Source organism: Eleutherodactylus coqui, chromosome 2 (genome assembly GCF_035609145.1).
Source record: "Eleutherodactylus coqui strain aEleCoq1 chromosome 2, aEleCoq1.hap1, whole genome shotgun sequence".
Taxonomy (NCBI): domain Eukaryota; kingdom Metazoa; phylum Chordata; class Amphibia; order Anura; family Eleutherodactylidae; genus Eleutherodactylus; species Eleutherodactylus coqui.
Genome location: NC_089838.1, coordinates 149,612,291 through 149,756,469, shown reverse-complemented (window position 1 = coordinate 149,756,469; position 144,179 = coordinate 149,612,291). Strand labels below are relative to the sequence as shown.

At 43.5% G+C, this 144,179-nt stretch overlaps 2 protein-coding genes across 5 annotated transcripts; one reads left to right on the top strand and one right to left on the bottom strand.

Annotated features, from left to right (window-relative positions):
* Window positions 1–847: 847 nt before the first annotated feature.
* On the bottom strand, window positions 848–8,064 carry DNAJB9 (DnaJ heat shock protein family (Hsp40) member B9). Of its 3 annotated transcripts, none has more exons than XM_066591764.1 (3): window positions 7,937–8,064; window positions 4,907–5,134; window positions 848–2,323 (listed from the first exon to the last, which is right to left on the bottom strand). In XM_066591764.1, the coding sequence occupies exons 2-3, from the start codon at window positions 5,121–5,123 to the stop codon at window positions 1,872–1,874; spliced, it is 669 nt and encodes a 222-aa protein (XP_066447861.1). In that variant the 5' UTR covers window positions 5,124–5,134; window positions 7,937–8,064; the 3' UTR covers window positions 848–1,871. The 3 variants fall into 3 exon arrangements, with proteins under 3 accessions (XP_066447861.1, XP_066447862.1, XP_066447863.1); XM_066591765.1 differs by having other exon boundaries at window positions 7,982–8,055; XM_066591766.1 differs by having other exon boundaries at window positions 7,945–8,007.
* Window positions 8,065–69,073: 61,009 nt separating this feature from the next.
* Window positions 69,074–121,399, top strand: PNPLA8 (patatin like phospholipase domain containing 8). 2 transcript variants are annotated; one of them, XM_066591762.1, is made up of 10 exons: window positions 69,074–69,190; window positions 76,644–77,710; window positions 83,119–83,268; window positions 83,984–84,135; window positions 84,397–84,491; window positions 93,831–94,002; window positions 98,168–98,225; window positions 101,143–101,337; window positions 112,724–112,919; window positions 120,898–121,399. In XM_066591762.1, exons 2-10 carry the CDS (start codon window positions 76,685–76,687, stop codon window positions 121,167–121,169), a joined length of 2,316 nt encoding a protein of 771 aa, XP_066447859.1. In that variant the 5' UTR covers window positions 69,074–69,190; window positions 76,644–76,684; the 3' UTR covers window positions 121,170–121,399. The 2 variants fall into 2 exon arrangements, with proteins under 2 accessions (XP_066447859.1, XP_066447860.1); XM_066591763.1 differs by having other exon boundaries at window positions 69,122–69,295.
* The last annotated feature ends 22,780 nt before the right edge of the window (window positions 121,400–144,179 follow it).

The window sequence follows — 144,179 nt, the reverse complement described above, 5'->3', positions numbered from 1 at the left end:
TACTGGTTTCTTTATTAGAGCCAGCTAGACTATGGAACACGCTTTGATGATGTTCTTAGGAAGTATAATTCCCATTCATGAAGGGTTAGGGCAAAGGCAGAATTCAATCCCTTATGGAGGGTAATTCTACTGGACTGGTGGGCGACCCTCTCAAAAAGCGCTAATTTCTGTTCCAATCCATGGTTATTAGGCATTGCTCTGAGCAGTACAGACCTGAACTCCATCTGATGATGAAAAGCACCACAAACGTCCAGGCCAGGTGCAACAACCCAGGGAGTACACAACCACTGAAGGGTTCTCCCAAAACTGCAAAGATATCCTATGAGGTAGAGAAAGGGCCTTCCCTTCACAATCTCCAGAGACAGGGGAGCACAGCATCGGCTGCAGGAAATGAATGATTCTAGGCTTCCCAAGGGGCTCCCTGTGGAGACTTACACCAGGCAGGTAGCCGTCTCCTGCACAGAGTTTGGAAGCAAGGCCCTACAGTCTATACTTTGAGATTTGGAAGAATCCCTTGATGGCCAAGCAGCAGCTACCTCAGCACATTCCAACCTATCAAGGAACTGAGGTGGCAAAAGAGGTTCCTGCCTTTAAAAGATCTGGGAGGTTCCTGCTTCTTGTCTAAGTGTGATAGAGGCCACCTCCCAGATGCAGTCATGGGCGTAAGGGAAAACATGGACTAACAGTGATCAAGTTATCCCTGTCTATCTTTACTCATATACAACACAGTCTTTCCATAGAGCCAACAGTTTTCTGAAATGCCCATGTCACCCTCAGATCATCCATTTTGAGAATTTTTTCAACTTAATCCTTAAAAATTTAAAAAAAAAAAAAAGCCCACACAACATAAGCAATGATCATTTATTTATTTTCACTCAAGTTACATGAGTAAAGACAAATGGCATTTATTAATATCCATAGGATTAATAGTCATATGGAATATGCCAAGGAAAGTGCTGGAATATTAACACAAAAATAGAACATCTGATAACTTTGCACACAAACCATAAACTACACACATTGGGAACTGTAAAAATATTGCACATTTTTCAGAATTGTTCCTCAGCTGCTTTTGGCTAAGCCACTGCTGTATAGCTTGTACGATCATGAAAGCGAGGCGAACCTCTTATGATGATAGAAAGATGGAATCCTTTCCCAAGGACAAAAATAAAAAGTTGCTGTAAGAAGAGCAGAGGATGAGCTAGTCTCAGGAAGACAGAGCCAACAGTTTGACATGGTCACATTTGCACACAGGTAATTGCGAATATAAAAAGTTGAAATTACAGCAGATTCACTTTTTATAGATTTATTTTGCTCTGCACAGTAGCAGGGACTTGTTGAAGTTGGTGGCTTCAGATACAGTTTTGTTCCGGATCTCTGGTCAGCTTTATGGGTCATTAAATTATTACTGTACTGACTGGACTTCATAAAATCAGAAATAAAGCAAATACAAATTATGTACTTTGCAATACTCTGTAAGGCAAGCAAAGTAGGAAAGAGTGCAAGGATTAGGAGGAAAGGCAAGCAATTACTTGTGATTACTCATTCTAAACCAGTGTGAAAGCAATGTCGTAGCCCAAATAATTCTGTGTACGTTATAGGCAAGGAAAACTACTGGAGCATGACATGCATAGTTCACGGTTACCCTTCTAAAGGCTGAATAAGGTTATACACACAAAACCTAGAATAAGTTAATGGCATGACTGTAGTTCAGTAGCACCCTAATATCACAACAGTCGACGAGTCACTATGCATGCCGCCGCAGTTTTCCTGCCGTTTGTTTAGCTGCTCACTATAGCAATTTTATATTCTAAGAGTGAAGCATTGAGTGTTACAGTTCATAGGCTCCTAGCTTGTCACTGGTTGGGATGTCATTGCCCCGAACAATCTGTATAGGTGGTAACCATGTTGCCTCGTCGCTGCGTCACAGTTCTACATTGTTTGCTTGATCCATGGAATCTGTTGTCTGTTCTAACGTTGTGCCTTTGTGAATTACCAAAATTACTAAATGTAAACATCTTTTCCATATCTTCAAACATGTCACTAAATAAATTTCCACCAAAATTATTAAAGTCCTCAAAATGGCGCTTGTGCCCATTAGGATTGTGTTGACTCCTAAATTGGGCAGGGTCAAAGTGTTTCTTTGATCTAGTGTTCTGGCTCTCACCAAAAATGTTTAAATCTTTGAACAGATCATCAAAGTTAAAATTGAAATGCTGGTAAAAATTTCTTGCATTGCCCCCTTTTTCTCCAGCGCTAAAAGCATCATGGCCAAACTGGTCGTATTCCTTCCGTTTATTCTCATCAGATAGCACCTCGTATGCTGTAATGGGGGAAAAAGAAAAAACTAGTTAACATTACAAAAAGGAACAAAATATTCATGGCTTATGCAAGACTATGAAAACCAAGTTACACAGAGCTGGTTATTCTCCGTACCCAATAATAAAAACCGTGAGCAAATCACAAACTAAATTCTGCATCAGATTATAAAAGGGTTTCTCAATACAGCAAATAAAAAGTAGACAATTTAGTCAACGTAGAATTTCAACTCCAAGCACTCTTTAGGCCTCATGCCCACAGCCGGGTCAGATTTTGACTGCAAAAATCTGACAGCGGGCACCCCCCCAGAGATCCCATACTCACATCTCCGAATCAACCATACCCTTTGCATTAAAGTAAACACCTCAGACTTGCACAGGATAAAGCCAATTTTGAAGAGCATTGAAGCTTCAATATAGGCACTAAAATACAGCAGCACAACATTTGTACGCCATACAATTTTACTAAACAAAACCACAGAGCCCCATCCATGGTGATCCAAGGTAGGTTCAATACAACTGCAGGGGAAGACGTCTGTATGATCAGGTCATAATACAAGGCTTAAAAGGGGTTGCCCAGCTATAAGGACTGGGGTCAAATCCTGGGAGCACCATCGACTAGTTGCTTGCTGGGCTATTGTGTCAGTGTATAGAGTTCAAGCTGTGTGCTTCCAGCTCCATTCACAGTGTGGCCTGTCGAACAGTTGATCAGCTATTGATGACCCATCCTGAAGAGAGGTCAAGAATCTTTAAAACAAACAGACAACCCCTTGAAAACAAGATAGCCTTAAGGTGGCCATACACTACAGAAGACTGGCGGCCGATCCAACAGATTTTGGCGGGACCAGCCAAACATCTGAGGTCTATGAAGGTATCTTGACTTTCCTGCTCATTAGAAATGAAGAAAGGACAGACATGAACTCCAACATGCCCCATCCTTCTGTTCTCAATGGGATTAGAAGGGTCCAGTCTCTCCTTGTGGAGAACACCTACCGATGCACGGAGACTTATACGGGCATGCATGTTCCTCTGGGAAATTCAATGTGCAAATATGCATTACATTCTAATAGGTGGCACCCTTGGGACATTGTACCATCTCCAATTTGCCTACTAAATATCCCAGGAGCATACGTGGCATTATAAGTCTCCTCACATCTACTAGGTGCTCTTCCGTAGGATAAACTATACCCCTCTTAACCCAAGTTATAGGCCCCTCACCCAGCAACCTACTGTAGACTGACAAAACCCCCAAAACAGTTGCCTGTACATGAGATTATCTTTCTCAAGAAGAATCTGACTTTGGCTTATATTCCCAGTCATGTTAGAAGAGCTGTGAAAAGGTCAAAAACTGAGGCCAGCTTTGTGCAGGCGTATTTGTGCAGGGTTTTGCATGTGCAATGCGCAGAGAACAGAACTCCTTGATTTCAATGGATTCCTTTATAATTCTGCAAATTTTGACACACCTTTTGGTTGCAAGAAAAAAGTAAAAAAAGAACAAGTCACCATAGAAGTCAATGGTGGGTGCGCAAATGCACATACAAAACAGATGTGTGAGACATGGCGTAATTCCACTGGATAAAACCCATCTGGAACCAATTAGCCATTTAAATCCGTGCATCTTTGCCACACACAAACGAACATGCCTAGTGGGTGAAGAAAAAAAGCATAGTTTAATATGCCAATGAGCGGGGAAAAAAATCATCATTTATTCAACAAATATGCAGCGCTCAGGTGCACGCAAATATGCTTACGCCCGTGTGAAGTTGGTCTAACTTGCAGGAATGGTGCCTTCTAATGGGCGGCACCCCAGAGGCATTGTTCCATCTCTCATGTGTGTTCTCAAAGAGATAAGCTGCCGCCAGAGGTTCTCCATATTGAGGACACATAAATGCTCACCCAAGCCAAGTACACGCCTGTCTACTTTCACAGATAATATAATGATGTAGTAGCCTAAATCAGTTGTCCCACTCAAAGTAAACCATAGAGAGAGATTGCTCCACTGATGGAAAACATTTAACTCTAAGGCCCAATGTCCACAGCCAATGTGATTTACAGAATCCGAGCGGGAGATCGGCAAATCAAGCCGCCTATAGAGAAGCATGGGCGTCCGCAAATGAATTTAAAGCATGTGGATTTGATGTGCAGACCTTTTGGTCTGGAAAACAAATCGCAGAATGCTGCTCCATTTTTATGCAGATCCCGTAGGGATGGCTTCCAGTGAAGTCAATGGAAGCCGTCCGATCCGCAGCAGACACTGCGGATGTGCTGCAGAAAAGCACCAGATTTGAAGGGAAAAAAAAATAGAATTAAAAAAAAAAAAACAAAAAAAAAAAAAACACAACAACAACTGTCCTGCGCGAGCTGTGAGGACCATGCGCAGTACAGCAAACCCGGAAGTGGAGGGATCCGCATGGATGCCGCTGCTAGGGAAATCAGGTAAGCAGGATTCACCAGCCGTGGGTGGATTCCATGCAGGATTTCCTGCACAAAATCCTCATGCGCCATGGACATGAGACCTAAAAGTAGAATCACCAATAAGATAAAACAAAAAAGGCGACCAACATGACCACGATATTAAATGTTCTTACCTTCAGCCATTTCTCTGAACTTTTCTTCAGCATCAGGACTTTTGTTTTTATCGGGATGATATTTCATGGCCAGTTTGTGGAAAGCCTTTTTGATCTGTCGCTCGGTGGCAGTTTTTGGGACCCCCAAGATGTCATAATAAGTTTTTGTTGCCAAAATAACTTCAGATATTAGTAATATACAAACTGCAAATGAGAGCACAGACTGAGCTGAAGACATCGTTGAAGTTCCTGCAAGACAAATACAAGCAACCTGTTACGAGGTGTAAGAAAAGATTGCATCAGATCTGCTGTAGGCCCTCGGGCAGTCCAAGGTCTAGCTGGAACATGTCAAGAACGGATTTACAGAACTAAGACAGTTATAGTCATCATGTGTACAGATACAGCTGTCACGCTGAAGAGGTTATTAAAGTTATATTTAAACTTGTGCCATTGCTTATAGGTGATGCAAGTCCAGGACAAGAGAGGACAACCAAACCCATCACATACCTTTGCTATAGTCACACACAGGCCACTGTTTAGAGTGTCCAAAACCTGCTCAGAGGCTTCAGCTACAATCTTAGGACTTCTCCAAGACACCATTTCAGAGGCACTGAATGGACTTGACCACATAAATGTCTATAGACCCGTTTCAAAAGAGCTTACTACTAGTGATGAGTGAGCATACTCGCTACGGGCAATTGCTCAAGCGAGCATTGCCCTTAGCGAGAATCTGCCCACTCGAGAGAAAAGGTTCGGCTGCCGGCAGGGAACGGCAGGGGAGGAACAGAGGGGAGATCTCTCTCTCCCTCTCTCCCCCCTGCTCACTGCCGCAACTCACCTGCAACCCGCGCCGGCAGCCGAACCTTTTCTCTCAAGCGGGCAGGTATTCGCTAAAGACAATGCTCGCTCGAGCAATTGCCCTTAGCGAGTATGCTCGCTTATCTCTACTTACTGCAGTATCTACAATTCATGTGAAGCTGGCCTTCTACAGAGTACTGCACCTCAAAATATCACCAAGTGACAAGTTTATAGGCAACAAGTTTTTTTTTTTCCTTAGAGGAAACCTATCATAACCTTTGAGCCCCATAAACTATGAAACAGAAGTCCCACATGGTGGCTCAATAAATGTGATTAGCCTTACAATAGTGGGGTCCTAGGTTCAACTCATCACAGGCAACATCAACTTTTAAAAACTCCATCCAGCCATCACTCTTGGTCCGATTAGAACCTACAGCTCCGGCACCACAAGACAGCAGTGCTAACAACTGAGCCACCACATGTGTTCTATCATTGCCAAAGAAAGAAGAGCAAGAATAAACACAAAGAGAACATAAAGAGCCAATACAGATATCACCCTTGGTCAGATTTAAACCTACAACTCCAGTACTGCAAGGCAGCAGTGCTAATGACTGAGCCACCCATACTTGCTCTTCCTGCTTTCTTCTCTGCCGAAGAACAAGAAACTCGAGAGAACATACAAAGTCCATGCAGAGGCTGTCTTTGGTCAGATTTGAACCTCTGACGCCTGTACAGCAAGGCAGCAGTGGTAATGATTAAGCCACCATTTATATTTCTTCTTCCTCCAGAAGAGAGGGAGAAGAAAAAATGTGCAGGAGAAGACTGAGAATAAGAAGAATATATTGTTTTCTGAAGTAGTAAGAAGCAGGAGGAAGAAGGAAGAAACCTAATAGGCAAGGTAAAGTTGCCTCCTCTAAGCACTGAGTCATGACCAACTCCTAGGGTGACGTTTCCTTGGTAGACTGTTTTTGCGGGGTGGTTTGCCATTGCCTTCCCCAGTGATCTTTACTTTCCAGCAAGCTGGGTACTCATTTTACCGACCTCGGAAGGATGGAAGACAGAGTCAACCTTGAGCCGACTACCTGAAGCTTGATAGCTCAGTGGCTAGCATGGGTCTAGGTTCGTGTCTATGGACAACACCTGCATGGAGGTTGTATTTATTCTTCTATGACCCATACAGAGTGCCCAACGCATGACAGGAGGGCTTTAAAACACTCCTTCAGTCAGAAGCTTAAACTTTACAATCTACAGAGCCTAATCTGTAGTAGTCCAGGACACCCCCCCCCCCCCCCATGTCTGCGGAGGAGACAAGTCTAACCCACTGACGGAATATGGGGGGGGGGGGGGGTCTCAGACTACTTTAGATTAGTTACTGTGGCAAAACTATAGTCACAGATCAAAGCTCTGTCCTAATGAAGCTAAAAAGTAGCTAAAAAGTAGCCAAAAAGTAAGATCTGAGGGAAACCAAGTGGCAAGTAATCATCCCTTGTAGGGATCAGCGTTTATAAGGTTGAAGAGACATCTGTCTGTCTGTCCAGCCTATTACCCCCAGAGACACTAAGCCTCCTTTTACACAGAGTATCGCCATTTGCTCTACAGCCCGCCATCCGCCTGTCAGGGGTTCCATCTGTTTCCATTATATGTATATGTATATGTAGCGCATAAATTAACGCAGTCGGCGACACAAGTCTGTACGCCAAATATAGCAGGAGCAAAACCTTGTAAGGAGGACAACAAAAAGTGGCGTCCATCACCAGTGACCGTGAGCGGGTGTGATCGGGGCCTCCATCACAATGCGGTTTCAGCAGCTGTGACTAAACCCCCCTAATGTAACCCCACAGCCTAGTGAGACCCACCATGGGAGCGCTAACACACCAGTGCTGCGCTCCTGACACAAGAGGTCCTGACGCAGCAACTGGTCTGAGGACTGCCATCCGTACAGAGGTGCTTCATCACCAGAACCACAGCTGGAAAGTCACAACTGGCAACAGAACTGCAATGGAAACAAGTAACAGAACATGTGAGGGAGGCTACCACCTAAGCCAGGGGGCGCTGCAGCGCCTGATGCCAGCTCCAGCCAGAGAGCAGTCATAGCTCAAGAAGTCCCAGTCAGCCTGAAACCAGTAGGACAGCGCACTACTGTAGAGGGGGGTGGGACTCCCCACACAAGTACCAGCAGTACCGCCACTACACACCACTATGTATCAGTCCGCGCTCCCCCTGGCCTGAAAACGAACTACAGGTCACACGTACCCCGTTACCTGCCCGGCCGGTCTCCCGGAGCCTAATGCCACCTACCAGCCTCCACCGACAATCTACAGCCAGACTCCCGGCTCCTCCTCTTCTGCTACCAGCCGCTCTGCTACACGACACGCTTTACCATTGGCCAGCAGCACTCACGTGACTTTAGGCGCACGTGGAAGCCTGTTGTTTTTACAGAGCATGTGGGCGTCACATCCGCTGAGCCTGTCATCAGCGCGGGAACATCGGCGGGTGGGCGGAGCCAGTGGAGTTAGGGTCACTGCAGGTCGAGCGTGCGGGTCTCTGTACTGGCATGTGTCGCTCGTCCCCCTATTCAGCGGTGTGGAGGTTATACGGCGGAGTGATATTAATAAACGAGGTTATGGGCGGAAGGACGCTGTGTTTGTGCATAGCAGGCTGGCACCAGCGTCCTGTTATGTAACCCCGCCGTGCCCGCATCAAAAATGGCAGCCCCTATTCCTGCTTGTGCCGGCTGTTGTCCGGATGCGGAAGGACAGGCGCTGGGCCGTGTGACACGAGGGTGAGGTGCCGGCCGCAGAGCTGCCTGCTGTAGGTGAGTTATCAGGGGGCCTGCAGGGGAACAATTGCTGGTTCACGGCCGTGTTTGTGCTGCTGATAGAACCTATAGGTCTCAGTGGGCTCCTCCACACGTGCAGCCCTCACGGACGGGACCTGTTGTGGGTGTATTATGTGCTATGGGGGCCGTAGAAGTACTTTCTCACAATCTCCTCCACTTTGTGCTGCTGTAAATGCAGTGGATTTTCCATGCAGAGGGTCCGCACGGACCTTCCATAACAAATCTACTCCGTGTGACCCCCCCCCCCCCACCTAAGACGGCCTGCACACAAGGGGATTTGCGTGACTGAATCCACGGTCGGCGCCCGCACTGCGGATCCGCAGCGAATACCGTTCGTTACATGCTATGGTAAAGCTCTGCTTCCTGCGCACTCACGGAATTGAGTTGCGATTTTCGCTCGCGGAGGAAAAATCACAGCATGTTCTATTTTAGTGCGGATTCCAAACGGACGACTTCCATGGAAATCATTGGAGGCCGTCTGACCCGCGGCCCGTCCGCAATTGACACGATGGCGCAAGGAAAATAAGCATTAAAAAAATCTGTTCGGTGCATGTCTGGCGGCGGCTCGTCGCAGCCATCCGCAGTACAGATAAGAGGAAAAATGCAGGTGTGCGCGGGCGCTGGCTGCGGTCAGGGGCGCATTCAACTGTGGGCTCCCGCATGCAGAATCCGACCTGTTGGTGTGCAGCCGGCCTCAAGCCACTCTCGCACATGGCGTGACTTTGCCACCGTTTTTGGACACAGCTTACTGCCTCTGACAGCTTGTTTTAGCACACCCCATCATTGTGATGAGGTGCACTAAAGGGGTCTGCGAGGCCCCACTGAAATCAGTTGAAGCCTTGTACCGCGATTACCATGGCGATTAAACCCCCGCAGTAAAAAGCGCACGTGAGAGTGGCCTAAGGGTGCGTTTACACAGGCAAGTGCAATACCGGCCCAAGGAATTCAGACCGCTGTCACACTTGCAAACCCGCGATTTTTATGTTGGTGTGATGCGTTCTGCAAGAAAATCACATCGCACTCCTATCGCTGCACTTGCAATTCTCACATGTGTGAAAAGTATCCATTATTCCCAATGGGAGCAAAAACGCATCGCCCCCACATGTACATGCAAGCGCAATGTGAAGTTCAGTTCTTTTTTTCCTGCCCCCCTTAGGATCAGAATTGCCCAAAAATAGGATGTTCTGCCATTTTTGTCACGCTGATTCTTGCAGCGCTGCGAGAGTAAATCACACATGTAAATACGCCCTTTAAAACCAATGGCTCCTTTTTCCTTGCGGCTTCTGTACATGTTACAGCGGACAGAAATTGCGTGGGTAAATGACCAGTGTAAATACACCCTGCTTCCGTGCAGCCTGCCCACCGCTTCCGTCAGACCCCTCCGCATTGCGCTGTCTTTAGAATCTTCTGTACTCGCTCTTTTATAAATAGATCTGTTAAACTGACATCAAAACCAAACGGAAACCTTTCCGCTCAGATCCGGCACGCTTTCATTGTAATGTAACAAAAAAAGTCTCCTTTCCATTTGATTTCCGCTTTTCATGGATTTCCGATTCATGGAAAATGGATTAAAAAAATCTGCAAACTGACATGGGGTACAGAATTTAAATCCACAGCATGTGGGTTTTAGCATCGGATACGCCGTGGAGCGCACCTCTGCTGTATGAGGCGGTGGAGTCCATGTTAAAAACCACATTAAAATTCACACCAAATGGTGCGGGTTTTGATGTAGACTTTCAGCGGCGGACACTCGCAGCAAATTCGTCCCATGTGAATGTGCCCCATCCAACAGAGCCGAGGCTGAGCTGAAGCACTTCAGTTCCTGTTGAAATCAATGGGAACTTTACAAGACGCGGCTACTTTTAGCCCAATGAGCTAAGCTTATGGTTTACACATAGCGGACCCGCTGAGTTTGGGGATGTAAGTTTTATACTTGCCTTTCCTGACCCCGAAAGTCTCTGCTAAATGCATTGAGCGGCACACAAAGTAGTCCACCTGTTCTAAAATTACAACAGGCAGACTATTTAGCAGCTCAAGGCATTACAGCGCTAACAACGGCGGGGGTAAACGTGACACATTCTCGGACTCAGCGGGTCACCTACTTTCAGCTCATAAGCTTAGCTCATAGGCTAAAAGTTGATGACCGAGTCTTTAAATGGCACCCTTGTTTTTTATTAGGCGGCTCCTCAGATGGAACAGCTAAATGGAAAGCAAAAGTGCAGATGTGAACGAGCCCTTATGTTCTCATCTATATTGTGGAAACAAGGTAAATGTTCCTTAGGCTTCATTCACACGAGCGTATGCGGTTTTACAGTCGCCCATAAAATCATGCGAATGAAGAAAAGACATGATAAAGTGCCGAGCTTATTCAGCATTTTCTCATCCATTCACACAGTTGGATTTCATGTATTGGCGAAAAAATACGTCACAGGCTGGAAATCCCTCGCTCGGCGTAAATCCTCGGAATGACTGCTAATGCCTAAAAAGAGGCACCAGTAAGCTTTTCCCTGCATTGGACGCAGCTAAACTCCCTCCCCCTCCCCTTTTTTTTGCAGCTCTCATAGGAGTCTGTGGGAGCCAGTAACGTATATTGGTGGAAAGATAGAGCAAGACCCATCTTTTCCAGCAGCGTATTAATTCAGTTGCTGATTTCGGTCACGTATGTACTATTTTTGTCCAGCACAACGTTTTTACGTGGCTAAAAATCGGTCATCTGAACGAATACACTGGAAACCAATGCTGCAGATGGTCGCGATTTTCAGCCAACATAAAAATGCTGCTAAATAGCTGCGTAAAAACGCTCATGTGAATAAAGCCTTAGTGTAGGTTTACACAAGGCAGAATGTCTGTAGCATTTCTGAATCCAAAACAGAGTCAAAATCCAACGGCAACCCAGATGGCCTGTACTGAGCACAGCGCCACTGTTCAGTTCCGCATCACCTGACCAGCAGCGCTGCGCTCAGTGCAGGCCGCCTGGTGGAGGAAGCCGCTGACAAATCAGAGGTGAGTGCGGCACCTTCTGTAATCCTCTGCAGGTACGCAGCTGATTTTAAGTGAAAATCTGCCCTCTGTTTTGGATGCAGAGGTTCCATCACAGATCCGGCTAAAATACTGGAAGGAGAAGCACTGCAAGTCTAAATACTGGGTAGAAAGCGGGTAGACCCCATTATGGTCAGTTCGACACTGTTCAGCTCTGTCCAGAGATGGAGCCGTTCGGCCACGGAGATTCCCCTTTCCTGCTCCCCGAACAGAGCAGATGTGAGAGCAGCCTAAACTAAGCAGCAGAGGACGGGAGAGGCGGCAATGGGAAGAGGAGGGTTTTATTTAATTTTTTTAATCTGTGACTCCTCCTCCCACTGCCATCAATGTTTCATAACTAGAAAAGCCCTTTAAGTGGGGGTAAATCGTCATACATGGTCAGCCAAGTCCATCCAAGTGAAGAACAGCTGGCTGATAAGACACCTCATCCACAGAAGATTGCCCCATGGTGCAGACTTTAGGAGGCAAACATAACGAGAGAGGCGTCTTCTGCAGCTGGTGTGATATAATCTGCTCTGGAATGAAGTGCAGCTAATGCCCCCAGATATGGCACAGTATCTGTGGAATCTGCATTCCATCCATCTGAACAGGAATATGAAATCCACGTCATGGAACCAAACGTGACGTGTCATTGCTTGATGTGAAATCCGCCACCAGGGTATTGGATGGGGCTAATCGTTATGCCGATTCACATTATCTGAGAATGGAAAATCAGAGCAGAAATCAGAGGCTCAGTCCTAATTTGTGCTGCGAGTGTATGGCAGACCCGCAGCGCATCTTTTCTATACAAATGATGACATGTCCTAATTGATTTCTTTGTGCGGGTTTTGTAGCCAAATACTATGGAGCTGTTTAGTCTAATTCTTCAGTCCTACTTCCTACCAGCTTTCTTCCGCTTCTTGTTAAAGCGACCCTCCGATCCTGGAGAAACAAAAGATGGCCACACCAGATTCTCTGACATTAGTATGCATCGGTTGTATAAGACACTACATGCTGCTCTGACTAGTCAGTTCTGGCCAATCAAAGCGGGGGTAGTGCCTTATACTGAGGATGCATACTGATACACAGGTAGTCAGAGAAGCTGGTCAGGTCATCTTTGTTTCTCCAGGCCTGGAGGATAGCTTAAGCCTATGAAATAGACATAATAGTTGACAGATGGAAAGGAGTATGACTGCAGGCACAGACTGTTAGTGGTGCGCCCTAACGTGGCTTGTGCATAAGCTATTTGCGCCGTGGCCCTTCAGGCTCTGGAGGGGTCACAGAAGTCAGATCTCCACTGATCACAAATTTTGTGCATGCAAAACACTGCAGATATGTTTGTGTGACACAAGTCTAGAGGTGAGCACATTAATCCTGCCTTTGGAGCTGCGCATTGCCTCCACTGCTGATGAGATGCTCTGGGGGGGTCCATCGCATACGAAAGTCAGTCACCCCTAGTGGTGGTATGATGGACAGTGACAGTTCAGTGATATATTCAGGACATCCTGCAGCCACATGTGTTCCTCTCATAGCGGCTTCCAAGAGGCATTTTCCAGCAGGATAATGCTCGGCCACACACAAGAAGCATGTCACAGGAATGTTTAGACAACATTGTCACACTTCTGTGGCTGCTGGTCATCAGATTTATTACCAACAGAACATATATGGGACCAACTTCAACAGAATATGAGTTTGCATGGTCTAGGGCAGTGATGGCAATCCTTTTAGAGACGAAGTGCCCAAACTGCAACCCAAAACCCACTTATTTTTTTACAAAGTGCCAACACGTCAAGGGGTGGGGCTTATCATGACGTATGATTTTACACCCTGTTGTTCTTAAAAGAACAGAGCTGTTTCAAAATAGACCGGGTGCAATTTTGACTCCTCTTGGATGCGAAAATGCTGAGGAATTTGCCACGGAAATTTCAGCTGAGGACATTCTGCAGCATTTCCGCCGCGTGTAAACATATCACAGCAGTGATAGTGCCCCCCCAGAGCAGCCCCAGCGATAATAGTGGCATCCCACAGCAGCCCCCAGTAGTAATAGCGCCCCCCTGAGACCCATATACTTACCACCTCCCCCTCGTGGAAGCGCCGCTGCTAGCAGTGCTGATCCCAGGTGCACTCTGATGTCAGTGTGCTGCCGGACATCCCCTCCCCCTGCTCTCGTGGAATCAAGTAGGAGATATCAGGGTAGGGAGGAGGAGGATCCCAGCTGCACACTGACATCACAGTGTGTGCCAGGATCGGCACCGCTAGCAGCGCAGCTGAGTGAATACCTGCAGGGGAGCCGCGGCGCCTGCCAGTATTCACTAACATGAGCGGCTGACTGCGACGCATGCCAGCATGGAGGGCTCTGTGCCACAGGTTCACCACCACTGGTCTAGAGGCTTCCTGAAGTCCTTCTCGGGTGGGCCATGCCGTTTCATTCTGACAGCCTGGGATTTACTTGGCTTTAGGTTCCTCACAGAAAGTGAGTTTCTCAGTGAGCATGATTCCTGTGTGATGGACCCTGCTACTCAAGCTCCTTAGAGGAGAACACTAACTCATTTCACAGCGGGGTATCGCACGAGTAGATTTGAATTGCGGATTCTGAGATTGCCGTCCGTGCGGACGATATGCGGTAATATGCGAGCATTAAAAGGTATGGACTTTCAAAGTTTTGCTCACACTTGCTCGTAGGCATTGTGGATTCCGCACATATGGGCTCCATTAATCCCTGTGGATGGGTTTGATCCACAGTGCTTATGCAATTAACATGGATTGCAAATGGACATGGATTCACTCGCAAGTTGCTAGGAGACCAGATAAAAATGGAATAAAGAAAGGAATTTGGACAGAGAGGAAGAGGGAGATGTTAGGCTATTTTCTGTTGTCATTCCCAGCCTGCAATTTTTTTCCGTGCGGATAATACGCTGTCCATACACGTACGTCCACACAGAAAACCGCATGCATACGCAAATCGTTTCCGCAATCATTTGCAGGTCTTCCGCTGCGAATATATGCGCTCGAAATCCGACCCGCTCATGTGAGCCTTGCCCTATAATGAAGGAGATAAGAGTTCTTATGACCTGAAGCTTAGTTGAGTGAATACAAAATGTAATGCCAATGTCCCCCAGCAGGCAGAGATGGTACAGGCTGTAGCATGGGATGTGGTGATGTACCATGGGATTTAAAGCGCAGAATAGTAAAAGCAAAAATTTCAGCATCTCTATAGTTTGACAAGAGGCTTCACGTCATGGAAGTGACTGCAATACACATAGGAGACTTCCAGAGTGTGTCAGACAATCGGGAGGGGGCAGGGATGGGAAAATGTGTTTTTGCCGGAGTGGCTCTTTAAGTTTGAATGTGTTTAGGCTATAAATGATCAGCCTCAATTATAATTGCCATCAACCAATTAAAACCCTCATCATGATGACATTCTCTTAATACTATAATGTACCGCATTACCATTTCAGGAAACAAAGCGTCGTTTTGTGGACAGATAAAACCAGACGATGAAATGCCAACCTGCCAGGCAATGACTTACGAGTTGCGTCAAGCTTCTTCGGAAAATATACTTATTAACTCATCATCAGTCTCCAAGATGTCTTTTTGTGTTCCATTAGTAGAGCCGGGTGACATTGTCTCAGAAAATCCACATAGATTTGATGCAGATAATTTCTGCAACAAACCACAAACCTCTGACAAATCGCTAGCGCTCACGGCAATTACTCAGACAATGCAGCAATGGGCCCCAGCCGAAGGATCCGTTATAGCCATCATCGTCCCCGAAGACATTTCAAAAAAACAAGCTATTTTGACAAGCCAAGCCATCTTCCTGGATCATCAATTCACTGAAGAGGAAAATCTTGATGTGAAACGTGTTTCTTCCAATGAATCAGAAAAGGCTGATGATATTTTAGAAATGGAGCATTCATACTCCAGACAGGATTTTGACAGGGACAGTCTCTGGGAAACAATTGTTCAGCTCCAATCCAAAGTAGCACTGCTAGAAGTGCAGGAAAGTGTCACTCTTGCCCGCCTGAGATCTTTGGAAGCTTTTATTGGACGATTAAAGCAAGAAAACTTGTTATCGGATGAAAAGTTAAAAATGATTGATAATTGTCAGAATAATCTAGAATTTGCAGTCGTACAATAAACGTGCTTACAAGAATCATTGCTTGCTTTTTAATATGGTTTTGCAGGTGTAATGGATATTATTTCACACTACAAAAAGGCCATTATTTAGAGATCTCACTATTGTCTTGTTGCCAGTTGTGACCAGTCCTGCTGCTGTTGTGTGTCAGTAGTAAAGAATCTGTCCTCATCATGTAGTGGCGTGCCTAGCATGTCTGATAGAAGACCTACACCCTGAGGACACGCTGCTCCGAACACGTTGGAGAAGTATTAACCCTTTCCAATCCACTGTTGGCTGTCTAAAGATATTCTGATTGAAGGCTGTACAGCTCCGATGTCGGAAGACGTCCGGCAGGGTATTCTTACTGTAGATTACTGGCCACTCTGTTGTCGGGGGGCCTCTCCAGCATGTCACATATCGCAGTACTGGCTCTAGCCAGAAGATGGCACCATTGTATAATGGCAGAAAGAGAAAGCCCCCTAGGAAACACTGAATCCAAAATTGGATTGCAAAGGGTTAACATTAAAGATGAGCGAGCATACTCGATACAGCAAACTACTTGAGCGAGTAGTGCCTTATTCAAGTACCTGCCCGCTCGTCTCTAAAGATTCAGCTGCCGGCACGGGTGAAAGGTGAGTTGCGTCAGCGAGCGGGGGGGGGGGGGAGAGATCACCCCTCCGTTCCTCCCAGCTCTCCCCCGCCGCTCCCTGCTGGCACCCGAATCTTTAGGGACAAACGGGTAGGTACTCGAATAAGGCACTACTCGCTCCAGTAGTTTGCCTTATCGAGTATGCTCGCTCATCTCTAGTTAACATGCCAAATGCTCTTCCCCCTCCCATCATCCTCTGAGAGCTACTTGCTGCTGTGTGTGCTGGCAGCGGCTGCTGCCACTTTTTGGATGGGGGGGTGCCTGCTGTAACTACTGTGGAGATTGGAGAGGGGGGCGCTTGGTTACTTATCACTGGAGATGAGGAAGGAGGTGCCTGGTCACTATCAATGTGGGGATGGGTGGTCACTAGGCACACTTTCTATTATGGTGCATTCACACCGGAGGGGATTGGATATGGTAAAAATTGAATTAAAGACCACATTCACTTTTTTTTTTTCTCTTCTTTTGCTGCAGATGCTGCAAAACCACACAGGGGTTTTCTGATATAGTTTTTGCTGCAATTTATGTTGCATCCAAACTGCCCTGTGTGAATGCACTTTTAATAAGGGAGATGGAACAAGACCTCTGCAGCGCCACCTATTGGAAGGCAGCATTTCTGCAAGTCAATATTAGACTCTTTATACAAGCCTTGTAACCATGACTTGGAGTTAAAAGCCAAGCCAGAATCCATACACAGACAGCTGTTTCAGGGTGTTTGCCCCTCATCGGTGTTCAGTAGATTTCTGGCTTGACTAGTGAGTGGATGGAATGAGGCTCTTTGAATGTGTTTGTTAGATCATGGGAGGAGGGGGCGCCGGGTGTCCTACTGTGAGGAGAGGATGTTCTGGAGGGTGCAGCTTTAGTAAAGTTTCCTAATCTGAGGAATAAAATCCCAAACTTTATTTGAGCTCAATAAAAACAAAATAGCAGTAAATTACAGCCCCACTTCTCAGTCCTGCTGTACACTGCCCTCCATGATATTTTTGTGTTGACTACAGCATCTGCTGTTTTCTTCATAAACGATGTATGGGATGGCATAATAGCAGCTTCCTTCCATCAGCCCAGAAAGAACTGAAAATTAGGGTTACAACTAGAGATGAGCGAGCGTACTCGGAAAAGCACTACTCGCTCGAGTAATTTGCTTTATCCGAGTATCGCTGTGCTCGTCCCTGAAGATTCGGGTGCCGGGCCGGAGCGGGGAGCTGCAGGGGAGAGCGGGGAGGAACGGAGGTAAGATCTTTCTCTCCCTCTCTCCCGCCCGCTCTCCCCTGCTCCCCGCTGCGACTCACCTGTCAGCCGCAGCGGCACCCCAATCTTCAGGGATGAGCACAGCGATACTCGGATAAAGCAAATTACTCGAGCGAGTAGTGCTTTTCCGAGTACGCTCGCTCATCTCTAGTTACAACCTGTGGTGGGGAAAGCTGGTGAAAAGACAGTATCATTCTTCATATACACACACATTAGCTTATTTTGAAGGAACCTGAAAGGTCACATACACTTTAATATTTGTTAGTACAGTTACTTACATGACCATTTTTACATCCGTATTTCACATATGTTTCCAATTTACTGTATATCTGTATAGGCTTTATCATTTCGCTACAAGAGGTTATTGAAAAGTACAGTAAGTATGAAATGGTGTAATATTTGTTTTCATGCAGTTCTTTTCAGAATTGTCATATGCAATAGTTGCCTCAGATTCTGACACAGCCTCCTCTCTAGGGAGTGTAAGCTAGGAAAACAGAATGTCATCTACCTGTAAACACATACTGCCACAGTGCAACACAGCTAACCTGCTTCTTGACCCGGTGACTGACAAAACTGCTCTTTTTAGTTTAACTTGCTTACTATTATCAAGGTCCCCAAGCCATAGGGGGACTGCAATCCCCTTCATAGCAGACCATATGCATTAGCAATTGACATTATTGATGACACATCCTAACTACTGAACACTGCCAAATTGGACGGTGCAATGCTGGTCTCAAATTATGAGTTGAAGGTCCTGAATATGTAACGTTTTATGGTTTCTGATACTTGATGTGTAGTATCATCATTTATGATGTTGACTTATAAATGTGTGTACAACGCTGATATCGCACAAAACACACCAAGGTCATCTGGTTTTCATTTCAGATTGTACTGGGCTCCATAGTGGTCCTCTTAAGTAGCACGGACACTGAGATGGAAGGGGTTTCTATAGGATAGAGTCATTCACTAATGCAGATATTCTTCCGTACCCCCAAAAACTAGTACAGTAGACGCTTGAGGGCTGCTGGATGATGCTGCTTAACCCTTTGTGAAATCATGACAAATTTCAAACTACTACGAAAAATTTGTACATTTTACCATCTGTTATAAAAGACAAATGTATGAAAACTAGATCAGAGTCCAATGTTTGCACCTTTTAGGTTTCCATTTGACTCATCCAAATGAATGGTTGGTTCTGTTTGAATACTATTTCAGGTATTCAAATGGAACCCCCTAGTCCGAAACCTTGTTGGGAGTTAGAATAGAGTCTGAACCCCGCATTAGATATAATCCAAAAGGAACTGCACCACAGACTTTTTTAAATGCATATATGTAGAATTGGTTTTGTGATTTTATGCTTAATGGGCATGGCAGTTCACTGGAAACATATGATTCAGCTGCTTTTATAGCACCTCTATTAACTGACAGCCTGTGCATCCCATCACTGGCTGCCAACAGTCACCTCATCTCCTCAAACATTGCATACTGTGTGACTATATTAGTGGCCGAAGACTGCTGCCCTCACAGCCTGCCTAGCAAATACTGTATATATTTAGTTCTTAGTAAGGTTCTAGTTAAGCCACCTACTCCTTTATTTTAAAGTGTCTTTGTTGGTTTGCAGCGCATATGTCAATAAAGTATACCATTTTTATATTCTACTTTTGGGAGAGTATAACCATTAGGCTATTTTTTGCCTGGTAATTGTTTACTTAGCCAGGTATACCCTATGCCTGCTCCTTTCTTTACCAATAGAATTTGTTTGTCTTCATTTTGTTTCACACAGTTCAATAATTTTTTCGTAACGGTACACTAAAAAATAACAATTTATAATTGAACCCAGCCGTAGGCCCCATTCACACAGCAGTATTATGGGTAGTATTGCATAGTGTTTATAATTGAACCCAGCCAGAAAAAAGTGGGTTAAAAATATGGAAGAGAAAATCTTTGCTTTATATCTCAGTAAGTTCTACTCTTCATTTTGACTTACAAATACTGATACCTCAATGCACTTTAGCAGTGGGTTTGCGTGCTGATACGGGGGTAACGGCGGCATGGGTTCGCATGTTGACACTGGGAAAAAGGTGGAGAAGGCAAGTATAAAACTTACATCCCAGCCCACATAAGCTTAGCTGATAAGGCCACTCTTACACGTGTTCTCAGCACAGCACCGCAATTTCAATCACAACGTTTGTTTTCAGAGTCAGGTTCCTGCCTCTGACAGCGGCTTTTAGTGCAACCCATCATTGATGAGATGCGCTAAATGCAGAAAATAGAGCAGACACCGCTCAAAAACCATAGCGCTAGAAAGCGCCATGTATGCGCGCTTGTCAGAAATCAATGGAAATGTTATACCGCAATTACCGTGGCGTTGCTGCAGTAATCATGGGAAAAAACGGATGTGAGAGTGGCCTTAAGCTCCAAGTAGCTGACAGTTTCCTCTTAAAACTATGTTGCAGCTTTCAGAGTGTAACAGCTCTTTGTAAAGGGATATCAAATAATTGGGACAGCGCTCCACTTAACTTATTCAAATGAGAACTGTATAATCAATAGGGACTCACCAGGTGACTAGTGGAGCTCCTCCCTAGGATACTCGACTAGCACCTCCACATCCCGGTATGCGTGTTTATAGATATAGGTGGAATCTCCTTATTCCTTGATTCTGAAAAAATCAGGAGGGTTGCCGAGTGTCTGTGTCCTCTAGTGATAGAGGACCCAAAGTGCTGTAACCGAAAGAAGGAATAGAAAAGACTCCCGAAGATCCTTTGTAAGAAGAACCTGTCGGAATTTCATGTTGCTCGTGATTAGGACAGCATGACACTGCTGACAGGTTACCATTTAAACTGTAGTAATGTTTGCAGGACTTGTTTAGCTTCATGCTGAGTTTTACAAACTCCACAAATCTGTATTTGGCATTCTGAGAATAAATCTGATCAGTAAAAATGTTATTACACTTAATGGTAGAAAATGACTTCCACCATTCCATCTGGTATAACGGGTTGGTAATTATAGCAGGCACATGACATCCGTAGAGTTACTGGAGTTGTACTTTCATTAAATCCACAGCAGATGGAGCTCCAGTGATACTTTAATGGCTTAAACGCCATTGGCAGCTGTTCTGATGGTTTTCAATTTTGTTTTGCTGTTCGTTCACAAATGGCAACATGTACTTTATAATCCACAGTTTACACGTTTCCATTAAGTTCTAGTAAACCTATTCGGTGTGCTCACCCCTTATGAAAAGTAAGTATGTACTGTGTGTTTTTATTAGTTCAAGCTGGTTTGAGGTTTCTTGGGAATATCACGGACTTCTAATTTGCAAGATCTGACATAAGTTTGAAGGAAATCAAAGCTAGACCATGACATTTACCAAGATACCAGTTGAGAAAAAATACTGATACGAGATCTATTTGATATAGATGAAAACGTAAGGTAGATGAGTTGCAGAGATGGATCAGATGCAAACATACCAGAAACATAAAAAGATGCTTAGTTAAAAGAGGCTGCAGTGGAAATTGAAAATAAAGCAAAGAAGCCAAAGCCAGGTAGTTTTTTTTAGAGCACAGAGTTGCAGCGTAAGATTAGAGACTCATTTTAAATTCAGAGACTCAGCCTTTCATTGAATGACAGCTGAGCGCTGCGTGTGATTGGTCACCAGAATACAGATTAAGACTGACAGGGGCAGGGATAAGAGCCGGACAGCGCTTCTACGTGAGTTTATTTTTATTTTATTCTACAGCTGGAGATGATTTTCAGGGTAGGGCTTATATTTCAAGCCCCCCCCCACCCCCCGAAAATCATTGCTTAGTTTGCCTTCATCCCATTGCTGTCAATGGGGCGGCAGCAGCGCCAACTCCATTGAATGCAATGGGATGGCATCGCGGTCCTCTGCCACAGCTGTGACAGGTTATTCTGTCGTCTCCACGGGGAGTCCCATCATCAGTGAACACTGCCACAGTGCTGTCATAGTGTTCAGTGATGAGGGGACTCCCCGCAGGAATTAACAGAACCCTCTGGGAGTTCCCCATCCCCTGTCACCTCTGTAACATCTGCACAGCACGGACCTTACAAGAACACATCTCCTATACTTTGCAGGTGCGGGTATTTTGTGCCTCTAAAAAACGGACATGTGAACACTTCATAGGGAACCAATGGTTCTAATACACGTGATTTTTTTTTTTTCCTTTGGCCACCAAGGCCTAAGAAATCATAACTATTATTTATCCACTGACGTAGATGTCTGAGGGCTTGTTTTTTGTGGGGCAAGTTGTATTTAATTCACTACATAATGTACTGAAAACTTTTAAAAAATTCTAAGTGGAGTGAATTGAAAAAAAAATGAAATTCTGCCATCTTTGGGGGGGATCTTGTTTCTACGGTGTACTCGATGCAACTAAATGACATGATAACTTTATTCTATAGGTCAGTACAGTTACTATGATGCCAAATTTATATATATTTTTTTCTGTACTACAGTACTTTTATTTTTTTCCAAAAATATTTTTATTTCTTTAAATTATTTTCTGCTGCCATCATCTGACAGTCATAACTTTTTTATTTTTCCATCAACATAGTTGTGAGAGGGCTTCTTTTTTGTGGGAAGTCCTGTAGTTTCTGTTGGTACCATTTTGGAGTAGATAAAACATTTTGACTGCTTTTTATTCCATTTTTTTTATTGAGACAGGGTGACCAAAAAACGCGATTCTTTGAATAGATCAGACTTTTACAGATGCAGCGATACCAAATATGTACTTTTTGTTTTATTACTTAGATTCTTTTATTGTACGGCAATAGGGGTTTTTTTTAATTATCTTTTATTTTTTTAAATATTAAGCCTTTTTTAAACTAATTTTTACTTTTTTTTTTTTGTCCCTATATAGGACAAGAACTTGCGATGCTTTGATTGCTACTGCAGTATGATGTAATGCCATAGTATTACTTTATACCACAATCTGCAATGGCAAACATGGGGCCTTTTTTAGAAGGCTCCCAGTTGCCATGTCAACCTGTGATTTTATTACGGTGGGTAGTGCGGGGACCCCCGAACTTTGAATGTAGGTTTAGGAATGCACAGTGAAATTTCATAATAAGAGTACAGTGCCATGTCAGTAAATAGGGTTTTAACAAACCCAACTCACAGCGGATCAGGCACTTATCACCTATCCTATGGGAAAGTGATGGGTTGGTTTCGTGGGACAACTCGTTTAACAGTACATATAGATACAAAGGTAGATTGAAGTGAACTATACAAGTTTGCAGCTCTGAACATGCATGGTATCGTGCCCACATGTAAGCATTGAAGAGGGTGCAGCACTCACCGATCAGATATTGATTGCCTTGCCTGAGGATAGGGCAATTTTTAAAGCCTGGATAACCCTTTTAACTCAACATTAGGGATGAGGGAGCGTACTCGGAAAAGCACTACTCGCTCGAGTAATTTGCTTTATCCGAGTATCGCTGTGCTCGTCCCTGAAGATTCGGGTGCCGGCACGGAGGGGGAGCTGCAGGGGAGCGGGGAGATCTTTCTCTCCCGCTCTCCCCTGCTCCCCGCTGCGACTCACCTGTCAGCCGCAGCGGCACCTGAATCTTCAGGGACGAGCACAGCGATACTCGGATAAAGCAAATTACTCGAGCGAGTAGTGCTTTTCCGAGTACGCTCGCTCATCTCTACTCAACATGTAAATGTATCTGAAAGATAAGAGTAAGTACTCATAGTAGAAATTAGAGAATAACACAGATTATTATAAAGTTAATTATTGCCTATCACTGCCTGGAAAACACGTTCTATTTGCGTGTTACAAAATGATGTGATAATTATAGGAACCTGTTGAATGTGAAGCAACTATTCATACAACACGTTGGAGACACAGGCGTTACTAATACAAAAGACATGCAGTTAAACATACATTTACCTATGAGTGAAGCATTCCGTATTCAGGTAACAGGCTCTTCACAACCTCTTCATCCACAATTGCTGCTTCCTGAGACTTGAAATTCCTGTTGTGTTGAGGAATGTGTTAGTTGTTTAATGCCACGTGGAATGCCGCCACAGAAATACATATATAGCCAGGGCTTTTTGCACAGCTGCTCAGATCTCCCAGAAGCATTATAATTCTGATTATGGGACCTGGAAATAAAAGTAATAAATTGCACCACCTTAGGTTTTTTTAAGGCATCTCTTCATCAATAGTTACAATTCCTATTGACTTTTCGTGTTTTTTTTTCTCACTTAATTATAAGCTTTTTTTTTTTTTTTTTTACACTAACCAATAGAAATAATTGAATGCCAATGCAAAAACAATTCTCAACAAAATGATCTATGCAATCGCTAGAAATATTAAATGTACATAATTGTATGAAATGCTGGACTATTCACCCCCATAACCAGGCGCACAATGTTACTACGCATACAACTGCGTGGCACATTACATCTACTTGTACAGATACTCCCAAGTCATGGAACTGTTGGTTTAGTCACATGGAGACCATGTGTGTCCTTTACAGAATAGATGTTCATATTAACAGTCTTCCATATAATCACTAAGAATGATATAGCCACCCCAAACAAGTATTATCTCAATAATTGCTAAACATCAATTGCTTGCTATTGAACAATATTTCATGTCTGCCATTAACCCCTTCTCACCGCACCCATTTTTCGTTTTCTCACCCTACTTTCAAGAAATTATAACTATTTTTTTCCGTTGACATAGCCACATGAAGACTTTTTTTATTGCGAGACGAGCTGTATTCTTCAGTGGCACTATTTAATGAACCATATAATGTATTGGAAAACTGGTGTGATATAGAAAAAATTATTTCGCCATTTTTTGGAGACAGGTTGTAGTGTTCACGGTGCAGCAAAAATGATGGTAATCTTTTGTGTTAGTGTTGACTAGGGCAATACTAAAGCTGTATAATTTTTCTTTGTTGTACTACTTAAAAAACAACTAAAAAAGCTTTCACACAGTCTCCTGAGAACCATATATATGTATTATTTTTTTTTGTTTGTTTCCCATCAATGAGGGCTATGTGAGGACATTGTATTTTGTAGGGCAAGCTGTAGTTTTTAATGGCACCATATTGAGATACAGATGATTTTTTTGATTGCTTTTGGATGTTATCTAGTTGTTTTGAAAGAAAATGGGGTCACCAAACAAAGCGCAATTCTGGTATTGTGTATTTTTCTTCTAACAGTGTGTTAACCCTGTACAACATATAATGTGATGTTTTAAGTATTTTATGGGAAAAGGTGTTTTGTTTTTTTTAACTTGGAATTTCTTTTGTTATAAATGAAAATAAAAAAAACTTTATTTTAATAAACACAGCTTATCAGTGGTATTCCTGGGAGACTGACTCCAACTATTCTACTATTGGTGGCCTATTGTGAGTTTTTTGCCTCTGTTAGGCCGCCTGCAGACGGGCGGAAATTCTGCGGTGGGATTTCCCATGGAATTTCTGCCCCTGGAAGCTGCCATAGGATTGCCTTAACAAACGCAATCCTATGCAGATGGCTGCGCGAAATCTCGTGCGGCAAACAAATCGCGGAATGCTCTATTTCTGTACGGGGCTCGGCACATAAAAGAGCCGAGGCCGCGGGAGCAGGTGAGTGTCACGCTGCTCTCTGCAGACTCTCGGGTCGGGTCCCGCTGCGAGAATTTTCGCAGCCGGATCCAACCCGGTCGTCTGCAGGGGGCCTTAGAAATAATTTTTTTAATTACTTTGCTGCGTGAAAGTTTGCTTCTTATTCTAAGAGTTTGTAAAGTTTTAAAGGCATTGTTTTGGGATGGATATATATATATAATATACACACACATATACACGGTGGGGGGAAAAAGTATTTAGTCAGATACAGATTGTACAAGTTCTCCCACTTAAAAAATGAGATGCCTGTAAATGACATCATAGGTAGACCTCAACTATGAGAGACAACATCTTCTTTAAAAGGCTCCTCTGTCCTCCACTATTTTACTTTAGTAATGGCACCTGTTTGAACTTGTTATCAGTATATAAGACACCTGTCCACAACCTCAAGCAGTCACACTCCAAACTCCACTTCAGTGAAGACCAAAGAGCTGTCGAAGGTCACCAGAAACAAAATTGTAGCCCTGCACCAGACTGGGAAGATTGAATCTGCAATAGGCAAGCAGCTTGGTGTGAAGAAATCAACTGTGGGAGCAATAATTAGAAAATGAAAGAGACCACTGATAATCTCCCTCGATCTGGGGCTCCACGCAAGATCTCACCCCGTGTGGTCAAAATGATCACAAGAACAGTGAGCAAAAATTCCATAACCACACGGGGGAACCTAGTGAATGACCTGCAGAGAGCTGGGACCAACGTAACAAAGGCTACTATCAGTAACACACTACGCCGCCAGGGACTCAGAACCTGCAGTGCCAGACATGTTTGCTAGAGAGCATTTGGATGATCCAAAAGAATATTGGGAGAATGCCATATGGTCAGATGAAACCAAAGTAGAACTGTTTGGCAGAAACACAACTCGTCGTGTTTGGAGGAGAAAGAATGCTGAGTTGCATCCAAAGAACACCATACCTACTGTAAAGCATGGGGGTGCCAACATCATGCTTTGGGGCTGTTTCTCTGCAAAGGGACCAGGACGACTGATCCGCATACATGAAAGAATGAATGGGGCCATGTATCGTGAGATTTTGAGTGCAAACCTCCTTCCATCAGCAAGGGCACTGAAGATGAAACATGGCTGGGTGTTTCAGCATGACAATGATCCCAAGCACACCACCAGGGCAATGAAGGAGTGGCTTCGTAAGAAGCATTTCAAGGTCCTGGAGTGGCCTACTCCAGATCTCAACCCTATAGAAAACCTTTGGAGGGAGTTGGTAGTCCATGTTGCCCAGCGACAGCCCCAAAACATCACTGCTCTTGAGGAGATCTGCATGGAGGAATGGGCCAACATACCAGCAACAGTGTGTGCCAACCTTGTGACGACTTACAGAAAACGTTTGACCTCTGTCATTGCCAATAAAGGATATATAACAAAGTATTGAGATGAACTTTTGCTATTGACCATATACTTATTTGCAAATAAAATTGTTAAAAATGAGACACTGTGATTTTCTGGATGTGTTTCTTTTTAAATGTCTCATTTGAAACCACTATTTAATGTCATTTAAAGGTACTATTTAAAAAGTTATTTGAAATGTGAAGAAACATGCGGGGTCGCCGGCCACAGTCAGAGCCCGATTCCACTGTGGGCTCCCGCATGTGGAATCTGACCCGTCCTTGGGCTACAATTACATGACACAGTTTCAACCCTTTAAAATGCTTGTTTTGAAACTGTGATTGCAGTCAGCACCTCGACTCGTCATAGTGAGTGAACTGACAAACCCAGGTGCTGGTGGCAATCAGCGTAACTCCCCCCTGTGCTTTGCAGGTAAGAAACACTTGTGTTATAGCACCCTTACACAGCACTGAATAATTTCAAGTCACTTCAGTTATACCAATCTGTCTAGAAGCATAATTGTTTGTGAATCAATTTATTCTGCTTTGGTGCAATGGAAAGTGACAACAGTTCCACTAGAAAGATAACCTCCTCAAAAGTAATGGTTTTTGCAGATGGTGGTTAAAGATGACAGGTTTTCTTACCTTTCTTTCCTTATCCTTCCTGACTGGTTCTGCTCTAGTGGTGGTAGTGCCCTTGTTAGTACTGGTAGCATCAGGTGGTACCTGCAGTCCAATCAATTTGCATAGGTTGCCTGCTCCTCCAGGATGTCACATCTAGACATGCGATCACAAGAAGGTCTGGGTTGTCTCGCATTGCAGTCGCAAGAGCAGGGAACACATATCAGAACACAGACACTTAGCTGAGGAGATCTGGACAGGGCCATAGAAGAACATCAATCCAGCATCATGATGGGTTTCTGTTCCTTTGTGCGAGGAGGAATAGGAGGAGCACTTCCACAACCATGCAAAATGACCTCTAAGGGGCTAGTGACCTGCATGTTTCTGACCAAACTTAGAAGTAGACTCCATGAGCATGGCATCAAAGCTGGCCATCTTGTAGTGGGGACTGCAAACTAAGCACGGGGCCCACACGATCGTGACCAAGAACGAATGCTCATGGGTTTCAGACAACTTGCCCTGTGCTACAGGAGGATGACATGGCCCTACCTGAGCGGGGACATGGCCCTGATAAAGGGCGGCCCAGCGGTCTTCGGAACTGGGCCCTAGCTGCTTCTAGGAACCACGCACAAGAACAGGATACCTACACATGCCAAATGACGAGGGCAGAACAACAGGACACACAGAGCCAGAAAACCCAGCATACAACAGCCAAAATGCAACCACTAGTAACAGGTGATAAGCTATATATAAGTACCAGGTAATAGTTGACATTTTGATCAAAACGTGGAAGGTAGCGGGCCACTTTGTGGCTCCTGGCTATACTGCTAGTCCCTACACTAACCAGGAGTCCACAGGCATCGGACGCAGTTCACACAGCAAGCTGCAACACAACCTTTCTGCAGCCACCACACATAGAACCACAAACAGAGACAGAATGAGCACAGAACAGGACTGCCACACCAGACTACAACAGGTAGTGCATACAACATGGGTTCCACCCAGAGCTCACATGCACACAGATGAAACTCCACAGCAAGTCTAACAGTGTCCTCATACCAGGGGGATAGACAGTCACCGAGCTGACATAGGAAACTGTGTCAGGGATCCACCAACTGACAAACAGACGAAACATAAGACGTTGGGAGGCCGCACCTGTCAGGGGAAGGGAAAAGGGGAGCTGCATGTGCTGCAGACAAGGACTACAGGTGTCCAAACCGTCTTTGGAAAGCAGAGAGACACAACAGACCTGCATGGAAACCACAGCTCTGAGCAGGCACAAAACAGAGATATCCAGACAGTACAAACACCAGCATCAACTACTGACAGGAGCTGGGTTTATATGTGCTGCAGACTAAAGGAGATTGGCTGCTGGGGAATACCACACCCAGCCAGCTCAATTAACCTTCACCTGTAAAGCTGTGCTGCTAGGAACCTTTAGTACTACAAATCCCAGCAGCACACGTAACACCAGCACTGTGCAGCTCACTTGGTAGCTGCCAAAGAACTCCAGAATTGGCTGGTCCTCCATTGGCTCCCCATTCTTTTCACAGATGAGCACAGGTTCAAACTGAGGACATGTAAGAGTCTGGAGCGACCATGGCGAACATTTTACTGCTGTTAGGTACCAAGATGAAGATGTGTTCACGTATATGCTTTATACATTTTCTCATTGCATTACTTTATGTACTAACTCCATTAATCTAGCACAATGGATAACTACTAGAGATGAGCGAGCATACTCGATAAGGCAAACTACCCGAGCGAGTAGTGCCTTATTCGAGTACCTGCCCGCTCGTCTCTAAAGATTCGGCTGCCGGCAGGGGAGAGCGGGGAGGAACGGAGGGGAGATCCCTCTCTCCCTCCACGCCCCCACCCCCTGCTCCCCACCACAACTCACCTGTCACCTGGGCCGGCAGCCGAATCTTTAGAGACGAGCGGGTAGGTACTCGAATAAGGCACTACTCGCCCGAGTAGCTTTGCCTTATCAAGTATGCTCGTTTATCTCTAATAACTACTTGTGGAGAGTGTATTTTGCACACAAGAACAGGTGAGGTATGTTCTCTTTTTCACAGGTTTCATTCCAGTCAGCCATACAAAAACAGAACAGCTTTTGTAGAAAGGGATACATTGAGGTCCGGGGCAACTTGGATATGTGAGAGTTCTCACCAGACTCCGTCTGTGCTGGGACAACTGTTCTATTGAACTGATGTGCCTCTACAGGCTTCAGAAGGATTTCCCTTCTACCTTGTGGGTGCACCAGCTTTACACAGCTTATCCCGTAATAAGTACACATCCCATGTCCTCTGAGTGGTTAGTCGCTACCTCTCCTTTGATGGATCTCTCATCCAGTGTCCTACACTCTATACTGTCTGATAAGTTTCCCTTCTCAAGATCAATATGGTTATGTACAGTTCTGGTAGATGCTGCTATATCAATTAACAATTCCTCTCCATCCTCTCTTCCCCACTGGCACTTCCTTGCCTTGTCTCTATCCCTTTGCACCAACACCCTTGGGGCCATAGCCATACCTTTCCAGCCATCCATTCCCACTCAAGTGCTGTGGGGTCTCTTAGGCTGTTAACCAGGGGAACACCGGCAGACACAACAGTGATTTCAGGAGAACCTGTTGCTGGTCAGGTGAGGCACAGAGGCATCTCACCTTGGGGTTGTATTTATTAGTTGCCTACATACTGCCTGTGTGGCGCAGAGTGCTAAGACAGCAGAAATGCAATCATAAGCTCTTGCTCATGACCTGAAAGTTGCAAGTTCAATCATCACCTGGTTCAGGTAGCTGACTCAAGGTTGACTCAGCCTTCCATCCTTCTGAGGTTGGTAAAATGAGTACCCAGCTTCCAGCTTAGTGTTGGGTAATTAATAAATTACCTGAAACCGCTGCAGAATAAGTTAGCACTATACAAATAACAAGATTTATTTATTTAAATTAAAGCCCTTTAGCTTTATTGTATTTGTAAAATACGACCACCTTTCTTGTTCAATCTTTTCCTGACGGTTTCCAGATAGCATGCACACTGAAGAAAATCCATCCCCCATAGCAAGTTGCTGTCTTCAGCGTCTCATCACAGCATGCCCAGCTGAATCCCGATGCACTAAGACAATGCATCAAGTTCTGGCCAGGAGTGGTCACACTGTGTAGAGGAGCTACTTGTTATGGAAGATGCATTCTCTTAAGTGTGCTTTCTCCGGCTGAGAAAAAAGTTCACAGGAAGTAAAGTTATACCAAATCTAAAAGCTATATTTAATTCATAAGTAATATCTTTAGAACTGTGCTAGTAAGTGTTAGTACTTAACAAGCAGACTGCAGGCCACTGAAGACAAGCGCCCCCTATAGTAAGTTGTTGTAAGCAGTATCTATGCATCTGCATACAGAGATCTTATGTAAAAACAGTGATCATCTGCATCGCTAGGTAAGATAGGGAATCCAGAGGGATTTTCAAATAAAACTAGCCTGAATGTGATAATTAAATTGATTGAAAAAAGCTCCTAAATCACCCATTCTTGACCTTAAAAAATTAATAACAGGTCTCATTCACACAAGTGTATGCAGATTTCGGTCTGTGAATATGCAGTGTATGCACAGACCAAAATATTGTGTATTCTGCGCTTATATGACCTGGTTGTGTTTTTTTACACCTGTAATCGTTGCAAATTTAGACTTGCAATAAAAATGTAAGCAAGCCCCATTGATTATATGTGCAAATATGCAGTGACTGTACATGTATCGTGTATTTGGTCATTCCCATTGACTTCAATGGACTATTTCGGTGTATAGTATTGACCAAAAATTTTTTATTCAACCAAAAATTGAGTGAATAATACACACGTGAATAAACCCATTGAAATGAATGGCTCTATTCAGTCTGTTCTATGTGCGTAAAATACATTAAAAAAATACATACGCCACTAAGCCCCAATGAACTGTGCCCAGCAATCTCTGTTTTGGAGATAGTCAGAGCTTGGGGAACACTAAAAATGAGAGAGATTGACCAGCTTGTGCGGATTGCAGCGTTCCACAGAGCTTGTTGCTTGTGAAATATTACATACTGCTTGAAACCTGTCCATGGTCATCACTACAATCATATATGTGGAGGCAAACATTCCAACTGGTTGTAAATACTATAATCCGACATAGTGGATCAGGCCCAATAAAAACCCCCGTATTGTCCCAAATCAGTTAAAGAAGGACTTGAAAAAATGCCACAACTATGTCAGCCAAGCTTAAGTGAAGCATCAATGCATACATCCGAGACAACGTCTTTCTTCCTTTCCACGAAATCAAAACAAGGATGAAATTTCCAACTGTGGCTGCAATAAAAATGATTCTGGGCACAGAAATTTCAGCATTAGCCAAATGTTCATCTCTCTTGGTCCAGCCAGTCATTTTAATCCATTGTTTTTGCCTGCTTTATAGTTTTGAGAAGAGTTTGCAGCGTGGCCGAGCTTCTCTGTTATGGAATGTGAATCGTTTCTCATTGTGTGGAAATGTTGCTAAATGGATGTATTGGCACAGTCTTCATAAACAGAGCTAACGATTTTAATTTGGATGTCTGTATGAAGAAAAGTTACACTCGAATAAGCTTTTCGCTGTTATTTATTGTATTTGGAACCACTTCTCCTCCTCCCCAATTCTCTATGGTAGTGATAGACCATCCCATCTTATGATAAAAGATTTTCACATTTTCGAAGTAGATAAGGTAGAAGATGAATTCTACTATATGTGGCTGACTTTAGAAAGAGGAGTGACTAGATGGATGGGAGCAAATATTTATCACAGCAATGTCTTCTTTTTGTCTAGTGAATGTGATGATTTTTCCATTTGTCTAAACAAAATATAGCATTATGTTCTGTTCAGGCAATATGTTTGAGAGAGTCCATAATAGAAAAAAATGGCGGCCGCATCAAAGGTGTAGAGTAAAATCCAAATTCCTTTATTGCTCCATGTAGTTTAAAAAGGCAACGTTTCGACTACACGTCTTTATCAAGCCTGGATAAAGAGGCTTGATAAAGACGTATAGTCGAAACGTTGCCCTTTTAAACTACATGGAGCAATAAAGGAATTTGGATTTTACTTTACACGAGAGATGAGCGAGCATACTCGATAAGGCAAACTACTCGAGCAGGTAGTGCCTTATTCGAGTACCTGCCCGCTCGTCTCTAAAGATTCGGCTGCTGGCGTGGGTGGCAGGTGAGTTGCGGCGGTGAGCAGGGGGAGCGGGGAGGAAGGGAGAGAGGGAGAGCGAGATCTCCCCTCCGTTCCTCCACGCTCTCCCCCGCCGCTCCCCGCCCCCTGCCGGTACCCGAATCTTTAGAGACAAGCAGGCAGGTACTCGAATAAGGCACTACTTGATCGAGTAGTTTGCCTTATCGAGTATGCTCACTCATCTCTACTCTACACCTTTGATTCTGTCGCCATTTCTTTCTATTATGGACTGATCTTGGGGATTGAAGGTCCACGATCCCATCCTCTGGTGGCTTTGCATAACTAGACCTCACCCTATTTTGGGATCCATCTTTCAGTGCTGCTGGACATTTGCATATAGAATTTGAGCATGTTTGAGAGAAGCAGTACGTAGTACAGACTAATCCCAAAAGTATACACAAAACAAGTTCAAATGATGATTACCTCCATCTTCATGACAAGGAGTATATAGTACATCCACTAAAGCCCAGGGAAACTGTTAATTATCAGCACTAGAAATGGCCCAAACAATCCAGGCCTTGAAACGAGGATGAAAATAAATGACAGGTCCACTTTAGCGCTTGGCTCCCTCAATAATTTTACCTACTCGTTTTGAACAATGTAGTTGTTCTTAGCCATCACTAATAACAGCTACATTGTTCGAAACTAGTAGGAAAGCTGGAGCTTTTAAACCTGTGAGGCTAAATTCACATGGGCCAGTGCGATATTGGGCTGTGAAACATGGCCCAATATCGCACTTGTTAACGTGTGTTTTACCCATGGATGCAAGGCATTTTTTCATGCATCACTTCTGAGAAATTGCGATCCACTGGAGCTTCTTTCATGTTCATCGGAGGATCAGCTAGTGCTTCCCATTGATTTCAATGGGAAACAACACAGCGCACGACATGCAATGTGTTTGACTATGCTATTGAAATTAAAGGAGATGTCTCGAGGAAGCAGTGAATTTTTTTTTTTGCCCAGTCCCCCTAATTAAACATACATTACTAATTACCCCTGTAAATTACTTTCCTAGCTGGTTTCTACTTACCGTTCCAGCGTTTCAGCAACTTATAAAACTTTTTCCCAAGATGGCCGCCAGCTCTTTTCGCATCGCTTGCTGTAGGACGTGCGCGCTCCCGAGACGCTACCAGCTGTGTCTCCATGGCAACCAGACGCCCCGCAGCCGCCGACCGGACCCCAGGAATGAACATGGCCGACCTGTCACCCACCGCCAGGCAGAAGGTAACCGGCGCAGCCCCCCCCCCCCATCACAGCGGCAGCCCCCCCGGCCTAGCGACAGCCCCCCCCCCCCCCCCCCGGCCCAGCGCTAGTTCCCCCATCACAGCGGCAGCCCCCCCGGCCTAGCGACAGCCCCCCCCCCCCCCGGCCCAGCGCTAGTTCCCCCGGCCTAGCGACAGCCCCCCCGGCCTAGCGACAGCCCCCCCCCCGGCCCAGTGCTAGTGCCCCCGGCGCAGCGACAGCCCCCCCGGCCTAGCGACAGCCCCCCCAGCCCAGCGACAGCCCCCCCCCCCCCCCGGCCCAGCGCTAGTTCCCCCGGCGCAGCCCGGCGCAGCGGCAGCCCCCCCCCCGACCCATCACTTACCAGGACAGCTGGACGGTGGGACAGCTGGGCGGCTTCTCCGGACAGCTCGGCAGCTCTGCACCTTCCTCTAACAGAGGAAGGTACAGAATGGCCGCTCCAGCGCGCTCCCGAGCAGTGACAGCTCGTCTGCGCATGCGCAGAAGAGCTGTAGCGGGGAGCACACTGAAGCGGCTCGTGCTGAATGGAGAAGACCGGACTGCGCAAGCGCGTCTAAAAAAGCAAGCTGCCGGCGAATTTAGACGGAACCATGGAGACGAGGACGCTAGCAACGGAGCAGGTAAGTGAATAACTTCTGTATGGCTCATATTTAATGCACGATGTATATTACAAAGTGCATTAATATGGCCATACGGAAGTGTATAACCCCACTTTGTTTCGCGAGACCACCCCTTTAATGAGTGATGAGAGATGTGAAAAAATAGAACATGCCAACATTTTCTTAAATAAGAGAGATGGAACAATACCTCTGCAGCACCACCTATTGGAAGGCAGCATTCCTGCAAGTCAATGTTAGACTCTTTATACAAGCCTTGTAACAATGACTGGGGATTGAAAGCCAAGCCAGAATCCGTGCAGCTGTTTCGGGGTGTCTGCCCCTCATCAGTGTGCAGTAGGTTTCTGGCTTGGTTAGCGAGAGGCCTGTGACGTGGGTCAGGAACATTACAAGGCTTGACTAGCGAGAGGCCTATGACGTGGGTCAAAAACGCTACAAAGCTTGTATAAAAAGTCTAACATTGACTTGCAGTAATGCTGCTTTCCAACAGGTGGTGTTGCAGAGGTATTGTTCCATCTCCCTTATTACATATTATGCAGAGGGGCATGAATGGCCTTTTAAGTCTCTTCACTCACTCACTCACTCACCTTCTAGGAGACTCCGTTAAGGAGAAAAGATAGCATTCCTGACCCACAATTTTTTAACTCGCAGCATCGCTCTGCGGGGAAAACATCGCTCATGTGTATGAAAAGAATTGAGTTCATATTCACGCTCGTGCGAATGTAGCCTAAGGGTGTGTTCACACGTAGCAGAAATGCTACGGATCTGCACCAAATCCATAGCATTTCCACATCAAAAGCCATGTAAAAATCTGCACCACTAGTGTGGATTTTGACTCGGATTTAGCTGCGGGTCTGCAGTTGATATCAGTCTTTCAGCTACAGCGATTACTTAACAGCAGCAAGTACAGATAATTAACAGAGCACTGCTTATTGCCTTCACAAATTAACCGTAACATTAAAACAACTGATAGGTGATAATATATAATTACATTGATATCAGCTTAGCAAAGCGCCACTCACTGCGCGCACCCGGAACCACCGCTGAACGCGGTCAGGTGATGCAGAAGTGCGCTTAGTAGCAGTTCCGGGTGCAGGCAGTGAGAGGCGCTTTGTGCAGCTGATATCAGCGGCAGAACATAAATGCAATTGCTGCCTAATATATCCCTTGCCCTGACAGATGCAATTGTAATAACATAATCAATGTAATTATATATTATTACCTTTCAGTTATTTTAATGTTCTGGTTAATCAGTGTATATGTACATGTAAAAATAACGACTACAACGCAACAATTATTAAAAGCCTTTAAAGGGAGTCTGCCAGCTTATGGACTCGTATGGTGTCCATTCTGCAGGGAGCAGATTATAGAGCTGGAGAAAATGAGCAAACAGATCCAGATTTAAGATTCCGTAGAACTTCTATGTAGTACATGTAAACCTCTGCATTCCGAGCTGAACAATCCAATGAGCGGTCCTATCGGTGATTGACAGCTATTTCTGTATATAAAGTCATTTATAGATAGCAGATGGCTATCAATCACTGGACATCTAGGCTCAGAATGAGCAGAGATGGAAATGAATAAAATATAAGCTCTACAGAATCTTCCCCCATAAGATATATATGAAGCTGTGAAGCTCCTCCTGCTCTATATGCTGCCACAGTTTAAAATTCCCTTTAATCTAATCAAAATTAAAATCTAATCAAATTAAATATAACCTCCTCACTTCTCCAATTGTTGCTGGAGATGCGGGGCGATGGACGGATCGCTGCAGCATCTGTGGTGGGGCTGCCCATACGTATCTGGTCTCAGGTTTTTCAGCTCATAACAAATTTCAGCAGGACCCAGTTTGCTCCAAATCTCGCTCCGGTCCTGTTAAATCTGGACACAGATCAAATCCCTGTCACTCTGTGCACTCCGATCTTGTACATTCTGATCGCATGTAGATCACATATTGCCCAATGCTGGCACAGCGATTCCATGTCTTCCATCTCTGACATAGGCTCTGCGCATACGCCGGCTAGCCGGCACATCACAGGTCCGGAACCGCACTGGTCCCTGCAGGGGCGCGGGTCGGTTTCTGCTGCGAGAATTCTCGCAGCGGGATCCGACCCAACCGTCTGCAGGCGGCCATAATCAAATCTGTTAACCACTGTTGGCATTAGAGCATGTACTCTAGTGCCTTTAACAGAAAGGAAAGCTTCTAAAGGGATTGAATGGCTTAGCTCCAAAGTTCTTTCTGTTGTTTTCCTATATTGATAGCCTAATGTTTACTCTTAAACACAGGACGGAATGTTTTCTTGACCAACTATATCTAGCATCCAGATTACTAATTTTGCTCACTATGTAATGGTTTCAACCCATACTGTTGCTTAGAATTGTACCACTGTCTTTCTTTTTTTTCTTCAATTTTTACTTATTCCTTATTGTGTTGAAAACTTAATAAAAACCTAATATTTCAAACAAAATTAAATTATAAAAGATAACAAGTTCTTTTAGGCCGGGCTCACAGAAGGAGGTCAGATTCTACGAGCAGATATCCGCAACAGAAAACCTGCATAGGAATGCAGAAGCAAATTGCGTGTGGTGACATATGCGTGCAGTTTTCCATTTAAGGACAGCGCATCGTCCACACGGAAGAAGAAATGCGAGCAAGGAATGACATCACAACCCCCTGGAAACACCCTTCTATCTCTCAGGCGACATTGCCTTGAGTTGTTCTGCAAGCCATGCCTTCAGAATGGGATGATGCTTTCTAGGCACGGTTGGCTAGAAGAGCCCTGAAGAATAAGGAGAGGTTGCAGACAGCAGGCTGGATGGTGTGTTGCTCCCCAGACTCTGCCCTGCATTATCTGTCCACAAATTCTTTCTTTCTTTATTCTCTTTGTATCTGATCTCCTGGTACAGTGTGTATGAATCTGCAGCCATCCGCCATGTAATGGTGCATGCACTGTACGCACTCAATCAGCAGTAAAATAGAGCATGCTATAATTTTTCTTCCACTCGCCATTTCCGCTCCACCATTTCCTGCCCGCAATTGTGACCGAAACAGCAAAAGTCAATGCATTTCAATGCCCATGTATGACCACTAGAGATGAGCGAGTATACTCGCTGAGGCACATTACTCGAGCGAGTATTGCCTTAGCCGAGTATCTCCCCGCTCATCTCTAAAGATTCGGGGGCCGGCGCCGGTGACAGGTGAGTTGCGGAGGGTATCAGGGGGAAGCGGGGGGGAGAGAGGGAGAGAGAGATCTCCCCTCCGTTCCTCCCCGCTCTCCCCCGCCGCTCCACGCCCCCTGCCGGCCCCCGAATCTTTAGAGACGAGCGGGGAGATACTCGGCTAAGGCACTACTCGCTCAAGTAATGTGCCTTAGCGAGTATACTCGCTCATCTCTAATGACCACGTATCATGCGCGCAGACAGCATTTGCGGAATCCATAATTCAAATCAGTTTTTGTGAGACTGGCCTTAGTTTTCTTCAGTTTTCTAAAGTGACAGGTAGTAAGATGATAACCTTCTCTGTCTGTATATAAGTCCTATCTTCCTGCACAAATCCAAGCACTTCTGTAAAAGCACAGGAGCTTTGTGGAAACAAAATACATTTCTACAACAGAGACAAGTGATGTACAAATTAATATCTAAGCCCCATGAAATTATGCTTGCACTTGCTTGTTAAGGTAAATTGGATTTATGTTCTCTAAGTGCATCCATGACAGCACACCTCTTGTGGCAGAAGACATTGTTGTAAATGGGCAATTCCATGAAAATCAAATGCCTAGACGGGCAGCGTTCCTTACTGACTGCTCATTGCAAGAACATTTAAGTGTTTTCTGAGAAATTCATTATGTTGTCTACAATAATGTCAAGGAAAGTGCGCTATTCTGCTTCTCCGTAAATTATATGCAGCACCAAAACACTCAGTCCTGTTTCAATTTGTATTTTTAAGATTTGTCCCCAATGCTAACTCAAAGCATCAATTGACACAAACTATCAGATAATGTTTATTGCCTGAAAGTCCAGATACAATAAGTGCAGAGATTGACTGTGCCATTCAGTCTATAGCTACTACTAGATAGTGCATGAGAAGCAGCGTCTTCTGCAATTATGAAAAACTTTCACAAGATTATGCAGGAAAGTTTTTATAAAGATCACCCAACTTGACATTTTGAATTTTTAGTTTCTCACATTTTATTAAAATTATTATCTTTACAAAAATGGAAAATCTCAAATGTAGAAAAACTCTATTTAACAAATCCCCCTCCCGTAACACACACTCCTCCTCTATTGGGTGGGAAAAAACAGATTATACCAATGATCACATCTTTTATTTTCCCCAGACGTTAGGATGGTTTTACACAGGACAACTGAGCAGTCACATGATATAACTGCTAAAGCATACAAACGACTGTGTGCTTTTACATGGAACAATTGTTAATCAATTTAGTGATTGCTGAATGAACCGAAGAAGCTCACAGCTCCCTGCAAACTTGTCGGCTAGTCCGTTGAAAGCCAACAATTACCTTTTTTCACCATATGATAGTCATTCAGCTATTATTTTTACGTGAACTTATTCCTGCTGGTCACCCTTTTGGTGGCCATGTTTAACCAGAATAACTGCACTTACGTTCACTCTATTGGGCAACTATTTGGATGATAGTTGTCCTGTGTAAAAACCAGAAGATAACAAGGAATTTGACGGTATCATTGTATCTTGACACCACCAGGAATTCCTGGTGGAGTCCAGATTGACAGGGGGTGACGCCCCCTGTACCTGATTGGCTGCACAGGGTGTTCGCCTGCAGGTCCTGGAGCTGTGCACCCCCTGGAGCAAGTGCCTTCCCCAGCTGGGGAGGCGGAACCGCTCTCACTGTAGATTCGCTTTCCGCTGTCGACAGCAGGGAGGCTAAACCGAAGTGGCAGTGCTTTCCCGGGAGCAGCCATCACAGAGCACTGATGCGGCCGGCGCAACGGAGGTGACAGCCTTCGGCCGAGACAGAGGCATCAGGCAGCGTCGGGGACGGAAGTGGCAGGCGGGCGGGATGGAGGGGTGAGCAGCCAGCCGTGTACCACACTTGGATGAAATGGCGGCCGGGACAGACCAGCACACTGCAGCATCTGCATAGATTTGTCCCAGCGCTGCAGCCTTAGCCTGAGGATTACTATAGTTCTTAGGCTTACATTATGACATGTAAATGCTGCCACGTTACAGCACTAACATGCCAGCATTTACAGGTAATAATGCAAGTCTAAGAACTATAGTAACCCTGAGGCAAAGCGTGCAGGGCTGGGACAAATCTATCCACACTGTCCTGCTAGGACCTTCGTGCCTTCACCCTATCGGGAGCTAGGGGTGTGACGGGTGTTCCTCCTGTCAAACCCCTAGCTTCCTGTGGCATCAAAGTACAATAATACCGGATTTGACATTGCTGATCATTCAGTTTGTCTTAAACAAACCCTTCTCTGCTGGTGTGACTAGGATGATGTTGAAGATGTCATCCACAGAGTAATCTGCATGCAGCAGGAATTCAGACCAGCACATGCACAGATCATTTCTCGCTTTTGTGGGCAGATTTGGCGCAGTCAGCTGTGCATATACTGGTGTGCAAATTACCAGCATATGTGCAAGATTTTGATTACCATGTGAATGACGTCAGAATCCACACCAGCAGGGAGGAATGTGTTTATCAGGAAAGCTCCAACCAGCAAAGATGGTCCAGTCCACCCATTGGACTAATCTGCATCCGTTTGCATGCAGCAAGGGAAAATTGTAAAAAGCTATTTCTCCATTAAACATAAAATACATTTTGGAAACCGCAGTAATCAAGTATTCTGTCGCTGTAGGCAGTTTAATGTGCTTGAAAGTGATGACAGATTCCCTTAAATTTGTCGAATAAGCCAAGCAAATATAGATATTCTTCTTTTGTCAATTTTAACAAAACTGATTACAATATTTAAGTTTTTAAGTATTAAAATGCTAACTCTGCTTCAGAGGGGAAGAAGCGATGGTAAGACTTGTTTCAACAGACCAATTATCACATTGTTTAAATGAGTTTGAGCAAGGCAAACCACAGCTGGATTAAAGTTCGTCCAACTCAATAATATGCGACAGTACTGTTTCAGTTATTTAAGAGTGCTTTCACATCTGCGTTGGGGATTCCACTTTCCTGCTCCGTTCAGGGGGCAGGAAAGGGGAATCCCCGTAGCCAAATGGAATTAAACAGCGCCAGGCAGACCCCATTGACTATAATGGGGTCTGCCCACTTCCTTTCCTGCTGGCCGACTTTTAGGCCTCCTTCCCACGGACGGATTTTTGCCGCGTTGCCCGTAGCTATTAGGTTCTATTGAACCTAATAGCTCAATGCTCACGGTGCGGACTTCCATCGTGGAATTCTGCACCGTGAAATCTCTCGTCCTCACCCGCGGCATGCTCTATTTTCCGCGGGTGTACACGCGGCCGGCTTCCATTGCAGTCAATGGAAGCCGTCCGTTCACGCTATCTTCCGCTGTAGCACAGCGAAAGATAGCGTGAAATCGCCTCTCCGCCTACCGCTGCCGCTTCATATGACGCGGCCGGCGATTCATATGACATGGCCAGCCGCGTCATGTGACACTGTGGGCGTGTCTTGTGACGTGGCCGGCGTGTCACATGACGCTGCGGCGCGTCACGCCGAAGCGTCATGCGGGACCCAGGACGCCAGATCCGCTGGTAAGTATGGAGTCTCTGGGGGGCACCGTGGCGGGCTTCGCCGTGGAATATTCGGCGGCGAAGCCCGTCACGGCCGTGTGCAGCCGGCCTTAGACTGAAGAAAAGGAACTGCGTGCAGCACTTTTCTGGTATTCTTAGCGGTATCTGTGACAGAACCTCCAACCAGGGGTTCCGACACAAATGTGAATCCGCCCTAATATATACAGTCTAAACAGTAAAACAACTAATTCACCTGACATAGATTTGTAATGTCTAATATTGTAAATAATACTACAACTAATAGTGGAATATTAGCTTCATTATGAGTATATTTTACTATATTTTAAGTAAATATGTTTACTTCCATGTTGCAGAAACAAACTGATAGGATTAAAGGCTTTTCCAGCTTTAGGCTGGATTCAGACAACCGTATATCAGCTCGGTTTTCACGCCGAGCCGATATACGGTATCCTCATCTGCAGGGGCGGGGAGATGGAAGAGCCAGGAGCAGGAACTGAGCTTCTGCCCCCTCTCTGCCTCCTCTCCGCCCCTCTGCACTATTTGCAATGAAAGGAGGCGGGACGGGGGCGGGGCTAAGTTCTGAGAATTAGCCCCGCCCCATCCCACCTCTCCCTATTGCAAATAGTGCAGAGGGGCAGAGAGTGGAGCGGGAGCTCAGAGCACTGCTCCCAGCTCTTCCAGCCTCCCCCCTGCAGAGAGAGACGACGTATATCGGCTGGGCGTGAAAATCCAGCCGATATACGTTCGTCTGAATCCAGCCTAAGGTATTGATTGCCTACCCTTAGGATAGGCCACTAATAATAGATGAGCGGAATTCGCCATCCAGGACACCTGGCAATCAAGTGTGCGTCAGACCAGTGTGTTATCTTGAGCTGATTTCTGCTAGAAGCGGGCGGCTTCAATCCCACTGCAGTAGTGGGATTTGGAAACAGAGGTGCAGCTCCCGGAGCCCACTGTGATGTAGATTCCACTCAGAATGAGAAGGACGATGAAGCAGCAGAGAAGGTGGAAGATGATAAGGTGCTTGACCTAACATGGATAGACAGGGAGAGTCAAGATATCAGCTTGAAGGGGGGATAGGAAGAGGCGGATGTTGTGGGGCAGCACCATGCTAAGACAGGGTGTAGAGTGCTGCAGATAAACATAAGGGCTGTATCATCACCATCAGTTACTACTAGTCGCAGCAGCAACATCAGGCCCAGTTAAGTCTGCTCAGAGGGCTTGTGCAGTTTGGGCATTCTTCAAAACCACACGTGATGACAGAAGAGCAGTCATCAGTAAGATCTAAGATAAGAACATAAATAATCTCAACACAGCTTTCATGAACAGCCACGTGAACTCCCACAACCTGCTGCCTTAGAGACCAGATGGCAAAGAGTCAGTTTCATCCTGCTCCCTCTTCCATAACTGTAGAAGCCTCTTCTTCCATCTCCCTTCAAGCCTCCGAGCACAGAGTCAAGTTTTGTGTCGGGGCAGTACCATGCCTACTTCAGGCCTCTCCCTCGCAATTGACAACCAAGCTGCAGGCTTCAGAGCCAGAGTGGGAAATGGAGAACAGAATTTAAGCCACTATCATCATCACCAGCACCTACACAGACAATGACATCTACCCTATATCCCAGCATGCCCCAGGTCAGCAGCCAGCTCTCCATCCCTCAGCATATGGCAATGTAAAAAAATTCCACACCAATGATCTACGAGCACAAAGCCTGAACGCAAGCATTGCACAGCTCCTTGCAATGAAAATGCTGCCCTTCACGGTGCCTTCACGCTGGTGATGAAATCGCACGATTTCCCAGCGCTGCGAGGCTGTGAGAAATCACAAAAATATGAAGCTAATGGCTTCAAATGGCTCCATGCACATGTGCAGCGTTAAAACAAAATCACGGCAAGTCCATTCTTTTTGTGATCTCATTCTATTGTTTCCAATGGGGCTGGCGGCATTCAATGGAATCACATTCAATGAAATCAATAGGCGATGCTTGCAATCCTCCACATGGCAAAGATTTTCAGGGGTTGCTTGAAATATGCAGCGCTTTCCACAACGTGATGCTCCATGCTAACCAACAGTACCAGAGGTCCAGACACCATTTCTTTGCCCAAAAAGCCACCCCTGTTCTGCACCACCATGTGAGTGATAACGAGTCCCTGGCATTGCACCACACTGTAGGTTTATAAAAATCACTGTTCAGCTTTGCAGTTAGCTAACGGAAAACAGATTTCTTAGCCCATTCTTCACCTAGCTGCATAGCTGAATAAGGGGTTTTGTACAAAAAAAAACAGAATAGGCTGATAAATATAATACATAAATACTTAGAATCGCCTATTCTGTACATAAAAAAAGATGACATTGCAGCTGCTCTTTAAAGGGGTTTTGTCATAGCAAAAAAAAAACCAATACTTACCTATTCCTCTGCAGGCAGTCTTCCTACTAGATCTTCTCCTCACTGATCTTCTTCGGTCCCCTGGGTCACCTCACCATAAGCTGGTTGGATGCTCTTCTTTTTGTTATGGGGCGTCTGTTCTCGGCATTGTTCTTCCGGCAGGTCAGTGTAGGTTACGTCACTAGTGATGTAGCGTTCACTGCTTAGCAAAGGATGCCAAGCTATTACCAAGACTGTGTTGCCGCGAGAGTTCAAATACTATTGCAAAGAGACGGCATGCATGCGCAGTCTCTGCAATAGCTCGGCATTCCCTGCTAAGCAGTGAATCTTACATCACTAGTGATGTAGCATACAAAGACATGCAGGAGGGAGAATGACGGCAATGTACACTTCGTCACCGGAAGAAGAATCGGCCGGCTGGAGGTGACGTGACACGGGGGACTGGAGGAGCCAGGAGAAGATCGGCGAGGAGAGGATGTGGTAAGAAGACTGACGGGGGGAGGTGTCAGGGAAAATTCTAAGTACAGCACCAATCAGGCCCACCCCACTTGCCCCGCTGCCGGCGGTAAAGAAGAAAACACCACACAGAGGTCTGGTATAGTTCCTCACACGGGGACATGACTGCGCTGCGCCTTTATTACAGATTACATGAGATCTTATACCCTTTGGTCTCATCACTAGAAATGGGTAATAGTCTCATTGGCTCAAATCCACCGCATAACCATATATGGGAAGTCCGGATTTCCGGCCTGAGACAGTGAAAGTTCAGATGCATAGTTGAACAGTCGTTATCTTGATATGGCGCCTCTGGCTTATGTACAGAAAATCACGTATTCAATTAACTCCAGTGCAAAGAATCACCCAGTCAATTCTAAGAAAGCGGCTAAGCATGCATTCTCCATATCTCTTTTCTCCTCCACTTTAACCTTCATCCTTCATCTGGTTTCTTTGGACATTCTTTCTCTGTTTGCCTTGCAAAGCATTTTGGCATATCTGATATAAGGGGAAGTATTAAGTTTTTCATAGAGTTAGTACATATAAGAATAAAGTTAGTATACATATAAAAAGAATGGCACATAACTATACCTATATAAATGTATATATTCCAGTGTTTTCTTTTCTACCTACAAGGATATATATATTTCCTTCTCAAACCCCCCTAAAAACTTAATACGGAGATCAAGCATCAGGCCTCGCACTCTCCCTCGGTCGCCTCTCCCTTGCGTCAGGGTTTCCCCACTGCCCGTAAGTCCCTACTCCTAAAAGGGGGGATCCCTACCTCACCTCAGAAGGAGGCCATGGATTCCCTGGGCTTATTTCCGGGCATCCATACCCTCTATCTGTACAAGTTAACACCCCACAGGGTGTGCCCTCGCCGGAACCTAAGGTCTTCTGCACTATCCCTAGGCAAATGGGAAGTCCACTGACAGTTCATCTTATGAGACCGAGGCGGCGCAGTACTAGTACATTTCTCCATTCTTCTGGTAACGTACGTGGTTGGCATTATCGGAACTGGCTCTTCTTCTTTTTCAAACAAGGGAAATGTTGGTGTCATATTATCCAGTCCCTTACTCATACTCTTTTTGATCAAAGGGATAATACACGTACAGGAAGTTACATACCCCACCTCTTTCTGCTAAAATCATATCCAGGGCCACTCTATTTTGGAACGCCATGGATGCAGTGGGCCCTAACTGGTCAGCTAACCCTTGCAAAGCATCCCTGGTGTAGTTTACAAACCTCTGCTGATTGTAATAGATATAATTCATCCAATCTACATTATTATTAACAGTGACAAAAGCAAATAAGGACTCAAAACCTGCTTTAACCTGATCTCTAGAATTAAATTCATCTCGCACCCCCCTTGGCACTCCTATTACATCTATGTATACATATGGATCAAAGTTACCACCTTGAGTGTCAACTTCTCTCTTAGCACGATGCGGTGTTGGATTCTCATCCTCAGTGTACTCTTCATATTGCACATTTGATTGTATTAATTTGTTCTGAAACAGGGGGCTAGTGTACAGTAGTCAAAGGTGTGTGTTAGAGGAATTGTACCACATTATAGCATGTAAAGGATATGCAGGATCATGAGTTTTTTCAGTGCGAAGTGTGGATCCAAGTGGGCTTTCCTTCGAGCTTGACTGCAGTTGGGGTAGTAAGCAACATCTGGTAAGGACCTTTAAACAGGGTCTCTCTTTCAAACTTTTTCACATAGACCCTGTCACCTGGTTTTAAATTTGTGACACTCATCTGTAGGACCTGGGAGAAAAGCAGAGACTGCAGAATGCATTATTGACAATTCCTTGGAGAGGCCTATGACAAAATTAACAAGAAAATCATTCCCCAAACTCAGCTACTGAGGCATGTACCCTCCGGAGAAAAAGAAAAACTAATGGAAGACACTCAATTCAAGATTTGCCCATTTTCTTCATTGCCTTTTGTATCTACTTTCCCCCTACTCCGCGGGCGGTAGGGTGTGTGAAAAGTCTGGAATATACCCAAAGCAGACATGATGTGTTGCATTATTTCACCTGTGAAGTGTGTACCTTTGTTTGACTCAATCACCTCCGGTGCCCCATATCTGCAGATTACCTCATTCATGAGCTTCTGTGCGGTTACCTGCTTATTTACTTTGGTAACAGGGTAGGTCTCTCCAACCTGAAAAGAAATCAACAACAACAAGCACATATTCATACTTCCCAACAAGTGGGAGCTGAGTGTAGCCAATTTGCAATCCCTGAAATGGGTAGAGTGGCCCCGGCAAGTGTGATGTGGCAAATTTACTTCTGCCCTGTTGCTTACGGCAAAGATCATGCAAAATTGGACAAATGATGCAGCAGCTACAGAAAACCAAGGAGCCACCCGTCCTCGTTCAAGCGTCGACATCATTGCTGCTTTGAGAGGTGCGTCTTTTCGTGCGTCAGCTGGGCCATTATGGGGCACAGGGATCGTGGTGGGCAAGTTCTGTTGACTGTTCGCCATACACCGTCCCTTTTTAGTCCATTTTTTCCTTTTCTTCCTTACTGGCTTGTAACTGTAAAGTCTTTAGCATATCAAAGTTCAAAGTTTTTATCAAAGTCCAAGTTTTTATCAAAGTCCAAAGTTATTATCAAAGTCCAAAGTTATTATCAAAGTCCACATTTTTGTTAAATTCTTCTTTTCTTCCACGGCTTGAGGGCCGCTGCCTTTGCTGTGTGGTCTGTGATGGCGTTGCCTCTTGTTTCTCCAGTGTAGGAATTGGTGTGAGCTCTCCACCTTGTTAGGTAGAAGTAGAACCTCCATGAGGCTCTGCACCGCTGCATCATTCTTAATTGGTTGTCCTGCTGAGGTAAAAAACTGTCTGGCCTTCCATGTTGGGCCGTAATCATGAGCTATGCCAAATGCATACTGGGAGTCAGTGTAAATGGTTGCCGTCTTACCTGTGGCCACTCTACACGCCTCCGTGAGTGCTTTTAATTCCGCTTCTTGTGCTGCGACATGCGGAGGCATTCTGCTTTTAGGACATCTTGTTGTGTGACCACTGCATATCCAGTGTGGAGTCGTCCATCACCCTGGTACCATCTATAAAAAACAACTCAAAATATGCATTGTTAACAAGGACTTTCAGTAACTTTTTTAAAACTTAAATTTTCTTGTTGCATCAATGCTAGACAATCATTCTGGTATTCTATTTCAAAAAGATCAGAATCTTGTTGCAAAAAAAAAATTAAAAATGGCTGATTTGTAATACCTAGATCACCTATGCCTTCTCCTCCCCCCCCTTTGAACCAGGGTACTCAATTGTAAGAAGAGTAGCCGGGTTTAAGTAGTACAACATTATAAAAAGATTTGATGGATGCAGATAAGGCCTGTAAGATGTTAGCACCAATAACAGAGACATGAGTTACACCAGAGCAGAATAATCTACAAACACCTATTAATATTTGAAATGTGATATCCTTTAAGCAAATTCATTATTAATCTGATCCTGCCTGCAATGTCTTATCAAATTTGAGAGAGAAAAAACAAAACAAAAACTTTTACTAGCTGCTCAAGATCCTCACCCCCTCCCTTGTGGACAAGAGGGATGAAACATTACGTCCTTTACATCATCTAGCTCCACCCCCTCGATATTGGCTGCTTGCATCTTTTTTTACAGCTTCATTTCAGCTTTACAGTCTAAGCATCCACATCTCAACCAAGTAAAGTCTTATGCATGGGGGGGGGGGGGGGGGGGACTTTTATCCCCAGTCATTAACTCTCATTTATCCATGTGCTCAAGTCTGCTCCGTCACCCCCTATTGAAGGTGTACCAGTCCATACAGATGCACAAACAAAAAAAAAATTTGACAAACAAATATACATCAGTTGAAAAACATTGAGGTGAGTGCTATAATGCTACAAAGTACATGATTCTATTGAGATGAGATTGTGAACGAGCGCCACCCTTGACAAACTATGTGAAAAAGTTTGCTGAGTGACTGAGACATTCTATCTTTCTTATTTACTGAAGCTATTATATGCTGTATTAAACGCTGAAGTATTTTAGAATGCGTGGGTATCTTTCAGCCCCCCTGCCTTTTCCTTCCCAGTCTGTGACCCTGAACAAAAAGTGAAGTCTGAAAGCCACCACCTTTGCAAAATATCTGTTATCTCTCTACGAATATGAAACACAGACTGAATAAGTTGTTTTAGTTTAACTATTCCTTGCATTTGAACTCATAAATAACACATATGCTGGGACCTTCTGACAATGCAACATGTTTTTCATTTTCAACCCCTGTATAAGTAATAATATACCTTAGAAATTGCTATATTTCCTGCCTTGTAAGACAGTATAATTAATTAAATTCATTATAAGCTTTCATTCCATTTAAGCAAGCAAAGATATTTTCCAGGGTCATTATTTCATTCTCTCTGCTTTGTTATCGCTTGACCTTGAAAACTAAACACAAGCTCTGCAGCTTCATGTAAACAATCTTTCTCATCTAAAAGCAAGCTCAGTTAACCATTTGCACACATATATATACATATATACACATATATACATCTATATCTACCTAGTATTATACACCTTTAAACAAATAATGTGTACATACTTAACTTTCTCTGACTGTCTCTCTCTCCTCACTCCAGCACTTTCTAGAAAACCTTGGTCTTTTAAGGCACACTTCTTGGTCCTAAAGACCTCCTAGTCACCATACTGTAATCGACCGTGCGGGTCAATGTCACACATTTTTATAAGTTTTGTTACATTTTACAGATTGTGACCCTTGTCTCTCCGCCATCAATTGATCCGCACGGCGGCAGCCCTTGAGGGGCTCTGTCTTCTTTAATAAGGTCTTACGCATATTAGAACAACAACAACAACAATAATAATAATAACACGCTCCATAGAGTGCATCCTTCTGACCCGAATTGTCAGCCCCTTATATATGGCAAAACAACCGAAGGCATCTTCTTCTATGGAACCAGTCGCAAAGAGTGCATCCCTCTCCTCAGCTAAACCATCAACAACTTAACTAAACTAAAACCGAGAGTCTCTTCTTCTGTGGAACCTATCTCACAGAGTGTATCCCTCTCTGCTAAACCATTACTAAACTAAAACCGAGGGTCTCTTCTTCTGTGGAACCTATCTCACAGAGTGTATCCCTCTCTGCTAAACCATTAACAACTAAAACAACCGAGGGTTCTTTCTTCTATGGGACCTGTCTCACAGAGTGCATCCCTCTCTGCTAAACCATTAACAACTAAAACAACCGAGGGTTCCTTCTTCTATGGGACCTGTCTCACAGAGTGCATCCCTCTCTGCTAAACCATTAACAACTAAAACAACCGAGGGTTCCTTCTTCTGTGAGACCAAATGAAAAATAAGAGAAAAAAAAATTCTGCAGATACAACAAACAACCTTCACTATTGCTAAAACGCTACGGACTTCAACAACAAATAGACTACAGACTAGTTTTCTGGGTGAGCGATTGGTGCGCATATCACGGTCAGTGGTCCATGACGGCAAACCCGAAGCCCACACGAGTTACCGTGTAGAACTCTTAACCCAACCCGTCCAGTCACAAAACACAGATAGTCCTTCCTGCTGCAAGACTCGCAGTGTAAAACACAACATAAATATATGCTGGTCTTACCTGGAGTTCTGTGAGTTGATCAGGCTCGGTTTGCAGCAGGACGGGTTCTCCGTGGCGTGGATCCGGGTGGACAGGGCTGCACAGCTCCGGTTTTGTCGTCCCGGGTTTCGGCACCATTTGTCAGGGAAAATTCTAAGTACAGCACCAATCAGGCCCACCCCACTTGCCCCGCTGCCGGCAGTAAAGAAGAAAACACCACACAGAGGTCTGGTATAGTTCCTCACACGGGGACATGACTGCGCTGCGCCTTTATTACAGATTACATGAGATCTTATACCCTTTGGTCTCATCACTAGAAATGGGTAATAGTTAGAGATGAGCAAACACCAAAATGTTCGGGTGTTCGTTATTCGGAACGAACTTCCCGTGATGCTCGAGGGTTTGTTTCGAACAACGAACCCCATTGAAGTCAATGGGCGACCAGAACATTTTTGTATTTCGCCGATGCTCGCTAAGGTTTTCATGTGTGAAAATCTGGGCAATTCAGGAAAGTGATGGGAATGACACAGTGACGGATAGGGCAGGCGAGGGGCTACGTGTTGGGCTGCATCTCAAGTTCACAGGTCCCACTATTAAGCCACAATACCGGCAAGAGTGGGCCCCCCCCCCTCCCAACAACTTTTACTTCTGAAAAGCCCTCATTAGCATGGCATACCTTTGCTAAGCACCACACTACCTCCAACAAAGCACAATCACTGCCTGCATGACACTCCACTGACACTTCTCCTGGGTTACATGCTGCCCAACCGCCCCCCCTCCCCCCCCCACAGCGCACACCAAAGTGTCCCTGGGCAGCCTTCAGCTGCCCTCATGCCACACCACGCTCATGTCTATTTAGAATTGCGTCTGCCATGACGAGGGACCGCAGGCACACACTGCAGAGGTTGGCACGGCTAGGCAGCGACCCTCTTTAAAAGTGGCGGAGCGATAGCCCACAATGCTGTACAGAAGCAATGAGAAATAGAATCCTGTGCCACCGCCATCAGGAGCTGCACACGTGGGCATAGCAATGGGGAACCTATGTGCCACACACTATTCATTCTGTCAAGGTGTCTGCATGCCCCAGTCAGACCGGGCTTTTTAATTCATAGACACAGGCAGGTACAACTCCCTATTGTGAAGTCCCTGTCGACCCACAGCATGGGTGGCTCCCTGGAACCCACCGGCGGTACACAGAAATATCCCATTGCATTGCCCAACACAGCTGAGGTAGTAATGTTGTGCTTAACCCTTTCCAATCCAATTTGTATATGGTTTTCCTAGGGGGCTTACTCTTTTTCTGCCGTTATACAACGGCGCTATATGCTGGCTAAAGCCAGTACTGCATGAGCTGACACGTAGGATAGGCTCCGACAGCAGAGAGGCTGGCAATATACAGTAAGAGAACCCCGACGGACGTCTACCAACAACGGAGCTGTACAGCCTTAAACCCTAATGTCTTCACAGGTCACACAGTGGACTGGAAAGGGTTAATGCAGGTGGGCTTCGGCCCACACTGCATGCCCCAGTCAGACTGGGGTTCTTTACAAGTGGACACATGTAGGTTAAACTCCCTGTGGACCCACTGCCTGGGTGGGTGCCAGGAAGCCACCGGCGGTACATAGAAATATCCCATTGCATTGCCCAACACAGCTGAGGTAGTAATGTCGTGCGTAATACAGGTGGGCTTCGGCCCACACTGCATGCCCCAGTCAGACGGGTTCTTTAGAAGTGTACAGATGTATTAAAAACTCAGTGTGCACCTACAGCATGGGTGGCTCCCTGGAACCCACCGGCGGTACACAAAAATATCCCATTGCATTGCCCAACACAGCTGAGGTAGTAATGTCGTGCTTAATGCAGGTGGGCTTCGGCCCACACTGCATGCCCCAGTCAGACTGGGGTTCTTTACAAGTGGACACATGTAGGTTAAACTCCCTGTGGACCCACTGCCTGGGTGGGTGCCAGGAAGCCACCGGCGGTACATAGAAATATCCCATTGCATTGCCCAACACAGCTGAGGTAGTAATGTCGTGCGTAATACAGGTGGGCTTCGGCCCACACTGCATGCCCCAGTCAGACGGGTTCTTTAGAAGTGTACAGATGTATTAAAAACTCAGTGTGCACCTACAGCATGGGTGGCTCCCTGGAACCCACCGGCGGTACATAAAAATATCCCATTGCATTGCCCAACACAGCTGAGGTAACGTCAGCTGTAATGCAGGTGGGCTAAAAATTAATTTGATTACACTGTAGGCGAGGGCCCACAAAAATTGCTGTATCAACAGTACTAATGTACATCCCAAAAATTGGCCATGGCCAGCCAAGAGGGCAGGTGAAACCCATTAATCGCTTTGGTTAATGTGGCTTAAGTGGTAACTAGGCCTGGAGGCAGCCCAGTGTAACGAAAAATTGGTTCAAGTTAAAGTTCCAATGCTTTTAAGCGCATTGAAACTTATAAAAATTGTTCTGAAAAATTATTTGAGTGAGCCTTGTGGCCCTAAGAAAAATTGCCCGTTCAGCGTGATTACGTGAGGTTTCAGGAGGAGGAGCAGGAGGAGGAGGAGGAGGAATATTAGACACAGATTGATGAAGCAGAAATGTCCCCGTTTTGGATGGTGAGAGAGAACGTAGCTTCCATCCGCGGGTGCAGCCTACGTATTGCTTACGTATCGCTGCTGTCCGCTGGTGGAGAACAGAAGTCTGGGGAAATCCAGCCTTTGTTCATCTTGATGAGTGTTAGCCTGTCGGCACTGTCGGTTGACAAGCGGCTACGCTTATCTGTGATGATTCCCCCAGCCGCACTAAACACCCTCTCCGACAACACGCTAGCCGCAGGACAAGCAAGCACCTCCAGGGCATACAGCGCTAGTTCAGGCCACATGTCCAGCTTCGACACCCAGTAGTTGTAGGGGGCAGAGGCGTCACCAAGGATGGTCGTGCGATCCGCTACGTACTCCCTCACCATCCTTTTACAGTGCTCCCGCCGACTAAGCCGTGACTGGGGAGCGGTGACACAGTCTTGGTGGGGAGCCATAAAGCTGGCCAGGCCCTTAAAGACTGTTGCACTGCCTGGGATGTACATGCTGCTCGATCTACGCACATCCCCTGCTACCTTGCCCTCGGTACTGCGCCTTCTGCCACTAGCGCTGTCGGCTGGGAATTTTACCATCAGCTTGTCCGCAAGGGTCCTGTGGTATAGCAACACTCTCGAACCCCTTTCCTCTTCGGGAATCAGAGTGGGCAGGTTCTCCTTATACCGTGGATCGAGCAGTGTGTACACCCAGTAATCCGTAGTGGCCAGAATGCGTGCAACGCGAGGGTCACGAGAAAGGCATCCTAACATGAAGTCAGCCATGTGTGCCAGGGTACCTGTACGCAACACATGGCTGTCCTCACTAGGAAGATCACTTTCAGGATCCTCTTCCTCCTCCTCCTCCTCCGCCTCAGGCCATACACGCTGAAAGGATGACAGGCAATCAGCCGGTGTACCGTCAGCAGCGGGCCAAGCTGTCTCTTCCCCCTCCTCCTCATCCTCCTCATGCTCCTCCTCCTCCTCCTGTACGCGCTGAGAAATAGACAGGAGGGTGCCCTGACTATCCAGCGGCATACTGTCTTCCCCCGCCCCCGTTTCCGAGCGCAAAGCAGCTGCCTTTATGGTTTGCAGGGAATTTCTCAAGATGCATAGCAGAGGAATGGTGACGCTAATGATTGTAGCATCGCCGCTCACCACCTGGGTAGACTCCTCAAAATTACCAAGGACATGGCAGATGTCTGCCAACCAGGCCCACTCTTCTGAAAGGAATTGAGGAGGCTGACTCCCACTGCGCCGCCCATGTTGGAGTTGGTATTCGACTATAGCTCTACGTTGTTCATAGAGCCTGGCCAACATGTGGAGCGTAGAGTTCCACCGTGTGGGCACGTCGCACAGCAGTCGGTGCACTGGCAGCTTAAAGTGATGTTGCAGGGTGCGCAGGGTGGCAGCGTCCGTGTGGGACTTGCGGAAATGTGCGCAGAGCCGGCGCGCCTTTACGAGCAGGTCTGACAAGCGTGGGTAGCTTTTCAGAAACCGCTGAACCACCAAATTAAAGACGTGGGCCAGGCATGGCACGTGCGTGAGGCTGCCAAGCTGCAGAGCCGCCACCAGGTTACGCCCGTTGTCACACACGACCATGCCCGGTTGGAGGCTCAGCGGCGCAAGCCAGCGGTCGGTCTGCTGTGTCAGACCCTGCAGCAGTTCGTGGGCCGTGTGCCTCTTATCGCCTAAGCTAAGTAGTTTCAGCACGGCCTGCTGACGCTTGCCCACCGCTGTGCTGCCACACCGCGCGACACCGACTGCTGGCGACATGCTGCTGCTAACACATCTTGATTGCGAGACAGAGGAGGAGGAGGAGGAGGAGGAGGGTGCTTTAGTGGAGGAAGCATACACCTCCGCAGATACCACCACCGAGCTGGGGCCCGCAATTCTGGGGGTGGGTAGGACGTGAGCGGTCCCAGGCTCTGACTCTGTCCCAGCCTCCACTAAATTCACCCAATGTGCCGTCAGGGAGATGTAGTGGCCCTGCCCGCCTGTGCTTGTCCACGTGTCCGTAGTTAAGTGGACCGTGGCAGTAACCGCGTTGGTGAGGGCGCGCACAATGTTGCGGGAGACGTGGTCGTGCAGGGCTGGGACGGCACATCGGGAAAAGTAGTGGCGACTGGGAACTGAGTAGCGCGGGGCCGCCGCCTCCATGATACTTTTGAAGGACTCAGTTTCCACAACCCTATACGGCAGCATCTCAAGGCTGATGAATTTTGCTATGCGGACGGTTAACGTTTGAGCGTGCGGGTGCGTGGCGGCGTACTTGCGCTTGCGCTCGAACACTTGCGCAAGCGACGGCTGAACGGTGCGCTGAACTACACTGCTGGATGGGGCCGAGGACAGCGGAGATGAGGGTGTGGGTGCAGGCCATGAGGCGGTAGTGCCTGTGTCCTGAGAGGGGGGTTGCATCTCAGTGGCAGGTTGGGGCACAGGGGGAGAGGCAGGGGTGCAAACCGGAGGCGGTGAACGGCCTTCGTCCCACCTTGTGGGGTGCTTGGCCATCATATGTCTGCGCATGGTGGTGGTGGTGAGGCTGTTGGTGTTGGCTCCCCGGCTGAGCTTTGCGCAACAAAGGTTGCACACCACTGTTCATCGGTCATCAGGCGTCTCTGTGAAAAACTGCCAGACCTTAGAGCACCTCGGCCTCTGCAGGGTGGCATGGCGCGAGGGGGCGCTTTGGGAAACACTTGGTGGATTATTCGGTCTGGCCCTGCCTCTACCCCTGGACACCGCACTGCCTCTTGCAACCTGCCCTGCTGATGCCCTTGACTCCCCCTCTGAAGACCTGTCCTCCTGAGTAAGCGTTGCACACCAGGTGGGGTCAGTCACCTCATCGTCCTGCTGCTCTTCCTCCGAATCCTCTGTGCGCTGCTCCCTTGGACTTACTGCCCTTACTACTACCTCACTGCAAGACAACTGTGTCTGATCGTCATCATCCTCCTCACCCACAGAAAGTTGTTGAGACAGTTGGCGGAAGTCCCCAGCCTCTTCCCTCGGACCCCGGGAACTTTCGAATGGTTGGGCATCAGTGACGATAAACTCCTCTGGTGGGAGAGGAACCGCTGCTGCCCAATCTAAGCAGGGGCCCGAGAACAGTTCCTGGGAGTGTTCCCGCTCCTGAGCAGGTGTCATTGTAGTGGAGTGAGGAGGCTGGGAGGAAGGAGGAGCAGCAGACAGAGGATTCGGATTTGCAGCAGTGGACGGCGCAGAACTGCGTGTTGACGATAGGTTGCTCGAAGCACTTTCTGCCATCCAGGACAGGACCTGCTCACACTGCTCATTTTCTAATAACCGTCTCCCGCGTGGACCCATTAATTGGGCGATGAATGTGGGGACGCCAGAAACGTGCCTCTCTCCTAATCGCGCAGCAGTCGGCTGCGACACACCGGGATCAGGAGCTCGGGCTGTGCCCACACCCTGACTTGGCCCTCCGCGTCCTCGGCCGCGTCCACGTCCTCTAGGCCTACCCCTACCCCTCAGCATGCTGTATTACCAGTGATTTGATTTAACAGGCAGGAAATAAATTGGCGCAAGACTGCAGGCCAAATATAATTTTTGCCCTTTTGGGAAAACGAAAGGCCCCACTGCCTCTAGTGAATGAATAATCTAAGTTTAATAACTGTGCTGTGTCCCTGCTTATGTGTCACAGAACGTGAGGGTAGCAGAGTTATTATAACTCTGGCAGAGCAGGTATTTTTTTTCCCAATTAAGGAAAGCAAATGGCGAAGCCAGCAGTAAAGCGTAGCTGGGTGCGTATGATTTAGCAATGTTTTTCACGCAGCTCACACGTGTCCACAGGCGTTAGGACGGACAGAGGCTGGACAAATAGATTTGTTTTCAGTTTTTTCCCACCAAAAGGCAGCACTGCGTATATTCAATGAACATGAGAAGTGTAATAACTGTGCTGTGTCCCTGCTTATGTGTCACAGAACGTGAGGGTAGCAGAGTTATTATAACTCTGGCAGAGCAGGTATTTTTTTTCCCAATTAAGGAAAGCAAATGGCGAAGCCAGCAGTAAAGCGTAGCTGGGTGCGTATGATTTAGCAATGTTTTTCACGCAGCTCACACGTGTCCACAGGCGTTAGGACGGACAGAGGCTGGACAAATAGATTTGTTTTCAGTTTTTTCCCACCAAAAGGCAGCACTGCGTATATTCAATGAACATGAGAAGTGTAATAACTGTGCTGTGTCCCTGCTTATGTGTCACAGAACGTGAGGGTAGCAGAGTTATTATAACTCTGGCAGAGCAGGTATTTTTTTTCCCAATTAAGGAAAGCAAATGGCGAAGCCAGCAGTAAAGCGTAGCTGGGTGCGTATGATTTAGCAATGTTTTTCACGCAGCTCACACGTGTCCACAGGCGTTAGGACGGACAGAGGCTGGACAAATAGATTTGTTTTCAGTTTTTTCCCACCAAAAGGCAGCACTGCGTATATTCAATGAACATGAGAAGTGTAATAACTGTGCTGTGTCCCTGCTTATGTGTCACAGAACGTGAGGGTAGCAGAGTTATTATAACTCTGGCAGAGCAGGTATTTTTTTTCCCAATTAAGGAAAGCAAATGGCGAAGCCAGCAGTAAAGCGTAGCTGGGTGCGTATGATTTAGCAATGTTTTTCACGCAGCTCACACGTGTCCACAGGCGTTAGGACGGACAGAGGCTGGACAAATAGATTTGTTTTCAGTTTTTTCCCACCAAAAGGCAGCACTGCGTATATTCAATGAACATGAGAAGTGTAATAACTGTGCTGTGTCCCTGCTTATGTGTCACAGAACGTGAGGGTAGCAGAGTTATTATAACTCTGGCAGAGCAGGTATTTTTTTTCCCAATTAAGGAAAGCAAATGGCGAAGCCAGCAGTAAAGCGTAGCTGGGTACGTATGATTTAGCAATGTTTTTCACGCAGCTCACACGTGTCCACCGCCCGTAAGGATGGACAGAGGCTGGACAAATAGATTTGTTTTCAGTTTTTTCCCACCAAAAGGCAGCACTGCGTATATTCAATGAACATGAGAAGTGTAATAACTGTGCTGTGTCCCTGCTTATGTGTCACAGAACGTGAGGGTAGCAGAGTTATTATAACTCTGGCAGAGCAGGTATTTTTTTTCCCAATTAAGGAAAGCAAATGGCGAAGCCAGCAGTAAAGCGTAGCTGGGTGCGTATGATTTAGCAATGTTTTTCACGCAGCTCACACGTGTCCACCGCCCGTAAGGACGGACACAGGCTGGACAAATAGATTTGTTTTCAGTTTTTTCCCACCAAAAGGCAGCACTGCGTATATTCAATGAACATGAGAAGTGTAATAACTGTGCTGTGTCCCTGCTTATGTGTCACAGAACGTGAGGGTAGCAGAGTTATTATAACTCTGGCAGAGCAGGTATTTTTTTTCCCAATTAAGGAAAGCAAATGGCGAAGCCAGCAGTAAAGCGTAGCTGGGTGCGTATGATTTAGCAATGTTTTTCACGCAGCTCACACGTGTCCACCGCCCGTAAGGACGGACACAGGCTGGACAAATAGATTTGTTTTCAGTTTTTTCCCACCAAAAGGCAGCACTGCGTATATTCAATGAACATGAGAAGTGTAATAACTGTGCTGTGTCCCTGCTTATGTGTCACAGAACGTGAGGGTAGCAGAGTTATTATAACTCTGGCAGAGCAGGTATTTTTTTTCCCAATTAAGGAAAGCAAATGGCGAAGCCAGCAGTAAAGCGTAGCTGGGTGCGTATGATTTAGCAATGTTTTTCACGCAGCTCACACGTGTCCACAGGCGTTAGGACGGACAGAGGCTGGACAAATAGATTTGTTTTCAGTTTTTTCCCACCAAAAGGCAGCACTGCGTATATTCAATGAACATGAGAAGTGTAATAACTGTGCTGTGTCCCTGCTTATGTGTCACAGAACGTGAGGGTAGCAGAGTTATTATAACTCTGGCAGAGCAGGTATTTTTTTTCCCAATTAAGGAAAGCAAATGGCGAAGCCAGCAGTAAAGCGTAGCTGGGTGCGTATGATTTAGCAATGTTTTTCACGCAGCTCACACGTGTCCACAGGCGTTAGGACGGACAGAGGCTGGACAAATAGATTTGTTTTCAGTTTTTTCCCACCAAAAGGCAGCACTGCGTATATTCAATGAACATGAGAAGTGTAATAACTGTGCTGTGTCCCTGCTTATGTGTCACAGAACGTGAGGGTAGCAGAGTTATTATAACTCTGGCAGAGCAGGTATTTTTTTTCCCAATTAAGGAAAGCAAATGGCGAAGCCAGCAGTAAAGCGTAGCTGGGTGCGTATGATTTAGCAATGTTTTTCACGCAGCTCACACGTGTCCACAGGCGTTAGGACGGACAGAGGCTGGACAAATAGATTTGTTTTCAGTTTTTTCCCACCAAAAGGCAGCACTGCGTATATTCAATGAACATGAGAAGTGTAATAACTGTGCTGTGTCCCTGCTTATGTGTCACAGAACGTGAGGGTAGCAGAGTTATTATAACTCTGGCAGAGCAGGTATTTTTTTTCCCAATTAAGGAAAGCAAATGGCGAAGCCAGCAGTAAAGCGTAGCTGGGTACGTATGATTTAGCAATGTTTTTCACGCAGCTCACACGTGTCCACCGCCCGTAAGGATGGACAGAGGCTGGACAAATAGATTTGTTTTCAGTTTTTTCCCACCAAAAGGCAGCACTGCGTATATTCAATGAACATGAGAAGTGTAATAACTGTGCTGTGTCCCTGCTTATGTGTCACAGAACGTGAGGGTAGCAGAGTTATTATAACTCTGGCAGAGCAGGTATTTTTTTTCCCAATTAAGGAAAGCAAATGGCGAAGCCAGCAGTAAAGCGTAGCTGGGTGCGTATGATTTAGCAATGTTTTTCACGCAGCTCACACGTGTCCACCGCCCGTAAGGACGGACACAGGCTGGACAAATAGATTTGTTTTCAGTTTTTTCCCACCAAAAGGCAGCACTGCGTATATTCAATGAACATGAGAAGTGTAATAACTGTGCTGTGTCCCTGCTTATGTGTCACAGAACGTGAGGGTAGCAGAGTTATTATAACTCTGGCAGAGCAGGTATTTTTTTTCCCAATTAAGGAAAGCAAATGGCGAAGCCAGCAGTAAAGCGTAGCTGGGTGCGTATGATTTAGCAATGTTTTTCACGCAGCTCACACGTGTCCACCGCCCGTAAGGACGGACACAGGCTGGACAAATAGATTTGTTTTCAGTTTTTTCCCACCAAAAGGCAGCACTGCGTATATTCAATGAACATGAGAAGTGTAATAACTGTGCTGTGTCCCTGCTTATGTGTCACAGAACGTGAGGGTAGCAGAGTTATTATAACTCTGGCAGAGCAGGTATTTTTTTTCCCAATTAAGGAAAGCAAATGGCGAAGCCAGCAGTAAAGCGTAGCTGGGTGCGTATGATTTAGCAATGTTTTTCACGCAGCTCACACGTGTCCACCGCCCGTAAGGACGGACACAGGCTGGACAAATAGATTTGTTTTCAGTTTTTTCCCACCAAAAGGCAGCACTGCGTATATTCAATGAACATGAGAAGTGTAATAACTGTGCTGTGTCCCTGCTTATGTGTCACAGAACGTGAGGGTAGCAGAGTTATTATAACTCTGGCAGAGCAGGTATTTTTTTTCCCAATTAAGGAAAGCAAATGGCGAAGCCAGCAGTAAAGCGTAGCTGGGTGCGTATGATTTAGCAATGTTTTTCACGCAGCTCACACGTGTCCACCGCCCGTAAGGACGGACACAGGCTGGACAAATAGATTTGTTTCCACTTGTTTTTCCACCAAAAGGCAGCACTGCGTATATTCTATGAATAATAACTGTGTTGTGGCCCTGCCTATACAATTCTTTCCCTGCAGTATCAATGGAGGGTGGAATGCTCTGCAGAGGCGATTTTGAGAAGCCCAAAAAAAATGCAGCACAGCTAACAGCAGCCTGGACAGTACTGCACACGGATAAATATGGCCCTAGAAAGGACCGTTGAGGTTCTTGAAGGCTACACTCACTCCTAACACTCATCCTGCCTATGCAGCACTTCTGTCCCTAATGCCAGGTGCAACGCTCTGCAGAGCCGATTTTGAGAAAAAAAAAAATTCCACTGCTAACAGCAGCCAACACACAGCTATCAGTGGCCCTAATAAGGACCTTTGGGGGGTCTTGAAGCCTACACTAACTACCAGTTCTTTCCCTACAGCAGCTCCGGTATAAACAGCACTGTCCCTCATCTAACTCACACCGCATCTGAGGCGAGCCGCGGGAGGGGCCGACTTTTATATTAGGCGAACACCTGATCTCGCCAGCCACTCACAGCAGGGGGGTGGTATAGGGCTTAAACGTTGCAGGGGGAAGTTGTAATGCCTTCCCTGTCTTTCAATTGGCCAGAAAAGCGCGCTAACGTCTCAGGGAAGGAAGTGAAAGTAACCAGAACACCGCATGGTGTTCGTTACGAATAACGAACATCCCGAACACCCTAATATTCGCACGAATATCAAGCTCGGACGAACGCGTTCGCTCATCTCTAGTAATAGTCTCATTGGCTCAAATCCACCGCATAACCATATATGGGAAGTCCGGATTTCCGGCCTGAGACAGTGAAAGTTCAGATGCATAGTTGAACAGTCGTTATCTTGATATGGCGCCTCTGGCTTATGTACAGAAAATCACGTATTCAATTAACTCCAGTGCAAAGAATCACCCAGTCAATTCTAAGAAAGCGGCTAAGCATGCATTCTCCATATCTCTTTTCTCCTCCACTTTAACCTTCATCCTTCATCTGGTTTCTTTGGACATTCTTTCTCTGTTTGCCTTGCAAAGCATTTTGGCATATCTGATATAAGGGGAAGTATTAAGTTTTTCATAGAGTTAGTACATATAAGAATAAAGTTAGTATACATATAAAAAGAATGGCACATAACTATACCTATATAAATGTATATATTCCAGTGTTTTCTTTTCTACTACAATCCCTATAAATGGCTTGCTATGAAACTGGCTAATGTGTGCATTTTTAAGATAGGAATTTTAGATTGGGAACCTGTTGGGACAAGAACAGATGTGAGTTATGGCAATAGCTGTACAGCGCTGCAAAATATATGAGCAACAAAAAAATAAATTCATAATACAAGCAAGTTTATTATGAGGGGGTGCATTCAATCAACACAAGGATGACATTAATACCACCAGCCCTTAAATGACTACTGACTCATATATTCATCACCTGCAGGTGCTTCATTGAGTTTTCCAGTAGTCTAAAAAATTATCTAAGCAGAATAAGGTTAAAAAAAAGAAAAATTAGGCATATACGCCTCTTATGTGTTCCCCGGGGTCCAGGGTCAGAACCCCAAAGGCCCCCTGCTCTGATCCTGGAAGTGGCGTGGTGGCACTCGGCCCTGCGCCCCACAGAACATAGTGACGTACATCTCTTGAACGTACGCAATACTCCAAAGGAAATCAGGATGTGGTCACGGAATCCTTGAACGCTGGCCACGCCACTAGGAACACCCCTACATGGCAATGCTCACTGGTAGTGAGTTTAGCTTTATCGGCACGTGGGGACGTTTTGCAATACGTCATCACTGAGGCACGTAACACTCTGACGCCGATCATGTCATCAGTAACGTCCAGCAATGGCGGCGTCCATCGCGAGCATGTTGTTTCCAGATGTAAGTGTTATTTATTATTTTCTATATAAATGTTTTGTGAATTCAGTATGTTTATGCTTGACAAAGGCTCTATTATTAATGAGCCGAAACACGTTGCATTTGAATACGGTACATTCGGTACATGACGGAGATTCTCGGCAGTCTGTCCCCGGGAGCTCTGGGTGATTTTTTTTCCTTTTCTTCTTCTGCAATTTGTGCACTGGGCTCTCTACATTGGAGGACACAAACACCGGCAGCTCTCCTGATTCTTCAGGATAGAGGGAAAGACTGAGAAGTCTCATCTATTAATTTCTACACGCTTGCTGGGATGTGGAGGTGCTAGTGGGGTTTCCCTCCAGGAACTCCACTGGTCACCACGTAAGTCCCGTTTTATCCCATGTTCCATTGCTATTGTATTTAATTTAGTTGAGCGCTGTCCTGGCCTTTTCACATCTGATCCTGGAAGAAACTGTTCATTGTTTTCAGGACCACTACAATGACAGTGCCGTTAATGGCAAGATCACTCTGATGTCTGTGATTGGCTGAGCAGTGTGATTGGGTTATACCTCTCTTGGGTAACACTCAATCTAGTCCCATTTCCACAGCAAACAGAGCAGCTCATTTGGCAGACCTTCTACAGCCGCTGCATCATACAGGGCTGTGTTGGCATCCAATGCTGGCATCTATTCAGCTACAGACCAGTTTTTGAACTTCAGCTTACAAGACTCTGAGACACTGACAGCAGCAGTCAAATAGGAAGCAAATACAGTAGAAAGTACAAACCACCTGGTGAAAATTCACAAAGTGATGTTAGAATGCAGGAAAAATTAATTCAGTCATGTCAATGCAAAGAAGTAATGATTTTACTAAATGAGCTCTATAATAAACATACAGCAGTGACTTACCTAGCATAGGCACTTGTTTGACTGCAACGCAGTCCATGACTAATTGCAATAACACTTGTGTTCCTTTCTGCTGCCACCTACTGGTCAAGGCATGCAAATGCATATTATTTTACACTGGCTGTGTTCACACTTACATTCAGGCTTTCAATCTCTCTTTTCTTTTTGTAGAACTATTTTTTTTGCAAATTGATTTCAATGGGCTTTGAAAAAAAAACTGTAAGCTTTAAGTTTGCTTTTATTCCATTAGGTTTCCATTTGGTCAAAAAACAGAACCGTTTAATTCTATTTTATTTCTGTTTCTCTGCTGCAATAGCAGAACAGAGAGATGAGAAGCCTGAACTAAGTGTGAACACGGCATTGAAACGTCCGGTACTCAGGATTTACTGCCTCCTGTTGGTGATGTCACACTCATCTGTAGCTACATGCTACCGTGTTTCCACGAAATTAAGACACTGTCTTATATTAATTTTTGCCCCAGTTTCCTATTTCCGATGATGGAAAAGGGTGGGTTTCATTAGCATTAGGAGGAGGAGACGCCGAGCAGGAGATCACGTGGGTTCAGCAGGAAGGTCACATGGGCAGTCACACGCTTGTGTTATTAGAGGCAACCATTGTTATTAGAAGCAAAATTTTGGCTAAAAAAATGGCCTTACTCAAAATCAGCCTTAGTAGATGTCAATGCTAGTAGAGGTTTTACTGCATTGCTGTATCCATAGCAACTGAGGCCGCAAGGGGTTGTGGGAGATGGAGGCCGCCCGTAATCCCTCCTTCAGTGCACAAGGATAAAGGACCTGTGATGTCACCGTCATGTGATTAGGGGCGGAGCTAAGAGCCAGTAATAACTGATTACATGATGGTGACATCATCACAGATGCTGTCAGGCTGACATGTCACACACAGACAGACGGACGGACAAGTGGTTGTTAGCACTTTGATTCCGGTTCAGCTCACCATGCTGTTGCCTGAGTAATAAGGTTAATAGCTTTCAGTGACCTCATTCATTACATGTTTCTTCTGATATTCTAGTGTAACTGTAGTGGCCTAGTACATGCTATCCTGGCCCCCTCCATAATGTCATACATGCCATGTCTTTTGTTGGTGCACTGTTCAAAAGTGTCTAGTCATTTCGTTATGTGTATTGCACAGCTGCAGCAAGTGAATAGTTAAAGGGGTTGTCTCGCAGCAAACCTCAAAATTTTACCTTACCCCATTCCCCCTGTCACCCCCCTGGCATAAAATAGCAAATTAAAGCGGTTTTTAAATCACTTGCTACTTACCGATCCGACGAAATAAGGACTTTAAAAAATATTCTCCCTAAGATGGCCGCCGGTCCTTTCCCAGGGATGCACTGCGGTTTTCTCCCATGGTGCACCGCGGGTCTTCTCCCATGGTGCACCATGGGCTCTGTGCGTTCCATTGCCGATTCCAGCCTCCTGATTGGCTGGAATCGGCACACGTGATGGGGCGGAGCTACGCGATGACGCATAGAAGGGGGCGGAGCCAGAACGCCGCTCGTGCCTGGACCGAGCAGAAGGGGAGAAGACCGCACAGCGCAAGCGCGTCTAAAAAATCAAGAAGACAGCGAAATTAGACGGAGCCATGGAGACGTGGACGCTAGCAACGGAGCAGGTAAGTGAATAACTTCTGTATGGCTCATATTTAATGCACGATGTACATTACAAAGTGCATTAATATGGCCATACAGAAGTGTATAACCCCACTTGCTTTCGCGAGACAACCCCTTTAAGTGTTTGCATAAGCCTGGGAGATGCTTGTAATGTATCAATTTATGTCTGTCATGTGGTACGAGTGAGGATATAAATAGGTGTGTGTAAGAGCGGGAAAGGAGTCTCTAGTCCATCTCTTCTGGGTTCCTGAGAGTGCCAGCCACATGGGGGTACCTTCAACTTTCATGTGGTGAAGAATGGAGGAGGAAGAGCAGTTCCTGCCTACCTGTGTGACAGCAACCATGGCAGAGTGAGTCCCATGAGAGAGAGAAAGCATGAGCAAGAGGAGGTGCATCCAGCCAGGCCTGGGGCAGAGGTACTATGTGATTATTGTTGCTACGCGGCTGTCCTGGTCTAGGGGATCACCGCATAGAGGTACACCTATTTGTTTTTCACATCCGGCCGTCCTGAAGTCTGGGATCACCGGGTGGAGGTACTCTCAAGTCTGCTTCTTTACCTGCACTGTCAATTTGTGTAAATTGTACCATCTTCTGGAACTTGTGTTAAGTAAAGTTTTGCCAAGCCCTGACCGTTCCCAGGGACTGTTACTTTTGTTTGTGGCTCCATTATTTACCGCTGAGGGTCATACCAGTGGGTAGCGGTACAAGTTTTGTAAATTGTATCATCTTCTGGAACTTGTGTTAAGTAAAGTTTTATCAGACCCTGACCGTTCCCAGGGACCTGTTACTTTTGTTTGCGGCTCCATTATTTACCGCTGAGAGTCATACCAGTGGGTAACGCGACAGTTGCGTCACCTGTGACATCTGCTATCCCAGTTCTACAATTTATTGGGCATCCCTATCCTAGGGGTGTCCGGAAGAGGCCCAGCGCTGCTCTGGCCAGGGCTATGTGTGTACCTCCAGGAGGGAGCCTGGTAAGTGCCACCGTGACAAGTGACCACTCTACCCTACCAGCTCCTCAACGTGTGCCTTGTTTCTGGGGTCACCCTACGGGACGCTGCATAACCAGAACTGTTCTGATAATTCTTTAGTTTCTTTTGTTCTCACAAAAGACCTTCCATGAGGGATCATTCATCCGTCGCCCAGTGTCAGTGAACATGTACAGCCAGTTTTAACAACTAGAATGCCAAATATGAGCTAAACTGTGAATTGCTGCACCAATGAAACGAACGTTCACCAGACAATTGTCTGCTGAACTGTTCAGCCATCAACCTAGTTCTGTCTTATGTGTATGGCCAGCTTTAGTGCATCAGTTTATCATAGTGGCTCATGCTGGAAGATAAATTTGGTGCATCTTAGACATCCTAGTCCGGTTGTACACGAGCGAGAAAATCGCACAAGATTTGCATGTAGTGAGACGTACAAATCTCACACAAATGTGAACCCAATTCATTTGAATGGGCTCATACACATGAGCATTGTTTTCCTGCATGGCACCACGATAGGGTGCTATCTCCCTGTGATATCGCCCATTGTTTTCAATGAGGCCGGCAGCAGCGCCAACCCTATTGAAAGCAATGGGAGAGCGCTGTGATCCTCTACCACAGCTGTGACAGCTGCAGCAGGGGGAATCCCTTTCATGTCCGGCGGGGAAATCCCTTCATCCCTGAAGCAAGGCTGTTTTCACATGAAAGAGCCTCGCATCCATGGGGTTTTCACATGGTGGAAAGCATGATATCAAGGCATGATTCTCGGCCCGATATCGCCCTCACCCATGTGAAACTACCCTTAGTCTAACTTTATAACACATATTAGTTGGCTTAATTTAAGATAGTTTTTTTTAGATAAATTTTGCCTTTTTGGGGGCAAATAATATTGTATTTAGATCATGCCTCTTTTCCAACTAAGCCATGCTTGAAACCAAATTGCTTTTCTGGCTACAATGAAAAAAGTGTCTAAAATGCATAAAAAATGTGGTGCAAGGCATGTAAGCCAGTCTTTTTAGTGCAATTTTCACAAGAAAGCTGGCACATGTGCAATAGAAAATCTGCCCCAGTGTGTTTTGATGAATAGCCATGGCTTTGATATCTAAGAGTTCATGCTTAAAGGGGTATTCCAGGCTTTTTTAACTGATAACCTTTCCTCTGGTTAGGCCATTAGTAGTTGATGGATGTGGGTCCAATTCATCTGTTAGCTCATCATCCGGGCCAGGCGTTGTCATCAGTGGTCACTGCCGGACGTGGGAGCACCGGTGTGAACTTGGCTGTAGAATTCACCCACTCATTTGAAGAGGTGGAATCCGCACTGAAAATCCGGTTCTAATTGATATACTGTGGATCCCCTCAGTGCTCATTAACCAGGTTTCTCACAGACTGCAGATGGCGGCCATTTTATTATTGTCCTAGACCACCCCTTTAAGGGGCCAACAAATTACTTGGATCATAGAATAATAGACTGGTAGAGTTAGAAGGGACCTCCAGAGTCATCTGGTCGAACCCCCTGCTCAGTGCAGTATTCACTAAATCATCCCAGACAAATCTGTGTCCAGCCTTTGTTTGAAGACTTCCATTGAAGGAGAACTCATCATCTCCCATAGTAACCTGTTCCACTCATTGATCACCCTCACTGTCAGAAAGTTTTTTCTAATATCTAATTTGTGTCTCCTCCCTTTCAGTTTCATCCCATTGCTTCTAGTCTTTCCTTGTGCAAATAAGAATAGGGCTGATCCCTCTGCACTGTGACAGCCCCTCAGATATTTGTAGACCGCTATTAAGTCTCCTCTCAGACTTCTTTTTTGCAAGATAAACATTCCCAGATCCTTTAACCGTTCTCCATAGGACATGATTTGCAGACCGCTCACCATCTTGGTAACTCTACTCTGAACTTGCTCCAGTTTGTGTATGTCTTATTTAAAGTGGGGTGCCCAGAACTGGACACAGTATTCCAGATGAGGTCTGACTAAGGAAGAGTAGAGGGGGATAATTACCTCACATGATCTAGACTCTATGCTTCTCTTAATACATCCCAGAATTGTGTTTGCCTTTTTGGCTGCTGCATCACATTGTTGACTCATGTTCAGTCTATGATCTATATAGTATTAGTATATCTATTAGTATATATTAGGATGTCATCTACCAGGCTAGTTCTCCCAGATGAAATATTACTGAACACTGGCGTATTTCTGGTGACTGTAGTTCTTGATAGTGGTGCTTGAAATTTTGATTCACTAGGATTTGGCTTTTTATTTGAGTCTTTTTTAAGCCTTTACACAATCCTATTTCTGTATTAGCAATTGATTCTTCACCTATTTTTCAAAAATGTATAAAATATTTGCAGCATTCTGCATTCCAAACCTCGAAGGGGAAAGACTTTTCACAAGGAAAGACTCCACCATGGCTGAGCTCCGGCAGGAGCAACATCCCATCTCTCCTCCATCTCCATCACACCTGGCTTCCGACCCCTTCCTCTCTTAAACTCCAACTCTCTGCTCCACCAACCTAAGCTCCTCCCCATGTCACCTGACACATCTCAACATGTGCACATAGATATTGAGACGAACAATACACAAAATTAGACCAAAACAATACATTTTCCAGACATTACCAGACATTAACACTCTCATACCCTGACGTGTTAATACAGATATTGCTGTTAAATTAAACACTCGGCGATGTCTTCCCACACGTGCGATCCACACGCCGGGAAAAAAAAATCACATCCGCATGCTTTTTACTGCCCTGCGGACGCTAATGCATCCCTATGGGTGGCTTGATTTGCGGATCTTCTGCACGTGTTTCCGCTAATTAAATCCACCCGTGGACATTAAGCCTTAGTTGTTGGCATACCTGTCTGTCTGTATCAATAGCCACAGTTTAGGCCACAGCATTGCCAGATTTAATCAAAGATTTTTAAAATGTGGCGATCAATTGCCTCCACAGAGGTCAGGTGATTGGTCATTGATCTCATTCCTGAAAGTCAACTTCATAAAAATCGCATATACTATTTGCCAGAACCCGAGAGGCTGGCTTTAAAAGATTAAATTACCAATTGTCTCAAGAGAGGTCGTATACGTCCCTTTAACTGCCAGATCCTTTAAGAACAAGGAGGGGGACTGCATCCTTGCTGCAATCTTAGAGAATTTAATAAATCACCAAATGCAATCCCTATCAGTTGACTGGAGCTAGCTAGTTCCTGAAATTAGATTAGCACAGGACATATAATCTGATACAATCAGGGAAAGGGATGAGTGTGACATTTAACACTCCTCTCTAGAGGGTCATTTTGAAAAACTAGTAATGCCTTCCGTTTGACTAATTCAGCTGGAGTGTCGCAGGCTTTTACCAAAAAAGAGCTTCATGAGTTTACTGAGCGTTTTTTGCTGGTGTATCCGGTTGGTATCCTGATTTACTCCCCTGATTTCACCCATCATGCCTCTCATGTCTGACATGTTCTGCGAGCACTTTGTGATAATACTTACTGTGTTTCCCCCAAAATAAGACCTGCCCTGATAATAAGCCCTACCCTGATTTTCGGGGGGACTTGAAATATAAGCCCCACCCCCCATCTACTATTGGTAACCATCAATGGTTTACAACCAGACAACCGTTCACGCTACATTCACTCACAGGGCGTGGAGATATGGGGTACCAATGTTAATAAAGCTCTCATTAGTTTTTTTTCAGCACCCCATATATTCGTGTTTGCAGTGTACCTTCTTTTATAATATAGCTAATAAAATGCTGTGTATGAGAGGCAGCAGGTGTTTACTGTGAGCACGGCGGAGGTCTACTGGAGAACAGGTGAGCTGCCTCATAGCAGATGACCACAGCAACTGCTACTTCCGTTACAGTCACTCAAACGCTTCCTGGAGATGTTTGTCCCTGCTGGCTCGCCTTAGTTCCTAGAGTAAGTCACGTGATGAAAAAGCAAAACAGGCGAGTATCAGGCCACAGCTGATCTCACAAGCATCGGGCCGAGTGACAGGACTGCCGGCTCCCTCCCCTCCGCGGTGAGTGACCTCCTGTGTGCGCCGCTCCTCTACTGGCGGCAGGTAGCAGCCCCCTCACAGGCAGGCCGGAACTACATTCCATGCCCGTGTGTACTACTAACCGCGGTAAGGGCGGTATAGTGGGATAGTGTGGGGGTATTGCCTACATACCGGCATATGAAGAGGTCGGTACATAGTTATATGGTGTGGATAGCAGATACAGGGGGCAGAGGACGCTGTACTCACAGGACGGTTGTATCAGCATGTACTTCCATCTATCTAGCCATGTTATACTGTGTGATATCAGGGTACGGTGTGTATACTATATACAGTGTTATATAGGGGTACTGTGTGGCTATAGTATATACAGTGTTATATTGGGGTACTGTGTGTATAGTAGATAGTTATATAGGGGTACTGTGCGGCTATAGTATAGACAGTGTTATATAGGGGTACTGTGCGGCTATAGTATAGACAGTGTTATATAGGGGTACTGTGCGGCTATAGTATAGACAGTGTTATATAGGGGTACTGTGCGGCTATAGTATAGACAGTGTTATATAGGGGTACTGTGCGGCTATAGTATAGACAGTGTTATATAGGGGTACTGTGCGGCTATAGTATAGACAGTGTTATATAGGGGTACTGTGCGGCTATAGTATAGACAGTGTTATATAGGGGTACTGTGCGGCTATAGTATAGACAGTGTTATATAGGGGTACTGTGCGGCTATAGTATATACAGTGTTATATAGGGGTACTGTGTGTGTATAGTATGTACAGTGTTATATAGGGGTACTGTGTGTGTATAGTATGTACAGTGTTATATAGGGGTACTGTGTGTGTATAGTATGTACAGTGTTATATAGGGGTACTGTGTGTGTATAGTATGTACAGTGTTATATAGGGGTACTGTGTGTGTATAGTATGTACAGTGTTATATAGGGGTACAGTGGTGTATAGGGGTACTGTGTGTGTATAGTATGTACAGTGGTGTATAGGGGTACTGTGTGTGTATAGTATGTACAGTGGTGTATAGGGGTACTGTGTGTGTATAGTATGTACAGTGGTGTATAGGGGTACTGTGTGTGTATAGTATGTACAGTGTTATATAGGGGTACTGTGTGTGTATAGTATGTACAGTGTTATATAGGGGTACTGTGTGTGTATAGTATGTACAGTGTTATATAGGGGTACAGTGGTGTATAGGGGTACTGTGTGTGTATAGTATGTACAGTGGTGTATAGGGGTACTGTGTGTGTATAGTATGTACAGTGGTGTATAGGGGTACTGTGTGTGTATAGTATGTACAGTGTTATATAGGGGTACTGTGTGTGTATAGTATGTACAGTGTTATATAGGGGTACTGTGTGTGTATAGTATGTACAGTGTTATATAGGGGTACTGTGTGTGTATAGTATGTACAGTGTTATATAGGGGTACAGTGGTGTATAGGGGTACTGTGTGTGTATAGTATGTACAGTGGTGTATAGGGGTACTGTGTGTGTATAGTATGTACAGTGGTGTATAGGGGTACTGTGTGTGTATAGTATGTACAGTGGTGTATAGGGGTACTGTGTGTGTATAGTATGTACAGTGTTGTATAGGGGTACTGTGTGTGTATAGTATGTACAGTGTTGTATAGGGGTACTGTGTGTGTATAGTATGTACAGTGTTGTATAGGGGTACTGTGTGTGTATAGTATGTACAGTGTTGTATAGGGGTACTGTGTGTGTATAGTATGTACAGTGTTGTATAGGGGTACTGTGTGTGTATAGTATGTACAGTGTTGTATAGGGGTACTGTGTGTGTGTGTGTATAGTATATACAGTTATATATTGTGTATATAGGGAGTTAAGAGACCCCAGTCTTGCAGGGTACATACAGTCAGAGGAACAGTAGACGGAGACGCACGGTACTTAAGGTTATATATTGTCTTGTAACGGTGTAGTACATAGCAGGAGGTGTGTATATGTGTATACTATATGTAGTTCTATAGGGACATTCTCCTATATCACAGGTATATAAGAACATTGTGTATATAATATATATGGGTGTTTAGGGACATTCTCCATGAAAAGCAGTATATGAGGGTATGTATGTATATCTCTCATATCATAGTTCTATATATGGATGTTCTCCTTATATATTGTGTATATAAGGATGCTGTGCACAGTATATGATTTATATAGGGACATTCGCCTTAGATATCACATATACAGGTATAAGAATATTATGTACATGGCATATATGGTTATATAGGGACGTTCTTGAGTAGTGGTATATGAGGGTGCATACATATAATATATATTATGGTTGTGTGTGTGTGTGTGTGTGTGTGTATATGTATGTGTGTGTGTGTGTATGTATATGTGTGTGTATATATATATATATATATATATATATATATACACACACACAACATTTTTGTACAGCAGTATATGAGGGTGATGTATGTAATAAATATATCTAGTGGTTTTATATTGGTGTATTCACATATAGTTATACATGGACATTCTCCTTGTATAGCACACACAGGTATATGAGGACATAGTATAGGTGTGATTCACCTGCTTGGTCCCGTGTGCTTCCACCTGGGTGGGTGTGACGTCACGTCTGGCACGGATGAGTCACATATAAACGTGATCTTCCCCAGACGGCAGCTCCGTGTTTCCGGAGAGCAGGTACTGCTGCACATCTCTTACATGGAAGCTATATCTGTCTTGTATGCAGCGTGAGATATCCCGATTCTGTCGCCATGGAAACCTCCCCAGCATTCCCTGTTGTGTAATAGCTGACTGTGCATATAGTTGTGGGTAGTTACTGGTCCGCTGGGTGTACTTAGGGCTCTATTTACCACCATGGTCACCTTTTATTGTTGGTTTAATAAAATTCTGACACTTGAGGAGAATTCATCAGTACGGTACCAGGGAAGAGCCCCACAGCAATGTATCTTATATCCTCCGAGCTGTTGTTGTGATCTCCTTCCATAGTTACTGGAGGTCGGACATTACTGGCTGTCCTGTAGTTTATGTTGTGATGTTTAGCCCAGCGTACATTGGAAGCTGGACATACAGAACTTGCATCACCCCTGAGCTTCCTACGAGGGTCTGGGTGCGTGTGCTGCAGATGCTATCCGGTGAGCGCCTCTCACTGGGCTCTCGTCGGTAGAGCAGCCGTAGGAATGTGCCTTGTGAGACGTGTAACATGACACATGACCATCTTCAGCCGTCCCGTGCCTGCCGCAGTGTGTTCCTAGGGAAGTGTTCTGGACACAAGTATCACATCTTGTCCACAACCTTTGTACTGCGGCGTCACATTGTGTTCCAACCTCCAGCAGTCTGCAATCACTTACCGTGAAGAGGACTTGTTAGACAGGGGGGAGGTCCTTGGCTACGGCTCCTTACTACAGAGCGTCTGCTAAGGCTTCACACCCTTCCACTTATTATTTTGAGGTCTTGTGCCAATTTTAAAAAAATTCCAGGTTTCCCCATCATTCTGCACTCAATACTCCATAATGATGAAGTGACAGCAGAATGTTAGAAATCTTTGCAAAAGTTTTGTTAAAAAAAAAAATGAAAAACTACCATTTTGCATTGATATAAGTATACACAGCCTGTACGTAGTTGAAGCAGTGATTCCAGCCTTCAGTCTTCTTGGGTATGATGCCACAAGGTTTGCACACCTGGATTTGGGGATTTTCTGCCATTCTTCTCTTCAGATCCTCTCCAGCTCTGTCAGGTTGGATGGGGGCCGTCTGTGGACGCCGTATTCAGGTCCCTGCAGAGATGTTAGATTGGGTTCAAGTCAGGGCTCTGGCTGGGCCACTCAAGGACATTCATAGTCGTCCCTAAGCCTCTCCTGTGTTGTCTTGGCTCTGTGCTTGGGGTCATCTTGGTCTGAATACTTATTTCAGTGCGGAATGTTAGTTTGTTTCCTTGCTTAGTGTTCACACATCACTGATTTGCTGTGAAATGTGTCACAGATTTTGGTGCAGATCTACAGCAGACTTCACCCTTTCAATTGAATTCAAATGGAAGGGGTGAAATCTACTACAGATCTGCAGCAAATCAGGGACCTGTGAATGCACCCTTAAGCTTTACAAAGATTTCTAATGTTCTGTTGTCAGTTTGTCATTATGGGGGATTGAGTGCAGAATGATGGCTGAAAATGTGATTATTTTTCTTTTTTTTTTTTTTTTTTTTTCATTCGTAGACCGTAGATTCAAATAGCAAAGCTTATTGATCTACACTAAGAAGATACACATATAAAAACATTTAATAATGCCTACATGGAATAATGAGCATCAGAGTGTCATAAAATACATAACTCTCTCTAAGCAAATATGTACATGTGTCAAAACCAAATGACACAATGTTAAGTAAATATAAGCAGAGTATTATAAAGTGCAGGCCAGGATATATGACCATACTCCCATAAAATGTCACCCAGCGCTCCCATATACTGCTGGCATCAAAAAAGGCACATATAATCCAAAGGCAGCAGTGTGAAAAAGGAGGGGGGGGGGATGAAAATACTGCCCATATTAGCTATCACTTGGTGTTCCCAAAACCAGATGTACCTAAAACACTTAGCAGTGGAGAATTTGCCACCCTGACATGACATTGCGGGGACGCTACCCTTCATTTTTGGGGTAGTTTCCTTTTTGCTGTGATGTTTTTCTGTAATACTGCGGTGTGTTCGGTATTATTTAATGCCGCTTGATAATCCTCCTGCTGCCAGCATGAAAGGGCCGTGGATCACATGATGGGCTCTCTACAGCCTCCTATGAACACAAAGGCATTGTGAGGCCCGTGATCAGTACAGTTCACCCTGAAATAAGCCTGTGTATAGCCAGCTGACATAAAATAGTCCTTCGAAGGTTTGCTGGTATTATAATAATACGGGCTCCTTCCCTCGGACGGATTTCCGCCACGTAATACGCGGCGAAAATCCACCGCGGTGCCCGCAGCTATTAGGTTCTATTGAAACTAATAGCTTAATGCTCACTGTGCGGAATTCCGCACCGTGAAACCACCCGTCCCCACCCATGGCATGCTCTATTTGCCGCAAGTGTACATGCGGACGGCTTCCATTGCAGTCAATGGAAGCCGTCCGTCACGCTATCTTCCGCTGTAGCACAGCGGAAGATAGCGTGAAACCGCTTCCCCGCCAGCCGTGTCACGCGCTCTATTGCGCATGCGTGCCGAAGCGTCATTCAGGACGGAAGACGCCGGATCCGGAGATACGTATTGGGGTCTCTGGGGGGCGCCGTGACAGGCTCCACTGCGGAATTCCGCGGCGGAGCCCGTCACGACCGTGGGAAGTCAGCCTAATAATCTTTATTTGTATAGCGCCAATGTATTCCGCAGCGCTTGCATAGACGGGGGATGCAGAAAGACAAAGTACAAACATTACAGAACCACGGTTACATAGTAATCAATTGATGGAAACAATAGGGGTGCGGGTCCTGCTCCAACGAGCTTACATACTACAGATAATGGGGTGATACAGAAGGTAAAGGGCTGGAGATGTGCACAGTATGGCGAGGTGGAGAGCGAGGGATGCTATACACATAGACAATGGTCAGACGTTTGGCCGTGTGTTATCATGACGTAACCAGTGGTATGTTTTCAGAGGAAGGCGACAGAGGCTGTTATGTGTTGTAGGTCCTATAGAACGAGAGTGATGATAAGCTTTAGTTATACAGAAGAAACTTAAAGGGAACCTGTCACCACCTATAAGCAACATAAACTAAGTAATGGTACTCGTAGGGCAGGTCCCAAGGATGTATCTTTTCTACTTCCTCGACTTCCCATCCCCACATTGTCACCCATGGGAGTCGGCTCCCACACTGCAGTGGACTCTAATCTGCAGGCTGTGTACTCCCATAGAGGAACTGAGCTAAGCAGCAGTACATGTGAAAAACACTTGGGTATGCTTATGTCACTTGCACACAAGTGTTTATAAAAACACTGCATTTTGCAGCGTTGCCTGCATTTTTACTGTATATTTTGTGCCGTAATAACGCAGGCAAAGCAAGCTGATGTCACCAATCAATCCCCCCCCCCCCCCCCCCCCCGGGTAGCATAGGAAGCAGCATTAAAAGCGCTGTACACAGCACTTTATAGAGTTTTTATAACACACCCCATTCGTATCAATGGGCAATGCAAGGCGTCAAAAACGTGCTGAAAATAGAATATACAACGTCAGAAAGACAACGAGTCGTGAATGTTGCAATAAGTTAAGTCTTCCCTTTATTCATAACTAAGAAAAAACGTTCTAATTCTTTAATATTGTAATGTTCATAAAGTTGATGTGACGGTGTGCAATGAACATACTTTGTAAACTGTAATCAAGTTATAATCTGAAAAATAAAGAATTAAAAAAAAAAAAAAGAATATACAACGTTCGTTTTAGCATGCGTCATAAACACTGCACTAAAACACTTGTCTGAGAAGCCCCATTGAAATGAATGGAGGCTTAGTTCAGCATTTTTAGCGGGTGTTGAAGACGCTGTGTGTGAGAGGCCTAATAGATCACAGACTGAACATGAGTCAACAGTGTGATGTAGTAGCAAAAAAGCAAACATAATTCTGGGATGTATTATGAGAAGCATAGAGTCTAGATCACGTGAGGTCATTATCCCCCTCTACTCTTCCTTGGTCAGACCCCATCTGGAATACTGTGTCCAGTTCTGGGCACCCCACTTTAAAAAATACATTGACAAACTATGGTCTGCAAATCATGTCCTATGAGGAACGATTAAAGGATCTGGGAATGTTTAGCTTTTAAAAAAGGAACCTGAGAAGAGACTTAATAGCTGTCTACAAATATCTGAAGGGCTGTCACAGTGCAGAGGGATCATCTATGTAATGAATGGGAGTGTGCACACAGCCTGCAGCTTCCATGAGGTTTCTGCCCCCCCAACTACCCTGTGTGAATACAGCCTGAGGGGTTGGTCCGTGGAAGCTAATACAACTCACTAATTCAAGATACTTTGAGGATTCCCTGATCTTAACCCCTTCACACCCCAGAGCGTACAGTTACGTCCTGGGCACACGGGGTTTGTATGGAGCAGGATCGGTAGTCAATCCCTCTCCATACACAGAGGGTGCCAGCTGTCTTTGACAGCCACAATCACACCAAACATGTACTGTATAGTCATATTACTTTTCATCACAAGTATTTTGATAACTAAACGCTACTTCTAAGCACTGCATACCTCTCATGGTTCTATCGCCACTACCGCATTGGCTTCCATCACAAAACAAGAGCCACAATGTTCTACTGGATTTGTCACGCAGCCAACACCAGCAGCTCCTGATTGATCCCGTTGACTTATATTGGTATCCATCAAGTTCTGCCATGGTGCCTATTACTCTGACTGAACTGTGAACACGGCCTCTGTTAAATCACATAGTTTATATATAATTTTATGTCTTTGACCTTTTTATGTTTTTATCTCATTCCAGATGGTAACAAGGCAAATGAGCAGTTGTGAAAATCCTAAGTAATGTCCGTGCTGTTGGTGTTGGATACATACCTGTATTTACTGACTACTAGGAGGAGTACCTGGAGGAGACCTGACTTAAGGCTTGTATATTCCTGCTGCAGACGCCTTAGTACTTATTCAAGTATCCACTGTAGTAACTTTATCTCAAGGTTTCAGCTACACGCACATCTGTACAGGAGAACAGGAGAGCACGAATTTATTCATACCAAATCCCAAGGCCATTCTTCTTCAATAAGTTCTAAACTCAGCAGCACAACTTCAAAGGGAACCGCTATAGTGAAGGCGTCTATGTCACGGATTAAGAATACTTTTGATTCTGTCACCAAAGCTGTCTCAAGCACCCATGGCGATTTACTATCACGTATTGTACGCCCAAAGCCAAATCTTGCCAACACTGGGAGAGAAGGAAACATCCAAATAAGAGAAGCGAGTGCAACCAAGTCCAGCTCCGGTAAAGGAGAAGATCTGGATGCCGGAAGCGAACCACTTGCAGCCGAATCTAAGAAAGCAAATAGTGCAGCTGAATCTACCTCTCAACTCACCCAAGACCGTTCTGTGGATGCTTCACAGGAAGGCATTGAGCCCAGAGCAGGTCTCTTCCATGCCAGCTATATCACCACTAACTTTGGGGAGACCTATAACAACTTGGCCCACCATATAAACTCCTACTTTGCAAACGAAGCAAGCATGGAGAAGACTAACCTTGCCGAAAATGGTAAAGGCCACAGTATTGATGCAAATGGTGACAAGGAAAAAGACTTAGTCCCTGAAACTGAAGACAGTACAAGTTCTGCAAAGAAAAGTATTTCCAGCTTTCTTTCTAATCAGTCCAGTAACGTTCATGCTTTTGTGGGGAGCTATCTTGGGGGTCTTGTTCCCAAGTTCAGGCCGGAGCAGAAGCCTGCGTTGGAGGAAAAGGCAAAAGAAGCAGAAAGTGATGAATCTGAGAGTAAGACGGAGCTAGAAATAAGTAAAGATAAAGGTGCTGATGAAAAAGCCAAGCGGTTGTCTCTGCAGAGGGAAAAGGTAGGTCAGACCTATATGAACACGAGCACCACAGAAGCCCCAAGAGTGCTGTAGCAGTTGTTGAAGGGTCAGGCTGAGTTGGCAACATACATGCAACCATGTAACTAGTCTGTTCAACCTGTGTCCTGGATGAATCTATACTACATTCATAGGGGTGTATGGAGCCCTACTTTTTGCTCCGTATGCCTGCTATGTCATACAGAGACATTTTCTGCTTTTCCTGCAGAAGCCCCTGTTACAGCCACAAGTCGTTAGACAGCCCTAGTCCTAATGGGGGACACAAATTCCATACACACTAAGCAGACAGCAGTGGGGGGTCAGGCCTTCCATCTTGGCTTTAAATGCATTTTCCATTGAACAAGGTAACAGTTTTCTGTCCAACAGATGCATGCCATTTATCTTATATAGAGAAATATGGAGATACTAATCTGTGCAGAAGCATAGGTGATTCAATTTCACCCGCTTTGGCACAAATGAAAGTGACAGTAGGTGTGGTGGAGAGGCAACAGCAAGACAATCCCCAAAGAGAGAATGGTTTTGCATGTGGTGGCCACAGACAATTACTCTCTCCTTATCCTTCCTGACTGATTCTTCTCTAGTTTTGCTAGTCTGCTTGCCACTATTGCTACATGAGGCAGTAGCTGCCGCCTAATCAGGTTGCACAGGTAGCCCTGCTCCTTCCAGATGGCACATCCATATATGCCGTGATAAGAGGGTTTACTGTGTCTCCAGCACAGCCTAAAGAGCATGGAGTAGATAACCGGACGTGGGCGGTTATATAAGAGATACAGGGCCATAGAAGGGCATCAAGACTGGTATATGCTCCTTTATGCAATGAGAAACAGTAAGGCCTCATGTCCACTTGAAAAATACAATCCGCGCTGAATCTGCTGCGGATTTCCGCAGCGGATTCTGCACGGATTTGCTTTAAATGGTATTTTTTTTGCATGCAAATGTCCGCACACATTGCTATCAATGTGATAGCAATGTTGCCGATCCGAGTGGAATCCGCGGCAGAATGGAGCATGCCGCGTTTTTCTCCCGTGCGTGAAAAACGCAATTCTTTTAAAATGCCATCTGCGGGTGCAAAAATCAATTTAATGGACCTGCGGATGGCCAATGATTCCCTATAGGCAAAATCCGCTGCGGAATCCGCAATTCCATTTAGCTAGTGGACATGGGGCCTAAAAGTAAAAGGCCCTTTTAGACGGGACAAATGTGGGGCAAACGATACCCGACACTCGTCCCCGCACATACTAGTTTCCGTGCACCTGCACAGGAGCTAGTATCACTAGCTCACAGTGGGGAGTTTGGAGGGGAGTTCTTTCCTCGTGTTCCCCCACCCCTCTCCATTGACCTAAAGTGCAACATAAGCTATCGACGATGAGCTGATCATTTAATGTAAATAGTAGCCGTTCAGTATTGAACGGCTGCTATATTAAGTCAATGGAGAGGGGCAGGGGAGCGCGAGGAGAGAAACCTCCTGCTGATCGCTCTGTGAGCAAGCCAGCGATACTAGCTCCTGTGCAGCAGCACAGGAGTGAGTGTTGCGGGAATGAGTGTCGGGCATCGTTTGCCTGACGTTCGTCCCGTCTTAATGGATCTAAGCACCGTCAGACCCCAACAGAATGATCTCCAGTGGGCTGCTGGTCTCCAGGTTTCTGACTAAACTGTCAGACTCCATGAGGGCCTGGCATCCTGTAGTGGGACCCGGGCTCACAGCCCAGCATGGTATTCGATTTGCCATTTTCAACATCTTGGTTTGCTAGAACGGGATGAAAACCCACTTATTTATATTTAGTAGCTGGAAACCTGTACAGAGCCAGTCCTCGCAGCTGAGAAGTGGAAACAATTGTATCTTATCTAGGCTATGCCTTAGGGCTCATTCTTATGGGTAGAATATGCAGTAAATAGAACTCATTGATTTAAATGGGTTCATTCACAGCTGCGTATTTTTCATGCAATATTTTTTTATTTTTCCCAAACTTGTTAAAAAATTACGCTCTGTGTCCCATTTTACTGCATATTATGTGCTGAAATAGGCCATAAAAGTGAATGGGCTAGTGAAAATACACAGGAAACCTGCATATTCACTGTGCATTTGTGCATGAAAACAATGTGGCCTTCTGCGTGTGTAAGTGTGCAAAAAACACACTGAAGGCCCGAAATACACAGGAAATGTTTTTGCTCAATGACTATGTTGCGTATCTACGGTCAGAAATACACTCCCGCTCATGTGAATGAGCCCTTGGGCTTCGTACATCACCCGCAGCTGCACGCATCTTTCTGGAAGCTTGCTATATTTCATTCTACAATCCCGGCTGCTTGGCTCACAGAGCACGGTCTATACTGGTACACTGGGAACAGGACTAGCTGTATATAGACTTCTGGCCTCTGAATGTAAACGGACACCATTTTTTCCATATCTTTAGTGTGTATGCCTAGAAAGCTCCCAAGATACATGTTAAATGTGTCCATAGACGGAGGCAAAAAAAAAGGCCTTTGTCCAAGTGGTATAAATGAGTATACGGGGGGAAAAAAGGATACCATGTAGTGTTTTGGTTTTTTGGGGGTTTTTTGTAACGTGGAAGCCTATGGTTGATGGATGCTATGACATATACATTTGCATCATGAAGGTTCATGGTATAGCTTCCCATTTGGAGCAAGAGAACAATGTTACTTTTCCAGCCTTTTGTTCCCACCACTTCACATCTCCTTTTAGGTCAGTCACTAATGGGAGTAAATACCAACAGATGGGTGAATGAGCCAGATATAGTATGTGAACCCGACTTCATTCATGTACTACACGAAATACACAATCACACATGAGTTCTGCTGTAGGCAACTAATCAAAGCCTGAACCAACAAGCCCATCACCTGGCCCTTCTAAGGCCTCTGGCACACTGGTGAATTTGTGGCCATGTGTTGGGGCCATGTTATTTCACGGACAGCACACGGCCCCACTATAGACAATGGGGCTATGCAGACTGTCATGATTTCATGCAGATCAATGGTCTACGTGGAAAAAAACTCAACATGTCCTATTCCTGTCCTTAACACGCGTGAGAAATGGGGCATGCTAATGCATGTCTGATCGCTATGTCCATGTAAATCAGATGGCACACTGATGGGTATCGGAGTGCTGTCTGAAGTGAGTTGCGCCCGAGTCTCTTGGCACAACACGGTAAGTGTACCCGACCTAAGGCTACTACTACATAAATGCCATCTGCTGCTGCCAGCACTCGCATTCTCCTGACAATTGCCTAGTTGAACTTGCAAGTGCCTCCCAGCAATTACAGGAGTGTTAACGGGCCGATGGTAGCATAACTCCTACTTTTTAACACTTGGCCCTTTCCCTTATCCCTCTAGCTCCTCCTACGTTTTACACCTACCCGTTTCCTTTTATACCTCTAATTTTACACTTGGCCCCTTCCATATTCACTTTTTTCCATTGAAACAAAAGCCTCACTACCTGCACCTATTACTATCAAATCGCCCTCTGCCCCTTGATCCTGGTCACCCTTTATGAGCCTATGACCTTCCCATTGATTTGAACATTAAAGGGTTTGTCTATGACTGAACTATTGATGAATTATACTCAGGATAGGTTATCAGTAGTTTATCAGAGCAGTTCTGCTGCTCGGGATCCTTACTGATCAGCTGTTACTTGGGCCATTGTGGTCGTGCACTGAATTGATTTCTGCAGAAAACAGACAGCTCTGTTCTCACTGCAGTGGCCAAGCTTGGTATTGCAAGTAAAGTTCCCATTCATTTCAATAGGAGCTGTGCTTGTAATGCCAAGCCTGGCCATTGCAGCGGGAACAGTGCTGTTTACTTCCTGCTGAATCAGCTCAGTGCATGAGCAAATTGGCCCGAAAAACGGCTGATCAGGGAGTATCCAGGGCTCAGACCCGCACTGTTCTACTACTGATGGTCTATCCTAAGTATAAATAATTTACAATTGGACAACCGCTTTACAACGACATTTGTTTACGACTTTGCGAATGACAGTCCTCAAAATCTTAGGACCGACGTTTCTGCAGTCTTATAGCTCCCTTTAAATACTGAAGTCCTGGAAGATCTTGCGTTGTACACCGTTTAGGAGTGATGAACAACATTTGCTCGTCTTTTCCATCCCGCTTGCCTCATTATTTGCAGGAGAACTTTGCATTTAGCTGCCAAATTCGGGTAATTTTATATAGCTGTATGTAAAACCAAATATTCTAGATTCCTTTCCGTACGGCCTTTATTTCCAGCATAGTTAGGTGCAGCCGCCCTGATGCCCGTTTTCTGATGTAACTGCTTCCTGGAGCTTAGTAGTCAGACTTGTACTGCATGACATGCAATGTCTGTCTGCCCGGCCAAGTAAGGTGCTTTCCCTGGTAATGAAGTGTCAGACGTTTCCGTTCTAGAAAAGTAATGAGAATTCGGAGGACGTAGTAGTTCTGATCGGGGCCCATTAGGACATGGATTAGCAGGGGAAGACGTTCTGCAGAAGGGAGTGCTCTGTAACCACCAGTGTCTAGAGGAATACCGCAAGATGTGTCCGAAGAGGAAATGTAGATGGCAACCTGCTATCATCCTCCAGAAGTACAGATGCATATCCTTCCATTTCCATACAAGTGAGCCTTCATGTACATGAAACAGACGGTCACCTGTCAGAGGACGTTATCGATCCAGCCATACAGAACACGCTCAAGTTTACTCTTCAGTACATAGCTTTCATTAACCTGTTGTCAGCTATAAGCACCATAAACTAAGTAACGGTGGGGTCCGGGGAGCTGTCTTATACTTTTTTGGTCTCTCGTTCTAAGTAAGCACACGCACTACTTCTGTGACTCTCTATGGGAGTGCACAACGTTTTCTGAAAAAGTCACACTTGCTGTCTACGCACTGACTTCACCAGTGGCCACCACAGGAACGGATAACCAGGTGATTGTGAGATACAGCTCCTTGGACTATAAGCACCATAACATAGTTTATGGTGCTTCTAGTTAACGACAGGTTTCCTGTAAACTCTGCATCATCAATAAAACCCAACAGGACTTTTGTAAAATACCCCTCAGTTAATAAATTAATAGTGAGTTATGTGGAAGTTGATGCCCCTTTGTTAAACTTCATGAGATGGGATATGATATGTTGTTAGTACTTGGGTCGACATATGATCCTATGGTCCGTACTGAGGTGCTCCACCACCAGTAGAGCATAGTGAAGATGTTTATTACACCTACCTTCTGAGTAATGTATATAGCAGCTCATAGTCATTAAAGCATAGGCAAAAATGGCGTTCTGGATGGAAATTGGTGCGTACCTCCATGCTTGGAGGTCACATTACCAAGCTGCTTGATGGGTTTATGCAGGTGGAGTGGACCTACTGATATGCACTAATATCTTTTTCTGCATTGTAGATTATTGCACGCGTGAGTGTCGATAACAGAACAAGGTCTTTAGTTCAATCGCTGCGAAGAGCCTCTGACCGCAGATTATGCATCAATCGTGTTGAAGAGTTGAGCTGTCACCTGCTAGAGTTTCCCGAAACCAGAGGAGTTGCAGTTAAGGTATACAGTGACTGAGATATCAGCAGCTTTATCTATATGGTACAAGTTTGAAACTAGAGTAAGCATACGTTCACACGTAGCAGAAAATGTGGTGAATTTAACACTGCGGAAAATCCACATAATTTCCATGTCAAAATCCATACCATTGATGCGGATTTTAGTGCGCACAGTAGACTTCATCCCTTCTATTGAAGGAGTGAAGTTAGCTGTGGATCCTCGCCAAAATCCGCACCTCTTTCCGCTACATGTGAACGTACCCAACTCTCCCCCTTCTCAGGCAACCAGTCCGTCAATAAATTTGCTGCTGGCACCTAACGTTTTGTTGTCCTCTATGGCATTTCTTATTGACAGACTGCTCAATAAATTAAAACTGGTTCCTGGAGAGGTTGACTTGTCTCCTGAGTCTACGAAGTTGATAAGCCATTGTCAGCCTATTTGTGGTCACCATGCATCCTCCACTATGGCGTGCACTGCTGGTCTACCACAAGCTTACATGCAGAAGGCCTCATCTACACACAGATGGAGTCATGCAGCAGGGAGCTATGTTAAGAAGCAACTGAGGTGGTATTTAAAGATGTCACTGGGAGAGAAGGAACACCGGCGCTAGCGGAATCGCACTGGTCATCTATCCCGCTCCTGATGCTTAGTGGATTCTGTGTCCTAAGGTTTAATATTGGAGAGTGATATTTTCTTTTTTTTTTTTTCTTAATTCTAGGAAAAAGCCATTCCTTACCTACTGCGATTACGACAAGCACATGATGAAACCCTTCGAGCGTCTGTAAGAGAGGCTTTAGCCTTGATTGGTTACAATGACCCTGTTAAGGGTAGAGGAATTAGGGTACTCACCATCGATGGTGGAGGAACCAGGTAAAAATATTACTGACTGATATTGCTTATTACACAAGTAACAATTGAATACAGTAAAATATATTTCTGTTTGGCATCTCATAATATGAAAAGTTTGCTTAGCCGGTCAGCCCAGCATTGCATTATAAAGTGTATGTTCGACAATAGAGAATATTCATCCTGTTCTGCACAATCATTGATGTACACTTCTTGTACCATATGACTGGTATTTACATTTTCATCACAACATGGCTTTGATGTTTGTCCCTGTGCTTGCTGCAGAGGAATTGTAGCACTGCAGACGCTACGGAAGCTAGAAGAACTGACCGGGAAGCCAGTACATCAGCTTTTCGATTACATCTGTGGTGTCAGCACAGGTAAAGCCAAACGTTTTCTGAGCACTGATGCCTATTATCACCATGTATATTGCTGTCTACTGTGTTAAGAAAACCATTATTTAGATCAGTGTTTCCTAAACTCCAGTCCTCAGGACCCCAACTAGTCATGATTTGAGGATATCCCATAGAGAGAACACCCGTGGCAATGTTTGAGGCTCCGACAATGGTTACATCACCTTTTGCAATACTGAGGAAATCCTGAAAACATTGTGGGGGGGGGGGGCGGGACATAGTTTGGTAAATACTGGTTTCTATCAACGTGTTTTGATCCTCTTCTATGTGCGACTAATATGTCTGCATTGGTAGAACCTTTTAAGTGATAGTGTAATACCCTGAATGGCCACTTTATTAGTAGCTTGTCGGCCCTCCTTTGGCCTTCAGATCTGCAGCAGTTATTTGTGGCGGACATTCTGGTAGGTGTAGAAATAATTCTGCAGGAATATTGGCCCGTGTGGACAGGAAGCTGCTTGTGGTTGCTGCAGATTAGATAGATACTGACCTGCTCTAAACAGCTGATGGGAAGTATTCTTTAATTGATGTTGCTAGTGTCAAATTCTGACCCTCCCATCATCTTTTACCTGACCAGGGTCAGAAATGCTATCTTCTCTCCTTGTAAGTGTATGGAAAAAAACGGATCCGTGCTCCCAGGAACATGCACTCCGATATATAGTACAATACCACTATTCCAAGTTTATTTTGTACAAAATAAACTTGGAATAGTGGTATTGTACTATATATCGGAGTGCATGTTCCTGGGAGCGCGGATCCGGTTTTTTCCATACACTTACTTCACAGCGACTTTCAATTGAGGGACGGAGGATACACGCGGCTCTTCTGTTGTCTAGCCCAGCAGGATACGAGGGGACGACTGATATACATTTAGAAGCCAATCCGGATATGGGGTGTCAGTGGAGATCATCCAGGCTGGATCTCCATTGAACACCGGGTGTGTGATAATTTTTGCATCTGGAAGTGTGATTATACACGGTACTATACCCGTAACTCCGGAGCGCTGTCCTAATTTTTGCATACTTTATCTTCTCTCCTTGGGGACAGCACCTAGATGGTGAGTGAGGAGACTTAAAAGGCCATTTACGCTCTTCTGGGTAATATGCAAATAAGATGAAACCATACCTCCACAGTGCCACCTATTGGAGGGCAGCAATACCTAAAGTCAATGTTAGACTCTTTATACAAGCCTTGCAGCAATGACCAACAATGAAAGCTTTCAATTCCTAGTGATTGTTGAAAGGCTTGTATAGAGTCTAACATTGACTTTAGGTAATGCTGCTTTCCAATAGGTGGCGCTGTGGAGGTATTGTTTCATCTCCCTTATTCACCTGACCAGGTGGTGATTGTTCACTGCTCAGTGATCCAGTTTTTGTGCACTTTTGTCCACTGGGGTCTCACCTTTCTCTTTCCCTAAGACAACAATGGCACTCGAACCGGTGTCTCCTAACAAGATGTAGTTTGTGTACTGAGACCTTGTTTGCTCTTCCAGCACATCCTTTCCCATACATACTACAGGCACAGTGTTGTAGTTGATAAAATTTACCGCTATCACACATCGGAATTTTTAATAAAAGCGTTTTGTAACATGTTTTTAATTTTTCTGCATATGGCTGAGTAAATTGCTAATCAAGTAGTCCATGTATGATTGTAAGGCGGAGCTCACACGGCCGTTAGGGAGCTCCGCGGCATTTGACACTCAGTGTCTTACAGCTGTGAACCTAGCCATGACCCTGCGTACAGCTGTGTATAGCAGCAAAACTGTACTGCACATGACCGCATGCGTACACAGGCGGTCTTGTGCAGTACACCTGGTTTTGGTTTTTTTTGGTTGTGGAGTTTGTTTCCCGCGCCATCGCTAATGTCATTGCGTATGGTCGGCAGGTATATAAACGAGAATAGAGAACAATGTGCGTATAGAATCGGTAAAATGGAACACGCAGCAAAAATAAATTTGGTTGGTAGCTGAAGGGAAAAAAGAATAGTGCAGTAAAACCAACACATGGGTGAAATTGTCTGGTCCTTTCGGACCAAAACAGCCTGGTCCTTAAGGGGTTAAAGGAAGAACTGTTAGACTTTTGGGAACTGCCTAGTGACCAGTTACCTTATCTGTTACAAAATGAATGATTTGTGTAAGCGGGAGTAATTCTAGATACGTAGGAGTGCAGCAGCGGGGAGCAGAGCTTGCCTCCAGCACATTAAACAGCTGTGTTCTGTGTATAGAAGCATACAGGCCCGTAGTGTAATGATGGAGTGTAGACTTGGACTTCCCTACTGATGCCCGCTCCCTAGTGTCCAGGATGCCCTTCTCTGCTACACACATTTAATAATAGCTGTGTATAAGGGAACTGCGGACTGCAAACCCGTGAATGCTCTAAAACTAGAACTGCATTTTATCCAGCGCCCGGGTACCAGGATTAGTACTGTAGTAAGTCATCTCTAAAGATAAAGCCCGGAAATGTAGTGTATAACTGGCCACCCCTATACGCTAACCTTCATACACACTGCTTACATTACAGAACAAGTCTATTCAGGCGCCTATTCTATACACTTGCAGCGTTAAGTGTTTTCGTTTAGAAATTGGTATAGGATATATAACGATATCTGACTTTGTATGAAAACACTGAATTTGTAGTCGTTTCTATAAATGGCTGCTAATGTTTTATTACTGCAGAATCTTTTGGCTGGTGTAGTGATGTTCTGTCATGTGCACACTAGATGGCAGTATAACAGTACTCTTCTAGTCTGAACCTTTTCAGCCTTTTTGCTTGTCGTGTTTGTCCCAGCAGCCATGACCAATGCTTCTGACATGCTCTTTGGAGTTAATCAGAGAGAATATTACAAAATGTTAACGCAGTTTCTCCCTGTTAACAGAGGTTTTATATGGGAAAATCTGAAACCATATTAAGCCATCATTTTCAGACAGCACCTAGGTAACTGAGCCTCCATGTGTGCGTGCAAGGACAGCAGCTTTTCTTTTTAAACCAAATCACTTTTTTTTTTTTTTTATTAGATTTAAATTTTTGAATACAGTTACCCCCTAAATACTACACATTTATACATGCATAAGTATAGTATACATAAAACATAGCGTTACCCCACCAAACAATGCAGTTAATCAGAACTATGTTTAAACAAATCCTAATCTATGTTGTAACTAAAGGAAATGGAAAAAATAACTGTGGGGTACATCATAGAGATTTCTAAATTGCTCAAAACTATAAAAAAAAGACCCCCAGAATGTACCCGTCCTAAAAAGATTACCCCTCTCTTCTCCCATGGTGAAAATACCTCCAACCTTACAACTCTAACAATTTAGGTTTACTTTGGAGGCGATGGGGGGGTGTATATATAGTAAGTCCACCTAATTGCAATATGAGCTTAAATTTATTTCATAATTTAATTGTCAGAAATATTCCCTTTTTTCCTCCTTGGAATTGCCAACCCTCCAGACCATTTATCCCTTTGAAATGTCTTCTATTTAATTCTAGCAGATTTCTTATTCCATAATAAACTCCTAAATATGGAGTCTAAAAAAATATTGTGTTGGAATCCAAACCGGAGAGTTTTGAAGTACATAGAGGAGTTGTGGCATCGAAACCATTTTGAGAAGATTTCCCCATCCAATTATCGACAATGAGAGATGATTCCAGACCTTGACTTTATCCTCAAACTTTCTTGCTAATAGCAGCATATTGGCAGAAATATAATCTTGAGGCTTAGATACCACAACTGCCAAATATTTGAATTCCTTCACTATTTGTAGTGTATGTTACAATGAATAGTCTTCTGGCAAAGGATGTATTGGAAGAATTCCAGATTTTCCCCAATTAGTAGTGAGACCCTACCATCTTACCAAATATATAAAAAATGGACATAGATGTACTCATATCCCCCCATATACAACAGATCATCTGCGTATAGTGAGATATGTTCCTTAATTTCTCCATACTGCAGTCCAACTATATCAGGTGATTGCCTTATCAAACCAGCCAGGGGCTCGATTGCAAAGGCAAAGAGAGGGGCACTCTACAACAGTTTGTCCCGAAATACGACCATTTGCCCTCACTCTTGCCCCTGGCATTGAATAGAGGAGTTTAAGAGATTGCACAGATTTCTCACTGAAACCCATCTTATGAAGAACAGCCCACAAATAATTCCACTTGATGCTGTCAAAAGCTTTGGCAGCTTCAAGTGAAAAAATAGCCCCGCTTCCACAAACCCGCTCTTCCTAAAAGTTCCGGAATAACCTTCTTAAGTTGATAGCAGTTTGTAAGTAACTGTTTCTAACCTTTGCCAAGTTTTTAACATTAATGGTCAACAGAGACATTGGACGATAGGAATTAGGAAGAGACAAATCCTTTGCTGTTTAGTAATTAAGACAATCATAGCATCTCTTGTAGATGGTGGAAGTGTGCCTTCATGTAATGACTCGCCATCAGTTAAACACCGTCAATAAATGTGATAGAAGCATATCCTGGTAGCGCTTAAAGAAATTCATTTGAAAAACCATCCACCCCAGGCATCTTTTCATTAGGAAATGTTGCTATTGCTTCATTAAGACACATGAATCTACCCATGGAAGCTATGAAAGATGACTCTGTAAAAAAAAAAAAAAATTATATATATATTTGCATGAGGTATGTGTACTGATTCGCAAAATATGAGTACACGGAATAAAAAGAATATGCCTTCGTGCAAAATAAAAAAATATCAAGTTTTTCCACATTTGGCTCTCTGTAGCCAATAAACAAGATCAACACAATCTATAAGGAAAAAAATAAACTTGTATAAAAAGCAAAGTGGAGGCAGAGACTCCTTGCCAAATGAGTAAAACGAACTCTAAACTGTTCTTTATTACTATTAATATGATTGAAGATTAATATTGAAAGTGTTGGCCCTTTAATAAATAATGTAGGAAAAATTGTACAAGTTGATTAGTTTTCTTTCTCCAGTGTATTAACTGAGGAAAATGAAATGTCAGAAGAGATGCAGAGTGATAAAGTAAACTCTCCACTAAATGTCACCAGTCTAACCCAGGAAGAAGTGCAGACCTTTAATCTTTAAAAAGATTAACCTAGACACATTGCCAGTTCCCGGTGGCATAACCTCCTGGGTTCTAAGAGAATTAAGTAATGTGATGGACAAACTATTTGTTTCTTATATTTAAGGACTCTTTAGTGATGGGTTCTGTTCCCCTGGATTGGTGCATCACCCACGTGGTGCCAATATTCAAAAAGGGGTCAAAAAGTGAACCTGGAAACTGCAGGCCAGTAACTCTTACTTCTATTATGAGAAAAATGTTTAGAGGGTTTCTAAGAGATGCTATCCTGGAGTACCTCAAGTAAAATAGCTTTTTAACTCCATATCATTATGGGTTTATGAGGGGTCGCTCCTGTCAATTCTAGCAATCTGATAAGCTTCTGTGAGGAGGTAGGTTCTAGACTGGACTAGAAAGACTCATTGGTTCTCATGTATCTGAACTTTTCCAAAGTGTTTGACACTGTGCACATTAAAGGTGGTTATATAAAATGGAAATGCTTGGTCTTGGTGAGAATGCGGGTTAGTAACTGGCTCTATGATAGAAAGCAGAGGGGGTTATTAATGGTACATACTCTGAGTTACGGTTACTAGTGAGGTACCACAGAGTTCGGTTTTGGGCCCTATTCTTTTTAATATATTAATGGACTGGTAGAAGGATTACATAGTAAGATATCCATGTTGGCAGATTATAAACTGGGACTTGGGCAACAAAGTAGCAAGGGAGATTTAACACTGATAAATGTAAGGTTATGCATACAGGCAGGGAAATACGTCACCATTACACACGAAATGGAAAAACCCTGGGTAAAACTGACATGGAAAAGGACTCTTGGGTATTTTAGTTAATTGTGAACTTGACTGTATCAAGGGCGCATCCTATATGTCTAGAGGAAAGAAGGTTTCTACTCTGATATAGAAGGGGATTCTTTACTGTAAGAGCAGTGAGACTATGCAATTCTCTGCCTTAGCATGTGGTGATGGCGAATCTGATAAGAGGTTGAGGTGCCTGGACATCTTTCTTGAGCATTACAATATTGCATGTTATAGTCACTACTTCAAAAGGGTTGTTGATCCAGGGATTATACCATCTGCCAGTCTGAGTCGAGAAGGATTCTCCCCAGCCCCTCCCCCCCCCCCCCCCCCCTTTTTAAATGAGAAAAATTGTTTTTTTTTTTTTTTTTGCCTTCCTCTGGATCAGCATTGGAGGGGTAATGGGCTGCTCTGGATAGACATATGTTTTTTTTTTCAGCCTGACATGCTTTTACTCTAATGACAGTGAAAACATAATGTTAGAAACATTTGTAAAGTTTTTAAAAAGGAAAACCTAATATTTTGCATTGACATAAGTATTCACACCCTGTACTTAGTTGAAGCACCTTTGGCAGTTATTACAGCCTGCAGTCATCTTGTGTATGATTCCACAAAGTTTGCACTCTTGGATTTGGGGATTCTCTGCCATTCTTCTCTGAAGATCCTCTTAAGCTATCAGATTGGATGGAGACAGTCTGTCGACAGCCATTTTCAGGTCTCTCCAGAGATGTTCAAGTCGGGGCTCTGGCTGAGCCACTCAAGGACATTCACAGAGTTGTCCCTAAACTACTTGGGGTCAATGTCTTTGGAAGGTGAACCTTCTGCCCAGCCTGAGGTTTCTTGTGCTCTGCATCAGGTTTCCATTAAGAACATCTCTGTACTTTTCTCTATTCAGCTTTTCATCAACCCTGACCAGTCTACCTGTCCCTAGCACTGAAAAACAACCCCACAGCATGATGCTGCCACCACCATGCTTCAATGTAAGGATGGTATTGGGAAAGTGGCGGCCAGTGCCTGGTTTCCTCCAGACATAACACTTAGAATTGGCAAACTACAGGAGATAGGCTTTCTTATCGCTTACTGAGGAGAGGCTTCTTTTTGGCTACTCTGCCATAAAGCACAGATTTGTGTAATACTGGAGTGATGGTTGTCCTGCAAGTTTCTCCCATCTGCACACAGGATTTTTGGAGCTCAGCCAAAGTGACCATTAGGTTCTTGGTCACTTCTTACCAAGGCCCTTCTCCCCTAATCACTATGGTGGGTAGGTCAGCCCTCGGAAGAGTCCTGGTTGTTTAAAACCTTTTCCACTAAAGAACTATGGAGCCCACTGTGGTCTTGGGAGCTTTCAGTGCAGCAAAAAATTTTAGTAGCCATCTTCAGATCTGTGATTCCACACAATCCTGTCTCTGAGCTCTACAGTTTTTGTCCTCCTCATAGTTTGATTTTGGGTCTTGTATGCACTGTATGTCGTCTTGCTTTTTTTTTGGACAGGGTTGTGTCTTTTTTAAAATGATCTCCAGTCAACAAAATTCACCACATGTGGACTACAGTCAAGGTGTAGATGCCTCTCAAAAATAATCAAGAGAAATCGGAGCCCCCCCAGAGCTAAATTTGAAGTGTTCTACCGAAGGGTCTCAATACTTAGTATGTCAATGTAAAATGTTAGTTTTTCATTAGTGTTTTTACTTCATCATTATGGGATATTGGGTGCAGAATGATGGGGGAATTTTTTTTACATTTGCACAAGGCCACATCATAATAAAATGCAAACGTTTCCAACCCACTGTACTACAGAACAGCACCAAAGAACCTCCCGCCTATCTAACAAATCTCATTTCAAGCAGTCAAATAATCTACTAATAAAAAAGATTACTTATTACTATTCTATAAATATTATTCATGTTTATGAATCCAGGAGCCAGCATCTTTAAAATTATCAAAGAGAGTCCTCCCCTGCCACACAATCTTTGCCATGTTGGATAAAAAATGGCATAAGGCAGCTGTAAACCGTATAACTTTCTCTTAAAAACTTCAAACTGTATCTGGATGTTTTTGCATTTCCACTGAATAATCTGGAAAAACAGCTACATAATGACTGTCCATAATTGTCTTTAATTTCGCTTGCTCTCTTTAAAATACTGTCCCGATCTTTATAATGCAGGAATTTTATCAAAACACTTCTTGGCACCAGGTAGAGGTAGTTTAGCAAGAACTCTTGAGCCCTTTCCACAGCAAAGAAAGCTGGCAAAGTATTTTCCCCAATAGTTGGTTTCAGCAATCCATCAAAAAAGTATAGATAGACTGCTTGGACTTACTAATTGTATCCTGCATAGGAACAATTTTTTTTTTCTTTTCTTCCATTTCACTAATACATGTGTCTGTTTTAGACAATTTTTCAGTAACTTTCTGCCAATCGTATCTTATAAATCCAATATCCCATTTCAGTCTACCAACCTGAGCAGAGAGGGAAGCTAAACAGTATTGTTTTTAGTCACAGCTAGAGAAAACTTACGTAGTTACATTTTGTGTATTGTTTTGCATATCCACACCACTAGCCTGCATAATAGTATTCACAGAGGCAGGTGAAGCATATAAAGTAGGGCCATGCTTACCCTTCTCAATTACAAAGTGAGATAACGTATTAAAGTCCCTTTTGACGAGGCAGATACAACTGTAAATGTTTCCTAAGCATTTCGAACCGTGGTTAAAGCAGCAAATTCTGCCAACCTGTCTGCAGAATCGCAACATTCCTCAATAAAACAGTCCGAATTCTCAAAGATTTCAGTTCTTTTCACATGATCAGCCCACTCAATCTTTACTATTGCCTCCAATGTTGCAGAGAGAGTCTTGTAGTGTCAAGTATTCACAGAAGCATTCGCAGATACCTGCGCCTAAGTGCCATCAAGAAGCACAAGTGCATTGCCAGCTTCTTTCCTCCTTGTCATCACCATTCTATTAAACAGACATGCCTCACAACAAACCAGCCTGCACTATTTCTGTTCCACTACAATAGGACCTGGGGTGCAGCACACCCAACACCCCAGGTACCAGCAAGGCAGCAAGCACAGCAGAGGTAAAAACATTACCTCAGGAAAAAAAAACATGCTAGCATAACAAGTGGGAGCTCTCCTGGTGTTTCATCACTGCTGTAGGCCCAAACTCCAAGAATGACCAGCATCTTTTCATATATAGAAACAGGTTGTATAGTATGATGCAGTGATGTTATAATGATCTTTTCGGAGATACTCCAATGTAAGGCTGCTAAATTCAAATTTAACTAGTTGTTCTTGCTCATGGCACTGGTGTTTTGAGGTTTTTTGGTGACATCTGGAATCTAAAGCTCTATGCCATAGGGATGATTAAATATTATATGACTTTGTTTTAAGTTCACTGTCGTGCATTTTTTGGATTTCCAGGCATGTGATATATACATTTTTTTATTTTTTTTTACACTAGGGGCTATATTGGCGTATATGCTAGGATTATTCCACATCCCACTTGATGAATGTGAAGACCTCTATCGTAAACTAGGAAGCGACGTCTTCAAGCAGAACGTTATTGTTGGAACAGTTAAAATGGGCTGGAGCCATGCCTACTATAATAGTGAAATGTGGGAAAAACTTCTAAGGTATGTATGGCGCATTTCACCAAATCGCACATCTATTATGTAATAAGATTGTCTTCACTGGGGAGTTGCCAATGCCATAATATTGATGCGCCAAAGTTTATAGCCCCTTTTAGTCCATGCTCATATATGGAGGAAATACTTTAAAGCTAATGCTTCTCTTCATCCACATCAACAAGCCAGTTTCACATATGTCTGCAATATGGACCTGTGTCCTGGCCTAGCCTCGGAGTTTACTTGCCCGAACTTTGAGCATAATAGTTATTTATGATGCTCCAAATTTGGTTCAGTTGGGCTGGAACATGCATCTATATCCTGAACACATAAATGTACCCATAATATGCACATGTGACATTGGCCACCTTTTGCCTCAGAGTTTGGTGGCAGGTCTGGCTCAGATTTCACCCTTTTGTATACCAAAAATCAGCTGCAAATCTACCACCTAAAGGGGCACACTGCAGATATGGGGAAATATGCAGCATGCCCCAATCTCTGCAATTAGTGTTTTGTTTTTTTTTGTTTTGTTTTTTTCTTGCCATGCGTAAATGGCTTTTCGTAAAACTCATTAACTAGCGTTGCACTGTGCCCTGATGCTGCAGGACATATAAATATATAATGTATATCCTCCACTTTAGTGGCAAATCTCACTCCATAGAGCTCTGCCAGTAAAAAAGATTAGGCTGGCACTTTGTCAGTTCTACCCTAATGAAGTGACGGAGTTGTAATCCTCAGCTCTTGCCAATGAAAAATGATGAACATGGCAGTCAAAGTGAGCTGAACTATCAGCTAATGGCAGGAGATGCCAAACGATAAATATGGGGACTTTTGTTCCCAGGCCTTCCATTGATGTTGGGTTAATCAAGAGTACACCTATTTGGTATTATGTACAGGAGTGTAAGAAGTGTTAGTATTTTCTTTTTATATAATTTTTTAAAATCAAATTACACTAAAATAGAAATATGTGGTTTTTTTTTTTTTTTTTTTTTTGGGGGGGGGGGTTAATACTATTTTTGCACATTCTTCTGTATACATTAAGTAAAATTAAAAGCTACTGAACCTGTCCCAGGAAAGCACAATCTATGTCACGGAAGTTTAAAAAAAAATTAGCCATCAAATAAATTAACCCTTAGAATGTATTTGTTTTGAAAATTTGAAATTTTAATGTAGACATCAAAGGACTTAACCACATAGGGGTTAACAAAGTCGCTACATGTAAAGACTAAAGAGCTTTACATTTCTGCTACATGAATTCAGTTTCGTTAGTCCTGCCAAGTAGTCATTAAATTATTTGCTTGTAATGGCCCATTTACACGCAACGATTGTCATTTGAACAAACTAACGACTTTTTCGCTTTTAATTGTTGAGCATTTACACGTTAAGATAATCGTTTGAAATCCCTGCCATTTCCCTCATTAACTAAGTAAACGCTGTATATCTTTGCTAAGGTGGGGGTGTGTGGATACCAAGAATCTATAGCAGGGGGTTTTTAATTGGTGCGAAGAAAAGCCATTGCCCACTGTGGCACGAGTCATTGTGTTTTAGCTGGGCAAATAATCGCCCCTCCCCTCAAGTCTTTGAAAGACTGAACAACTGAACAAATGCCATTTTAAACCTAACAAAAAACAAACGAACCAACGACTATTTTTCTGCAGGCAGAAACTTGGCGATAAATGTCAAGTCTACAAATAGTGCACAGTGGCTTCGCATTTACACATAATGATTATCGTTCACTTTCGCTCGTTTGAACGAATTTTGAGCGATAATCGTTGCGTGTAAATGGGCCTTTACTTCTTTTATTATCCATTCCCTGAGGCTTCTTTTACACTGCTTTTTGTGGTTTGGTTGACCTTTTTTCAAGAGATAGAGGCTCTTTTGGCCTCTGCTCAGACGGTATGTGTCAGTGGTACCATGTTTCTTCTGGGTGCAGCAGGCATTTAAAAGGTATCTGTTAAAGGGATGCCACTATATAGCATGCTTCACAAGTATCAGTTTAATGAGTACTTCATCAGCTTTTTAATAGCTATTCATAACCTATGTACCAAACAGATACCATTATAGTCTGTGGATAACAAGTATTTTAAATGGAGGTCTAATAGCAGCATCTGTCACCTCTAGGCTATAATGGCATCCTTTTAACAGATATCATTTTTTTTCATGATGCCATTATATGCTATGGGCGACTGATGGCACCGTGAAGCATCCGTCACAGTCTCCATTAAAGGTGTATGTAGGGAGCTTTGGCCAGCACAGACATTTAAAAGCAGCCATAAACACAGTGTGGAGAGTATCGAATACTAATCTATTTTCTGTCTTGTCCAAGCATGCTACATTAAGGCCTACTTTCTTATACAGGTCAGCAATGTAGGGCATATAATAATGAGGAATTACATTCTTTAACCTATCACCAGGGAGGAATATAGACAGTGGTTTATCATGCATGATTCATGAGAAAACTCTGCAAAAGGGAAATGGGATGTGAGCAGAAAGCAAGTGCAAGTCACGTTGCAGCAAAGATGCATTTATGTTTAATATTGTCTTATTGTATATTTAGAGTAACTATACGTTTTTACAAAATTTCGACCTGTCAGAGTGACATGTCAAAATTTTTGATCAGTGGAGGTCCCTGCTGCTGAAACAAGGGGGGCTGCCCCGCTCACCTGAGCACTATGCTCCTTCGGCTTCTCTTGGCAACTGAAGACAGATGCATAATAGACATCTATGTGTCCATCTACAGCTGTCAAGAGGAGCCTGCAAGAGATGAAGACAGCTGAAGGGACACAATGTTCTCGTGAGTGCTGTAGCCCCCTCGTTCAAGTGACCAGTGATGGTCTCAGCAGCGGGGACCTCCACTGATCAAAACTTTTGACATGTCACTCTGACATGTCAAAGGTTTTTGTAAAAGTGCAGTTACTCTTTAGAGACATTAAGATACAGCATACATGTGCAGGAGAAGCAGGTGCCTTTTCATAAAACGTACAGTACTGTGCAAAAGTGTGAGGCCGGTGTGGAAAAAATGATGCAAAGTAAGGATGCTTTCAAAAATAGAAGCGTTAATAGTTTGCATCTTGTTAATTCACAAAAAAAAGATTGAACAAAAGTGAAATGTAAATCAAATCAATATTTGGTGTGATCACCCTTTGCCTTCAAAACAGCATCAATTCTTCTGGGTACACTTGCACACAGTTTTTGAAGGAACTCTGCAGGGAGGTTAATCTAAACATCTTGGAGAACTAACCACAGATCTTTGGTTGATATAGGCTTGCTCAAATCCTCCTGTTTCTTTATGGAGTTAGTCTGGAATGACATGATGATGAGACCAGGGCAGTGTGGGGGGCCATGTCCTCACTCCTAGGACTCCTTGTTTCTCTTTACACTTAAGATAGTTGTAAATGGCACTGGCTGTATATTTGGGGTCGTTGTCCTACTGCAGAATAAATTTTGAGCCAATCGAATGCCTTCTTTTTTTTGAGAAAAATTCTTACTTTGCAGCATTTTTTCCACACTTGCTGGGATCTTTTACCCCGTACTGTATTAATGATAAAATTGGGCAGGAAGTTGAAAATCTTTAGTTAAGTTTGGGGAGCCCCTTTTACCTACCCTGTAAGGCAGAGGACTTTCTCCAATATAGCAGGTGGTATTCAGTCACAATGAATATTAAAAAGGAAGAAAAATGTCTATTAAAGGGGTTGTCAGACTTATTCCGATATTATCTTAAGAGGCTCGCCATGTCTAAAGATAGCAAACCAGCTAATACTGTCCTCTTCCAGCTCCCCACTGTTTCCAACCACAGCTTTCCAGGTCTTCCCTCTGATGTAACGTTTACAGGCTGCTGCAGCCAATCACTGAGCTTTGTCATTAGCTGCAGCAGCCTGTAAACATTACATCAGAGGGGAGACCTGGAAATATCAGCTTATTATAAATGACTGCTGTAGTGGCCAGTTAGAGGACTAAAATATTTTCCAATATTTTTATATGGATAGTCACACAACAAAAACTTCTAAACCTATAGTTAAAAAAAAGTCAAATAAAAGCCTAAATTAAGACCTGTCCATTTTTTGATGATGCATTCTCTTTTAGTGATATATTCATAGTCCTTATTGTTCTGTTAGCAGTATTAAGACCAATCATCTTTATTGCTCAATTTCATATTATGTTGTCTTTCTAAAAGGGAAAGAATGGGTTCTGATCTCCTGATTGAGACCGCAAGGAATCCCTTATGCCCCAAAGTAAGTATGTTCATGTACTGAGGATGATCTAGCCATAGCTTGTTTTGGGAAGAAGCTAGAAGAATTTGTGACTGAAAGTCAAATTTTCCATTTTTTGATCAATTGAATTCATTTTATTGTGCCTACCAAATGGCATTTACATTCCATATTTTGGGTTTTTTTTTTAATATTCCAGCATAACATAGGAAGAGCCTTTCAGCAAGGTTTCTGTAGACTACTTCTTTTTAATGTGCTGTTGTACATAGTGTAATGGTCCTTTTATAAATTACTTGCTTTGACTGTAACCTGATTAAAACAGTTTTTATTTACAGAACATGAACTTTTCAAAATCCCTACTTTTATTAACCGTAGTGGCCTCCTTCCGCTACGATAGGGGCAGATCATCCAGGAAGGCATCCACCGTCGTCTGTAGGAGATTCAGGTAGCGATCCACGTTCAGAGTCCCAGAATGAACACGGGTCCAGCGACTGCTCCATGCAGGAGGAGGCCACTTCCAGTACGCTTTCCTTATGTATAGCAGCGGTCTCGCGGGACTTATTTGCACATCTGAGAAAATTGCACAAGTTCTGTGCATCTGCACGACGCACAGAACTCTTGTTTTTAATGGGCTAATTTTCACAGACGTCTTCCCCCTCCCACTGGGAATGCAAGCCAGAAAAACTGAAGCAGGTAGTATTTCTGTGCAATACCCGCAAAGGCATAGGATTTGCAATGTGTGGTGTCTTGGCGTGTCCAACTGCTGTGAGTTGTGCCTCAGAATCTCAGGCACAATCGCGATCGCCTGTGTAAACACCGCCCTAGAGAGATGCGTAAATCTAGAATTATTCTTTCTAGACAATCGTCAGAATGTTGGAAAAATGAATTTTGTGCTGCTTTATATTTCCCAACAAAGTGGCCTTTTGTGTGAGACAGTTGTTTTCTAGCTTTGAAAAGCATCACTTACCCTTAAGTGGATCAATTATTCATTTAGTATAATACAACTGTGGGATGGGGAGTTTATTCACTGCTATGTTCTGCTTTATCAAGTGCTGATGTAATGCTGTTAGGCTGCAGTAAAACACAAAGGCCACTTCATAAAATGTTGCATTACAAATAGTAATTCAATTGACGGAGGGAGAAGACGTACTGTGATTCTGAATGTCAGCCATTCTGTGCGTATGTATCACTGGAAAAGTTCTTGATGAGTCTTCTACTGTGTGCTGCGGCTTCCCAAAAGGAAGTGCTGGATCATCATGCGAATTCCACTCTTTGATGCTTTTGTAGGATGTTCTGAATGGCTGCGATATTGCAGAAGCTCAGCAGTTTGGGTAGCCTGCTGTTTAGGTGATGGATCTATATTAACATGTCCGTGTAATGACCTTGAACAATATTGATGTGCTGTCAAGAGATTTACAAGCCAACATATATTTATTGAGCACGACAACAAAATTTACAACTAATTTATGGAAATAACTTGAGGAAATAAGGTGGTACCTGTAGCCATACACAATCCGTCACCACTTGAATGCAGTTACAAACTGCACCAACTTGGGTCTCTTGTCCACAATTATGGCAGCTGCTACATGAGACCTTGCTGTTGGCGGTTTGGTGTTCTGGAGCACTCGTGCATGTGTCCACATCTTGCCATGAAGAAAGGATGTCTGCCATGATTTCAGAGATGTTGTTGTTGTTGTTCATCAGTCTGGATGGGTTATTTGGCCGTCCTCTAAGCAATTCTTGTTGAAGAATGTTTAATTTTACATTGTTAACGATTAAGAACCTTGAAGACACTTGTCATGCTCCTCAGGAGTTGGCATTCCAACAAATTTCAGTCCATTTAAAGAGGTTTCTCCATCTCGGACAAGCAAGGTTGAGTTGGAAGATCACTGAATAAGAGGTGATTGAGATGATAAAAACAGACCAACTTTGTGCTACTCTGTTTCTTTAACTTCCACAAAAGTTAGTGGGAGTTACGCAAATGGCATAGCACAGCTAGCTACGCTGTTTCGGAAATGGGTGCTATGGGAGCCTTAGCTCAAGATAGGTGCGGCTCCCACCTCTGGGACCTGCACGCATCAGACATTTAGGACCTATCCTGTGGATATGCCATAACAGTTTGAGATTGGCATATCCCTTCAATGTACAGCTAGATCTGAAACTACAGATAATCTACAGGCTTTTGTAAGCACACTTAGGCTAGGTGTATACAAACTGTACCTGTGATTTGCACCCAACAAACTTAAGTGCAGTTGGTGTTCTGTCTGATCTACACGGAAACGGCACATTGACATGTATTAGCATGTCCGATTTCTAGTCCATGACACGGACAGGAATAGGACTTCCCTTGATTTTTTTTTCACACAGGTCCTTGGGGGGGGGGGGGGTGTCCATACATATATATTCTCATAGGCTATAATGAAGCTTTGTGCTGTCCTTAGTAAGATTGATATCTGGACTGAGATGCCCTCAAACAATAAACTGAAGCAATGTTATAAAGAATACTTGGCCCACATTTCTCCAACACCATATGACAATAGGATAAGCTTGTACAGAATATGTCTGCTTTTTGGTTCAACATATTACTCCATTATAGGGTGCAAATATTTTCCCCAACTATATCCAGTACTGTTCATGACAATTGTGACATTTTTACATTTTCTATTTCTCCCTCTTATTTAGCATGTAGCTGCAATGTTAATGATGCATAAACCATGTAAATCTTCCTAAGAATGCGCTTGTCATTCTTTAGACAGTTTATGAAAAGTCCCTGGATGTTGCTGTCTAAATTTAGTTAATTTCGACTTTCAGGCTTCAGGGAAATTCTGTATTTGGAAATTTTTTTGCCATTTTTATAATTTAAGCCTGAAAAGAGGGACTGTTTTATTAAGCTTGGGTAGATTGCCAATATCCTCATGCCATGCTTGTCTTATTGTTGTAGGTCTCCGCCGTCAGTACCATAGTTAACAGAGGATTACCATTAAAGGCGTTTGTCTTCAGGAACTACAACCACTTCCCAGGTGTTAAATCGCCTTACATGGGAGGATGCCAATATAATCTGTGGCAAGCAATCCGAGCTTCCTCGGCGGCACCAGGGTACTTCCAGGAGTACGTCATTGGCAATGACTTGCACCAGGTAGGTGACACATCCACCACCTCAATTAATCTGGTTTGACTATATTTTGTGTCTCTGTAATACCAGTTGTTGTTCCCCTCCTAACATAATCCAGACTTGGGGATTCGGGATGTAGTAGAACCTCTTTGGTGAGTGCAGCTTTGTGAATGTGCCTGAAGGCTGCTTGATAATCATGTCAGACACATCCTCCACTTCACATCATTATTTCTCCACAGCCTGTGATTGACCTAATACCGCAAAACAAAAAAAGAAACCTGAGCCGAAATTATTCGGTAGCAGCCTGACAGCCCTGACACTAATAAAAGCATTACTGAAGAACAGGATATTGTGCCTTCTGGCATCACTTGCTTGGGTTTCTAAATACAAGAGCCATGTTACCCTTGACAGAGCAAAGCTTGTTCCTCTCCAGCGCACCTCTGTTTATGGGGACATCATTATTTATCCGCAACGTCTTCCTTTTTTTGGTCTTGTGCAAATAAGCTTACTGCCATGGAAGAGTGAATTGTAGAACTGTAGTCTTATGTTACTGTAAATGTCTTATTGTCTTGATAATTCCCCATGTTATCTGTATCTGCCTGGCCATAGCTTGCTATTACTTCTGCCTTTATAACGTTGCTGTCATGCTCCCTTAATGCCCACCAGGCTTTGTCTGGCAGGTTACGACCACTAGCTGTCAGAAGCACAGCGAATTGATCTGAATTATGGTTATCGCGTACGTTTATTTTCTTTTCTTGCTTTTTGTACACCATGTATTGTTCATATACAAAGCCAAACACAGTAAGTATTTCTACTGAAGCCTTTTATCCCTGACAGGGCTTCTCCAAGGGTTCCTCTGTATGCCACAGTGATGTTTAGGGGAAGCTACTTGGGTCTGAGCTTGGCTATACTGAGCGCAATTCTTCAAGGCGTAAGATCTCAGTGGCTCTCCTATATGTTGGTATAGGGCAGTGTTGCCCAACCATTTGATTGGGAGACATATGTGGCTCTCCAGCGGGTGACGGCTCTAAAGACTGTTGTGTTGGGGGCCTCTGCTGTAGGGGAACATCATATCTACAGACCTGTTTTACATTGTTGTCCCCTTTTTGCTAGAAGCTTCATATAAAAGTTTTGAAATTCTATCTATTGGACTTAACCCCTTCCTAATACTGTCATTTTGGTGGTGATTTAGAGATGAGCGAGCATACTTGCTACGGGCAATTACTCGATCGAGCATTGCCCTTAGCGAGTACCTGCCCTCTCTGAAGAAAAGGTGCGGCGGGGGAGGAACGGAGGGGAGATCTCTCTCTCCCTCTCTCTTCCTCGCTCCCCCCTGCTCACTGCCACAACTCGCCTCTCACCCGCGCCGGCAGCCGAACCTTTTCTTCCGAGCTGGCAGGTACTCGCTAAGGACAATGTTCGATCGAGTAATTGTCCTTAGCGAGTATGTTTGCTTCTCTAGTGATCCTTTTTTTTTTTTTTTTCCATCTTTGCCTTGCAGGAGCTATGGCTTTTTTTTCTGTTTTGTTTTCGATATGAAGGTTTGCATTTTGTGGGATGAATTGTATTTTTTTTTAATGACACCATTTAATATACTGAATAATTTATTGAAAAAGTTTAAAAAACTTTTTTTTATTGTGAAGTGGAAGAAATGCAGTTGCACCTTTTTTTAGTTTTTGTGTTCATTTCTAAGGTGTTTACTGCATAGTAAAAATGAGCTCTATGTTCTGTAGGTTAACATGACTGAAAACTACATGGATTTTAGTATGTTTTATGATTTTTACAAAATAACCTCTTAAAAAGCCTCACTGCGTTCTGAGATCCTTTAATTTTTTTTCCCCCTTCCAAACATAGGATTCATTAGAGGGGTTACTACTGCTGAGAGCTATTTAAGCAAACAAAACAAGTATAGCAGGTTGTGAGTGTGGTTTTGTTTTAAGTGTGTGAGACTTAAAATCGGTGGACTTTAGATTCAGGGACATTAGCAGTGAGTCACTTATCTATTTACTGTTATTTTTCACTTGTGTATATACTGTATTTGATTTTTATCTGTGCCATGCCCATTTACAATGTGCTCCATCATTGACAATGCTATCCAGTGAACATCTTGTGCCATGCCTGCAGTCCTTGAACAGCCGTTTGAGGGTGCATACTACCGTACAAGATGTGAGCACTTTGCATGTTTGGAAGTCCAGTTCCTAGATCTGAATAAGCAGTTTGCAACACTGAGATCCATTGACAACATGGAAAGGAGTTTGCTGCTCAATGAAACTTGCTGGGGCAGATGTGGGGGTGGATGGTCGCATGGGTGTGCAAGGTGGTCAGGGTGCCAGGAAGGCTAGTCCTGAACTGGCACACCCAAGCAAGTTTGCAAAGTTGGCAAATGAGGGGAATGTTACAGCATTGGCACTGCTGCGGTATGTCATGGTCTCTGATCGCCAGGGGAATAGGAGTGCAGGACAGGCTATACAGGTCCTGGTAGTGGGGGACACTAGTATAGTTAGAACTGACAGAATATTTAATAGGCATGTACATAAAATAATGAAAACTTCTAAACAGTGTGGTGACTAAGGGTGGTTTCACACTGGCGATCACGATTTTGCCACAAGAAAATCATGGTAAAATCGCTTTTCTTCCCACAATTTTTGAACGTCCGTGCTGCTTTTTCTTGCAAAAACATTGCTGCCGCTTGGGGTTTTTCCTTGCACAATTTTGGTGCTTTTTTTTTTTTAGCGTGACTTTGTCAAAACCGCATCGCACGAAAATTGCAACTTCGTGCTTTGCAATGCAATAAAAAGGAGGCTCCATAGGAAAACATGGGAGATTATAAAAAAACAAAAAACGCTGAAAGAGAGGACCCACTGCAATTTTTTTTCTTTATTTCTTTTTTTCATGCAACATTGCATGAGTAAAAACATCACAACTGTGAAGTAAACCATTGAAAAACATGGGTTTCATAATTCTGCATTTTCACTGCCTTTTGCTTATTGTGCGAAAATCATATGATTTTATCACAAGTGTGCAAGAGGTCTGACTAATAAGGTTGATAAACTGGAAGAAGCAATGTCTGAGAAACTATGACATAGTGGGCATAACTGAGACCTTGTTGAATGCAAGCTGTGACTGGGCAGTTAACTTATAGGGTTATAGTTTGTTCAGAAGGGATCATAAAAAAACTGGAAGGGGGAAGGGTTTATCTTTCTGTAATGTCCTGTTTAACGCCCGCACTGAATGTCCCTTACATACATCTTAACAAGTTGAGTTTTTGTGGGTTGAAATACACAGTGGAAAAAAACCCACTAACAAAATCATCAAAGGGGTTTGCTATAGGCCACCAAATGTAACAGACAAACTACAAATCACAATGAGGTAATTATTATGGAGGATTTTAACTATCCGGATATAAAATGGGAAAATGAAACCTGCGGATCTCCTAAAGGAAACAAGTTTTTTGTAATTACCCAAATTCTGCTGAACCCAACTAGAGTGACTGCCATTTTGGACTTAAAATTAACCAACACACCTGGGAGAATACAGAAGTACATAATAAATTTCTATTTTTCTTTCAATAGGATGTTTTGTTGGGGGAAGGGGAGGGCACAAATACTAAACTTCATGAGGGCGAAGTCCAATCAGCTTAGAGATGCCCTTGATCTTATTGACTGGGAACATTTCTTCAGAAATAGAGTACAGACAATAAATGGGAAACTTTAAAAGCCATCTCGAATACTCGCTGTGAGCGGTTCATACCTTTTACAGGAATAAAATGGTCTTCTCCTATTCCTAGCCCATGTGGCGCAATAAAGATTTAAACAGGGCAATAAACAAAAAGAAAGCATTTAAACTACTAAAAGAAGACAGTGAAGAAGCATAAAAAATATATTGTGTAAAAAAACAAATAAATGTAGTAAGGTTGGAGACAGACATATTGCCAAAGAGAATAAAGCGAACTGCAAACTGTGCTTCAGTTATAGAAATACTGTAGTAAAAAGGTGGAAAGCTTTGGCCCTTTAAAAAGTAATGCTAGAAGAATTGTAGAGGGTGCTGGGGAAGAAGCAAATCTGTTAAGTAGTTTTTTGGGGTTTTTTCATCATTGTATACACTCTGGAAAATGAAATGTCCAGTAAAATGCGGAGTGATAAAGTAAACTCTCCATTAAATCTCAGCAGTCTAACCCAGGAAGTAGTGTGGAGCTGCCTTAAAAGATTAAAGCAGACACATTGCCAGGTCCTGATGGCATACACACCCAATTTTTAAGGGAATTGTTTTGTTTTTTTGTTTTAGTTTTTACTAGGGGACTTGAATATACTGTCATACAGAACAATACACTGCCATACAAAAAGTAAGTGTCACACTGCCTCTGACATTTACACTAAGATGCCTGTCTTTGTGGCCTTTTCAGGTCCTCAACTGCCATGACATCCCTCCGTCACCCCGTGATAGCATTGCTATGAGGACAGTTGGGTAACAGAGTGCGTGAAGGCATATAAGTTCCAGATGGTATCCTGCAGCATATCTGTCCACATATGCTGTAATTGAGCCTCTAGATTGTGGAAACTTGTAGGCTGTCAAAGTTGGCATCCTAGATGGTCTCATACATGTTCCGTGGCTGCCCAGTTGACAGATTTATAGAAGTGTGGCAATGTTGTGGAAGTATTCCTGTGATGCCCTAGCGCGTGTGGCCAAGGATGACCTACAGAAGAACCTTGTGTCATTTATTAGCGCAAACCATTTGCCCAAAAGTACAAAAAAAAATCCTCCGGTATCTTTCCCTCTCTAGTAGGCTCCTAAAATTATGGTAGTGTTAAGGACCGTTACACATGACCGGTCACATTAACCTTTCAAGCCTTGGGTTCCAAATTAGTTCATACCTGGATGCATCAGAGAGGCCAAAAAACTATATGATTTATAGTAATTAGCTCTCACAGATATGTAGAGATGAGCCGCGGCAAGTATATACAGCCCACTCTGCTTAAGGCGCGTACACTGAATCTTTATTGACTGACTATAGTTCTAATACAGGAAAGCAATACGTCATTAGTCACGAGGGTTAATCTCATTGGGTTAGAAAAACATTAAGAATTGTGCTTTGTTGAACAATCAGCGCAGTGAGAATAAATATGTGAAATGTCCTTCAAATGATTATTCTCTCTTGGGAGTTTGGATGATCGCAGCGTCTTATCAGCACGATTTGCTCTTTTCCCAAAGCTCGGGACATGGGGGAGGTTTTTTCTGATAGCGGCTGTACCAGGCAAATGTTCTCGGATGAATAGAAAGAAGAAAAAAAAAACAAATCATTAGACATTGCACCGAAAGTCATGCAGTAAAGTTATTTTTGCAAATTTATTGTTTCACTACACACAAGCTTATTTACATCTTATAATGCTCCATTTTGTATCTAGCGGCCATTTTGAGACAGATTCTTCCATTTTATGGACCTGTACCTTCTCAGTAGACCATGGTGTTTGTGTGGTAATATGATCTCTCACAGAATGAGCAATTTTTGTCTATGGCAACTCAGGATGAATACCCCATTAATTCCTTTTTAAATTGCGGTTCTGCCTGTGTGATGCTGTAAATTACACGGATGTTAGATTACATACATATGGGCCATACTATTCACCCTCATCACAATAGAATCAATCAATACCGGTTGAACATTGTAAATAGCTTTCCACTACATAGTGTCTCCAAACACTTCCATGTAGCTCATAGCTCTAAGCCGAAAGTCACACAAGTTACGCTGATCAAGCAGATATTGTCCTTGGTACCAAAGTGGTTTCTAAAAACTTAGGCATAGGAAGTCGTTCTGCATCTATAAAATAAAGCTGTTCTTTCCCAGTGGGTTAAATGAAGTAATTGAAACCCCTTGAATTTTATTTATCTATTTATTGTTATATTGGGGTGGTTTCACATTGGCCCTCAGGGTTCTGATTTCCTGCTGATTACAATGGGACCTGTTCGCTTTCCACTCAGCTGCCCGGCTTTTAGCAGTATTTTGTGCCGTATGTGCGATGGAGGTTCCAACGCAGATGTGAAACCACCTTTAATTATACGTACACATGCATTCACTTCCACGTATCTTGCATATATTTTATAATATATTATATTTTATTGCAAATTGCATGATATTTAAGAACATTTTTATACATATTTTAGGGGCCTCTTTTTTATCTGGTTTTATATATAATAGGATATTTATTTTGATATTCACTTTGGTAGAAGTTATTAAAATAAAAATTTTTACCACTTTTTAAATGTTGGGGTTTTTTTGTGATTGCACTACTATTTTAAAGTAATTTTATTATGAACACTATGGCAGTATACAAGTTGTTTTTGTCTGATTGTCGTTGATGAATGGTGATTAGTGGAAATCACTGTGATGTCAGACGCCTATTCTTGCCTTTTACGTTGATTTAAATAACCTGCACTTCCCTAGCCAGCCACCAGGTCCTCAGCACAAGGGAGAATTGCCACTGAACTGAGCTCCCCACGTCTCTTACTACCCCAGTTACATTACTTTTGTAAATCTAAATTTAGGTAGAGACCTTTTTAGAATTGCAAAGTAGGTTTTTGTATGTAGACCTGTTGGCGTCATCAGTCCATCATAGTGGCTTCCAGTGTTTGAGTCAACGCACCCATTTGTAAAGGCGGCAGAATTGACCTTTCAGCAGTCCTGCTGCATTATCCAGAAACTCCTCTTTTGTTTCTGGATGTTGCTCCTCGAAGACGACGCTAACATAGCATATGGAGCAAAGAAAAGTGTATTTGGAGACTCTTTCAGATACTGGAAATATTTTCAGTAACTTAAATTCTATCTTAACCTCCTATTAGCAAGGGGGCTGAGGTTACTAGCAATGCAAAGCATGTCTACCCAAGCAGTGATGTGCAATGGTTACTATGGAGTCAGAAGACCTTGCACCCAAATATTACAGCTTGGTCCGCCAAGTTATGTTTCTCTGTGCATAGTGCGTTTTTTCAACTCCTTTATCGAATCCATTTGTGTCATTACCGTTTCATGGGGATGAATGCTCAAAGATGTGTTTTTTTGTGTTCTGCATATAAAATAGCAAACTTTTACCAAGGAGTGATTTTCTGCAAATGACCATCCAGGCAAAATGTGAGAGATTTCTCAGGAAAGTAATGTAAGTGATAAAATGTTTGCTGCTCTTTTGAGAAATAAAGAATGGTGTTATGTTTGAACTACAGTGTATAGAAGAAAAGATGTTATGTGCCTTTTGGAGACTGCCACTTTCAGCAGGAAAATGTGTCCTGACACAAACTTGCAGTCTTCAGAAAGGATCACAATCTGAAGGTGTCTATATTATGACCATAAATTGATACAAAAGTAGTCTTAAAGGAAACCTGTCACCCCCTGTGAGGACCAAAAACTAAGGTATGGTGCTTGTAGCCCCGGTTCCGAGGAGGCCAAGGATGCAGTTTTTTTTTATACTCGCCTGACCCTGTTTCCACGCTGTTGCCCATGGAAGTTGGCACCAGCAACCTCAACCTTGCAGCTGTGCAAGTAAACTCCTATAGAGAACGGGGTGCGTGCAGCTTGCGGGGATGAGTCCTCTGACTCCGCCTACTACAGGTGACCGCCTGGGAGCGGGGAGCCAGGTGAGTATAAACTACTTCCCAGGACTCCTCTATTTGCACCATAACTTTCTTTATGGTGGTCATAGCTGGTGACAGGTTCCCTCTAAACCGTGCTCGGTGGTTTTAACACTTTTTAGGTGTTCTCTCTACATGCATTGTCTGGCACACGCTTGTCAGGAACCACCTAATCCTCTTTATAAAGACATTCCTCCTCCACTGGATCCTATTATCATCCAGTGGATGACTAGGTAGACATTGATCCATGCAGGCAGGAAAAACACCCAGGATAACTCTTGGGGAAAGGACTCGTATGGGAAGTACACTGTAATACTGCTGCTTCCTTGGAAATGGATGATTATAATGAAATTAGTTGTTACTTTGAAGTAAGCAAAGTAACATCTGTAGCTGAGCAGAATGATATATGCTTGTCATTGTGTATTCTGCTGTTTAGTTCTGCAAGATTTGATGCTTAGTAACCTGAGAATAGGAGGTGCCACATTTTATGTAAATAGGATTATTTTTTTTTTCCCATGATCTCTACAAATTGGCAGAGACTTGCTTGGAATCTTTATTTCTGACCAATTTAGCAGCCCGTTTGTATCTCCAGCATCACAGCTGTAGTAAAATGAGATCCTGCTCAGTGTGAATCTCTACTAAATAATGCATGATCCGCTCTCAAGGTTCTCTTCAAAAGAAATCAGAACGAAAGACCTGCTTTATTTGGGGGAAGGGAGTTTGCTAAACAAGGAACAGGGCCATTTGTGACTAGGAGCATTGTCAAAGCGCAAACCAGCAGCATGGCAAGCATGTTAACACTAGGCTGTTTTTGAACATATTAAATCGATATTCTCAAAAATTCAGTTAAAGAATAGGCAGAAACATATAATCTCTGTAGTCTAGATACAATGGAAGAAAATGGGGAGGGACCTCCCAGCTGTGTGGCATCTGATAATGCCATACTATTATCCTAGTAGAGCCATACGGTAATCGTACATTGAAGAGCTGCTCAGGTCGTCGGCTGAAAACCCCTTCCTGTAGGTGAGCAGCTCGTCGTATAAAACATGCCCCAGGGCAGCAGACCGTGGAGTGCTAAACAGGGAAAAAGGTGTACGGCGAAAAGGGTGCTCAGCAGATGTGACCAGAGGTGAACTGAAGGAAGATTGTGAATGAGTTGGTGAATAGTCACAAATCAGGAGCCTAATGCTTAGATAAAAGCTGTCCCCTTATTATCCAAGAGGGTACTTCAGTGGCAGTAAGGGTTGCTGTCCAAACACTCCAGTCGTGAACTCCAGTGTCGGGGTTTATTAAACAAATTGCACATCTAAACAAATCACATCAACCTGCTTGATGTGTTTTAGGCCCATTGTCCATGTGCGGCTTTTATTTGCGGAGTCCGCACGGATTAGCCCTGCGGAAATCCGCAAATCCAGCCACCCCTAGGAAATCATGGGACGTCCGCAAATGATTAAAACCATGCGGATTTGATTTTTATGGTATTTATTGGTGATCCGTGCGGATCTAAAATCGCAAGACATGCCCCATTTTTATTGCAGATTTGGCTCTATTCATCTCTATGAATCCGCAAATCAGCGATGTCGGTTGTTTTAGCTAACATGTTCAGCATGGGTAGACTAGTGTTCTTGATGCAAGACTATCCTGCCATTTGGGACACAAACCATGCAGGTTTGGCTAACAGAAATATCAAGGAGCGGAGTTGGGAAGATTTAGCACACGCTATGTATGCCCACGAATAGACCGATGGCAACGTCCAAGCAAAAAGGCATCTAGGCGTTCGCTAGTGGGCTGGATATAGTTGGAAGGGGTTTGTTTGGCTTCTCATTCCAGTTTTTTTTTTCTTCATTGTCTGCGGGGGAAAAACCTTACAATCTGCGATCACCCGCAGGCATTTAAAAACCATTTAATAGATGATCCGCATTGAAATCGCTGCGTGCTGTGGACATTGGGCCTTAGGGATCCTAAAACATATCCTCTTTCTCTGGAGAAACATTGGTAAGTAAGCTAAAATAACATACTTTTTTAGGAAGCGGATTAGATAGTTTTGGATTACCTATACAGCGTTAGAGGCTGTATCCAGGCTGAGCAAAAACTCATCACAGCTGGAAACCTAGTATGAAAGAAGACCATGTCCATCGAGCTCAGCCTGATTCCAGCCCCCTTCTTGTGGGAAAACAAACCCCACCAGAGACTTGTTTTCTAAGAAGTGGAACGCATAATGTATTCCATGCTAGATCGCATCCGTGGTCGAGGAACGTCTTATTTGCTAACGATGCTGATAGACGTCACTGGTTGCAATACACTAGTTCCACCCTCAAATTACTGCTTTATAGCAGTCAAAGGAATGGCCAGCTTGTTCGCAATATTTCACACCTATGTGTGTTGGGAGGGGTATCATCACTTCTTAAGGAGAGCACCTAGAAGGTGAGTGAGGAGACTTATAAGGCCATTCATGCGCATCTGGGAAATATATGCAAATAAGGAAGATGAAGCAATACCTCTGCAGCGCTAATAATTGTTCCATCTTATTTACACCTAATGTGTGAAATGTTTACAACAGCTGGTACATGATATACTAAAATCAGCACAATTCATGTCTATATGGTAAAAAATAGCATAAAAATCCAAAACAAGATAAAAAAATACAATAAGAAATCCAAAATTTAAATTCTTAATAAACCTCATTTAATAACGTACAATAATGGAAAATAAATAGCATATACCATATCGTATGAGGGAAGATGTATAAAAAAAATCCTACAGTCTACAGATGTATATTATAATGTAGGAAGAGAAAACTTATTTTAATCTTTTACTAATTTTATAGCTGCTTCCAGTTTTAATGGGATATCAACCACAGAAAGAACTACAATCTGCAGCAATAGGAAATGTCCCAAAAAACGGACAAATTGCCCCATAACTAGTATATTTCAAAGATTCCTTTAACCCCAGTTGGAAGAGAGAATTGAAATGGAAGATCCAATACATCTCCCTCCTACAAACTTATTCTAAATTACCATTATCTCTCTCCAAAAATAAGAGTTAGACCTAAATGATACAAATCCCACTTCGTTTCTAGAACAGCTGTGCAGAATGGCACTTCACAGTGGATTTCATCATAGACCTGGTTTCTTCTGCACAGGCAGTAAGACTATGGAGCTCTGCACTATGGGATATAGCCTGTTTATTGCAAACATTTGCGGTCTGGATACCTTTTCTTGAAAGTAATATTAAGGCTTCTCTACAAGATGACTGAAGATGGCCGGTTGATCTATCCAGTTAGATAAAAGTTTCTCTCTAATATGAGGCTATTGGCAACTACCTCATTGGAATTTTTTTCCTTTCGGTATGAACGCTGCAGGATAATGGGTTGAAATTAACAGACTTTTGTGCCTTTCTTCCACCATGCCATGCTGTACCCTGTGTGTTTTTGAGTTCGCAAAATGTGAAATGTTTGAAGAATTGTTTTTTAGGCTTTGTGTTCCATTGTGATCGCTACATACAGCTGTTTTTACAAAGCTCCTGCGCAAATGTCCCCTCTACTCTCTCTCTCCGGAAAGGTGGTCACCGGCACAGTAAATCCTGTGGTGACAAATTGGAGGACTGTGAGGTGGATGAAAAATTGATTTAATTTTCTATGGTGTGGGTCATTTCCAGGTCAAGTATTGCTTTACTGGGTAATTTCCCAGTTTTATAGTTTCATCTTATTCCATCCAGCTTGGCTCTATGTCTCGATTCATACTACAGTGTTACCTGATATACTGACTGTTTCTAAAGCGTTTCCCTTCCATTACAGGATGGCGGACTGCTTATAAATAACCCGTGCGCACTAGCTCTTCATGAGTGCAAGTGCTTGTGGCCAGACACCTCTTTCCAGTGCATAGTCTCTCTTGGCACAGGGAGATATGAAGGAGCAATGAAGACTGCAGCTACCCACACAAGTCTGAAAGCCAAACTGACTAATGTGATCAGCAGCGCAACTGATACAGAAGGTGGGTATAGGCACCATGTAATATTTTTATAATTTATAGGGAACCTGTCACTGCTGCATTTCAGAAAAAAACATACCTGACTTGTAGCTGAGCTCTTGAGTCGAAGAGTTGGGCCATACTGGGCTTGTGCTCCGTTCCAGCTGGGCTCCAAGTCAAACTTCTACGTATGTTTTTTTTTTTCTGAAAAGCAGCAGTCTTTCAAAATAGAATAAACATGGGCTGAAGGGGCATATCTGTCCAAGCTCATGCTGCCTGTGGTTCGGAAAGGAGTTCCAAGTCAGAGAATGGCCACGCTGGGCTCTCACCACCCGCGTCCTCAAGACAGACAGCCCTCTCCCTTATCACAAAAGGGGAGAGACACACAATCAAAGCCGAGCGCTGCCTGTTCCTTCGACTCGAGCTACAAGCTTCTAAATGTTTATTTTTTTTTCTGAAATGTAGCAGTGTTGCAGAATAAAATGTACACGGGCTGAATAGGCGGATCTGTCTTGGGTTCTTGCAACCAGGGTGTGCAAAAAAGCCCCTTGTAGCCAGACTGTATATATGCCACCATTAATAACATATATACCTGAGCTGTTCAAACACCTAAATAGATATAGCCAGCCTCCAGCAGTGCATCATAATAAGATAATAAGCCCATAGAAAAGAGACTGCTGTATACATTGAGGATTGCTTAAATAAATGTATTCATGGGAAGACTATAGCGTCCTGATAACCATGGAAACCTAGAGTTCTCCTCCGGACACACAATACAGACGATCGCTGACATCGGACACATGTGACCGGGATTCTGGTATGGCTTGTAACTCTTTACCTTGCAGTCAGTAAGGAGGTGATGCCTCCTTCTTAAGCTTTGCATCTCAATTGGCATACCAAGGCTGACAAGTGTGGAAACCGCATGCTGTAACAGGCTTCCTCCTAGATAGTAGCCATAACAGGCAGCCCTTTATCTAACATGCTTTACTAAAGGGCTAAGTGTGATAATTAGGTATAGCCTGCATGCCTTACTTAGCACTGGTATTAAGAAGGCATTTATTGGAGCCAAATATAAAAAGTGTTGGTCTCTAACATATATATAACCAGTTTGAGACTTTAGGAATAACTCAATAAAGTGAGTGATACTTTCAAGCCAAATACAATTTGGGAATTGTATAATAGTTTAGAGTGTGGTGGCGTAAGAAATAGGGGACCCCAGACCTAGCAGCGGAGGTCTGGTATATAGAGTTTCCTGTTGAGGGTGTCGCCGCTTGTCTTCTGCATCCAGATGTTTTGTGCATGGAGCGCCTGGCTGTTATACAGCAGAGTGCTCCGTGCCGGGTATGAAGAACAGAGCTGGACCGCTCTGTTCTTATACCCAGCCTGTTAGCAGGGACGGGATGCAGCTGAAACAATACTATCAGCTGTATCCTGCTGTGAATCACTGATAAGGCTCATTGTTTTTCAGCATGCTGAAAGGCAACGATGAGCGACTGCATAATGAAAACTGCACGATGTCAGTGCAGTTACACACAACGATTATCACCCAAAAGACGGCTTTTGAGTGAATTATGAGCTATAATCGTTGTCCAAATGGGCCTTAAGTGCCTGACTGTTTCCACTATCCGTTAATCAAACAGCAAATGCTGTTACACAGTCATTATCGCCTGCCTGTGAGTGGAGCAAGTCTGATTATCTTGAAATAACTGCAAACACAATATCCCCTAAAGCAGGATCACTCTCTAATGATAATAATCCTCCTTATTTTTAATACTGTAGTTTTATTTGAAGTTTTCAAGTTTACAATAAGGTGGTAAACATTTTACTGAAAAGTTAGTCATATCAATGCGTAACTAGCATAGTTTTCTAAGAAGTAGATTAGATTGAGGGGATACATACTTAGAAACTTTTGAGATAATCCTCTCTTGTTGTATCCCTGCCCAATCTTGACTTTAGACTGCTAAATAACAGAAACATTGTATAATTGGCCTGGCCAGGGCCTAACTTGGTTTTGGGGGAGGGAGGGGAGAGTAGGTGGGGGAGGAGTGTAGGAGGGGTTCCTGAGACAGGTTGAGAATTTCCCATAGGGTGGATGTCGCCGGAGGCAGCCCTGGTTTTTGTAGTTTGTAATAGGATAGGTTTCGGTTGGTGCTTTTCTCTGTTTTTTATAGAGGTCAGGAATCTGCTGTTTTGCGAGGGGTATGAGTAGTCTAGCCATGGAGACCATATTTTTAGGAATTTTTCATGTTTGTCGGCTAGAATGCAGGTTAGTTTTTCATTTATTGGGTACCAGTCTAGTCTACGTTTGACTTCTGTGAAGTCTAGAGAAGCTTTGTGCCACGAGTGGGCGATTACTTGTTTCGTGGCCATGAAGGATATTCACTTCCTAGAGTCGGAAGAGATATTGTTTATGCGTTTGTTTAGGAGCGCTTCCCAGGGGTCTTTACAGATGTTATGATCTGTGACCTGAATATATTAGAGAGTAGACTCTGATCCATAGCCTCTTGACCCGAGGACAGGTCCACCAGATGTGAAGCATGTCTCCTAAGGCTGAACATCCGCGAAAACAGTTGGGAGATCGCCCGGGTATTGCGTGAGCTACACGGTCTGGGGTTAGGTACCAGCGAAGTAGAACTTTGAAGGATGTTTCTAACATTAGTATGTTTCTAGCACTACTGTTAGTAGTCTCCCATATTTGGGTCCAGTCTTCTTCCGGGAGGGTTTTGCCGAGGTCTCTTTCCCAGCGGTTTATGTACGGGAGTTGTGATCGAAAAGAGGAGTGTACTAGATCCGAGTAGATCTGCGAGATGAGGCCTCTTGCATGTGGGTTTTTATAGCAGTGCCTCTCGAATGGTGTTAGGGTTAGTGGAGAGTTTGTGTTCTTGAGGTGGGAGGATATAAAATGTTTTGTTTGCAGGTATCGAAAGATTTCTGAGGATGGTAGATTAAATCTTGTAAGACAGGAAAGGGGATGGGTCAATTTATTGAGTATAGATGGTATAGTTTAGTGAGGCCTAATTTTGTCCAGTTCGTGAATGACTTTGGCGATTCCATCCCTGGTATATTCCTCCTTATTTTCAGCAACTGACAAGGATTCTGATCCTGAAGAATCCCATACGGCACCATCCCATTTGTGAGAGCCCCATTCTAAACCTGCATTGGGAATAGTGACTTTCACCTTTTTCCTATTCACCTTTCCCCTCCTTTTTCTGTATTTTGTATTACGCCCACCCATATGGCTGTCTTTCCTGATACTGTTCTAGAAGTGTCTAATTAGTTAGCATACAACTTGTTCTGACACCATGCAATTGATAACGGAGGCTGCAAGTCACAATTTGTTTTTGCTCCAACTTCCGTATGCGCCATCTTTTTCAGTTCATGCAGACATCTATAGGCACATAACAAGAGCCGTCCACGTCTCCTCCCAGCACTCCACTGCTTTAATATACGTGACCACTCTGTGACCAGGCTTCCCTAGGGAGGATTTTTCCATCCAGGTGCACTTAACACCACATGTTCTATAGTATCCTGTTTACAATGCCAAAATATGTTTTACCAGTCTTGATACAAATAGACTAGATATTTCCGACACGGTTATAATTATATAATCAGTCTTTTAGTGTAGGAGTCGTACAATGAATAAAACATAATTGAATACATCACAGATTAGACTTCTACATGCGAGCCAGCACATACGACTAGAGAAGCCCTTGATTTCCATTGAAGCAGAGTCATGCCTACATCATGATAAAGGTCCAAGGCACCTCGTCAGGTCCAGAGGCAAGCTCCCTGTTCAATGTATTCTCAAGCTCATCTTATATACGATTTACAAAAAGTGCCTATGTGCACATAAACATTCTAATGTTCATTTGTAGACTTGCGTAGCACGACAGACCCCCACAATCTATCGTTTTTTTTTGTTTTTTTTTCTCTCTCTCAAGAAGCCTTGTTAAAGTCCAGCTGTATCATGAGGGCCACCTACGATGAACTTTTGGCTGTGTGCAGTGTTTGATTTTGAGGAGTATCCACCTTTTGCAGTTTTTTTTATTTTATTTAATTTTTTTGAGGAACAAACCAAAAACTTCTTTAATTGTTGTCCTTATTAAAGAGGACCTCAGATCTTCTTATATATCTATATATTAGTACATACTTATGTTCTTTGTAAAATAACAATTCTGGAACATCTTTTCCTAGAACTCTACATTGTGCCACAACCTTAATAAATTAACAAACAGACTTTTCCATTTCTCTTCTCATTAGCGTGTCCATATACAGTCTGAGGGCTCCTTTGCAATTTTTGGTCGGCCACGTCACGGCAGCGCAGCTGAAAATCGCATGAACTAGAGGCGGCCTTGACCAAGTCACGGCTGCATCTCCGATTTATGTGCCCGTTCAGACGGCCTGGGTGCAGCGATTATATGCCAAGACTGGGATACCGTCATGCAGGGGGAGGAAGTGTAGCTCCGCTAAACTCCTTCTCCGCCCCTTGCTAGCTGCTGGCAAAGGGTGGGGGGCGGGAGCTAGTGTGCTAATATCCTGCCCTGTCCCACCCTCTCCCTTTGCTAACAGCTGGCAAGGGGCAGAGAGGGGGAGGGAGTTTAGCAGAGCCGCTACTAAACTCCCTCCCGCCTCCCTTTTCCGGCAGCTCTTATAGGCTCCCATGAGAGTCTATGGGACCGGCCAGTGTATTTCGGCCAAAGAAAATCTGTCCAGAACTATCTTTTCCAGTTGGCATAAAAACAGGCCACAGGAATATGCACTGTATGTGCTATCTTTTCCGGCCGACTGTTTTTATGCACCCAAAAATTGCCCATCTGAACTGATGCATTGGAATCCAATGCATCAGATGTTCGCTTATATAGGACGGCCGTTAAAACGGGTCCGATACACACTTATATGAATAAGCCCTCACGATATCAACACTCAGTGGACAGTGTTAGTGAGTTCCACTATGGCCATTGACATAGGAAATGGTAGCACCCATTTTTCAATTTATTCATTTGTTTCCAGGCAGAATAATAGAGGATGGGTACAATGCAGAGTAGCAAAAAGACACATGGAAATATTCATATTTTTTTTTTTTAGCAAATACTTATATTCTCCATAAAATAATGGACATGGAAAGATTGTGAACAAGTCCTCTGTAAGCTAGGACTCCAGTGATAGTAAGAGGGTGCTTGCTTAGTTGTTATAATGAGCTAACAGCCTGTCCCTCACCTATGACCTTAGCGACACCAGAGGGTTACTATACCAGGTGATTCCTTGACGGAACTTGCTGGTCCGACTCAACAAGTGCCCATGAGTATTTCAAATCCCTAGATGGCCTCTTTAAACTGCTATAAGCAGACCTACACCCCTTAGTGCTGTTCTCTATAAGCAGTAAATATGTATGAAGATGAGCAAAGTTGCCAAGACCCAACATGACAGGGAGGAGCCATACATAGTAACATAGTATGTAAGGCCGAATGAAGACGATGTCCATCTAGTTCAGCCTGTTTATCCTCCTATGTTGTTGATCCAGAGGAAGGCAAAAACCCCAAGAGGCAGAAGCCAATTAGCCCATTTGGGGGAAAATTCCCTCCCGACTCCCTAATGGCAATCAGACTAATCCCTGGATCAACCTCTAATAGTTCCTACCTGCGCTAGATCTGAGCCAGAAGCCAAGATTCCAACGCCATGGATTTGTACAGTTGACCTCCATGGTCAACCCGTTTAAACTGGGTTTAAGGAGTAGTACGGTTGTGAACTACTAATGGTCTATCCTTAGGTTAGGTCACCAATAGTAGATTGGTGGGGATCTGCCACCTGGAAACCCCACTGATCAAATGTTCTCTGGGCTGATGTGCTTGTGCATTGAAATGCGCGCCTAAGGATCGCAATTGCACAGAAGCAAGAAAAGGCATTTTTGGATGAAAAACGCACATTGGCATGTGCAAAATCATTTGCCCCTTGCCCAGCAGGGATGAGTAGGGTTTCAGCCATGTGCAGTATCGAACCATGGTCTCTGTGCAATTCATCTATTAAGCAGAGGTACCTTAGCCTCATCAAGTGTATTTGATAAATTCTTTATATTCATTACATTTTATTTCTTAGAAAAATGGTAACAATGGATGATTATATTTCCAAGTAATCTTCTTAACACAGATATAATTCTAATTAATGTGGGGAAATATTGAACACATTTGAAAGATTTTAGATTTGCTTGAGCCTCCCATGTAGAAATAATTGGAATCTGATTAGTCTCTAAATGCAGGGGGCATGCAGGATTTTATCATGTGTCCAAGGCTAACAAATAAATGAGTTAATACCAGCTTAGCTGCCACATAGCAAACATATGAAAACTGGTCTGTTCCTTACAAAGCGAGTGACATTTAAGCATTGTGAAGAATAAGCTCTTCAATAGGCTCGGATAGTTCTTCTTTGCAAGAAAGATTGCAACAGTGGCTGTGGAATCAATTCAAACAAAGAGAGTGATGTTGAAGCTATTTTTAATCTGCTGATGATGTCCTCTGCCGGCTCAGCATATTCACCCGTGGAGTGGATTGCAGTTCAGAGCCTGGCCAATATTTAATTTGACTGAAACCTTAGTCTAATACGCATTGCAGGGCTGATCACGACATTGCATATTTGCTTTAAATATGTGACAAATTGTTTTTAACTGGGCCTGTCCAGCATTTACTATGGAAGATGATGTAGTTTTAGGGTTCGTTCACTTGATTCATTTTAGCAGCAGAAAGCATATAGTTTTTTTTTTGTTTTTTTGTAGGAAGTGTCAGTCTTTTGCAGTTATAGATTCTGGTGATTTTATCATACAAAAGTAACTTTTTTTTGTCTTTGTTTATTTTTTTAAAAAATCACTGATTTTTTTTTTGTCACTGTCTCTCTATTTAAAACAATTTTTGAAATGGTTGAGTTTTGACACTAGCTATGTAGCAGCACAATAAGCTGACCTGTCCTGTTCTGTAGAGGTCACTCCTCCACAGCAATGATATTATTACAGACAGGACTACAATGAACCTCTATTATAAACCTTCTAATAGGTGGTGTGCACCACTCAGCCTCTCCTCCTTTTTGCATAGTAAACTTTGCACATGTCACAGAGCATACCCACAACATTCTCCCATAGCAGACAATGTAAAGCTCTCTACAAAATTTAGCTAAAGAGTATACCTGGATGCTGGCCCAGCCGGATGACAATAGGTATGCAGATGCAGGCTTTCCTACAGGAACACAGATTTGTACACAAATATGTATCACTACGTTTGACTTGGGGGGGTAATGGGCATCAAATACAAAGAGCAGTTCCTAGACTGTTGTTGGGTTGGCACTGACTAACCTGAAATGTAGAATCTACAGCACCTTCTAGTTCTTTCTTCTTAAACCCCGCAAGGGTGGACTTTACCAGTCGAATACCCACATCATCGTCCCGAATAGATGGTGAATTGGCTAGTAGTGGGCTAGGTTAGAGACAGTCACCACAGATTCGGATCAGTAACTGAGAGGAAGTGTTAACAGGAGTCAGACAAGGAATCGGGCAGATTAAGCAAAGAAAATCCACATAATGCAAGCAGGAAAATTTCACAAAACTCCCCACCAAGGCTGATAACCAAGCAATGGGATCACTGGAGTAAATCGCCTTTAAAGGGATTCTGTCACCAGGTCATACCGTTTGCCACAGAACCGAGCTCGGAGTCAAGAAGGTGGGGCATTTAGCCTGCTTCACTCCTACAACCTTGCAGAGTTACAGCTCTTTCCATATACAGAAAAGGGGAGAGGGCTGTCAGTCTCATGATGTGGGAGGGGAGAAGACTGCATGGCCCGCCTCCATGACTCGGAGCTCAGCTCCACGTTAAACTTTAAGAACCTGGTGCCTGAATCCTTTTAAGGTTCAAAGACCACAGCCAATTACAAAGACCATTCCTTGTAATGGGCTAATAAATGGTAACGTACTTAGGTGTAACTGCTGTTGTTATAATTGTGCATTTTTTTTTAATCATCCTAGAAGTCCACAAAACACTTGATGCCCTGCTGCCTCCAGACACCTATTTCCGATTCAACCCAATCATGAGTGAAGACACACCGTTGGATGAAAACCGCAAGGAAAAACTCAGTCAGCTACTGTTTGATGGACAGAGCTATCTAGAACGAAATGAAGAGAAACTCAAAAAAGCTGCCAAGGTCTTGAAGCAAGAGAGAACAACATTCCAATGTATTTGTGACTGGAGTAAATTAAAAATGGACATGTATGATGGCTTTCCACTCTCCAAGCTGTAGGGCTCTGACCATGTATGACGCAGAGGTGCAGATGTCCATTACCACTCAACACTTGTGTGCCGTTTACAGAGATAAAGGGATCATCGGGAATGAAGTTACTGTAATTGTTCCTCTTCATGCTTAGTGTGGAGCCAGAGGGATAGAAATACTTCATTTTAGACAGTTTTTACATTGATGGACACTGCATTTGAGAAAAGGAATGTACATAATATAAACCTTTTTCCTCATTTTTACTGGATTTTATTAATTTGTTGGATATGTTTGGTTTAGCTTTATACATAACTATTTATTACAAATGAAATGCTGATTTCCGTCCTTGCCTCCATCGTGTCTGCACTGAAAGCTCCACCCTACCCTCCACTATATATTGAGGAGGCAGTACTGAGCACTTATGTTGATAAGGTATAAAATCAGTTTTCTGATAATTCCATGACACAGCGGATGATTCCTTTGAACATGATTTTCCAGATAAATATAATTAAGCTGCATAAAAAAATTGAATAAATCACTTTGCCGAATTCGTAGTGATCCGCAGTAACTGTATGTCTTATAGCTCAATTAGGAGTCTGCTAAAATAGGCTAACAAAGGCTATGGGCTATCTTGGGGGGGGGGGGGGGGGGATGTTTTTTTTTTTTTCTTCTTTTCACTTAAATGCATGTATACCATTTCTGCAGTGCGGAATAAACATTGTGCATGGTTTGTCTTCTGCGGCTTCTACATATCATTATAGATAGAAACTGCAATCTAAAGCCCCATTTACACGCAAAGATGATCGCTCAAAATTAGTTCAGAAGATAAGGAGAATAACAGTTTGAGCGATCATTTTGCATAAGCTGCTAATGGGAAGTAATGCCCATTAGCAGTTTATTATGTTCATTTGCATGTAAATTAGCCTCCCTTTGCTGTGTGCAGATAACAGCAGGTGGTCTGTTATCTGCATACAGCCCCTTTGTTTTGCTACAGGACTGCAGCTGAAAACAATGCTATCAGTGCTCCCGTAGAGAATCGCAGCTTGCAGTCCCTGCTATCAGCTGCCCAGACAAACAATGGATTTTAGACTCAACATAAAATCATCGTTCGGCTGAAAAGCAAACGATGGTAGCGTTTACATGCAATAATTATTGCTTAAAAGACCTCATTTGAGCAATATTTGAGCGATAATCATCCCATGCAAATGGGGCTTAAGGCCCATTTACACGGAGAGATGATTGCTCAAAATTGCTCACACTACAGTTTGAGTGACAGTGTTGAGTGATCATCTTTGCATACTTCTAATTAGTTACTTAAGAGTTATGCAGGCGGAGTGGGATAGCTGGCTAGAAATGAGCGATGAATGAACAGCGCACGATGGCCGTGCGTTTAGACGCAATGTTTATTGCTCCAAAGACTGCTTTTGAGCGATAATCATTGTGTCTAAATGGGCCTTTAAGTCTCAGTAGAAGATCTGTCGGTGGGACTGCACTGTGGAGCTGATTATCTCTCTTCTCTCCTGCATGTTTTATCAGCTAATGTAGGACCACAATAAAGATAATTGTTGTGGTCATACATTAACTGATAATGTCCAAGAGAGGAGAGAGCAGAGGGAAATAAAGCAGTCAATCCTGCCTCACTGACAGATCGTCCACTGTGATTAAAGGCCTATTTACACACAAAGACAATCTTTTAACCGACTGAAAGATTGACAGCTTTAGCGATCGTTTTGCATGAAGTGTTAATGGACAGTAATGTCCATTAACACTTTTACACGCAAATAAAGCTGATAAAAGGCCTCCGGGAGCTGCTTGCAGAGCACAGCACGTGGTCTGAGCTCTGCACACAGCTTTATTGTTCTCGCATGTGCTGTTGGCAGTATACAATGTAATTGCCGACTCCTATGCAGAACACAGCGTGCGGTCCCTATTATCTCTCTCAGGCTGAACGATTAATTTTAAGCTCACCTTAAAATCACCATTTAGCCAAAGAGTGAAGTATGGCAGCGTTTAGGCTCAACGATTATCGCTCACATGCCGTCGTTTGAACGAATTTTGAGCGATAATCGTTGTGTGTAAATGGGGCTTTATAATGCAGTTTCTATATACAATGACATGTAGAAGCTGCAGAAGACAAACTGTGCGACGTTTTTAATGAAACCCTATTTAAAAAATGATTGTCAGGCCAAAATACATGCATTTACACTACCGTTCAAAAGTTTGGGGTCACCCAAACAATTTTGTGTTTTCCATGAAAAGTCACACTTATTCACCACCATGCGTTGTGAAATGAATAGAAAATAGAGTCAAGACATTGACAAGGTTAGAAATAATGATTTCGTCAAAGAATCCTCCTTTTGCACCAATTACAGCATTGCACACCTTTGACATTCTAGCTGTTAATTTGTTGAGGTAAGCTTGAGAAATTGCACCCCACGCTTCTAGAAGCATCTCCCACAAGTTGGATTGGTTGGATGGACACTTCTGGCGTACCATACGGTCAAGCTGCTCCCACAACAGCTCAATGGGGTTCAGATCTGGTGACTGCGCTGGCCACTCCATTACCGATAGAATACCAGCTGCCTGCTTCTGCTGTAAATAGTCCTTGCACAATTTGGAGGTGTGTGTAGGGTCATTGTCCTGTTGTAGGATGAAATTGGTTCCAATCAAGCGCTGTCCACTGGGTATGGCATGGCGTTGCAAAATGGAGTGATAGCCTTCCTTATTCAGAATCCCTTTTACCCTGTACAAATCTCCCACCTAACCAGCACCAAAGCAACCCCAGACCATCACATTACCTCCACCATGCTTAACAGATGGCGTCAGGCATTCTTCCAGCATCTTTTCATTTGTTCTGAGTCTCACAAACGTTCTTCTTTGTGATCCAAACACCTCAAACTTGGATTCATCCATCCACAACACTTTTTTCCAGTCTTCCTCTGTCCAATGTCTGTGTTCTTTTGCCCATCTTAATCTTTTTCTTTTATTGGCCAGTCTCAGATATGGCTTTTTCTTTGCCACTCTGCCCTGAAGCCCAAAATCCCGCAGCCGCCTCTTCACTGTAGATGTTGACACTGGTGTTTTGCGGGTACTATTTAATGAAGATGCCAGTTGGGTACCTGTGAGGCGTCTGTTTCTCAAACTAGAGACTCTAATGTGCTTATCTTCTTGCTTAGTTGTGCAACGCGGCCTCCCACTTCTTTTTCTACTCTGGTTAGAGCCTGTTTGTGCTGTCCTCTGAAGGGAGTAGTACACACAGTTGTAGGAAATCTTCAATTTCTTAGCAATTTCTCGCATGGAATAGCCTTCATTTCTAAGAACAAGAATAGACTGTCGAGTTTCAGATGAAAGTTCTCTCTTTCTGGCCATTTTGAGCGTTTAATTGACCCCACAAATGTGATGCTCCAGAAACTCAATCTGCTCACAGGAAGGTCGGTTTTGTAGCTTCTGTAACGAGCTAGACTGTTTTCAGATGTGTGAACATGATTGCACAAGGGTTTTCTAATCATCAATTAGCCTTCTGAGCCAATGAGCAAACACATTGTACCATTAGAACACTGGAGTGATAGTTGCTGGAAATGGGCCTCTATTCACCTTTGTAGATATTGCACAAAAAACCAGACATTTGCAGCTAGAATAGTCATTTACCACATTAGCAATGTATAGAGTGCATTTGTTTAAAGTTAGGACTAGTTTAAAGTTATCTTCATTGAAAAGTACAGTGCTTTTCCTTCAAAAATAAGGACATTTCAATGTGACCCCAAACTTTTGAACGGTAGTGTAAGTGAAAATAAAATTTCCCCCTGAGAGGTATCCATAGCCTTTTAAGCTGAATTTTTTAGAATTCATTGTGCGACGTACTTTGGGAGTTACTTATTGGTACATTAGATTAATGTACACCGCCTTGTGTAGAAATAACACTTCTCTGTAAATCGCAAGCTATTGGCTGCCACTTACAAGTAGGGAATTCTGTAAGATTTGAGTCCAGTGCCCTTAATGTGCAGTAAATCTGGGTTGTTGGACTTCTGGATCAGTACAAGGTGATTACAGCAAAATGTTAGTAAAAAGTATGACCTTTACTAATTATTAAGTAGCTTATATCTACATGTCAATGGTATTAAAAGGTGGTCCTACACTTAAAAGATTATTTATATGATGTACTGTATTCACAGTCTGTCCAAAAACAGCAAGAAAATAAATTGTATTATGATAAGCAGAGAAGTAGTTTTATATAATAAACCTCTGAAGTAATGGAGGGTTCACTCAGATACTGTCCAGTCTGCAGGAAGCCTGTTGTGTAACAGAAGGAGCTATGGATTTATGGGAAAAGATTCAGAATAACTTGTGTTTTTACATGCAGTTTAATTCTTGCTATTTCTATGCATGAAGAGAATGACCTGTTATATAAATAACATCTTTGCGTTAAACACATTTTGTAAGAATTTCAGATTTTTCTTTTTTTTTTTCTTTTTTAATTTTCGGTTACAATCTAAAGTTACAAACAAAAAAACCTTAAGCCTGGGTTCAGACAAGGCGGATTTGTCGCGGTTTTGCTGCGCAGAATTTTGCCGCGGCAAATCCGCCCGTGGCCGCTAATCTCGGGATTAGCCAGCCATGTGGACGAGATTTCTCAGAAATCTCGTCCACACGGGACGGCCAATCCGCTGCGGTAACTCCGGCTGAAACCACGGCTGCGGCCACCGCAGCTGCGGTTTCAAAAGATGCAGCATGTCTGTTTACTTTCGTCGCGGCCGCGCTCTCCTCTATGGGAGCGCCGGCCGCAACAGAAAAGCGAGCGGCCGGGCTGCTTCAAAGCCGCCGCGGAAAAACCCTGCGGCCAAACCGGGAATACGCCCAGTGTGAACCCAGCCTAACTCCTGCACTTTTCACACTGACCGCAGAGCCTAGTACCAGTCTGTCACTTTCTGATCTGGGAACTTTACAGCACTCATCTGACTAACATGACAGGTAGGATTACAGTGATAGGTAACACCTATATGTAGATAACACAGGATCCACCATTCACTATGGGTATAAGCTGTGACTATCCTCTCCCCCTCTCTGCACAATGACCCCCCGCACAGGTCACAGAGCATGTCTAGTACAGTCTCCCATACAAGTCAATGGATCACCTGCTCTCCATTGTGTGATGACCCTTGAAGCAACCGCAAAGCACATCTTTTAAGTGCAGCTCAGGAAAGATGGCCACCCCTATAGTTATGTACAGACAACAGAATGAAAAATGCTCTAATCTGATCAGGTTTTAATGAATACCAAAAAACATGGTGATCGAGCCCTTTTAAAGCAACTCTCGGGGCATTGCTAGTCCAAGACACTACATGCTGCTCCGACTGATCAGTGCTGCTCATGTGCTCAGCACTGATTAATCAAAGCAGGTGTAATAACTCCAATTAATGATGTATAGTAATGTACAGTGTGCATCGGGTAGTCAGAAGTTGGCGTGGCCATCTTTAACTGTTCAGTGGGTGTTCTCACATAGGGATTGACAGCCTTCCCAATATGACTGTACGTACAGATTGCTGTCCATCATTTGGTAGGACTGCCCAATAGACTCCTGAACCTGGAATGAGCAGGGATTGAACAGAATACAATAAGTTCTACTGAATCTTCGTCCACATATCTATACATCGGCCTGTTCTGTCCCTTCTGCGCTACATTACACAGGCACAGATAAAACGGCATGTTCAGCTTGACAGGTTTCCTTTAAGGGTATATCTTAGTGGAGATGAGGCGTTCAGACTTTCCTGCGACAGTGCAGATATTCTAATCCTCTTATGCTAATTAGTTTGAGGTTTTCCTAGTAGGTATTCTGTATTATGTTCTCACCATTTCATTAAAATGGCATATAGAGATATATGCTTATTTCTTACTGATAAGTCTGCATCTGTCTTGAGGGCAATTCTCTTAATAGGAGAAGATTCTTGCATCACACCAGACTGTTCTGAACTATAGATAAAACTAAAGCCAATATATTAATCTATAGATGGTTAGAAATGCGTTGGAACTCTGTAAATTCCGATATAATTTTTGCATATTTTAGGATTCTACTGGTACAATTTGCCATAATGAGCATTCTGTTTTATACTTGAAATATCTATTTAATGTATGTGTATAGCATTGCAGTAAACCTAATCTTAACATGTTCAATATTTCACACCAATGAAGAATTGTCACAGTGCTAACATGATGCCTGAGCTCATCACAATCTTTCTGCATTTCATCGTTTATTTGGTAATTGTTTTATATTAGACATTTGTGGTTTTTCATATTCTGCCACCATGTTCAAACTTGGAGTCAGGGCTTATTCAGACTAGCACACTATAATAGGGCTATTCAGACGGCTGTTGTATCACAAGGACCAACGATCCATGTGAAAGGAAAAACGTAGCATGAGCTATTCTGGTCCTATTAGCAGGTACTTGCCCATTCAAGTCAACAGATCTGTGAAATACAGACAACATTCATGTTCTATTATTTTTTTCTATCATTTTAGAGCAACAAAGAAACACTTATCTGTTCATAGATTGATCTGAGAAAATGTCATCAATGAAATCTGTGATCTCCGACGGCCTTCGGTTTCCAGCATGAAATGCCACTAACATGCTTATCCTCTTTGGTGCTTCTTAGAGATTTCTATTACTGGAATACAACATCATAAACAAAGGAACATTGAAATTACCAACAGCTTTCACAGTATTGTAGCAAATTCTTCACAACTGCAATTTCTGAGCAGTACCAGAGAAGTCAAAGCCATTTGTAGAGTCCTTTTCTGGAAATCAGTCATGTCTGAGTTCACAGACTTTACCACCACTACCCTCTTATATTTATGTCTTACCAAAGTATCATAAAAGGGGTATTCCGGGCCTTTTACTACTGATGACCTGTTCTCCGGTTAGGTCCTCGGCAGCTGATCCGTTGGGGTCTGCCACTTAGAATTGCCACCAATTGGCTAATCGCCTGGCCACCTGTTAGTGAAGTGGACCAAACATCGTTATCTGTTGTCAGGGCTGAAATTATAATGAACGGCTTCACTTTCATTGAAATCAATGGGAGCGATTCATTGTGGTTAAAGCCGTTAGTTTACTAAGAAATATTGTTCCCCTTGATTTTAATTGAAGTAAAAGCCATCTATGACACTTCTGGCCCTGAACACCAATGACAACATCTAGATAGCAGCAAAGACAGTGGGATGGATGATGAGCTGATTGGTGGGAATCCAGATTGACGGACTACCGTGGATCAACTATTGATAGTAAAATTCCCGGTATACCCGTTTCCCTTTCACCGGCATGGGTGTACAGTATGTAATGTCATGAACTTTACAATATAAGGGCTAGAGCTTAGATCTTTGACATCATATTGAAGTCCAGAATCCAAGCACATACAGAATACCCAGCTTCTTATTCTAGGCACAGTACTTGGGGGGTGTAGCAGTCGTTTGAAGTCCGAGAGTAGCAACAAAAGTATTAGGCCTCATGTCCACGGGGAAAATCAGATCCGCTGTGGATTTGTAACGCGGATTTGGGCTGCGGATGCACTGTAATTTGTCTTTTATTTTTCATGCGGGAGATCAATTGAGCTATGTGCTCTATGAGCTCCCGCACGCGTGATCCGCACTAAAATGGAGCATGTCCATTTTTTTTTTTTCATGCTCCATAAATTTTTTAATTACCATCCGCGGGTATTTATCTACCCGCGGGTGGTCAATGCATTCCTATGGGGCACGGATCCGCGTGCGGGAAAAACGCTGCGGATTTTAATTCTTATTTTCCCAGTGGACATGAGGCCTTACTCCCGGGTTCTGTTTGTCCAAAAGAAAGTTGGGTAGAAGCAAGATCACAGCCTGTTCCTATCAGCTCTTTACCTATACAGCCTCCAGTGACTCTGTAGGGGGAGGTAGGAATAGGATGTAGCAAAAAGGAGAAATTTCTGCGCTTGTAGAGTTTGTGGATGAACTCTAACAATCCGTAGAAGAATGTTCCTCAAAGATGATGTATTTCTATTTATCCCACACAACAAAACACAAACAAAAAAAAACAAACTAGGTAGAACATATATGGGTCTGACTCAAACATTAGATGTATAGGGTGCAATGCGTTTTCTGTAGTGGAAGGGGGAAGAGCGCTTTTTTCATGTTATCACCCTCTTCTGTCAGAGAAGCTATGCACTCTTTAATCAAATGTAAGGTGATCCATCTTTGTTTCTCCTATTGAGTGAGAAGACAAGCCATTACATATCTATTCGCCCCTGCGCATAATTGGGACGTTTGCTGTTTCTGTGATGTCTACCACCATCCGGCTCATTGATACTTTGGTTTATTGAGTTCTGGTGAAGATATCTGCATGTATGAATTCTGCACCTCTTAAACTTTTATCTATGGTAGACATTAAGACTCAAACTAATTTTTATGCAGTTTTTTTTTTCCCAAAATGTTTAACTATAATGTAAAATTTCATGAAGGAGTCCATGCTTGTAAAGTGCTGGGTGGAGTTTCAGCAACATACCAGGTGTCTTCTCTCAAAGTATATGAATATGTAGGATAGCTATAACTGGAGAAAATAAATAATTTTATAAATCAGGTTACATTTGTGTTTTGTCAAGAGTGAAAATTGTCTAGGCAGTGAAAGAGTTAAAGAAAACTTAATTAGTTTTTCGGTACAGATAATTAAAACAATTACCTGTACTTCAATGGTGAAGAGATTACTTACCATCAAAGACGTTTATCCATTCCAGAATTTTATGGCATTTCAATAATAAATTGGAGTTACAGAAACAACTGCGTTTCTATTGACTTAAATGGAAACTGGCAGAGAGTCCGTGATCAATTCTTTAGGAAACGGGGACTGAACACCCCAATTCTCAGATTTAGTGTTATTCTTCGTTAACCCCATTAGGACCTGTTCACATTTGACAAATTTGATGTAGAATTTTGGTTGCAACAGTGAAATACAAGTCATGGGATTTACAAACTACTTTTTAAAATCTAAATGGGTCCAAAAATCCGTTGATCAATTTTATATTCCATCTTTACAATGTTCTCTCAACTTTTTGATACAGCACTGTGCATAATATTCAATTTATTTCTGTTTGCCTGCAGTCCCCACTAGGGAAGCTCAGGAGCTCACATGCTGGTAATAAATAAGTCTGTAATACTGTATATGCAGTAAGCTCCCTCTAGGGCCAACTACAGGCAGAATTTTTTTTTTTTTACTCTCTAGGTCTATGGAGGCGATTTGGAGCTCTGTATCAGAAAAGGTGGCTCCCATCCACTATAAAGCTCTATCTAAAAAAAATGAATCCGAACAGAAGGTTGTCTCTTTCGTGACATTTGATGGGTCATTGCCATTAGGTCTAGTACTGGTAAAAACATTTAACTTTTGCAGGATGGATTCTTTCTAAAATACACTTTTGGTGTCACATGTGGATAGATGGTGGTAGTGCTGCTGGAAGAACAGTGTATAAACAAGTACTATGTACTTGACCAAGAAGCCCATAGCTTTATCCTAAACAATGTCCCTTGAGATGTTATAATTTGTAAATGCTTTAACAAATCAATAGCTGTGAGCCACTTAAAGCACATAATTCGCTGCACCAGGAGCAGCAGTACCTAGCAAATAAACTGTATAATGTAAGAGAGAAGCCAACAAAACCTACACAGTCTGCATGAAACAGAAATAGCCCACTCTTTTTAATGGATTCTTTGAATTTGTAAACATTACTTTCATCAACAGTAATACCGGAGGGAATGAAATGAAAGTGGAGCAAACAGCTGCTCGCACAAAAGGCAACAGAAAATATGCCATGTACAGTTTACAGAGAAATCCTTACTTCACTCGATCAGGAATACAGGAAAATACCTGTAATCCAGCATCAATGCAGCTGGAGACATACAGAATTATCAAATATTCTGGATTGCTTTCAGAGGAACTTATATGAAATTTAATTTTTAGGGACCCTTCACATGGAATAGGCCACACGACGCACCTGAAACTTGAAGATGGCGTAAAACCTGCCTGCAATTCCACATCAAAATCCACAGTTAGACCTGCAGATGTTGGTGTGGAGTTCCGCAGCTGCAGATTCGGCTGCATCCTGTGGCGTAATGCCATCCTATGTGAAAAGTCCCTAAACATGGAGAGCCTTCAGTAATTCTGGCCCAAATAAAATGTTACCACACTATTTACAGTTTTATCACTATCGGTTCCCTACTTAGTCTTCATCTGGTCTTGACAAATTCTTCATAGTAATGCGATTATGTCCTAAAAAAAAATGTTGGTTTATCAGATTTTGTAAATTATCAAGTGCAAGAAATGTCATGTACCTATTATCAATCTATTACGTGTGTTTATTCTGTCCTATAACCTCTCTTACCTTTCTGGAGGACTATATTGTCAGGATTAGAGATGAGCGAGTATACTCGCTAAGGCACATTACTCGAGCGAGTAGTGCCTTAGCCGAGTATCTCCCCGCTCGTCTCTAAAGATTCGGGGGAGCGGGGAGGAACAGAGGGGAGATCTCTCTCTCTCTCCCCCCACCACCACTCACCTGTCACCCGCGCTGGCCCCCGAATCTTTAGAGACGAGCGGGGAGATACTCGGCTAAGGCACTACTCGCTCGAGTAATGTGCCCTAGCGAGTATACTCGCTCATCTCTAGTCAAGATCATTAATTACTTCAGAAGGGTCGGTGATCCAGGGATTATTCCGAGTGCCACATTGGTGCCAGAAAGGAATTTTTTCCCCTTAACCCCTTGAGTGGCACGCCCGGAAATTTTCCGGGACATGCTCCACTGCTCATGGCGATATAGCCCGGGCTATGTATCACTATGGGAGCTGCAGAGCACAATGCCACAAGCTGTGGCATTGTGCTCTGCCTCCACAGTCCCACAGAGAACAAAGCAAGGGCTTTGAGAAGCAGGAAGATATTGCCGATATGCCGGCAATCTCCTGCTTCTACATCTCCTGCTTTGTTTACAGGTTGCCATAGAGACCATCGGCTTGTCAGAAGCAAGCCGATGATCTCTGTGGCAGGGAAAGCTACTGCTTGGCTGTCAGAGGACAAGCAGGCACCAGCTCTTACAGCAGGGATCAGAGAAAACCTCTGATCTCTGCTGAGTTAACCCTTTACATGCTGCAGTCTATGTGACTGCAGCATGTAAAGTGCTGTCACTGCAGCATGTAAAGGGCTGTCACCATCGGACCCCCGGAAAGTGATCAGGGGGTCCTGATGGGTCCCTGTGGAAGTCCCCTAAGGGGACAAAAAAAAAGAAAGTTAAAAAAAACAAAAGTAAAAAAATTATAAAAATAAATGAAAATAAAAACACTTGTCTCCCTTTACTTTGTAAAAAATGTAAAATAAAATCACACGTGGTATCCCTGCATCGTAATGACCCAGAGAAGGAAGTTGGTACATTATTTAACCCCTTGATGACATGGCCCCTTTTTTCCCCATTTCTTTTTTTCCTCCCCGAAACATAAAAACTGTATAAACTTGGTATCGCCAGAATCGTGTTGACTCAGAGAATAATGTTATCATGTTATTTATTCTGCATGTTGAACGCCATAAAAATGAAATCCAAAAAACAAATGGCAGAATTTTTTTTCCCCCCATTCTCCCTACAAATGTTTTTACAAAAGTTATGCAATACATTATATATACCCAAAAATGATGCCATCAAAAATTACAACTTGTCCCGCAAAAAAACAAGCTCTCATATGGCCTGGTCAATGGAAAAATGAAAAAGTTATGGCTCTTGGAACGCAACTGCAAAATTAGTTGCAATTCAATGATTATACCATTTAAAAAACCTGCCCTGGTGGGCACGACAGGGTGGTAGGTTAAATGGGGAAAATTGGCTTCTACCTCATTGGGTTTTTTTTCCCTGCCAGTGGGTCAACACTGACGGGTGAGGGATAATAGGCTGAACTGGATGGACATATGTCTTCTTTCGGCCTTACATTCTATCTTACTATAAGTCCTGGCACCGTACCATTGATACATTGCTTTGTTTCAGGTACTCCTATATTGTTGAATTGCATCTTTATGGCGTGCACATTGCCCACTACTAGTGGTGAACGATCAGTGGAATAAGTGGTTCATGTCCGGATCTGGCCGATTTCACCAAAATCATTGTGAATTAGGACAGTCAATTTTCACTCTCATTACACTATTTTACCCTCCAGAATGTTACCAATACAGCCAAAGCCCCTCAAATTGCATGAGAATACAGCCACACATCTGGGAAACACTGTACTCTCTCCAAAGTTGGTCAAAATAGTGTACAGTAGTTTAGAGGTCAATAATAGCACAGGGGTGTCACTGAAAACAATAGTAGGCCCACATAAGGTCTCCTAGATCAAAAATTGTACCACGGAAGACAGCAGGAATGATGCTTGTTTTAAAAGCAATGTCACAAATTTTACAAGGACAAATTCTGCCAAGTGAACACAACACTTAAGCATGGGCCACCTCCTTCTCCATCATCTCCTTCCAGGAAAAAAAGGAGTTACCAAAAATTACACCAGGGGAAACAGCAGGTGTGGTGCTTAGTTAGAAAGCAATGTCATAAAGTTTGCAAAGGACAAATTCTACCAGGTGAACAGAATAGCCAAGCATGGGCCTTCTCCAAGCTACAGCTGTTTCTTGTGCTTTAGGAAATGTCTGTTTTGGAGGAAGGGAGGAGAAGGAGAGCAGCAGCAGTTCCACCAGCATCAAAATCACCTTGAGGGCAAAGTGTACTCCTCATGGAAATATGAGAGCTCTAACTCTGTATTTCCCTATTGAAGTATTTTTCATTGGAGGAGAACAGCAACAGCACCTTGATGGCACAGTGTTGTATTTGATATAAATCGATACTCGGTCATATGTGATTAAAAATTGTCAGCGCCCTAACTAATTAGGCCAGGCTCACACGAGTGTGGGGGTAAAACGTGGCATGTATAACAGCGGTTTCCCACTGTCTTAGCTGGCATATCACCACCCACAGCATATCCCACCCACTCTATCATGCACAGTCTTCCTTGTTTCATTTTTTAAATTTCAATTTTCTGCTTTTAGCGATGTTGCGTAAAAATGCTGCCATAACAATAGGGTTTTAACGCTCATAATACGTAGTAGATTAGAACATGCTACATTCTTTTGCATAGCAGTCAAAGGACATAATTCAGTTTAATCTATTACTTGGGTGTGAATACCGTGTTTCCCCAAGAATAAGTCCTACCCCGATTTTCAAGCATGGGCTTAAAATATAAGCCCTCCCCTGAAAATAAGCCCTAGCTACACTACATGAAAAAAAGCAATATCCACCTAGTGGACGGTGTTCAGGGTTCCTTGCACTGGTCTCCGATGCTGCTGCAGGCTTCTGTGTAGCCCTCTGCGGTGACAGAGCATTATTTCCTGGTACTGGGACTTGAAAGCTCTGCCTCCAGCAAGCGATTGCTCTGATTGATTCATCGAGTGCCGCGTCAGCGCTCCATGTGGTGGTTTTATTGCCCTATTTTTTTCCTTTAGCTATCAAAATTATATTTGCTGTGTTTTTTTCCCCGTGACATATAGGGCTGTTTTTTAATATCTTTTTCACTGACTTTTTTTCAATTTGTTTAGTTTTATTGGGGGTAAAAAGCTAAAAAAATGATTTTCTTTCATAACATTTCTAGTTATTTTTTTTTAATTAGTATATTTACACAAAAGTAAAGTATGGGAATGGGTTCCTCATTTTGTTTCGGACATTTTGATATATAATATGTGTGGTTTTGGTTTACAGGGTTTTGGTTGATGTCAGTTTTGGGTTATTCTCTTTCTTCTGTATATATTAATGTTTTATTCCATAATTTTGTTTTATTGATGTATGTAATTATGTTTTTTTTTACTATCTATGTCCCCCATGACATCATAAAAGACCTCTGGGGACGTTCACATGTTTTTAAAATGTTTTATTTGACACTTTCCCACTGTAGCTGGGGCATCCATAGGAGCCCCAGTCACAGGGGAAAACAACTCTTGCAGTAACATTAGTCACTGGCAGAGCTGGCCAGGGTCTAGTATGACGCTCCAGCTCTGCTATAGCAGGGAACCCCAGCGGTCACATGACCCTCCAACCCCCAGAGTGAAAGTTACAGTTTACTTTCACTTTCTAGTACATAGTGCTCATTGAGCACTGTGTAATCAGGGAAGCAGAAGGCCAAAAGGGTTAAATACCTCTCCTGCTTTCTTCTCCAGGTTATCAGCTGTCACTGACAACAGCTGATAACCCGTTCTAGCATCTGATTGATTGCAAAGCAGGAGGCTTAAAGCGCCGCCGTAATTTTACTATCGCCGGTGTTTTAAGCCTAGCACCAGGCGCCGTCAATTTACAGTGCCTGCTACTAAACGGGTTAGCCAATCACAGCCATTCAATGATGTCATTCAATGAATGGCTGTGATTGCTTAATCGAGCGCCAGCTCAGATTGGCTGACACAGTGCTCAATGAACCAATCGGAGCAATCACTTGCTAGAGGTGGGGTATTCAAGCCCTGCTACCAGGAAGAAATGCGCTGTCCGCATTCAGGAGAACACCGCGACCCCCTGATAATAAGACACCAAGCCTCTTTTGGGGCAAAAATTTATATAACAGTTTCTTATTTTCGGGAAAACACGGTATTGTAGTGGTTATCCCAAGAGGCATAAATCCTAAAGGGTTTGTGTCACTACAGTTTTTCTTTTTTTGGCATGGGATAAAAGAAAAAAGAGCATACTCACCTGTCCTCAATCCCCTAAGACACAGCTGAGGAGCTATCACAGACCCATCCCTAGTGTGGACATTCACCAGAAATCAGGTAACTGACGCAGCGACAACATCCTGAACTCCGAGCATCATAGTCTCTGTTTGGACACAGGTCACCTGACTTTCGATGGACGTCTACGCCAGGAAACTGGGCTGTGGGAGCCACTCAGCTTTGTCTCAGGGGGCCAATGCGAGGTGAGTAGGCTCTCTTTTTTTCTTTTTTCCCATGCCTAGTTGCTTTTTTTCTCTTTGCAGTGACACAGCCCCTTTAAAAGAGCAGTCACTTAAGAACACAACTCACTATATTTACATGGTTGCACCTGAATGCTAACTCTATCTTGATGGAATTCTGGCAGCCTAATTTACACCTACAACTTATGTTGAGCTGCAATACCATATGTGATGGCCATTTGCTATGACAATCTCACAGCTGAGTATTTCTTCTACACAGATATCTGTCCCGGGGAAGGGGAAACTTAATCGGAGAAGTTAACCCTTTAAATGCCCAACCAATGTTCGGAGGTACCGTTGGCCCCACCCTGATGAGATTGCAGGTTGCTGTGAGGTTGCCATGGCAGCCAGGGGCCTTCTGAAAGGTCCCAGGGCTGCCATTGCAGAGTGCTTATCAAGCCAAGCCTGTGGCGTATCCTGATAGAATGACTGTCAGATTGCGGTATGATGTGATGCTATGGCATTACATCATACTGCAGGAACGATCAAAGCATCGCATGTTGTCCCCTACGCGGACTAAAAAAATCTGTAAAAATAAGTTTAAAAAGTTTTATTATTAAAAAAAACAAAAGCTAATACAAGTTAAAAAGAAAACCTTTTGCCATATGTATAATAAAAGAATCTAAATAACAAAACAAAAATGCATATTTGGTATCACTGCATCAGTACAAATCTGACCTATCAAAGTAAATACATTATTTACCCCACACGGTGAATGTCGTCAGAAAAAAAATAAAGAACAACAGAATTGCACTTTTTTGGTCACCCCATCTCCAAGAAAAAATTTAATAAAAAGCGATCAAAAAGTCGTTTGCACTACAAAATGGTACCAATGGAAACTATAAGACGGCCCCATCGAGGTAAAGCTTATCTCTACATTAGAACCAGTAGCAAACGGAAAAATTGGTTCAGTTCTCCAGGAACCCAAACCCATCCTTCTTACACCAACTCTTGAGCCACTTGTTTACCTCCCTAATCTCCTGCTACCTTTTTGGTGTGGCTCGTGGTACAGGTAGTATTTCAGAAAATACTATTCTGGAGGTCCTTGCCCTAAGCTTACATCATAGGTTCCAGAAATCGATTTTAAGAACCTTCCATGTACTTCTAACTTTCTCATTGCTGCTAATGTGCACTATGACCGCTGGTTTCTCGCCAGTCCCTTCCAGTAATCTGTCAACCTGATCTGCGATGTGTCATACTCTAGCACTGACGAACACAGTCTTTGAGGCAGATTGCTCTGTTTGACCCTTACTAACAGGACCTATCTAATATGCCCTGCACTCCTATTCCACTTCTTACTGCAGCAGTGCTAATGCTCTTATAACATTCTCCTCATCTACCAATTTTACAAACTTGTTGGGGTGTACAAGTTCAGGACTAGCTTTCCTGACACTTTTCCCTGTACCTCTCCTAACTGTCATCCTGATAGCTTCCAGATCACCCTGCACTCCCATGCTATCATCCAACTCCACACCTGCCCTAGCAAATTTCAGTGAGAAGCAAACTCTGGAGGTCATTGCCCTAAGGTTGCATTCAGTTAGATCCAGGATCCGTGCTTCCAAATGCGCAATGTGCTCACATTTTGTACAGCAGTATGCCCCCTCGAACAGCTGTTCATAGACTGCATACATGGCACAAGATGTACACTGGATGGCATTGTCAATGATGGAGCACATTGTAAATGGGGACAGTACAAATGGATTAGATGAAAATAATATATGTAAAATTACAATAAGCAGTAAGTAAATGCAAGTGACTTTTCCAAAGCCCCTGAATCTAAAGTCCCTAATTTCAAGTCACACGCTTAAGAAACAGCACACTTGGAATACAGTATGCACACTCACTTATGATTGCTTTATATACTTCTTATCTGTAATGCTCCGACTCCTCCTCTGTTTGGAAGAGTGTTCAGAATATTTCAATTAATTATTGAAATGTGTAGCACTTCTCAGAATTGTTTAGGTAAAACAAAATAATGTGTAACAATGCATTCTGTTCTTCAGCAAGATGCTTTACAAGTACATTAAAACTATTTCTAATTCAAAGTCAACTACCAAGGTCTGCATGTCTGTGCATAGGGAGGAAGCATGAAAATGCCATTTCAAATTGCTCTGCTATGGAACAATTTGATCATTTGGAGCTTCTGCCTGTATAATAATATTAGTTATCTTGTAATCTGCATTCCACATCCAGATCTGAGGTGTTTAATCATATTGATATATGTTCTGAGATACTTCCCTTTACTTACTTAGCTTTATTATTTGTGTTCTAATAACCGGCTCATGTTTGCAACTGTATAGGTAGTGAGCTTTCAGCCAAAGTCAAACTAGCAGAAAATTACAAACCCAACTCAGTAATGACTTGAAGATGCACACATATATATATGTATATTTATATATCGGAATGAAAAAAAATCATATTCATCTCACCTTTTCCACTCCCTCTCATCATCCATCTGGACCCCGCTTCTTGCAGCAGGTCACAGGTGCTGCGGGTCATGGCCAATCACTGGCCTCATCACTGGTACGGCTGAGCCAGTGACTGGTTGCAGTGGTCACATGCTTAGATGACATGTGACTGGCTGTTGTGATTCTGGACTGAGAAAAGTGTAGACCGGCAGGGTCCGGAGTGACAGCAAATAGAGAGAAGAGAACGTAAAGTTGAGGTCAATAGATATTCTTTTACATTCCTTCATTGCTTTTAAAGGCAGCTTGCGGCCTTACTGAGTAGGGGATACAGGGCAGAGGCAATAGTTCTGTGAGGTGGGGCAGGCATACAGGGGCTGTGTTTGAGCATTCACATGTAATATTACTGTATAGGGACAGGGAGCACAATTACTCAGCAGGGCCATACAGGGAGCACAAATTAGTCTCTGAGGCCATGATGGGAGCATTATTACTGAGTGAGAAGCAATTTTATTGTGTGGAGGTTACTAAGAGCAGAACTTACTTTTTGCTGCCTACAAGGGACAGAAAAGGGGGAAATACAATTACTGTATAGGGCACCACGAGTGGCATTATTACTATCTGGGGCACTATGGATAGGGAGAATGTGTAGAATGTGTGATATGGTAACAAAGCCCAGCAGTATGGGAAATCAAACTCTCCCACTGTTGTCTTATGAGCCCACCAGCAGAAAACAAGCAGCTGATTACAGCAGAGAGTATTCTGTCCATATGGAGCAGCAGGCAGGCTGCGGTTAAATATCCTATGTCTGCTAATGAAGTGCAAGGAAACTGTAAAAAATTATATTTTCCTAGTCCTTTCCTGCTCTACTATTAGATTCCATAATGTAAAGGTCCTTTTACATGGGTCGATTATTGGGTTCAAATGTTGCTACAGAAGCTCATTTGCTAACAACTAGGCCTCTTTCACACGAACGTGCTTTTAACGCAGAATAAGTGCGTGAAAAGAGTGCTTCTAAAAGAACCAACGGTTTCCTACAGAAGCGTTTATGTAAAGGAATTTTAAATGTGCAAAATACTCGCACTTTCCAAAGATGGAATGCCCGCATTTAACGACTCTTTCACACGGGCGCTGCGATTTTCATCCGGATGTGTGATGGCCACAGCGCGACCGAAAATCGCATGAATGAGAGGAAGCCGTAACCAAGTCACGGCTGCATCTCCCGTTTATGCTCCCGTTCAGACGGCTGAGGGCGGTGTGTGTACACTGCACTCGGAATACCGTTGCGCGAGGGCAGAGAGTTTGGCTCTGCTAAACTCCCTCCCCTTCTCTGCCCCTTGCCGGCTGCCTGCAATTAGAGGTGGCGGGATGGGGCAGGAGCTAGTTTTCTAAACTCCTACCCCTTCCCATTGCAGACAGCCAGCAACGGGCGGAGAGGGGGCGGGAGTTAGTGTGCTAATCTCCTGTCCCACCCCCTTACTTTGCCAACAACCTCCCTTTTTCAGCAGCTCCCATAGGCTCTCATAAGAGTCTATGGGGCTGGCCGCCGTATTCCATCCGGAAGATAGCTCCAGAACTATCTTTTCTGACTGGCATAAAAACAGCTGACCGGAATGCGCACCGTATGCGCTATATTTGCCGGACGGTCATTTTTACGTACCGCAAAAATGGCTATCTGAACGGAGGCATTGGAAACCAATGCCTCAGATAAGTAGCGTATATCTGCTGGCCGTGAAAATAATTTGCTCATGTACATGGAGGGAATGAGCGCTCACTGACATGCTAATTATTGGTCAGTGGCTGTTATCTTATCTGTCCATGTAAAAAAAAAAACATAAGGAGGCATTTAGGACAATGAGAACAATGGGGATTATTGTGGGATATCTAGTTGACTGGTGAGCTTCCCTTCCTAGAATGGAAAAAGAAATATTTCAATAGAATTTCATAACATACGTCTCATATTTTAGTGCTACTGTTGGTTGTATTAAGGTATTTAAACCCATCTGCACCGTATAAGGTCTTTAGTAAATGGGATCTTTAGTAGAAAAAAAAATTACCAAAATGTTCACTACGTTTTCTGACATGTGGATCAGATTTCCAGAAATGATCTATTTTGTTATTACAACCCATCTATTCATTAAAATACGTCTGATATCATACCAACCAAATTATCTGTGCATCTATGACTGTCTTTATACGTGTTATATTTCTCCTATAACTGTACCACACATATATTAATCATCCCGATTGTCTTCTTCATGGGAACATTTGATGGTTTTTGTTATGCATATGATGACAATATTCATGTGGTTGCTAATGGGAGTTGACAGCTTTAATGTCCACACCTGCTGCTATAGGGTGACATGAAAATATAGGACACAACAGTGGTTGATTCCCCAGCTTTGGCTTGTCTAGACAATGAAGGGGGGAAACAAAGACTAAATTATACTAAAAATAACAATAGTATGTTATAAATGTGGTGAGATAAAACCTAAAAAATGCTTATCAGAAAATGCTGCCTTGCATAAACTATAAAAAGGCTGACTTATATTATTCCTCAGGCTCAGGGCTGAGCTTGTGTTTTGCACAGTTTATCCTGTTATTACCGAGTATTATGTGTTTTTCCATAAGACTGCTAAGGATTCATGATTTTAACTGCATTAGCTATCACAGTGCACACAGAATAGACAGTTACATGTAAAATTCAACACTTTATATGCTGTTTCCACAACAATGGAAATGTCATCCTGCACTTTGATCAGCAACGTGACAGCATAATCCTGCCAGCAAGCTATTGATCAGTGGTTGTCCAATTAATACTTTAAATAAAACGTTGTAGTTAAACAAGGTCAGGCCCATATAATTAATGCTTTGCATATTTATGCCACCGCCATTCAGCATCCTGACACATTTTCGGTGTTGAAGCAGGAGTGTCTTTTTCTAACAAACAGTATTGGCTTTTTCTGGATGAGGAGTTTTCGAATAATGTTGCTCAATACCGATTTGCATGATCAAGTGCAAGCAGTATGTAAAACTATACCTTAATATTTAGATAATTGTACCAGATTGTTGAATGCTAAACATACTACAAACACATAGTAAGATAAAGCCAGCAACACATTACATAGATGGCAGCCGAACAATCTATTCCCCAGCTGACCTATAAAACCATGAATATACATCCTTTGCTCAGCCAATGGCATTTGTTAAAACGAATCTATGAAGGGGGAACAAATGAATATGTTGAAAGCCAACAAGCTTGATCGTTCTTTCTTATTACATCTGCCATTAGAGGATTTTTTAAACTGCCTACGTACACATTACATCATTGGGCAACCCTACAAAAAGTGTCACATTTGCCCAACATCTAATGTGTACAGATAGCCTAAACGGGTTGAACCAAGATCACAATTAAGTTATCTCCTATCCACCCCCCAAATTCGAGAGTGGGGGTAGCGTGTCCCTCTCTGCCTGTTACTGCGGTGGTTGCTTCTTCTTCACCCCGCAGTGATGTCAGAATGAATGGAGTGCTGGCCAAGCATATGCAGTCAGCGCTCTATTCATTTCAGTTGAGCTGACAGGAATACCCGAGTGCTTGCCACTTGGCTACTTTGGTAGTTCCATTGAAAGTGAATAGAGTGTCAGCACACTTGTGGGACCAGCACTCCATTCAGTCTCTTCCTCACTGTGGAAAGGGGGGGTTGCAATAAACCCACAGTGACGAGAATGGGGAACACTGGTCCCCTGTTCTCGAGAGCAGTGAGGATCTCAACAGTGAGGCCCCAACTGATCAGCACGTTGTCCCTTAGGGGTTATGTCCACGGGCGGGCCTGAATTGTGGTAACCGCGCGGATGATCCGCAGTCCAAGCCGCCCATAGGCAGACATGGGCATCCGCAGCTTAATTAACCCCTTAAGGACATGGCCTATTTTGGGCTTAAGGATGCAACGATCTTTGGCGGATTTTCATCTCCATTTTTCCAAAGTCATAACTTTTTTACTCTTCTGTCGATGCAGTTGTATAAGGGCTTGTTTTTTGCTTGGCGAACTGTAGTTTTTGTTGGTACCATTTTTGGGTACATAGACTACATTATAAAACTTTTATTTTTTTTATGATAACAGGGAGAAAAAAACGCATCAATTCTGCCATATATATATATTTTTTTCTTTTACAGCATTAATTATGCAGCATAAATGACACGATACACTTTTTTTCTGCGGGTCGGTATGACTACAAAGATACCAAAATTGTTTTTTTTGTTGTTTTTTCCGCTTTTCTGCAATAAAACCCCTTTTTTTGGAAACCTTTTTTTTTTCTAAATCGCTGCATTGAAAGTCCTGTAACATTTTTATTTTTCCATGGATGGAGCTCTGTGAGGGCTTATTTTTTGCGAGACGAGTTGTAGTTTTCACTACTATCACAGACTGTAATCCTAGTAAAACTAGGATTACAGTCTGTGATAGTAGTCAAAGTATATACTGGTCCACTGCAGCGGTGATTTTTCGAGTTGTAGTTTTCATTAGCACCATTTTGGGGTACATATGGCTTTTTTGATCACTTTTATTGCGTTTTTTGGGAGGCAAAATACCAAAAATTAGCATTTTGCCTCAGTTTTTAGCGTTTTTTTAACGCTTTTTGCCGTGCAAGATAAAAAGCATGTGCAGCTTATTGTACGTGTCGTTATGGACATGATGATTATGGTTTTAGATTTTTTTTTTTACCTTTTTTTATGCTAGTATATTGGGAAAAGCACCTAAAAAGGTTTTTTGCTACATTTTTTTTACATTTTTCTTTTTTGTACATTATTTTAATTTTTTTTTTTTACACTATTTGTGTCCCCGTAGAGGACGTAGATCATAGCACCGATGATCGCTATGATAAGGCATTGGAGGACTTCTCTCCTGCAATGCCTTATCGCTTATCACAGCGATCACAGGCACTGGCAATACAGGGCGTCGGTATCTGGCGTCCTGTTGCCATGGCAACCAATCAGTCTCTCCGCGATTATACCGGATGCTGATGCGCCCGCCCACATTCACAGAGGAGAAGACGGAAGACCTGCACAGCCATGTAGAGGATCCGGAAGGGTAAGTAATGTTCTCCTGCTGTGGGCAGTGTGGGATTCCGCTGCAGGCTCCAGCCCATGAAATTTGAGACACCCGTGAACATGAGGCCTTTTTCTGTGGGCCTATGATGGGGCACAAATGTTTATCATAGGTCCATTTGAAAGTACACACAATCAGCTGACAAATCTGCAAATGCTTATTCATCAACTAATCTTGTCTTTTATGCAAGCATGAAACTTTTCAGGCCACTTTCACACATGCCTCTTTTTACTGCGATTATCAAGTACATTAGGGAAAAATTTACTAGGCTGAACAGAATCCAAAGGCACTAGTATTGCTATGGAGCTTCCTGCATCACACTTTGCTCCAAAGGCTAGTAAAGTAAGATCAGTGGAATGAACATCACCGTTTATTACGGAGAGGAGAAACACACTGTTACCATACACAAAAATGTGAAAGGGTGACTGGCAGGAAAAAGAGCAAAAATTATCATCGGTGCAGTCAGTAGCTTAAGTCAATACTGCTGTCTGTAATTTTTAGAAGAGGTGAATGAAAG

Bases quoted from the DNA above. Each gene is read 5' to 3' on its own strand.
- DNAJB9 (XM_066591764.1), bottom strand. From the start codon at position 5,123: ATGTCTTCAGCTCAGTCTGTGCTCTCATTTGCAGTTTGTATATTACTA. The intron at 2,324-4,906 runs GTAAGAACATTT...CCCCCATTACAG, and splicing joins GTTCAGAGAAATGGCTGAAG to CATACGAGGTGCTATCTGAT.
- PNPLA8 (XM_066591762.1), top strand. From the start codon at position 76,685: ATGTCCGTGCTGTTGGTGTTGGATACATACCTGTATTTACTGACTACT. The intron at 84,136-84,396 runs GTAAAAATATTA...TGCTTGCTGCAG, and splicing joins ATCGATGGTGGAGGAACCAG to AGGAATTGTAGCACTGCAGA. The intron at 94,003-98,167 runs GTATGTATGGCG...TCTTTCTAAAAG, and splicing joins ATGTGGGAAAAACTTCTAAG to GGAAAGAATGGGTTCTGATC.